The sequence below is a fragment of the Oryza brachyantha genome, chromosome 11, assembly GCF_000231095.2.
Source record: "Oryza brachyantha chromosome 11, ObraRS2, whole genome shotgun sequence".
In the NCBI taxonomy this organism is placed as follows: domain Eukaryota; kingdom Viridiplantae; phylum Streptophyta; class Magnoliopsida; order Poales; family Poaceae; genus Oryza; species Oryza brachyantha.
Genome location: NC_023173.2, coordinates 3,894,579 through 4,038,757, shown reverse-complemented (window position 1 = coordinate 4,038,757; position 144,179 = coordinate 3,894,579). Strand labels below are relative to the sequence as shown.

Sequence of the window (144,179 nt, the reverse complement as noted above, 5' to 3'; positions counted from 1 at the left end):
GCATAGTTTTGGAGGAGAGATTCTCTTTCCAATAAGTAGGACGCATAGTTTTGGATGATGGGATAGGGATCTACTGAAGAACCTTTTTTCCTTAACCTACTCTATTTTCAGGATAAACAATGAGATTAATATACGCTGAGAATGCTCAAAGTATATATGGCTAAGCACTTTAGTAGACTTACTAAGTACTAGCATAATAAAAATTTGATCTTTATGCAAATACAAATATTACCTTAGTTATGGCTTATTGAGGCAAACACCTAGTTCATTCTCCCTTAACATAAAATAATGTCATTAAATCTTAAGAAAAGAGTGCCTCTTCCTACTAATAAGACTCAATACTCTCCCCAGTAAGTGTGGGTAAATAATGCCATAACTTAATATTATCTTACATCATTTGTCACAGATATTTATCATAATCATCATACAAACATCAACAATGACTTATCTCGCCAAGAAGGCAGGACTAAGAACTCAATTATTAAAATGAACTTAGCATGTTCTCGAAATAACTAATACGACGGACACCGTTAAAGCGATAGCATAACACAACTTAATTAATATTTCTCTCTTAACATGAAATTGAATAAAAGAATAATTTTAAGCTGCTGTGGAGTCAAAGGGAGAAGTCTTCAACATCGTCTCGTCCACTTCAAACCCTTCACTTACCAACTACTCTTTGTGCCCTTTCAATTCTTGCTGCCAATTTAGACAGTGCTGAATTTTTTAATTTGTGGATTAAATTTTTATAACGTGTTCTTACTAATAAAAAAACTAACTATAAATTTAAGTTATAAAATTTTAATTTTGGCTTATAAGTATAGATATAAGTGAAAAGAGCGAAAAGATGTTGTCTTTCAAGTTAACTCTGGTACGAGCCGATCTAGTTATGAGCTTTGATCTTTTATCTAACCCTGAGATATACATGCACACGAGTTTAAGGCTGCAATATTTGCAGTGCCTTACTACACGTTGAGTTAGCATGGCTTGTGTGCCTCTCGATCCTTCTTAATTCTCTCGGTCTCTCAGTTTTCTCCTGGTACTGTTTTTCACTCTTATCCTTTTATTTTCCTTATATTTAGTCAAAATTAGATTTTACCATCTTAATTTATTTTTTATCCTTGGTCTTATATATATATATATATGTTTTATTCATAAATTATTTTTTGTTTGTAAATATGTTGTTTGACTTTTTTTTATGAAAAAGCCAAACAATCGTCCCTTTATAAAGGGTTGTTTAGATGGGGCTAAACTTTTTAGCCTCATGTCACATCGGATGTTTGGACACTAATTTGAAGTATTAAACATAGACTAATAAAAAACTAATTTCATAAATGAGCCGTAGTCCGTGAGATGAATTTTTTAAAGCCTAATTAATCCATAATTAGAGCATGTTTACTGTAGCATCACATAGACTAATCATGGATTAATTAAGCTTAATAGATTCGTCTCGTGAATTAATCCAAGATTATTGATGGATTTTGTTAATAGTCTGCGTTTACTATTTATAATAATAAGCGTTCAAACATTCGACGACGGAACAAGTGACTACAAATAAATCCCTTGTTCTAAACACCACCTAAGTTTGTTATAGAGATCATAGGACAGTATCTGTGTCCTCATTGTGATAAATCTAACTATTGTGCTATTATCACTGCTTTTACTTAGAGTAACTCGAATAATAAAAAGGCTGTGATTTTACAAATCATGTAGATATATATAATATAGTTTTGTACTATAGACCTGCACTAAGTGTAAGGTCGGTCGTAGTACTGGCCTGCTACACGTTGAGGTACATGTCGATCTGCAGGACGGCGTTGTTGGTGGCCGGGTTGAAGGAGTGCGTCCTGAGGAGGGCGTAACCGGTGGCGCCGCGGAGCCCGCCGGTGCCGCCGACCACCGGCAGCTCCCTGACGTCGTCGAGGATGGCGTCCCTGGCGAGCACGGCCACGGTGCTGCCGTTGTGCCTCCCCGACGTGAACTCCATGGTGGCGCTCAGCAGGAGCGTCGAGTCCGTCCTCGACGCGAACACGTAGAGGCCCCTGGCGCGGCCCACGGCGGCGGACGCCGCCGCGTCGGGGCCCTCCGTCAGCGGGTCGTCGACGGCGTACACGTCGCCGAACCGGTTGACAGGGTCATTCGGCAGCGCCGCCGCGCCCTTCACCACGCGCACCGCCGTCGCCGCCTCCTGGCCCGACGACGCCGACGCGGTCACCGTGTCGTGCATGTAGAACCGGAGGTGCGTCGTCGTCGCCGCGGCCGTGGCCGCGTCGCCGGCGACGGCGAGGAGCGCCAGGGCGAGCTGCAGCAGGAGGGGCATGGTTAGTTTAGTTCGCTACGATGTCGAGAGATTCATCGAGTGATCGATCGATCGAGAGGACGTTTTTGTAGCGGTGGTTCACTGGTTTCTGTCGAGTGTAGGAGGACGATGACACCATTGATGGGGCCAAGAGCAAAGTTAAAGCTGCAAAGCACTCACGTCGGGTGGCTACGAGATGGCGCTCGTGCGTCTCCGTTGTCCATGGGAGAAGCAGGAGAGATCACTGATCACATCGATGATGACATGGACATTCCGGGTCACAATAGCACCTCTATCTTTTTTGCTTGTGATTATGTTTATAAATCAAAACTTGAATTTTTCAAGTTTATATTTAAAGTTAATTTTAAAGTTTTTTCGCTGAAGAATATTTTCTAGCATTAGTTTTTAGATCGTTAAGGATACATGTATACAAATTTTATTCACAAATTATTTTCATTTGCAAATATGTTATTTGTTTTTTCTATGAAAAAGCCAAATAATTACCCCTAACTTTCGTGGAATATAAAGTAAATTGTTCATATTTTCTTATGAGTTTAAGCTTTTGGATTAAAGTAATCAATACATACAACTCGAGTTTAAATACCGGTGGACATAAATATGATTGGACAATTTTATTTCATGCTCAAAACTCATTAGCGCAACAATTTATTTCTCTTATATATGTTTTATACTTTTAAGTATTGAAAAATTGTAGATTTGTTATCGGTTTAAAATGTTATTGTAAAATTGGTACTAAAAAAATTAAAAAAATGCTAGTGACATCCGTGCGATATAAGAAAAATAAGTGATAAATTTACACATTTCCTTTTAAGTATCGAAGGAATTCACCACACGTAGAAGGGTGCTGGAATATAAATTGAATTGTCCGTATGCTAGAGGGAGTTATATTGTAAAGTAAAGTGGAAGTACATGTTGTTTTCTTACCAGTTTAATTCTTTTTAGGTAAAATTGATTACTGCTGTACATGCATACATGTAACTCGATAGCGTCGATTGCGAATTAAGCATCAGAAAGTGCGTCGGGGGTTCATGTCGAAATCGGAGGTTGGTGATCGATATGATATCTGTGGTGTGTCGATGGATGGATCGTTTGAGGAATTAATATCGTGGATAGAAATGCCGAATTCGTGGCAGTTCTTGCATCTCATATTCTCTGTGTGTTGTGTCGATTCTTTCTGGGAATCTCTCCGGCCGGTCGGCCATCCTGTGAATTGAGTACGGGATTCGACCCGAGCTGATTCAAAGATTGCGTCATGCTCTTCTCACGCTAGATACATATGCAGAATCATTAATATATCAGAACCAGAAAAACCGGTATTCCGTTCTGACGGGATCATTAAAATACAACCCTCTTTCTCTCTCCCTTCTCTATATTTCTCTCTTGTAGGCTAACTACGTCGCCATCCTACCGCATCGACCGCACACCACCACCAGCCGCCTCTTACCCCTGCGCCCCGTGTCGCCGTGCAATGCCGTCGTCGCCACCGTCCTTCCTTGTGCTAGCTCACTGCACCATCATCCTCGAGCCCTATGTCATTGACATGCCATCGCATCGTCGCGGTTCTTTGCTGTTCTCCTCCTTCTTACCGGCAACTCGGCTAGGAAACTATACGATACTGCCTGATACCACCTGGTATCATGTAGTACCTGTATCCTTCGAGCTGCCTTTTATCGCGTGGCGCCATGATAGCAAAATGATACCAACTGGTATCATCTGGTACCACATGACACCAGTTAGTATCATCTGGTATTAGGTACGGGCGGCGGCGCGTGGCACACCGAAGCGTGGAGGTGGGAGACGTGCGGCACACGGCAACCAGAGCGCGGTGTGGCGTCACACATTGTGATGACGCGTGGAGGCGGGCGGCACACGGCGACTGACGAAGGCGGACACACAGGCAGACGTGGGCTGGCGGAAGCGGACGCGCGGACGGACACATATGTGGTTTTTTTTCGTTCTATTATGTATTCGGTTCGTACGGAATACAGTTCTCTTAATATATTTGAGGTCAGCAACTGTGGCATCTGACCGCAAATTTCAAGATTCACAGTGGTGGACTTAGAAAAAGATATCCAGCCCGAACAAAGCTTACAACGCTTGTCGCTGGTAATATCACTCCGCAGTAGGGCTGTCAACGAGCCGAGCTCGAGCGAGCCTGCCTGTCTAGGCTCAAGTCGAGCCGAGCTCGAATTGAGCCTACTAAAACTTTGAACCCTTAGCCAGGCTCAACTCAAGCTCGATTTTGAGTATATGGTATAATTGTTTTGATGATAATTTTTAACAAAAGCAATAATTTCAAGTCAATCATATTAAATAAATTGTAAATAAGTTTTTAAATCCATATATAATACTAATATAAATTAATTCATCATTTAAATATATAATATTTTATTCTTAATATACTATCTTATCAAATAAAAAATAAAATAACATATATGGGTAAGCTCGTGACAAGCTCAAGCTCGGCTTGTTAGGAGCTCGAGCCAAGCTCGAACCGAGTCTGGGGCGAGTCGAGCTCGAGCAGCTCGTGAGCTTCGAGCTTTTTTGACAGCCCTACTATCACACCTAGAAATTTATACATAATTTCTGAACAATAGCATGTATTGAATCTCGGTCCAGGAATTAGCCCGAGTACACACTATGATAAATTAATACACAGTTCCACGACTTAAAAACAAATAAAAAACAATTGTCTATCGAAATGCAGCGGAAAATGAAAACAAGACTAAACCATCTAATCTTTAGCTTCAGCTGACGATGACGGCTCCACACCACAGGCATTCTTGATAGCGGACTGAACCCCACTTCAACCTTCGGATCTGCCTCCTTCTGACAAAGGCTCTGACATTTTCTCTGGTAGGGGAAAAATTAAGCAAGGTTGAGTACAAACCATCGTACTCAATAATTAACACCCAAGAGAGGAAGAATAATGAAGGCAATAGGGTTCAAGGATAGGTTAAGGTTAATATTGCATAAAAGCGGCATTAATTTAGTAAAACAGTAAATAAAATAGAATAAAATGAACAAAGTAAATTATTAAAATAATCATCCACTGTTCAACGTTACACCATATTGCAACAGGCCCAGACCGCTGTCAAACGTTACACCACGTAGCGACAGGGCAACCCTCTGCCCATTACACCATGTTGCGATAGACCCAAACCACTGCCAACGTTACACCACGTTGACAGGGTCAAACCAGTTCCAAGTTCATCAAGTTATTAAAAGGTTCAACTAATCCCAGTGAATCTGTCAGTTCGTCCCATAACCACGGGCACGACTATTCGAATAGTTTTACTCTGCAGAGGTGTACAACTTTACCCACAAGACATAGCTCCAATACACTTGAACGTGCGCCGGTGTATCACCACGATACCACGGAAAGAAAACTGTGATAGGACCCGTCACATAATCCTCCCTATTTAATCGCACCGTACTTCAGGTTTCACCCCCTCCTTTACACCAAGTCGGGCAGTCCCCTCTTGTGCCTTGGTAGATCCGAAAGCAGTAGAGGCTTTCGTTACATCACGATTGCCCGTCCATAATCCATCACGCCTACCCTTGCCTTGGTACGTTAAATAGTTCGAAGCCATGCTCCAAATCCCACCTTACTCATTTCAGCTTGTGGTTAGTATGGGTAAGACTTTCAGGTTTCCCGAGAACCGGTCCTTAATTGCCATGGACGCAACTTTCAAAACCATGCACCCACAACCCACCATAAGCAATATTTTAGTTGTCATTAATCCACATCGGGAAATGAATAATGATCACAACCATTAAAGGTCTATCAAAGAATAATCAATAATTAACTGATAATTGGTGAGCTAGTTGAACTAAGCATGGCTAAGCATTGACTAACCCTAATTCTAGTCAAATTAACCCTGGGATAACAATAATAAACATTGGGAATCAACGGGTATAAAGGTAAATGCCCAATAGATAAATAAAGTAAATATATTTAAATACAATGCATGTTTGAATGTAAAGTGGATGAATTTTATAATCATCGGGTCGATATGGTCAAAGAAGCGTGCCACTTGCCTTGCTCTGACCCACGAGGAACTTCGGCGACGACTTCGAGAACGATCGGCGCTTCGATGGGCGAAAAACCTACGACGAACAGAGCAAAACAGGCTATAAAACTACTGAAACAGCGAAAGAAACTATTTTTAATGGATTCTTGACAATTTTATAAATTTAATGAAATTTGAATGGACTTAAACAGAGACTAGACGAATTAGTTATGAATTTTAGAAGTTTTTTGGTTTTTTAGCTAAACAGAAAAGTCCTAAATCAATTATTACGCAATTAATGGGGCTGCTGACATCAGCGAGGAGAGAGGAGGGGCGCCGATAGGTGGGGTCCACCTGTCGGTGAGAGAAGGGGGAGGTGAGAGAGGAACGAGAGGGGCGGTCGGCTGGCGAGCCAGGCCCACCGGCCAGAGAGAGGGGGGAGCTTTGGCCGGCTGACGCGCGGGCCCGAGGAGGCGAGAGAGAGGGGAAGAGGCTGACGGGTGGGTCCCATCGGTCAGAGAGGGGAACCGAGGGAGGCTCGGTCGAGAGAGGAGGGCGACGGCGATCGGCGCGACGGTGACTGTGCCCGACGACGACGACGACCGGCGCGGCGCACGACAACGACGGCCGGCAGTGGGAACAACGACGGCCGGCAGCGGCGGCTGGAGATGGCGCACGGCCGAGCGACGCGGGCGGTGACGGCCGGCGGCTGCCGGCGATCGCGTGGGCGCCGAAGGGAGACACGAGCGCCGCGGGCACGCCGGCGACGACGAGGCGGAAGCGGGCATGCCGACGAGGGCGCGTCGACAACGACCGACGGTAAGGAGGTCGGCGGCGGCGCGTCGACGATGAGGGCGCATCGGCGCCAGCGCACGGGGTCGGCGGTGACATCCGAGAGAGAAAAGAGGGGAGGAGAAGGGAGGGGTGGTGCACACCGGTGAGGCTGGGACGGCGGTGAGTCGGCGTGGACCCGGGACAGGTGATGACGGCCGGTGGCACGGTTGATCGGCGGCGGCGGCAGAGATTGCTCGGCGGCGGTAAGGAGGTCGGGCGTGGTGACGGAGGGAAGGAAGAGGCGGCGAATGCGCTGGGGTGCCCACCGGCGGCGGCAAAGGCTGGCGGAGGGTTGGTGAGGTCGAGGCGGAGGTGGCGACGCGGCTGGATGGCGACGACCGGCGTCCGGCGGCGGGATCGGTCAACGGCAACGAGGAGCGGTGGCGACGGGGCTTGGGCGCTGCGGCGGATCGGGAACAGGTGCGGCGGCACACGGCGGCTCGGTTTTATAGGGGAGGGGTGAAGCGGCTAGGGCGGAGGTGGTGGTTGGAGTCCGTACCGGCCACGGCGGACTCGGCGGCGTGCTTCGTGGGCGGCGGAGGCAGAGTCAGTTCCGGCGGCGACAGCGCGGACTTGGTCGGGGAGGCGGGGCAGACTTCGGTAGCGCGGGCGAGTGGCTGGGCCGGCTGGCTCGGCCGGGGCGGGAGGCGCGCTGGGTCGAGCGGCTGGCGGCCAAGGCGGGGGAGACGGGGCGCGTGGCGCGGAGGGGAGAGGGCGGCTCGGCTGGGCCGACCAGGAGGAGGAGGGGAGCTGGGCCGGCTCGGCTGGCCCGACCCGAGAAGGAGGAGAGGAAAAAGAAAAAGGAAAAAGAAGAAGAAAGGAGGAAAATTGGACTTCGGCCCAATTTGAGAAGGAGGGGAAAAAGAAAGAAAAAGAAGGGAAAAAGGAAAGGCTCACTCTTGCCAAATTTTAATTTAAGTTTTTGGGCAAAAATTTTATACTTCTGCAATTTAAGTTTAAATCCTGTTAATAATTTAAAATGCTTTTCGGGACATTTGAGAACATTCCGAAAAGCTTCTAATTAATTAATTAAATTTACACACTGCTTTTCTCTTGAACTTTAATTAGACAAATTATTTTTATTGCATTGTTTAATTATTTTTAGGCTTGGGTAAAAACTCAGGGCGTGACACCTACTCAGCAGGGTCATCATTTGGTTTTTCTATAAAAATGGCTAAATGATGTATTTGAAAAAAATAATTTGTAAATAATAAAACTTTTATATATGTTCTTAGTGATCTAGAAGCAAATGATAAAACAAAATATGAAAAAAGGTTAAAAGTTTAAGTTTTAGGTTATAATCACAAACAGAATGCAGGATTCACCACACATACCCCCACCCCCTCGTGCAGGCAGAGTAGATGGGGATGTCAATATTTTGACCTATTTTTAAATATATTTCCAGTTTAGAAAAATAATGTATGCATATTTTTTATGAAGTACGATCTCATCATCTCCGTCGACACCTAGCAATAGGATAGTGGAGCCGTGTGGATTATTCCAAGCCTTCTATTGTATACTTTTCGTCAACATTATATAAAAGCAAAATATGCTTCAACCAATTCGAGTAATGTGGTTACCTTATATTAGGGGGCTTGAACCAATATAAAATTTTTTTCTCCTTCTTGTTGCTACAGTCTCGTGTATGTTTCATACCATCCAAACCCTACGCTCATAGCTGATGTAGTTGGTTCCTTGTTCGACGATAGTTGGCACGCTAGGTAGTGGGGCTTGGTGTCGTCAGCACCACTGGAGCTGCCTATGCTAACGTCGAAGCTGAAGGCGCCTGTGGTGCCCAATTCATAGGAAGGGTTCTCACTCTCTAGAAGATTGCATGATCTTTAAGGTTGTGCGTGCATGCGAATGCACCAAAAAGAGACTGAACCGACAACTTGCCCTCATCCTTGCTCTATTTCCTCGCTTCCATACAGCTAAACAGACTAGTGTTCTTATTGCTTCCCCCATTGCTTTGTTCAGCCAGATCGATCTGACCATGAGTCCCCAAAATTAATGGATCACTTGGGGGTATTCATCCTCTATCATAATTACTAACTAGAGATGGTTTTAATTATGGTATTTTCCATGAGCTAGTTGAACTAAACAAGGCTAAGCCATACCTAATCCTACCACTAGTCATATTATTTCCCTGGTTTAACAATGAAATAAAGGATAAATAAACAATGGCTAATTAATAGGCATCGTCCCATAATTAACTGTAAATAAAACATGCATCTTTGAACATAAAGCTAGGCATTTGTAAATATAGGATCAATATCTATGTTCAATGGGGAAATGCAGCTTGCCTTGCTCTGGACCTACAGGAACCTCAACAAAAAAACAAAACACACAAGCAAAACAAACTACAAGTCTACTGAAATAGTATATAAAACCATTTGTAATGGATTCTTAACATTTTTATAAATTTACTGCAACTTGAATGGGCTAAAATGGAGCTCAGATGAATTTTCTATGAATTTTACAAGATTATCTATATTTTTAAACTAAACATAAAGTTCTATATCAATTATACGCATTAAATGAGAGCACCAACGTCAGGGAGGGGAAGGGAGGCACCAACAGGTGGGTCCCACCCGCTAGTAACATGAGCGGGTGGTCCACCGTGGACTGGGACCACGAACGTGGTCTACCACCCGTCAATGTGAACAAAAGGAGGGAGACCGGTCGACTAAGCCAACCCGGCCAGCAACAAGCAAGATTGGTAGCGAACTCCGGCGTGGTGACAAACCCCAGTGCAATGTCGCATGCGACCGGTGGCACGAAGAGAGAGAAAGAGCAAGGGCCGAGAGAGAGGAAGGGGCACGATGATTGCTCAGCGCCGTATGCAGTGGCACGAGCGGTGACGACTTCGGCTGCAGAAGGTGTGGCTAGGATGCAGGGGGGCGGCACGGACTTGAAGGCGGCGTTAGCACGATGAGGCGAGGCTAGGTGCGGTGGCGGGTGGCAACTGGAGGCGAGGTGGAGAGCAGTGGCTGCTCGAGCATAAGCACGGAAATGAGAGAAATGAACATAGGAAGGGCCGCGAAGCCTTTTTATGGGTGCGAGTAGCTGACCTCATCAGGGAGTGGGGAGGTGACGCCAACGATGTGGGGGAGTGCGAGGACCAAGTCCATCCTCCTGTTCCCAACCTTTGGTGGCAATGGAAGCGGGAATTGGGGCGGCGGCGGTTAGCAGTGAGCCGGGAACGATCACAAGCGAGTGTGCGACGTGGGGAAAGTGGGCTCGGGGCTCCCCAGCAGTTGCCGTGACTAGGTCCGGTGGGTGGGAGGAAGGGAAGGCGGGGAGAGAGGGGGAGGGGAAATAGCCCCGGGCGGAGCCGGCAGGGCCCTGGCTTGGGCTAGCCCAATGGGGGAGGAAGGGAAGGCGGGGAGAGAGGGGTGGGTCTGCGAGGGGAGGAGGCCGGATTCGGCCCATGACCAAGGAGGGATGGAAAAAGAGAAAAAAAAAGAGATTATTTAATTCCACAATCTTGCTTTTAATTATCCAAACTATTTCCGGTGCACTATGATTTCACTTTAAATCTTGTTAACGTGTTTGCGCCTAGGGAAAATTATAAGTAATCCCGACAGGTCACTTCCTGTTTAATTAATAATTTTAGTTGGGGTTAAATCCAAATTAAATTAAACACTTTATTTTTAATGATTTATTTTGATCGAATTAAGCTAGGAGGAGGGAACTTTGGGGCATGACATGTATGCACTGCTTCATTAGGAATCCTCCGCCGGTCACTTTGCCAGTGGTCATGTTAATGTCGAGCCCCAGGTAGAGACAAAGCTACATTCAAGACCAGAAATAATATGAGTCATTTCAGATTTCTCATCTTTCACATGCTTAGCAAGAAATGCACTTAAGTTAATGGAAAGCAACAAATGAAACCGCTTGCAGATTATTTAGCAAATTTGCAGGTCCAATTTTAAACAGAGTTTTTCTTGGTATGTAAAAGAAAATAAAATGGCATGTATGGGCAAATTTTTTTTATTGCATTTCCTGTTTCTATCAAGGCCCCCAAATAAACGTGAACTAAAAAGTTGCTGAAAAACAGAGAAGAGATCAAATGACACCACTTATATGGATGTGATTATGTTAAATCATAATTGCAGCTTGGTAAACTGGAATTGACAAAGTGGTTCTAAAAACAGAAAAGAGACAAAAGGCCACGACTTATATAGACTAGATTTTCTGTTAAACCATAGTTAGTTTTTGTTGTATCTTATAATTTTCTAGAAGTTATAAAAAATCCAATACCAATCTCATTACCAGCATGCTCTTGCAGCTTGCTAAACTGGAATTGACAAAGTGGTTCTAAAAACAGAAAAGAGACGAAAAGGATACCACTTATATAGATTTGATTCTGTTAAATTATGGTTAGTTTGATGTATTTTATCATTTCTAGATGTTATTAGAAACTTTCATACCAATCCCATTATTTTTTAGAGAAAGGCCTACGGCCCTGCTTTTTAAAAGCAAATAAAAGGTTCGCTGGGGACACCAGCTTACAAGAGTTAGGCACAGACACCATTTATCACTAACACCTCACAGCCAAACCTCAGGCAAACATCGGAGCTAACAAAAGACGGACTTCCAGCCCAAAAACTAAAACATAAACTGAACTAAACACAGAAATCACAAAAGACTAGCCCACAGCCCGCCTAGGCTTTAGCTTGTGAACCCCCTCCAGAAACTTTATCTTCACTTCAGTCACTAGCGATTCTTCGTCCCGTTCCACTGCGTCAGAAAAGAAATTCCTCTGTAAATCAACATACAAGCGGAAGTAATCAGCTTATCATTAAAAACCATGTCATTTCTGGTTAACCAAATAACCCAGCTAAAAGCACTAAAAACCATCATCATAATCCTACAACGTTTAACAGAAAAACCATCAATACCCCAATGGAAAAACATCTCTAAATTGATAGGTTTCGTTGGCCAACCTAAAATATCTCTGCACATACACCAAACAGATAGGGCAACAGAAAATCATGTGCTGAGGCGATTCAATCTCTCCACAAAGCTTGCACAACTCAGAGCCATCCCATTGTTTATTTTTTAGACTTTGCGCAGCTTGAATCCTATCTCTCGAGAGCAGCCAAATAAAATGTTTCACTTTCAAAGGAATAGGGGCATCCCACATAACCTCCATTCTCTTATCAACTACACCTCCGAAAGATAAAAACCGATAAAGAGATTTAAAAGTATAAACCTTTTTCCTCTCCAGATCCCACATTAAAATATCTCTACTATTGTCTGCTCTAAGTCTCGCAGCAGCTCTTTCAGCTCTCTATCCAGCTAGCCTGTTCATTATCACGAAAAGCTCTCCTAAAAGTGAGCCCTTCCACTCCTTGTCTAAAAAAATCATTCACAGCCCACTTTTTTTGATTACAAATGTCATATACCAATCCCATTATCAGCATGGCAAGACATGGAGATTTAAGCATAATCCACATTTTTAGTAAATTGGAGTAACCAGGCTGAAACGCCATCGGGCCGTGGTCTTATTGAGCCGCCCTGCACCATATGCGATCCAAATTTCCTAGTGAGACGAATTTACAACTCAAGGCCCAAAAAGGGTCTCCAATTTACTATTTTATTTTACATGTGTGGCGAACCCGATTCTGTCCAGGAAAGACATTACGATCAATTTTCGACTTAGAACACATGGTTTTCTCCGGATTTCAACATAAAACCATATATGCATATAGATCTAAAGCAGGTAAAACCAATCAACTGCTAGATCAACGCAGGAAAATAAATCTACTGTTATCTACCGCTAGATCTAATCAATCTACTAATTGTAGGCAACAATTAAGAAGACTTGATGTAGCGACGAGTCGACTGTGTTGACGAGAAAGCAGATGTAGCAGATCGTCAATGCTAGCCCAACCATACGTAGAGTGTGCTGATAACGTGTTGCAGAACGGCTACGGCGATAGATCCGCTCCCTTGCGTCCTGTAGAAGATAAGGCACAAGATGATGTAGAAGCCTGTATCCCTTACGGATCAATCACACCATATATGAGACAAACACACATGATATAGGGGTTGAGCTCTCTCTTGTATGTACACTAACGGGTACACCTGCTCCTTTATTTATAGGTTGAGGGAGGCTAGAAATACAAACATACCCTATCATCGCAAATTGGTCCACGAGAATAGGAACCTTATCTAGGAAAGAAATATGTTCCATAACATGTTGTCACGATACCAGCATTTGGGTTTTACTTTTGACACGTTAAAGATGAGCCACATTGGTGATGGACTTTGGCCTATAACTGATCGTCATTAGTGATCCCTCATTACTGACCAGACCACTGTCCTCTTACACATGTGGGTTTAAATCCGTCATAGATGACCGATTTCACATAGTGATGAACAATATATGACCACATACGTCTCACCTTTATTTTATATTATATAATATTCTAATCATTTCTAGATTCATATATGTATTAATGAATCTAAACACTTATAAAACATATCGATTATTCGATTGTTGTACGGAAGAACCCAGAGAGACCTAAAACCGAGGGAGAACGACACACAACTAGGCCTACTAATGGGTTAGATGGAAATGGGTTAAATGGATTGGTTTTAATTTGGATTGTGTTTGGTTGAGTGCTAATGGATTGTAACTTCAAATGGTCTAGATTGGATTGGGTTACAGAGACAAATGGATTGGTATGGACTGGATTTGGTTAGGTTATTTTCGGTTCTAAATGTATTTAACCCGTGGAGGGTAAATGAATCCTTTAATTGAATAGCTAATGGATAAGATAATAGACATACGTGGGGCCCATATGTAGAAATCGACCAAAATTTGCACAAAGTTGCTTTTATACATAACAGATCATCCCACTAAATTTCAGTCAAATTTGATAAACTTTTATAGTGTGAACGTGAGTTTTAAAATTTTAGGTCCGAGTTTATACATATCAAATGGTGCATCCATTTTGCAAAAGTGGATTGAATCCATTTTAACCAAATGGGTTGGTGCGGGTTGGGTTAAAATCAAAGTTGGATTGTTTTGGATTGGATCCCAATGAAAAATAATTGGTGCGAATTGGTTTGATAAACTAATTAGCAAAGAAATGGATTGAAGCGGATTTGGATTGGATTGCAATCCTCCACTAGGAGGCTTACACACAACTAGCGCCTGCATGCACGCGTTCTTGTCCATGACTGCAGGCTAGTGCTGCAGGTACAAGTCGATCTCGACGACGCCGCCGGTAGCAAGGTTGTAGTCGTAGTTCCTGCTGACCATGTACCCACGCGCGAGCCGGAACCGGCCGGTGCCGCCGCCGACCACGGACTCACGCACGGCGACGTTCACGTCGATGCGGCCCTTCACCGCCACCGAGCTGCCGCGGTGCTCGCCGGCCTCCAGCACCACGTGCATGCTCAGGTCCGTCACCACGCCGCGCTCCAACACCCGCACCCCGAACCCCTGCGCGGTGCCCACGCGCGCGCTGCCGGCGTCCGGCCCCTCCGTCAGCGGGTTGTTCAGCACCACGATGTCCCCGAATTGCCGCGGCGGCGGCGGCGTCGACGCCGGTGCCGTGTCGTTGCCGTCGAAGACGGCGGTGGTGCTCGCTGGGGAGGAGGCCTGCAGCAAGGACCGGCCGGACACGACGCGCATGGCGCTCGGGATGGGGCCGGTGTAGTCGTCGTGCATGTAGAAGTGCAGGTGCGTGGTGGTGGCGGTGGAGGCGCCGTCATGGTGGCCAAGGAAGACGGCGGCTGCGAGGAGGAAGGAGGAACCGAGGAGGAGGGAAGACAGGGAGTCCATGATCGATATCGGGCTTTTTGCGGAAAAAAATTCAGTGCAGCCGGGCTGCAAACTCCCTCTCTGCATGCCTGCTTCCGAATCCCGATGGATGTCACGTGGATTACAAAATCATCCAACGACGCACGCCGCAGCTCGCTTGTCCCCCCTGTATATGTGAACTTTCACGGCTGATGGCTCGGCTTCTTTCTTTTCTCTCGGCTCAGCTTCTTTTTTCTGCAAGCTGCAAGTTCTCTCGCCCCCAATACCCTACCCTATCTTGCCTCTCGTCTGATGCTGCAGTCATGGCCTCCGTTCCACTGTAGTGAGAGGCGCCGCTGGTGGCGAAGACGACAGGGAGGTCGCCGGGTATGCGAGAGTGAGCACGGCCGTTATCCCCTCCTCCTCTCTCCTGGGTTTCTGGCGGTGGGCAACGATTGGGTCAACGAGATCGAGCGGGAGGTGGTGTCAGAACCAGGATATTGAAATGCAGTGAATTGCATATTTAAGCCGGGTAAGATTCATAAATCATAATATTTCACCCCAATGAAATGTAATGTTTGGATTGCACTGGGATTGAACATATTTGGGGAAAATTCTAGTGTAAGGGGTCACAGTTGTTCTCTGATCTATCTCAAGAATTAGAAATGAGGCTTCTTTATATATAAATTGCTTTTCACTATGTGGTTCTAATTAATTGTTGTATTTTTTATTTCTTCCTATACTCTACAGAAATCACTGGAAGATAATACAAGGCTAGAAGACAGAAAGCTGGTGCTGAACAAGTCAGAAAAGACATCCTGAACACAAGGTATGGCTGGAAGGAGGAGAATTCAGAGAAGGCAATGAGAGTGGAGCAGCATGGAAGCAGACATGGGAGTGATCTGAAGCTTGTGCCTAGTTGTTTGTTGCTGCCTCTTGTAGTTGCTAGTTGCTATATGTCTGATCATGTACATGTTTCTCTGGGCAAGATGCTGGAATGTTGGCTTCTGCCATAAACAGAAAAATGGCATGGTGTCTGTTGTCATATAAGTGCAGCCATTCTGTTTGTCTTTTAATTCAGCTTTTGTTGTTCAACTATTGTAACCTTATGATAGATTTTTTAATGGAAATGAGAGAGGATTACCTCTCGTTGTTGGGAAAATATCTTTGCTGGAGAGACACTAGCTGACACCCTGTATAATGAAACTTTCTGCCTTCATGCTAATGCGCATCAACTCTGACGGACTAAAACACAATAGGACTGAAAATAAAGTCTGATAGACCGAAAACATAATAAGACTAAAAAACTACATAATTATCCAATCATTTTTACCTTCATCCCATGGAGTCTAGCAAAAAAACTGAAACTACTGATAAAAAGATAAACTGCAAATCTGGAGGTACAGATAGACCTTACATGCAAATCAAAACAAAATATAGTTCATATAGTACAGTTTCATGGATACATAAGATCCATCAAAAAGAGCCTACTCCTTTACAGGTTGCACCAGCTATTCATCGAAATGTAACTGTTTAGCAAAAGATCCCAATATGAAATCTTGGTGAACTCCAAGTAGAAGACTTGTATACCCGCTTGGATTAAAGGAGCATTCATGGTTGAAGATTGCCCATAAACATCACTTGCAACCATGGTAGAAGATTGCTGCTCATACACATCATCTCTAATTTCATCTCTAATTTCTGTTGTACTATTTGGATCTTCTCCTACAAGTCAGGTGTATAAATAATGAGACGCTAAAGAGAATATTAACTATAGAAGCACATAGTGGGGATAAACATGTTAGAATGTGTAGGATTAGTACCCTTATTCTTAGCACTTCTCTTTCTTTTCTTCTGTTCAACTGGATCTTTCGATCGTCTAGTCTTTGGACCTTTCACCATCCGAGGAACTCCGAAGGATATTGCACCATTTAATGTATTTGTAACCTGCTGTTGCTGTGGAACCTCACATGATTTTTCTTGCATTTTGCTTAAATAATTATCTGTTTCAAGGTCCAGCTTGTTTATGGATTTTTCCAAATCATCAAGAATTTCTTCCGATATGCAACACTTCAATGCTACTGAAGTCGCCATTCAAGAGATACGTGCAGCGTGTGCTTTCAAACTTTCCTTCTCACTTCCTTGTTTCTCGATTGAAAAATCCTCTTTTCGCATATTTTGTCCATCTATTAAGTATATATTGAGATAGCAAAAATAAAAATGTCATTTACATTGAAGACTCTGAGGGCATGCTTGCACAATATACCTGTAAGATATGGATGTCATTTTTTCTGAAATTGTATTAGAAACTATATGAAAATTTAGGAAGTACATACCAATAGATTCATACTTTCTACAAGAACATGTAATGGTCATATCAGCATTGTTAAATACAACTGTTGCTTCATGATCAGATTCCATAGGCATAACCATGAATGTCAAGGTTGACCCCTCACTTTGTAACAATTTACACGATAGCGAAAATTGAGGTTTAAACTTGGTCTCAAACTCTGAATACATCCTCCTTGTATATGATTCAGCCGCAGCATTCAATACAGGTAAATTTTGGATGTATGTAACCGGGCTTGAGTAGCGTGACTTAAAATCCGCATCTAACTCATTTTCACGAAGACTAGCGGCAACTTTCTCACATTCTACAAGGAGTTCTGAGACCAAGTTTCCTACGAAACCTTTTCTTGAAAACATTGTTCATACCTTCGCTTGTTTGTGTTGAGGTCATATCAGGCGTAAAAGAATTACGGAAGACAACAGCCCACTTCTCCCTCAAACGAAATATGTTTGACATCCATGCATTCTCCTCAAGCTTGTATTCACTCAACAAGTCATGCTAGAAATCAGCTTGTTGAAGTGATATTCCGATCTGTCTTCATAGACACATCTTTTGAAATCAGCTAGAAACTTCTTCGGATGCTCATGAATTACATGTCCGAGATGTTTGCCACCATTTAGATAAATGTGCCACAAACAAAGATGATGGCTTGTCTTTGGAAATACAAAAGCAATTGCTGCTGCCATGGCTGCGTCTTGATCAGTGAAAATTGTGTTCGGATGCTTTCCTGACATTGCTGTTAGAAATGTTTCAAACAACCAAACAAATGATTCAATAGTTTGATTAAATAGTAGTGCAGCCCAAATTATTGTTTGCTTGTGATGATTGGTTCCTAGGATTGGAGCAAAAGGCATTTCAAACTTGTTGGTGTCAAAGGTGGTGTCAAATGACATGGCATCACCAAAACATGCATAATCCATGATAGATTGACCATCCACCCAAAAAAATTAGCTATCCGACCATCTTTGGTGTCTATTTGGATGACATAAAAAAATGTAGGATCCTCTTGCTGCTTATTTTTCAAGTATTCGAGTAGTGTTTGTGTGTCATTGGATTCAAAATACTTCCTACGCTCGCGACCTATCTCATTATTACAATCCATCTTTGAGAATGATACTTTGTCAGCTCCTTCATACCACTCCTTCATAAACTCAAACACTTGTGTTGGTTTCATTCTGGCTTCCCGTATCTTGTCTATTAACTGCCTATCCGCTTGAATAACATGTCGTTGAGACCTCAACTTGTGTGACTTATTTGGACTAACAAGAGCATGGTTGTGTTCGAGTATGACCTTTTGAAGTGCCCAAATTCCCTCTCGACAAACACTAAACTGAACACAAGCATTACAACCTGTCCTAGTAGTGTCATGTGATGACTCAGATCCTCGATATCCCTAGTTACTGCAAACCATATATTTCTGATATATAGTTCCATCGACTCGACGCTTTATCTGGCTCTTTCTAATACTAAACCCAATCTTTCCGGCATAGGTGTTGTACATCTCATATGCTTTGTCCTCTGACTCAAAAGCCATTCTAACTCGAGGAACTATCAAATTTTGCACAACTTTGTCATTGGGCTCCTATACAATGAATTGAGATCAATTTAAAGTCATATTAGCACAACACTATAATTATGTTTCTACTCAAATTTGTTTTTTTTATACCTTATATGCTGCTCCATCTGTGATTGCTACAGGCATTGTGCGTCAGAATTTGTTGTCATCGCCATGAGCATTGGCATCAATAGTGGTGACAAAGTCTACTTCCATGCTAATCAACTCTAGGTTTTCTGCAGTCTATCATGTGGTCACAGATCAATACTACTATCTGGTGAAAGAAGAAAAGACATTCAATTAATCAAATAAGCAGGAAGCCTACATGTGTTCTGTGCTCACCATTAGCAACATGATCACCAACGACTTTGTCATCCACATGTGCAAGTCTAGATACTAGGGCATATGAAGGCAACACCATAGAAGGCGGGACCACAAGCCCAGTGGCTGCATCCTTCTCCTCGTGTCCTCCTACCTTGGTGGTGGCGGCTGCGGTGGCTACGGCGGCTGCGGCGGCGGTGACATCACACGGCGACGACGATGGCAACGACATCCCCGGCGATTTGGCGATGATCTCTACCTGCGATCTTTTTGCGTGATCGGTTTCACGCCTCCTGCTTCCGAGCCGATCTGGAGGCTGAGCCCAGGAAAAAGGAAAGAAGAAGCCAAGAAGTTGAGCCGAGTAAAAGAATAAAGAAGCCAAGCCATCCGCCGTGAAAGCGAGCCGAGGTGTGCGTCGTTGGATGATTTTATAATCCACCTGACATCCATCGGGAGGAGGCATGCAGGGCAGCCTGGCTACACTGATTTTTTTTTCCGGCTTTTGCCCACTATGTGGTATATGGGCTATGCCAACTGCTTGCTTTAACTTTGTGTGCGGTAGTAGCTCACGTATATATACGCATTTAGGCCCTGCTGTTCGACCCCTTTTACTAACCCAGATTTTCTAATTTTTCGTGTAAACGTTTCTAGAACTGGTAAATGGTATATTTTTTTATAAAAAACTTTTCTATAGAAAAGTTATTTTAAAAATCATTTTAACCTATTTTTAAATTTTTTATAACTAATAATTAATTAATCATGTACTAAGATATTACTATGTTTTTCACACGAGACAAGTTACCTACTTCCTAATTTCACACGAGACAAGTTACCTACTTCCTAAGGCCGCGTTCTTCTCCCTCTTTTACTAACCCATATTCTCTCGTTTTCGCGTGCACACTTCAGAACGGCTAAATGATGTATTTTTTATAAAACTTTTCTATAGGAAAGTTGCTTTAAAAATTATATTAAAATTTTATAATTTTTTATAACTAATAATTAATTAACCATGTACTAATATGTTACTATTTTTTTACGCCGGGTAATTTACCCTCGCCAAACATGGCCTTAGAGCATTTCCGACAGAACTTTTCAAAACTTTGTATTGGGTTTGTCCAAAAGAAAAATATCGGCATAAAAATTACATACTCCTACGGAAATCTATAAACTGAATAAGTTGTATTAGAAGCACATATTTTTGTCCCAAATTTAGGATATAAGAGAACTAATTTTAGGCATCTGTAAATATTAGAAATATATTTGATAACCTGTTGGAGATATATTTTCTAGCCCAATTTTCTAAATTTAGTTATAGATATCAATTTTAGACATATATAAGAGATGCTCTTAGTAGCAGCTACTCCATCAGAATCAGAAAAGATACTCCATCGAATAGGTTACTCGATTATTTGTTTTATTTAAAAGAAATTATATAATTATTATTTATTTTATTAGTAAAAATGCATTTAAGCATAACTTATATTTATATATATTTATTTAATATTTTTAAATAAGATGAATAGTTAAACATATGCTTAAAAGTTAACTCTGTCGTACGTTAAAAAGAGTACAATCTAGTTTAGAACTTCAATTTTTCATTTAATTCATGACTTTTAAGTGGTCTTATTTATTACAATATTGACTACACAGTAGTAGCTGTCTTTTCGTCGGCCAGGTACTACTGAGTGAGCCCCAAAGTAGTTGCATGCCTGCATATGTGATGCTTTTTTTGTGCGGTGATGGTATACAAAGTAAATTGTTTCGTAATGTAAGATTTTTTAGGCTTATCTAGATTTATATAAATGCTAATGAATTTAGACATCTATAAACATTATATACATTCATCAATTTATAAATTTAGACAAGACTAAAAAGTTTTACAATATAAAACGCTAATGAATATATATATATTATATATATTTATTAATTAATAAATTTAGATAAGGTTAGAAAATGTTACGGTATGGAACAGAGGTACTAGTGTACTAGACATATTGGACAACCTAATTTTTCATTTGTATGTATGTAAGCTGGACAGGAACGGTGGCATCCTAGTTATTAGTGTCATGTGTTTGTAATCAACGTATTCTACAGTGATCGTTATCGGTTAGCTTATGTGTTTTTTTTTCTTTTAAGAGTTTTCCATGTAAAAAATCGTGTCCTTATTTGCATCTATTTATCTAACACGCACCGATATTGTTTCTGAAAACTAATATAGAAATATTATTTTTCTAATTATTTCCTTTTCCAATTTTAATTGTTTTGTAAACAGTTGACATTGTATCAAATTTACCGCTAAATAGTTAAATTTATAAATATAAAAAATCCCAACCATTTCAGTAGTAATAATTATAAATAATAATTTTTCGGACCATTTTTGCCTTGAGGCTTGTTTAATTGGGTCTTTCATTTGTTTCAGGAAGACTCCGAATCCTTTGTCTACAAAGTAATTTTTGGTCCATTTCTATCTTAGGCCATGTTTAGTTTGATTTTTTTTTTCAAAAACATCTATCAAACTTTTGGACACATATTTAAAGTATTAAACGTAGTCTAGTTATAAAACAAATTTTAGTTTCCACTTGAAAACCGCGAGACGAATCTTTTGAGTCTAATTAATCTGTCATTTGCACATATTGGTTACTGTAGCACTTATGGCTAATCATGTACTAATTAGGTTCAAAAGATTTCTCTAAAGATTTTCCCTATAACTATGTAATTAGTTTTAATATTCATGTATATGTAATATTTTATTTAGGTTTTTAAAGATTCAATGTGATATTTTTAGAAAACGTTTTTAAGTAAACAGGCCCTTAACTCTCACTGCCCAAACAAAAAAAAACCATTCAAACTATCCCATCCCTGTCGGTTCATTTAAAACCTGCACTAACGCATTTTTCGCTACCACCTGCTCCGTGTGGTCTAAGACTTTTCAGAATCTAGTTAATTGAATGATGCAATTTTAGTGGGTATATGTTTATTAGAGCATGTTCAATGGTGTATCTCAAGTCACGTGAGTAAATAGAGTCTATTCTATAATGACACGTCCAAAATATTGTCAGGTATTGTTTCTTCACTAATACAGTAAAATATTTTTTATTACGCTAGTTTCTTTTTATACACGCTTATGTAGGAAAGTTTATTTTAATAAATGCTAAGAATCAATTACAAGCCATTATCATGGTAACAACTTTTCTCTCTATTTTTTCAATTTTTTTCACATTACTAAATTTGTTTACATAGCGATTGAGAGAGTCGGCTAATAAGGATATTTTTATATGTGCCCTTATGATATCGACACCTTCCGTACGTTTCGCTCAGTGGCTTTAATTTGGAGCCATATGAGTACAAGGAAATACAAGCCACACACAGGATTAATCCTCGGATACAATTCGGAGGCCAAAAATATCTTCGCTTAGTCCTTTCTTCTTGTCAGTCGCGACAAAAGAATTTGTTGCATCTTCCATTTGTTCTCCTCCATGAATGTCTCCCATTCTCCCAAGTAATCGGTCCCTTTCTATCTCAGCTTTCCAAACAAATATTTGTAAGTCCTTCATCAGTTCATCCCATTTGTCATCAGATAGAGCTCTGACTACACTATTTAAAGACTACAGGGTTCAGTCGATAGCAGGTAGACGTGAGATAGTAGCCATAGTTAATAGTCCTATTTTTATTGGAGAAAGTTTCACGTCCAAAAATTTCTCACATAAATTTTTCAAACTTTATTGTATATTAAAATCCCCGTCCAGGACCAATCAGGGTATAGAAATAGAAAATGTTAATTACATAACCATCATTCCTAGAAACAACATTAAAATAGAATTAAAGTCTAACGAAATGTAACGGAAACAAAATAAAGGCATTGGACTTCAGCGTAGCTCGGCTCCAGACCTCAGGCAACACCTTGACGACGGACAACTTCAATCCTGAGAGTCGCTTCCATCTGAACATGCTCTACCGCTAAAGGGGAAAATTACGCAAGGCTGAGTACAAACCACGTACTCAACAAGCAGCACGAAAAATGAGTAATAAATGATGCGAGGGATCTCAAGGGTAGGCTAGGGTTAGTTGCACAAAGCAACAATTAAACAAAAACAGAGATTTAAATAGAATTACGTAAATAATTACATACATAAGTAAATAACTACTTGTAAAGTGCCAACATCACTGTCCAACGTTACACCACGTTGCAATGTCCAACGTTACACCACGTTGCAAGGCCCGACCACTACCCAACGTTACACCACATTGCAGTAGTCCCAAACCCAATTTAGATTATCAAGTTATTAAAGATTTAACTAATCACAGTGAAATCTGACAGTTCGCCCATGACCGTGGACATGACTATTCGAATAGGTTTACTCTGATTAGAGGTGTACTACTGTACCCACAAAACACAGCTCCACTACACTTAAACGTACGCTGACGTGCCACATGACACACCGAAAAGAAAACTGTGATAGGATCCGTCGCATAACCCTCCCTATTCAAGCGCATCACACTTCAGATTTTGCCGCCTCCTTTACATCAAGTCGGGCAGCCCTCTTGTGCCTAGGTTAATCCGGAAGCAGCATAGGCCATCGTCCACCATGATGCTCATCCAAACTCTATCACGCCCACCCTTGCCTGGGTACGTTAAATAGTTCGAAGCTACAATTGAAACCCCACCTTGCCCATACCACTTGTGGTTAGCACTAAATTATTTTCTGGCGAAACCTGTCCTTAATAGTCATACGTGCGACTCTCAAAACCATGTACCCATAACCTACGATTAGCAATATTTTAGTTGGTATTAACCCTGACGAGGTATTAAAGCATAATTTAGGGTTCCCATGTGCTACTTGTTCTAAGCAAAGCTAAGCATGGCCTAGGCCTAACTCTACTTCAATTACTCGAGTATAACATGAATAAAGATGGATAATCAACTACATAATAATAGGTCAAACCCAAAAAATAGATACAATAAATACTTTAAGTAAACCAATATACGAATAAGTAAATCGAGAATTTTATAATAAATTGGAGCAATATGATCAAGATGAGTACCACTTGCCTTGCTCAGCTCCTGGAGGTACCGCTGCGACAATCTTGAAGTAAACCTGTGCTTCGATGAGCTGCGAATCTAAGCGACAAAGCACAAAACTAAATAAAACATAAACAAACTCTACGAAAATAGCAATAGAAACTATTTTTAATGTATTCTTGGCATTTTTCTGGATTTAATGAAATTCGAATGGACTAAAACGGAGACTAGATGAATTATTTATGAATTTTAGAAGTTTGCTGTGTTTTTAAGCAAAACAGAAAACCCTTAATTGAATTATTACGCAATTAACAAGGTACACGTCAGTACCGGAGGAGGCTAGCGCCAACATGTGGACCCCACCTGTCGGTGCGAGGGGCGGGGGAAAGAGGCTGGCGAGTGGGCCCGACCAAGGGGAGGGAGGGAAAAAAGCGGGGTTCAGCTGCCGAACGGGCCCCACCTATCAGAGGGAGGAAACAGAGGAGGGCGAGGGAGGAGGTGGCCGGCAGCACTCAGCTTGGCCGCGCGGTAGAGGCCGCGGCGACCGGCGGTGACGGCGGCGCTACGGGCGAGCGACGACGACGACGCTGGCGATGACGACGCGAGGGCATGGCCGAGGGGAGCGTCGACGACGACGACGACGGTGCACGACAAGCGTGGATGTGCTCAAGCACCAATGGCGGCGGCGAGAAGAAAGTGATGGCGCTAGAGGGGAGCGGTGGCGCCGAGGGGAGGCCGAGTTGGGCGGGGAAAGGAGCGGCTAATGGGTGGGGTCCACCCGTCAGTGGCTTGGGGAAGGGGGAGGCGCGTGGACTTGGCGTGACATGGGGCGGACTGCGCCGGCGCGCGGGAGGGAGCAAGCCGCTGCTGCGGGCCGGCCCGAGGAGAGGGAGGAAGAAAGAATGAAAGAAAACGAGAGGAGATTTGGGATGCAACCCAAATCTAGAAAAAAGAAAAAAAAGAGGGAAAAAGAGAAAAAGAGAGAAAACCCCACCTTGCCAATTTTTAACTTAATTTTTGGAGCAAGTTTTCATACTTTGAAATTCAACTCTAAATCCAGTTAATGATTTTTCTGTTCCCGAGATATTTTAGAATATTCTGTTAGAAAAACGACAGTCAAATAAACGACGAACACAGTAGATCAATCACGAAGACACGAGATTTAATATGGAAAACTCTCCTAAAGTAGGAGAGAAAAAACCACGGACGTCGGCCACCAAAATATCTTCACTATTTCAAGATGAGATTACAACACCGTACAACGGCTTACAAGAGGTATATATAAGGCGAAATCCTAAATCCATAGAGTCCATACGGCGGCTTACAGATCGCTCCGGCCCAAGCCTCCCGGCGACGGGCCTCCGCTTCGCTCCGTCGAAGTCGGCCTCTCATACTAGGGATTTGGATCATAACTCAACATATTCCGGCGAACTTCGACTTAATTAAATAAATTCTTTAGAGAGGATTTTTCTTAAGTTAATTAAGCCGGTTATTATTTAACAATTTCTTTATTGATTTTTTCTTGGGATATAAACTTAGGGTGTGTCAGAAAGTATGTTGTTCTCTTATACGATACCAACAAGATGTCCATACTTGGAACTGCCTAGTTGATTAGGGCCGCGTTCAGTTGATATGTATAAGGGCACGAAAAACGTAGTAATAAATTAGTAAATGATTAAGTAATTATTAATTATTAAAAAATATAAAATAGATCAATATGATTTTTTAAAACAACTTTCCTATAAAATTTTTTTTAAAAAAATATTTATCAGTTCGAGAAACGTACGTGCGAAAAACGATGGTAGCAAGTTAACTTACCGTACCTGTCGAACGCGGCCTAGGATGGTAGCCATGATATCCCGACTCCCGACTATGGTCTGTCATAATGGACATGTATGCATCCAAATTGGATGCAACAACGTGTTTCTGGTCAGCTCGTGAATCCTGATCGGTCCTCTCGGATCTGTGCGTGTATAGCTATATATTTAGGCCGAAGTCTGCATGTTGTCTTAGCCCGAGGCACAAAGGCAGATATAATTAGGATGGGAGGTGACATCCAATGGGCGGTGGAATGGCCAGAATAGGACTAATAATGGGTCGGATTTGGTGGGGATAGAGTAATTATCTACCCGACAACTCAAATGTTACAGGTAGAATTTTCTACATATACCCGTACTCGCAGGTAAAATATGATATTCGTACCCGTACCTATATCCGTACCCATTGGGTAACGGACGGGTATCGGATACCCGTCGGGTCTATTATTTCACATATCAAAAGCAAATCAAAATAATCATTTCAACACATACAACAAACTAAACATACCGCTCATAATACAATATTACATCACACATAAAAAGTTCGACAAATACCACATATTGCTCATAATAAAATATTGCAACATATACAACAAACTAATCATAGCAATAATAATAGCATATAGCACATTATCTGATGTACAGATTCAACCATTTAATTGTATCACACATCAAAAGTTCAAGACGGAGGTCACATCAAATTTTTAGTTAAAGAAAGTAATCACAAATATTATTACATGACTAACATAATAAGATTTTAGCTAAAATTTATTATGTGGACTATGCTCGATACCCGACGGGTTACTCGCGGGTGGGAAAAAATACCTGTACCCGTACCTATGTTGATCTGGATCGGGTACGGGTACTAACCGTGGGTAAAAAAATTGTACCTATACCTATCCCCGTCGGGTCGGGTACCCGGTACCTGTCAAATTGCCATCCCTGTGCCAGATCGTGAGATGGTAAAGTTTTTGTCAAGATCAAGTGTCGAGGGACATGGACATTTCCAACCAATTAGATGGTGCGTGTGGCAACGACGGCTCTAGTGACAAGGAAGTCGGAGATCGAGAAGACATCGACACGAGGGCACTCGCTGCTCATATCAGCTTGGGGATAAGAACGTGGAGGGGAGGGGAGGGGAGGAAGATGGCCTCGTATGGCTCATCAGCTAGCGCGCTGGGGCGGTGGCGACAGAGGAAGCGTGCGTGCGTGCGTGCGTGTGGCCTGGGAGAAGGTGGAGGGGGCCGGAGAAAGGGGATAAGATCACCGTGTACACGAATCTAAAAGCAGATGCACGCAATATCTCAAAATTTGCTTGCATGACCGACCTGGGATGAGAATTTTTACCTCATGTTGTATATGCAGTTGCTTGCAAACTGTTGAGATGTTGTTGTACAGCGGTAGAATTATGTAAGATTATTAGGGCACGTACAAAGTTGCCTATTAACTGACTCTCTCTATCGTCACGTAAGCAAATTTGGTGACGTGAAAGAAAGAGAGAAAAGCTGTTGCCATGCATTGCAATGACTTAGAGTCGACTCTTAGCATTTATTAAAAGAAACTTCTTGCATGAGAATGTATAAAAAGAAAACTAGGTTAATAAAAAATATTTTGTTACATTAATAAAGAAACCACACCTGACTCTACCTTAGTACGTATCATTATAAAGTAGACTCTTGTTGCTGAAGTGGCTTGAGATAGAGCCCACGATGGGCTGTACTGTTAAACATGCCCTATTCGTGGTGTATAGAATTGTCAATTCTAACAGTGGAAAGCAATTTTACTATGTTTAGATTAACGGATTGAATGCCATCCATCCCTCTTTGACTAGTACGGATCAAGTATTTGTGCGTGCATGTATTATGCTGGTGTACAAAGCATGCAACTAGCACCTCACAATGACACTGTATTACGTTGGTTCATATGAGCTTTGAATCAATTAAATAAAAAAACTCAAATCGGGAGGCCAAGATGGGTTTAATTTCTTGTTTATTAGTTTCATATTAAAGGATTATTGTTTTTTGGGACAACTTAATATAAAGACACCTGCACGGTACTTTCTGTGGTATGATTTATTTAAATGAAAATTTCATACGATTTACGGTCAATCACATTGTTACCTGTTTTTTTAATATGTGGGAGGTTTCCTTAGTGTTAGTATAGCTGTGGATATTCTGATATAGATAAAACTAATACCGTTGTTATGAACTACTAGTAGTTGCTTCACAAAGAAAACAGCAATATCCCCGCTGTCTCCTTTCTCTATAGTCCTCAGCTTCTCATGTTATTCGCCGTGAAATCTATCAGGACATGGATCTATAACAGCTCAGGACAATGCAGGTGTAACACGTACATAACTTCTCATCATTTTCATCTTTTGCAGGAGTCGGCACATCCTTTTTGTGTTTGCTTATACTTATAAGCCAACAATTTGAACAATTTAAGTATATTTTTGATTTTTTTCATTATAGTTTATTTTTTAGTCTTAATTTTTAGATCGCTAAAAATACGTATATAAAAGTTCTATTCTTAAATTATTTTTATTAGCAAACATGTCGTTTAGTTTTGTTAGGGTTAATTAGATCTATGTCATTATAAATTTGTTAGTTTTTAAATATACCATTATAATTCGACTAATTGTAAAGGTACCTTCGACTAATTGTAAAGGTACCATTAAATTTCAGAACTATTAGAAATATGTTATTATGGCATGTGCAAAGGATAATTTGGTCCAAAAATAACATATCTAAAATAGTTTTAAAATCATAGTGGCATCCTTACAATTAGTCGAATTGTAATGGATATTTCAAAACTGACAAATTTATAATAGCATGAATCTAATTAATGTTTTTTTAAACCATCGCCCTCATTGTTCTTTTTTTGAGGAAAGATTCCTCTGCTTGAAAACCACGGCGATGGCCATCCTCTTGTTTTGAAGGTCTCTATCAGACAAAAAGGATCGTAGTGGTGTTCACATATATGCACCGCCCACTCTAGCTTGAGAAAATTTTTAAGAAAATTGTCACGTCAAATATTTGACTGGATGTTAGAAGGGGTTCGGACACGAATGAAAAAACGAATTTCACAGTCAGCCCTAGAAACCGCGAGACGAATATTTTGAGCCTAATTAATTCGTCATTAGCACATGTTGGTTACTGTAGCACTTATGGCTAATCATGGGCTAATCAGGCTCAAAAGACTCGTCTCAAGATTTCTTCCATAACTGCGCAATTAGTTTTTTGGTTCACCTATGTTTAATGCTTTATTTAGGTGTCCAAAAATTTGATGTGATGTTTTTAGAAAAAAAAATTTGGGAACTAAACAATGCCTTCGATATACAAAGGTGGTGTTTAGATTGAGAAAATTTTTGGAAGAAGTGTCAGGTTAAATGTTTGACCAGATATTGAAAGGGGTTTTCGGACACGAATGAAAAAACGAATTTCACGGCTAGCCTACAAACCGCTAGACGAATTTTTTGAGCCTAATTAATTCATCATTAGCACATGTTGATTACTGTAGCACTTATGGCTAATCATGAAATAATTAGGCTCAAAAGATTCGTCTCAAGATTTTTTTCATAACTGTGCAATTAGTTTTTTTGGTTCATCTATGCTTAATGCTTTATTTAGGTGTCCAAAAATTTGATGTGATGTTTTTAGAAAAAAATTTTGGGAACTAAACAATGCCTTCGATATACAAAGGTGGTGTTTAGATTGAGAAAATTTTTGGAAGAAGTGTCACGTCAAATGTTTGACCAGATATTGAAAGGGGTTTTCGGACACGAATGAAAAAACGAATTTCACGGCTAGCCTAGAAACCGCTAGACGAATTTTTTGAGCCTAATTAATTCATCATTAGCACATGTTGATTACTGTAGCACTTATGGCTAATCATGGAATAATTAGGCTCAAAAGATTCGTCTCAAGATTTTTTCCATAACTGTGCAATTAGTTTTTTTGGTTCATCTATGCTTAATACTTTATTTAGGTGTCCAAAAATTCGATGTGATGTTTTTAGAAAAAAATTGGCAACTAAACAAGGCCAAAATATATACAACAAGAAGATTCATATTTTTTTGCAAATCAAGAAGATTCATATTAAAAAGATCCCTCCGCAAGCAATGGACCGTGCACGTTTGTCTTACGTAGGTAAGGTAAGTATGAGTATGCGTTTTCCGTGTCTCGTACATAAAAATCCGAGCACATGTGTCTGAGCGTTAATTACTGAGCACATGGATGTTTGTATATGCGATAAGGACATTATATTCCTGATGTGATTCATGTGGTAGCCTGCACTGTGATGTTCAAATCGTCTATTTGGTTTGTATCGATACAAACCATACCAACTTCGCTGGTACAGAGATGTCGCGAGATATTTGGTTTGGAGTACATATGCTGCTACTTTTCTTCTCTTTTTTGTCCTTATTAACCAGAGTACAACTTCGCTGTTACAGAAATGAGGCTTCCAGTCCAGGCTAACTAGTCTATCATCTTATGGAGCTAGCCAGAAAACCTCTGGATGTTTCTCATTATTAAACAGGCTTAAAAGGAAGGAAAACCAACCATAATGATTAAAATTAATAATGTGGTTAAACTAGGGCTTTTCTTTTTCTTAACATGAAGCAGTAAAGTTATCCTAGCCCGCTATTAACCAACTGCAATACAATTCACAATAGTCTCTTCTATTAAACTACTCACTTCGGCTATGATCTCCCATCATCATGGCTTTGCCTTAACCTCCTCCTCTCTGTCTCTTCATTCGTCTCTAGCTTAAGATTCAACTGGATGACGAGTGCTACACCAGCATTAGTTATAAAGGTCTCAGCTAGGATATGAGTGGTATAGCCTTCATTGCTCAGGTGTGACCATCTCAGTATGTAATCACTGTCAATTGCCTGCTTTATGTTAGCGTGAGTTCTTGATTATCTAATAGTTTCAAATTTTGTGCAACACGCCCCCAACCCTAATAACCCTTTCTTGCCCCCCTGCCACCATCATTCAAGCCTCTAACACACCAAGGCCTTGTTTGGTTAGTTGGGATTTAATCTTCAAGAGTAATCTATCCCGGGGAGAATTGGATGAACCCCTCCCATGTCACCCAATCCCTATGGATTTGAATCCCCAACTTTTCCATAATCTCTTCCATAAAAATATCCGTTCATTTTAGCAAGGATTTATAGAAAGTAACATGTTAAGATTTTACACATTATCATATAAGATGAAGGGATTTGTTTCACACCACCTATGAAGAGGATTAATTTCTTCGTCAAGACAATGGAAAAATCCCGGGATGAGCCAGGCTAGAACCATAACTAGACTTAACCGAACGATGATTTTTCTATGGGTCAGGATTTATTTCACGGAAAAGAAATCCACACGAATTGTGGCTCAATCCACCCAATCCCCGTCCAACCGAACAAGACCCTAATGGATTTGTCACCACCGCCCAAGCATGCCGCCCCCTGCCCTTGTTGGCGGCTGCAAGGCCTATTGGACCTTCGTCCACCCCGTCTCTCCTCAATGGTGGGTCCTCACCTCCCGCTTCTAACCATTCACTTTGCTTTGTCTCGATCACCAACACTAGTACTGTCATTCATTGATGACTCGCTTCACTGGCGTTACCCCTTTCTCCCACACCATAACAATCCGGTCAAGCACAGGGAACTTCCCCCTTTTCCTCCTAGGTGCTTCTCCCCAACCCAAAGAAGAAAACATGTCGATTGACTCGTTCGTAGGAGTGAGCGGTAAGCAGTCTAATTAGTTCACACAAACCAAAAAACCATTAGTATATAATTAATTAAGTATTAGCTATTAAAAACTTGAAAAATAGATTAATATGATTTTTGAAAAAAACTTTTGTATAAACTTTTTTAACAAAAAATATACCATTTAACAGTTCGGGGAGTATACGCGTAAAAAAATCAAAATTATACTCAACGGTGTCTCGTGAACGAGCCCTCTGTAAACATGGTTAAGTACATGTGGCCGGCCTTTAATTATCACTGTTTCTTGCGCGTGCAGGCATTAATTACAGTCAGCAATGCTTTGTGAGATAGCTGTACTTCAAAGCTAGCTGTTTTATCCAGGAACCAATTAAGTTATAGATACACACACAGTACTAGCTAGTGAAAGTAAGATATATTTAGTAATTAGCCACCTAGTAATTATTCTATATTAGAATAGACCATAAATAAATACTCCAATACAATTGTTTCTTTCAATTAGTTGTTATTCGACGTAACGAGATTTGCTTCTGTACAACAAAAAAATATCTCGAAGTACCAGTATCTCGAGGTACTAAATCTTTTTCCACTATTGGATGTAGCTTACTAGGATGTGCAATGTTATTATTTTCTGTTGAACCGAAGCAATCTCTGGTACATTACAACTTGTCATACATATGTACTTCCTTCTCCGTTTTAATATAATATAAGATGCTTTAGGACTCCATAGATTTATATATGAATTATAAAAATATTATGTATATATATTTATATTCAGATTTATCGACATAACATCGTAATATAATACCGAGGTAATACAGATAGAGGATGTAACTGAAACGATGGTTACTAGTACTGCAGGTAGACGTCGATCTCGACGGCGCCACCGTTGGCGAGGCTGTAGTCGTAGTTCTTGGTGACCATGTACCCGCGCGCGAAGCGGAACCGCCCCGTGCCGCCGATGACCACCGATTCGCGCTCGCGGACGTCCATGTCGATGCGGCCCTTCGCCGTCACCGAGCTGCCGCCGTGCTCGCCGCCCTCCAGCACCATGTGCAGGCTCAGGTCCGACACCACGCCGCCCTCCGACACCCGCACCGCGAACCCCTGCGCCGTGCCCACGCGCGCGCTGCCGGCGGAAGGGCCCTCCGTCAGCACGTTGTTCAGCGCCACGATGTCGCCGAACTGCCGCGGCGACGATGCGAGGTCGCCGCCGCCGCCGCCGCCGCCGTCGAGCAAGGACCGGCCGGACACGACGCGCATGGCGGTGGGGGTCGGCCCGGTGTAGGCGTCGTGCATGTAGAAGTGCAGGTGAGTAGTGGTGGAGGCGCCGATGTGGTGGTGGAGGAAGACGGCGGCCACAAGGAGGAAGGAGGAGCCGAGCAGGAGGGAAGATAGAGAGGCCATGATTGAGCTAGCTAGCTTGCTGTCGGCTATGGCAGAAGCTGCTTGCTGCGTGTTTGCAGGTGCTAGCTTGCAGCTCGCCTCTATATATACACATACTGCTGCCTCTGGATATAAATATCTATTAGGATAAAATTTGACCGAATTTTTCAAAATAAGTCTATAAAAAACTAATAGCTTTATGATATTACCATACAAATCTTCGAGACAAATCCACATCCATGTATCCCTTTTTATGGGGATTGCTGCCTCTGGAATACGACGATTACTACACGGTAACAAACATAAAAACTCGCTATTAAATCGGATACTGTACCTGTATCAACTGATACTGATATTCGGTTGGTATCAACTGATACGTACCAGGTATCAGCTAATACTCTGTTAGCTCTGTTGATAAACGATTGTTACCAAGATGGTATCAATAATAATCATTGGTACAAGGACGATACTTCAAAATATAGATACATTAAAATATGCCAATTCTAAAAAAAACATAAAAGATCATGTGCGAAGTCATCAATGTTGAGCTAGCTAGTTGCTGTGTCTACCAAATTAATCACCGATGTGATTAATTAGCATACTATATCTTACCTATGTTTACGTGCATGCACATGTACACGATGGTGCCGCGCATGATGCGATACCACCCCAATGGTGGGGACAGTATATTGATACCTAATTTTTCTCTATGAGAATATATAGATTCAGAGGTGCAACGAGAAAGCGATTGGTCGATAAGTATATGAATTGGATTTGGGAATAAAAACAGAGGAGATGGATGGAATTGTTGGTTTTCATCGACAAATTTAGATGAAGTGATAATTATAGTAGATTATATCCACCCTTAATTTGCTATGGGATATACATATGAATATATATTACAATATTATTAAAATATGATAAAAAATAATATTTGATGATGATTTAATATGGTGGTCCATATATTGAGCTCTACATAATAAATTGAATTATAAAAGATGTGACATGCGTGCTGTTACAAATAAAATCTTGTTTTTAATTTCATCATATTTATTTCTATCATCAAATGGTAGGAGTTACAAGAATTATCACATAACTAACAAATTTGGTATCATCAAATGTTATAGGACCCAACACTGATGACCTTCTTCATTAGTACCGAAGATATTGTGCTGGGTCATACCCGTGACAAATGGGTGTTTTGACCCGGCACAAAAGTGTTATTCTGCACTAGCGAAGCATGTGTGTTGCCTGGCTTGAAAAGCTATAGCTGCGTGGTGCATGTTGAATGGTTTAATTAGTGTCACTGAGTAGAGTTTGGTAGGGAGTAGTGAGGCAATGAACAGCCATGAGTAGCCTAGTTAATTAGTTACTCATGCATGTGCTGCTGATCAAGTGATCTGTTCTTTAGCAGTGAGAAATAAGACAAAAGCTTATTTGTGTGTTTGTTTGTGCACTTTTGCTATTGATCAAACGTTTGATTTTTTGTTATTCTGTCAAACACACGCGCAATGCATAGGAGCAGGGGTGGGGATATGTATGGAAGTTTTGACTAGCGTGCATGCCTTCAGATTATCATCTAACGGCAGTGACCGGATTTGATTGATGAAATTAAAATTTTTAAACATTTGATCATTAGGCAGACCCTTATTTGTGTATTCTTCATTGCCTCCTTCAGGAAGCGTAGCCTGCTGATTCATAACAATTATGGGCTTAATATTAATTGTTAGTGGGTCGTGATATGGTATACTTGTTTGTTAAGCTTTAGTAGTACTTAATTGCCGGTGGGTATCAACTACGGAGTATATATAAATTATAGGTATATTATACTCTGGCGTGTTTTTCTCATGCAAAGACATCACCATCGATAAACTTTCTTTTTTGACTTAATCAATGGGGCTGAGCTTCAGCTTCTCGACCTGAATCGTTTTCATTACTTCGAAGGAGGTTACACATGGCATGCATCGATTGGGTAAATTAATGCATGCAGGTCCATTTAAGCTTCTAATAACTTATGTGTATCTTCCCATCTTATGTGTAAATTAATGCATCGATTGGGTAAATTACTCCCGTCTCAACACGCTGATTGGGGACACTCGCAAGCTAAGCGGAGGGAAGGGAACATGCTCTAGGGTTCATCTTCCCATCTTATGTGTATACTCTAAAGTAGTTCCATCGTCCATATATACTATTAAATAACTATAAAAAATTTCAAAAAAAAATCTTTTATCTTTCGGTTGTTATCTAAACACATTCTTGGACGAAATTAGTGTTAGAAATATGCCCTAGAGGTAATTATAGAGATGATCATATTTTGTTGTATCAATGACACTTATTTATCTATTGGATATCCATTAAAAGCAACTTGTATTGGTTGGCAATTATGTGAATTGTTTGTGAAACTCGTTACTTGTATAGTTATTCTAAAGTTGTCCCTAGTCGGAGTTGATGACTAGCACATGTATTAGTTGATGACTATGTTTCACAAGCCATGGACATAAAGATGTCAAACTAATAATGTCAGCGTATGTTGTTGAATGTATAAACACATAACGATTTAATCTATCGTATATATAAATCATGACATTGTAAAGCAAAAACATGACAACACATGGATCAACCAACATGAACAGACCTAATCTAAACATGTATACGAAATAGCTACACGCGAATAGATTAAAAAGATGCAGAACTAGATTAAACATAATTAACCTGTACCGAATGTTGTTTTGAGTAGGATTGGGAGCAGTACGAATGACTCACGGTGTAGGATGTTGACGACGGCGAGCCACGACCGATCGATGGGAAAGACGAGCCGTCGTTGACGAACAACGAGCAGTCGGGCAGAGCGCTTCCTAAAAACCTTATTCGCCCTCTCCCGGTGCAGGACTTCACGAGGACGATGGTTCCGGAGACCTGCTCTCCCGATCGCCGGTGCATGCCAGTGGAGGGGATGGAGTAGATGACGGTGGCGGCGCAGCACAGAGCAAAGACAAACCCTAAAATGTTTTTTACATACGTTGCAACGAGGTAGCTGTCCAGTATTTATAGGACTTGTAATCAGCACGCCGACCATATCGTAACCGAACCGGATAGGTCGCGTGTAACCTATCCGGACTCTACGCTATCTTGCGCAATGAAGAATCTGATAAGTTTCCAAAACTAATCACCGGAATTTCCGTTTAATGCAGCAAAACAAAACTACAAAAGAAAGCCGCATCTGCGTAGGCACGAGGAGCCAATTTTGACGGACCATTCACGCGCATGTCATGCGCGCGCACCACTTGGCCCGAGCCTGAGCCTAAGCCAGGCAAGGCGAGGCGAGCGAGCGCACACGTGTGTTCCTCTATTTCTTTCTTTTTCAAGAGCCTAGAGAGCACTCTCATATTTAAGTAGGTCTCACTCTCATAGAACTAGCAAAGTGGCACTAAAGGTTAACATGCATTCTTCCATGGGGTAGGATTTTGTGATTTTCCTAGGAATTATTCTACACATGGGCCTTAGCCCAATCATTAATTCCAACAACCCCCACCAAATCTCAAAAGCCTTAGAGATTTGTCAGTTCTAATGTACGGTTTATATACCCATACTGCGATGGAGACCGATTAAGGTTGAACATCCATCTAGAACCTCAAACTACACTTACTCACAACTTGAACAATGGACTATGGCTTGAATTGCAAGTTTGGTGTAAAGTAAGTTTCACTCAGAGTCTTGACTGATACTAGGCTGCTAGTAGCCTACCCCATGGGTGGAGCCTATAAATCATACTCCATGGTCTATTCATGAGCTTCCTAGAAGATTCACCCAAAGTCTCCATAGACTGCGACTACTAGTCAAGCTCATATAAGTGTGTTCTTTCAAGATTACTCTACAGGATAATATCAGTACATGAAGCAAAGGGACAACAGGTTGTCATGCATGCTTCATGCTTGTGCTTGCCTCACGCGTTGATGAGTCGTAGTGGTTGGAAATTGCAAAGCCAAAAGGGTATAGAGAGACAATAAAGAGCATGCCTTCATGCTCGAGCTCTACACACATCAACAGCAGTATGGAAGGAGCCCATGAGGAGGGAAGATCAGGAGGCCAAAAGGGGAGTGCTGCTAGAAAACAATTTTCGTGGACATCCGGAAAACTTATTATCCTAGACAGGCCAATAAGAACACTTGTGAAAAATGATGAGGAGCTCATGTGGTGGAAACATGCATGTGAAAACTGATTTTCACATACGATCATATGACAATTGTGGGACAATGATAAAAATGATTTCCCCTACCACGCTAAGTCTGAAGTCCCTCGCCTCTCCTCTCTCTTCAAGCACCTCTCTCAGCTAGGATAGGCACTGGGGTGGGACAGGGCCGGGTTGCGCAAGACCCCAACTTTTCCCACTGGCCCTGACCCCGAAATCGAAGTCGGGTTGAAATCGTGCCCTAACACCGAACCAGGCCCCAATGACGGCTGGCCTAGTAGGGTGCCACCGGGTGAGGGTGGTGACCTAGGTCACTCGTCGCTGGGCGCAGTGGCGAGCTAGGGTCACTGCTGGGCACCACGTTGAGCAAGATCACTAGGTGAGCGCCGCGTCCTACCTAGGATGGTCATTGGGAGGGTGAGGGCGCTGGGTTGGGGATGCTGGCTAGGGGGTAAGGGTGCCGAGGTTGCTGCCAGGGGAGGGTGAGGCTACCCGGGTCACCCACTCGGGACAGGCCAGGCAGCATGGGCGGGTCCACCCATTGGGCAGGGTGGATCGACCAACCCAGCTACAACTCACGTCGTTTAACACCTGTAGACCCCTACTGCTATCGATAATTTTAAAACTTGTGATAATCTCACTAGTTTGGCCATAAAAATGATCAAAATATAAGCAGTTTTTCCATATATCATCTTATATAATTAGTCATGCTTCTTCTGTATAATCTAGACATGCTTAGTGATTTATTAGTGATACATGTCTTCTCATATATTAATCTAAATTTTTAAAGATTGTTGATTATTTACTATCGCTCATGTTTCGTAAATTAACTATTTTCTAAAATTGATAGGTGTACCATTATGTTTTTATTTCGAATTAATTACGTATTGTGCAAAGATTATTACTTCATTTTCAAATGAGATTTACTATCTCGTATGTATTTTTGAATCGATTTATTGATTGTGTTCTATTTTTATTATGCAATTACAATATATAGATGAAACAATTGGTGTTTTATTTAGCTGTATTAATGTAATATCTCTGCTCCCATCTTTATTTTAAAGCCACGTCCGCCACTAAGGGAGTTTGGCGGGAAGCGCCGTGGTGGCTGGGTCTTCCAATGGATGGCAGCTGAATTAGGATTAGCTTAAGTCACAACGGCGACTGTAAGTTATGACTGTACGTCCATCTATTCCGAGTATCAGTGGACTAAATCTTATGGTGAGTATTTCGTGCTACAGTATTTTTGCTATAATATTTTGCTGTAGTGCGTCCGGGCTAATTTGAGCCATCCGATTTGCATCTACTGGTGATAGATGCAACTGTCAAAGTTGCAGTTGCAGTTGCTATAGCAACTTCAGCTGATCCGAATCCTTGGCAGCCGCCCTAGTTGGTATGTGGTGTTTTCGGGCATCTGGACATCACTAAAAATATGTCAGGTCAAAACAACCATTTAACAAAAGTATGTGATACTTCCGGTCACCTGGACATCACTAAATAAAATATAATGATTCGTTTGTTTTATGTTATAAGATGTTTTTGTTGTCAGTGGATTTATCTATGAATCAATGTATATATTTTACATATATGTTTAGATTCATTAGTATTCATACGAATCAAGGAAAAATTAAAATATTTTATAACCTAAAACGGAGATCACTGTTTGACCGTACACGAAGAATGCTCATACTTAAGAACATTCTCATACCACTTCACTTGAACACGACAAGCATACTCAAAATAGATAGACAAATAGGCATATATGGACCGATCATATATGCATGGCACGCGCATTTTGTTCCTTCACGTAGTCACGCTAGTGCTGCAGGTAGACGTCGATCTCGACGACGCCGCCGCCGGCGAGGCTGTAGTCGTAGCTCCTGCTGACCATGTACCCGCGCGCCAGCCGGAATCGGCCGGTGCCGCCGACGACCACTGACTCGCGCACGGCGACGCCCACGTCGATGCGGCCCTTCACCGCCACCGAGCTGCCGCGGTGCTCGCCGGCCTCCATCACCATGTGCATGCTCAGGTCCGTCACCACGCCGCGCTCCGACACCCGCACCCCGAACCCCTGCGCCGTGCCCACGCGGGCGCTGCCGGCGCCCGGCCCCTCCGTCAGCGCGTTGTTCAGCACCACGATGTCGCCGAACTGCCGCGGCGACGTGGCTGTGGCGGTGGCGTTGCCGTCGTCCTCGAGCAAGGACCGGCCGGACACGACGCGCATGGCGGTGGGGCGCGGGCCGGTGTAGCCGTCGTGCATGTAGAAGTGGAGGTGCGTGGTGGCACCGTCGTGGTGACGGAAGAACACGGCGGCTGCGAGGAGGAGGGAGGAGCCGAAGAGGAAGAAAGATGGGGAAGCCATGACCGAGCTGGCTTTGCTGTGCTCTATTGGAGCTTGCATTTGGAGCATGCGCGGTGATGTGCATATATACCAATGTAGCCGGTCCATCACTTCTTAACTGCTTCCTCATGTCTTTTTTTCTTTATTTTTTTTTGAGTTCAAAAAAAAACTGCTTCCTCATGTTCATAATAATTATCGTTTACAATAAGAATACGTTCTTAAAAAAACAAGTTCAACTGTTTCAAGGAGGGGAAAATGCTCTTTCTATTAGAGCAATTTTATCATCTTTGAGAAGGTACCAATATTTTCTACATAAAATTAGTATCTCTTTACGTTAGATATTAGAAGGTATTAAATTTTACATAGAAAACAGTGGTACCTTATGTACCTCTTTAGAGATGAGAAAAATACTCTTTCTTAAGAAGGTATCACTATTTTCTATATAAAATTTAGTATTTTTTGGTAGTTTAGATGCTAGAAGGTACCAAATTTTACGTAGAAAATAGTGTTACCTCATGTACCTCTTAAGGATAGGAAAAATGCTCTTTCTATTATGTATAAAAATATCGACAACATATGCTTTTATTTAAAAGACGATTCATATGTAAGTAGTTGTATAGTTAAAAGGTGGCCTTGTTAATTTTTTAAGGGGGCATATATACAACATTGGACAGTTTTTTGGTTCAAAATGAAAAACTTTCAACTGCTTTCAGTGATTCTGATTTTTTTTTAAAAAAAATAAGATACACTGATCTGTCTGAACACAAGCCATTCATTAATTTATTTGGTGCAGTTGATTTGAATATATATAATAGCTAGCTCATGTTAGTACAAGGAAGTAATAGCCATACAGCGAATGCATGCAAGTGGTTGTTTTTCATTACCAATTATTCAATTCAATCATATACAATATTTTCATTACTCGAAAACCACTGCCACATAGGGTTTAAAGTGATTTGGATGATTTCCGTCCGACCAGATCATTTTTCGTATTCAGAGCTTTGGCCGGATAGTTCCAGAAATTTTTGGATTTGGATCGAATTTGGATTTCTTTTCTCGGATACGAAAACGAATACAGTAAGGGTAATATCCACCGCATTCGAAAAACGGTCGGATAATATCTGGATTTTTTTCGGTTATTTGAACCAGTGCATCAACCATTCAATCCAACATAAATAAGTCCATCCTAACAGCTCAACCAGTGTTAACCATAGCTAGTTCTGACTAACTGGCTTTAAACAGTTTAGATGTCTATGACCCCACAATCGTCATAGATGTTTCTTTTTATGGTATTACTTAGGCCGCGTTCGTACGAGGGGTAGGTAAGTTAACTTACCTGACACAGAAAACGTAGTAATAGATTAGTATATGATTAATTATTAATTATTAAAAAATATAAAATAGATTAATATGATTTTTAAAACAACTTTCTAATAGAAAATTTTTGCAAAAAATACACCGTTTAACAGTTCAGGAAGCGTGCGCACGAAAAATGAGAGGGGTAAGTTAACTTAACATGTGGCCAAACGCGGCCTTATACTGATGAGTTATATACTTATATTAAAAATTAATGAGTTATATTTCTTCAATGATATGTGAAGCTTAGTTTAAGAGGTTTTATGTTTTAATTAATATTCATCACCGTATTTATTTCGATTTGTATTTGCTTCTAAATTATATTTGATAATATTTGATTGTTTTCATATCCGAGTTTCCAATTTCAATTTCAAAAAAATATGAAAATGAATATGATATAGCTAGTTTTCGACCATACTCGATCTGTTTTCGTCCCTACTGCCACACACACACGATCTCAAGTATAGTTACTCGTTTCATGCTTAAGGTGCAGAAACATCTCCATACATGCTTCTGCTCTCACCTAGCAGAAAGAACAGACACCGTTATATATATAGCAAAACTAATATGTACACCCCGTTAGAATAAGGTATTATATGCTCCCCTTTCCTCATAAGGCCCAAACTCACCTCGCACTCCCTTCTAAGGGCCCAAAACCCCTTACCGGCCTGGTCAAAGCTCTCCCCCCTGATCAAACCCATTATTTGACCTTCCTCCATACTGTACCTTTATCCAGTCTCATCTATCTGAAAAGTGCAGTAATATGAAGGTAAAAATACAGTAACATGCCTTATAAAATACAGTAACAACATCAAAATATAGTCATGATGGATCTATTTTTTAAATCACATTTTTTTCAACCATCGTGATAAAAAGTTTTTAAAAATAATATAAGACACATGAGATATTGCTCTCTAAAGATTGAGAATACACTCTTTTAGTTCTCCCACATGCATTAGTTGTACTGTGGTAACAGTATGCAGTCACAACTCGAGTTACTACACTAATATCATAATGTTATTGTACTTGTGTCACGATGTTACTATAATTGTGCAGTAACTGCGCACATATTACTGCATTTATATCACTATGTTACCGCAATTATGCCGAAACAATACACGTATTTTATAGCAACATGACGTTATTGCTACATTGAATGTGCAGCGTTACTGTAGCTATTGTCATAGCGTTAGTATATACTAATACATATCCTATAGATATTTCTTAAGATTTCAAACTTTAAACAACTCTATCTCTAATCTCATATATTATTTTTTAAAAATGTTTGTACGACATGTTAGAAAAAAATGCTTAAAAAGTAGACCCCTCATGGGTATATTTCGATGTTGTTACTACAAATTAGTTGTCGTGTTACTATATTTTTGACTTCGTGTTACTGCATAATTCCTATGAGACGAAGGGTGAGCTTAGATAGACATGATGGGAAGCTCATAAGGGGGTTGACCCACGAGGAACCCTTTGACCAACCTTTAAATGAGGTAGGGGTGATTTTTGCGCCTTGAAGAGAGGGTGAAAGATGAGACGAGCCTTGGGAGGCCTTGGAAAGGACGGGGTATAGAATAGCTTATACTAAAGGGTACACGTATTAGATATGCTCTCTCTCTATATAGAACTACTATACGGATACAACATCAATATCCCCAACCCCACACATTGTACATCGTCCTCCCATCTCCACGCCCCCAGTTAAATTTTAATTTTTTGAACAACACACCGCATATATCAATTTGAGAAGTTTACTGAAACACACCAAAATAGATGTTAAGCGTGGACGAAAGTACTTTTGTTATTACCATCGGCATGTTATTTTTTAACTGAGCAAGTACAACATCGCAATAACTAGCATATTTTAGAAGGTATTAAACTCATGCAGACATTTTGAATGATAGTTAAAATTTAACTACACATCGAACGGCTACAAATAAATCAATAAAAGAACACATTCCTTTCATGTTGTCATTAGTTAATTTTTAACTCTGTAAACCTTCATGGAGACTAAAAGCTATGGGGTCACCAGTTAATTTCTAAGGATTTAAATCAGTGTCGCTATTTGTTTGATGTTCTGTATATTTATCTACAGAAGTAGTACAACAACCACCAAACTTGCATAAACAAATAAAAAGTACAGCATTTAAATAAATTTAATATATTTTTTCCATTTCCTTTGTTATTCATTTATTATATCAATGTGGATGTGTTTTCATTCTTATCTGAGTTAGAGTGTTTTTTTCTAAGTTAGCAAGATCTACACTAAAGTACCATTAATTGTTCTTTAAAATGTTCAGCTGGAATAATATTATGTCTCACCTAAAAAACGATTCATATGTAAGTAGTTGTATAGTTAAAAGGTGGCCTTGTTAATTTTTTTAAGGGGGCATATGTACAACATTGGACAACTTTTTGGTTCAAAATGGAACACTTTCAACTGCTTTCAGTGATTCTGATTTTTTTAATAAGTTATACTGATCTGTCTGAACACAAGCCATTCATTAATTTATCTGCTGCAGTTGCTTTCAACATGTATACTAGCTTGATCAAGTACAAGGAAGTAAAAGCCATACAGCGAATGCATGCAAGTGGTTGTTTTTCTTTACCAATTATTCAATTCAATCATTGCAAACAGTCCATCTTATGCCATAAATTTTACATATGTAGCTGTATATAAAATATTTTCATTAACTTGAAAAGGAAACTATAATGACAGCCCACTAAATGTTACTACCTCCATCCCAAACGTTTGATGCCATTGACTTTTTGACACATGCGAAATAGTATAATTATGAGAAAATCCATTATGTACCAATGATTTTGACACAATTCTATGATTTACGACGAACTTCATTCAGTTTCACAATATGACATTGATATTTGCTTAACTTCTACGATTTATTATTGCCCTCCAGTTAGCCTACGTCAAAAGCTTCTAATATATGGACAAAAATCGAAAATATCAAATTGTAAGTTTTTGACCAAATTTTGGATGTTTACCATCTGGAATTTAAGAATTTTAACCAATTTTGGATGTTTACCACCACCTGTCAGTGACCGCGGAGAGAGGGGGAGGCGAGCTGGACTCCCGGGGCGAGCGGGGTGCCGTCTGGTCCGTGGCCTGGAGCTGGGCTGGTAGGCTGGTGGGAGGGAGAAGGAGGGGAGCGGAGCGGGCCACGACTGATGGGCCGGCCCAGCGGAAGAGAAGGAGGGAGGCATGCTGGCTGGAGGGAGATAGGCTACCGGTCCACTGACCGGAGAAAAGGAGAAAGAAAAGAGAGAAAGGGAAAAGGGAAAAGGAGAGTAAGAAGGAAGGGACAGAGAAAAACAAAGCTGAAAAAGGAGAGGAAAAAGGAAGGAGGGAAAAAGGCTACCCGTCCAATTTTACCGATTTTTATTAAATTTATTTAAGCAAATTTTATTGACTAAAGTTCAAATTTAAATCATGTTAATAATTTAAAATACTTTTGGGACATTTTAGAATATTCCAAAAAGCTTCCAATTAATTAAATTAAACTTATACATTAGTTTTCTCTTGAACTTTAATTAACAAATTATTTTTAATGCACTATTTAGTTATTTTTAGCTTAAGAAAAACTCAGGGCGTGACAGATACCAATAGTTGGGACTGGGATGATGCCAAGGTTTCTTCCTTCTTCGATGAAATTACGGCCCAACAGATCATGCAAATCCCCTTAAGTAGACACGGTGTGGAGGATTTATCTCCTGGCCGCATGACAAAAGGAGGGTTTTCTCGGTGTGCCCAGCTGATAATCTGGCACGTTCAGAGACCTTCATAGCGGCTCAGAGTGAGAATGGCAGAGGGCTGCCGTCGGGGCTAATGGAGAATACAAATGTGTGGAAGGAATCAAGGAACTATGGGGAATCAATGCCCCAGGGAAAATGTTAATCAACCTATGGAGAATTGTTCATGACTGCTTGTCTTCAGGCTTCCAGCTGAGAAGACGCCATATTCCAACTAATGATGGGTGTTGTTTTTGTGACAAGGATGACAGCATTGAGCACATTTTTCTCCTCTGCCCTTTTGCTGAATGCATTTGGGATAGTATCAAATCTTGCTTTGATCTATAAGATGTGCAGGACTGAGCTGAGAAGCATGAAGCAATGGGTCTTTGATTTCCTGGGGAGGAGCTCGAAAGTCCAAAGGACGGCGATGGTTATCACTTTGTGGTATATCTGGAAGGCTAGAAATCACACCAAGAACAGCCCTACTCCATCCAACCCATTACATGCCACCCAGAAGATTCTAGCTTATGTGGACATGATCGAATAACATTGCTCTCGTGTTGCGCCAACTGCTAGGGTTGCCCCTGCTCGATCAGTTCCTAGATGGAGGCCGCTGATGGAAGGTTTCGTCCTCATCAACATTGATGCGGCCATCTTTCAGGCTGCCAGGCAGTTTGGCTTGAGGTTTCTGCTACGCGATCACAACGGTGAGTGCCTACTCGCTGGGAACGAACGACACACAGGGTGCCTCTCGCCTGAAATGGCGGAAGCGATGGCAATCCGATGCACCCTGCGGGTTGCGAAGAATGAGGGTCACCAGAAGATCATTTTGGCCTCAGACTACATGTCAATCATCCAAAGAATCCACTCAAGGGTACGTGATCGCTGTATGCTTGGTGCACTTGTTACCGATATCAAGATCCTAGTGACTAGCTTATTGGAGTGCTCTTTTACGCATGTTAATCGTGTAACTAATGGTGCGGCTCACCTCTTAGCTAAATGTTCAGAGCTAATTTCTTGTACTCCTTTCGTTTTACAGTGTAAGACTTTTTAGTCTTGTTCAGACTCATATGGATGCTGATGAATCTAAACATACATATAAATTATACTACCTCCATTCTGTTGACGTCAAAATGTGAACATTGACGCGTCACACACGAAGGTCTGGGAGTCAATCTTAGACAGCTCTAGTGCAGGACCTAAATCTTAGAATGCACGGGCGTGCCAGTCAGTTTGATCCTGCAACTGACAAGATAAGCAGTAAAACAAGCCGATCGGCTACCAAGCCGATAGGTAAATAAATATCCAGTCAACTAGATGTTGGTGCAGCAGTACTCAACCGATAGGATAAACGATCGGCTATAAAAAGCTTAGATCGGCTAGAAACTTAATAGAAATAGAATTAAATTAAATATTAAACCAACGTAATCCGCCAACTACTTATTAATCAGTTGATCGGACGAGCCCCTATAACCAGAGCGAACCAGACGTACAGAGATTGGACTTAACCAAGACAGTATGCAGTCGAGCACGATATGATTATAGGAAACTTGAAGATCGATAAGGCTAATAAATAAACCGACGAATTATATGGAATAAACAATAAATCACATGTTGCGATCGGCTAAATCCAATTTGCATGTAATTCTTGTAAATCGATGCAACATGAATAACTGTCGATCTAACTAAATCAAGCCGATTGGTATAGAAATAATGCAGTAAAGCAATCAGCTACTCTATTGATATAAATATGATAAGTATGTAGATCGGCAAAAATCATTGGCTATAGTCGGCGGACAAACAACCAAGATCTATCCAATGCAATTATCCAAATTCTAGCATTAACACATCCCTAAATATTTGACGCCGTTGACTTTTTTATACATTTGATTATTTATCTTATGAATTTAGACGAGGCTAGAAGTGAAGTGGTACTAATATTTACCGTGATGTAATCCCGGAGCAAATCCGGGAAGTACTGCAGTCTGATCTTAATTGATCTATGAGACACCGTATTATCTCAAAAAAAAAAAGTACACAGATCGGGAAGTCGAGAATGGCACCAACGAGACCAAATTGGGCAGGGTGTCAGCTGAACCATGTCCAAAGACAACCGCACGCCGGACGGCCGGAGAAGGGCGACGGTCGGTGAAGACAAGATCGGTCAAAAAAAAAAGTTTAATTAGATCATGCCATTATAAATTTAACTGTTTTAAAATACGTTATTACTATTTAACTAGATATCATTATAATTTCAAAGTCATTTGAAATATACCACTCCATCCTTTCAGTTTATTTTTAAAAAGTTCAGAACAAATTCGCTCTGATGTTCGTTACGCCCTTTGTATGTTCATTACGTCCTTTGTAAGTACAAAGCAATTTGGTCCAAAAAATTTTTATAATGGCCTATCTTAAATATTTTTAAAATTATAATGACATTTTTATAATTATTCAAATAGTAATAATATATTTTAAAACTGATAAGTTTATAATAGCATACATCTAATTTTTTTTAAAAAACGGACCGCCGCGCCGGAGTTGGGCTGAAGCCGACCGGGCTGTCGGAGCGGAAGTACAGCAGCCGCAGCATCCGCCCGTTGTTGTAGCCCCACCAACCTGTTCGGCCCGTGAACCCACGCGGATCCAACGGCCACGCACGCCCGACAAGCCACGCCCCGCGCGCCATCCGGACCCTCCACGTGTCCCCTTCCCCCAAGAGCAGTGGAAAACTGGAAACACTCCCCCTCCCCCTCTTCCTCTCTTCCCTCCCCAAAGAGGAAGGAAACGCGACGAGCAGAGCAGGGAGGAAGAGAGTGTGAAACCCAACCTAAAATTGGAGCTCCCGCTCCGCCGCCTCCTCCCCCTACTTATCCCCTACCCGCGGATCGACCCCAACCCTAGGCCCCCCCGCCATTCCCCCTTCCCCTCCTCGCCGCCATGCCCCGCCGCCGCCGCACCCGCACCGTCGACAACGTCACCATCGACCTCGTCGACAGCGACGACGGTGAGCCACCACCTGGTTTCTTCTCTCTCTCTCTCTCTTTTTTCCATTCTTCTTCTTCTGTTTCTGTTTGCGTGTGTGCTTGTGCTGCGTTTGGGTTGGTGGAAATGGGTTTTGGTTTTCGTACTTTTGTGGAGGGGGTGGGGTGTCTGCTGGGTTTTGGATGGTTTCTTGGAAATGAAAAGGAGGGGTTTTGGGGGTGCTCTCTGGGGTCTCAGATGGTCTGATTTTCTCCTTCCTAGTTCGATTCCGGTTCCGGGAATTTGGAAATGGGACAACTTTGGTAGGATCACTGCTGCATAATTAATTTTTTCCCCTGATTGTGTAGGGCCTAGACCTTCTTTCTTGCATATCATATCATTTTTTTTAATCTAGGCTTTATATGCCTAGATCTTTAGGACTAGTGGCAGGTTCTATAAAGGCCAAGGCCACTCGGGGTTGCAAATTCTCATGCGCTGCGCTTTTTAGAACAGCTCTGTGGCGGCGGCCATCCCGGCATCCGCCATTGCATCATTTGGCAATCAGTGCCTCATGTGTTGTTCATGATGTGATATGGCTAGTTGCTTTGCCAAACAATATTGATTACATGGCCTGGATTTTCTATCTGGTTCTTGTTTCGGTAATATTTAAATTTTGGCGTGCACAGACTTTTGTGTTGTTGATTTAATGCACCTATCATCTATAGTTGGTATATACATTGTATATATAAATGTTTCTATGCTCTGAGTTTTAATAAAAGTTAAACCACATGAGGGCAGCAACAGGGCTAGATAGCATTCAAGTACTAAGCAGAGGTGCCATATCTCACTGTCCATCATCTAGGACATTTAATCGCTGTTCTTTTTTCGCTTCCTTTTATTTCTGTAGCTCCTGGTATTTATTATCCATGCGCGGGAAGCAATATAACTTGTGACTGTACATTTGCTCTGTGTTGTTAGTGTGAATATGCAAAATATATGGCCCGCTTTGGACTGAACTAGGACTTGCAGAATTGTAGTTAAGATGTATTGCCTTTGTGGTTTTTTTTTCTGAAACTCACTCAGTGCTAATTTGTTCTGGTTATCATTTACAAAATATAATGATTGTTGCATATTCTATCATGGTGGCAAATATTAATTTATATGTTTTGCTAAATAGAGTTGCTTTGTAGGTTATGGATTTAGATATTATTAGGTGTTTGTGTTGGTAAAAAATATTGGATTTGTGATATATGCATCTGTAGGATCAATCAACCAAGTTACAGGATGTTGTTCCATCTACACAGGAAGTTGTAACTGAAAAGAGTTGCATAGTTGCATGTGTGTCTTTATTAAGAGGAATGGATTGCTAGTTGCAACTCTATTGTTTTTATTACACTAAGAATTCATGTTGTAGTTAGTATAACTTTGTGCAGCTTGGAAAGCAGATCATTACCCCATTATGCTTAATATATTTTGTTCAATTCTGTGTATGTTGGGGTATTCATATTCAAATTTGTGTTGCTTTCGTTATATGATCAACATGGTACAACAATATCATAGCCTGGCAAACTATTTAATGTGTGAGAACATGTTAATCATTCTTTTAATGGAGGGCTGGAGGGTTGCAAATATGATAAATGATAGGCATCCCAGCTTTCTGCTTCTCAAGCAAGAAATTGGACATTATGCCACTCTCAATACTGGGTTACGTCAGAATGCCACTCCGCATATTACCCCATTTAAAATGCCACTCTCAGCCGATCCCCAACATTTGTTCTGCCATTTTGGAGAATCCGGGTCAATTTAATGCGTTTTTTGACACGGTGTGACCAAAATACCCCCAGCCTGAAAGAGAGGTGAGGGCGCCATTCTGTCCGGATCTAGATCAGGATCCAGTGTCCAGCCTCTCCTCCTCTCCTCTTGTCTCACAGGCGATTAGCCGACGAACGGTGGCCGGCCATCGCCGAACGCCGCCATCACCGTGGCTCCCCCATCGCCGTGCTCAGCTCCCGGTTCCTCCTCCCTTTGCCCAGTGGCCGCTCCCCCCTCGACGTCGCCGAAACCCTGTCGCTCCCGGCTGGGTGGAGTCGCCTACGCCCCGACGAGCCCGTCGCCTACGCCCTGGACACGACGACAAGCCGGGGAAGAAACGACGCAAGCCGACACCGGCAAGAAGCCAAGCCACCGCTCTCCCCAGCCGGCGACTGCCCCTGAAGAAGAGAAGGACGCGCAGGGAAGAGATGGTGTCGACGACCGCCAGCACCGGACCCAACGCGCGCCAGCGATGTCTCGTGCCCGGCTGCCGGCGACTGAGCTCAAGAGCGCGGGGAGCAATTCGGAGAAGAACTTGGAGAAGGAAGAGACCAACGGGGACGAGGTTATGCCTAGCCTCTTGCATGGAATAGCACGGGGGTATTTCGGTCACACCGCGTCGGGAAACACATTAAATTGGCCCGGATTCTCCAAAATGGCAAAACAAATGTTGGGGATCGGCTGAGATTGGCATTTTAAATGGGGTAATATGCGGAGTGACATTCTAGCGTAACCTAGTATTAGGAGTGGCATAATGTCCAATTTCTCTTCTCAAGCGATGCCTGGCTATCCTCCCAGTATGCTTTAGCTATGATCTACTAGTGAATAGCAATAATTAATAAAAATAGCTACACAAAAGACATTTGATTTGTATGGTTTTGCGAATCTTTAGCACCATGGTGTGAACCAGGCTACTGGAATTTTGGAAATATGTTTCAGTAGAAGATGCAGCACTTGATCTTCTTTTTTTTTTTAGATAATGGAAGTTGATCTTCTATGGCGTAAACTACTGATTCATTATATGTCTGGTGTAGACATTGTCTTTTTATTTTCTTGGAACACTGAAATTCCATTAACATTGTCACTGGTTATTAAATGTACTATACACTTTTAGTCATCTGTCTTGCTTTGTTTTAAGAATGTGACTGTTAAGTATTAAGATGGCTTATTCAAACTGATTATAACTAGGGCATGAATTAACTTTAAAATTCGTATGTTTTACTGGTGATGGATTCAGCTGTTGTTGCAAAGCATATAATAAATGTCAGAGGAACTTCTAACAACTGCATGTGTGAGATTTGTATTTAAAATAGACTACATGAGATACCTTCATACCTTCAGCTCTACTCTTTTTTTATTTTATATGTGTTATGCAGAGTGCAAAAACAAGCGTCCTCGAACAAGACAAAAAAAAGCACCAAGGACTGCGAGGGGCTCCAAAAGTGCATTGCCTTCTTGTGATGATGCTCTAACCTCAAATAAAAGATCAAATCGCATTGCAACAAGCAACAGGGACAAAAAGAATAAAGACAAATTGGATACTGACATTTTTGAATCATACCTGGAGTATGTCCTGCAATCCTGCCTCTCTATCTATCTATCTTATGCATTGTTTGCCTTATTTATTTCTGTAACTTTTTGGATAGGGATCTTTGGAAGCACGTTGATGAAGAAAAGAGGAGTGCTTATGCATACTTTGATTCATTGTGGTTTAACATGTACAACAGTGGACATAATAAACCAAATGTCCTTAAATGGATTAAGGCGAAAAATGTATTTTCAAGACAGTATGTCTTTGTTCCTATTGTTTGCTGGTAGGTTGCTTGCACTACTACCTTGTGATTTATTATCAACTCCATTATCAAGTATATTCAAATTTCTGCCTTTTTAACTATAGGGGACACTGGAACCTCCTTGTCTTGTGCAACTTCGGCAAGACAGATTACCTTGGTACTGACAAAGGACCACGCATGCTGCTTTTGGATTCGCTTAAAACAACAAATCCGACAAGGTTGCGATCGGCTATCAGAAGGTCTGATCCTCCCTACCCCCTCCCGTCCACAATATCTAAAGCCTTAAAAGAGTTGTGAAAAGGATCTCTTTGATGATATAGATGTATTTAGCTACAGGCAATTCGAAATATTTATAGAAACTATTCTTTTCTATTCTGTATGGCTATGCAACAATATATTGGTGAACTTAGAACAGCCCTGCAGTGGACTTGCTAGGGATTTGTTTCTCTTTGGACCACGATGGATATGCTTCTCTTTAACTTTGGTTTTTGGTATATCCAGCATTAGACCCATTATATGTTCTGGAGACTTGGGAATTTATTGGGTCAATAGGATGCTCATTGCTACTTGCCCACAATCAGTTTATATGCTGCTCAGCATGGCCACCTCAAACTTCTGCCCCTGCTTGCACCCTGCTGAGGCCTTAGTTTATTTTAATATAGACTATTTTAATTATACGTATCTACTTCTGATAGCACATAAACAACAAGCTTGTGTGCTTATAGCCTCTTGATTAAATTTGCTCCTTTTCTGATGTACCAGATTTATTGCTGATATTTTTAAAACTGAAGAGAGGGAAGAGAGTGAGCAATACATTAACAAAATATGTCTTGAATTCCCTGAGGTATGGCATGTAACATGTCAAAGCTTCCTGTTTCAGCTTCTGCGTCATGTTCATCTTATCTGACTTTCTTATCATGTTACTTGAACGACCCTGCAGGTGCCACAGCAGAATGGGGATGAATGTGGTATATATGTTCTTTATTTTATCTACTGTTTTCTTCAGAACAAGATACTGGGAGAAGATTTCAGCCAGCTGGTGTGTCACGCATTCACACCTTTACTCCACTGCCTTTTTCACCTTACAGATTATTTACTAATATGTTTTATCTCCATAAATTAGTTTGATGAGCCAGAATTAGAGAATTTCCGCAAGGGTGTTCATTCATTCCAGGAGTACGTATTTTCTGTATACCCTGTAATTTTAATTTTCTGTATGTTTGTGATCTTATTATCCTTTTTGCTTCTTCAGGAATAGAAAAAAAGAAACTGAAGAGTAGGTCAGCATAGTGGATGGCAAGATTTCACCAAGTATATGTAGTTATCATGTATGTAAGACTACTGTAAGAGCTGTTCTGAAATCATTGCCTCTTCTCTTTTGCTTTTTCCTCTTGTAACTGCTTATCAAGTTTTTTCTCATGTATTTGTAACAGAATATAATGGCAAGTGACTGCTTCATCTTCCTGGTGGTAAAATTTGAGGAAGTTTGAAGATTGTCGAGAATATGTTTGTCATACAGTTCATGCCGTCAAGAGGAAGATGGCTGTTTGTCCAGCGCAAAGCTTCAGTGACAGTTAGCATCTATTTAGTCATACAGAATCTGCGGATGATTCCTTTCCTTAAATAGGTTAAAAATATCATTTAGTGTATTTGAGTGATTTGATAGGATACTTATTGCCGGGAAATGCTGGGTGGGATTTCCACCACCCTTTCAGAATATTTAGCAGAGTGTTATATGATGTATATCAATGTTTGTATTCAGACTTCAAAGATATACTTCCAGGCAATACCATTACTGATTAGTACTTGATGCACCTAAATGTTTTTAGCATCAGCAATCTGGAAGTAGCATTATGCTGTGCTCTGTATGATAGTAAAACAGAACAAAGATTACATATGGTGTATGATACTGTATCTATGACACTGGGAGATCATATATGAACATATGAAGGATTGTTCGTACCATGCTTGGAAGTTCAGATATTATTACTATTGTTGTTTTGCTTGATAGATTGCAAATTTGTGGTAAAGATATCATGACCCATAAGATTTGTTTTTGGTCGCGGATTGTCACGTCCAGAAATTCCTCACACGAATTTCTAAACTTAATTGTGTATTAAAATCCCTATCCAGGATCAGTCAGGGTACATAAATAGACAATGTTAGATTACATAACCATCGTTCTTAGAAACAACTTAAAATAACATTTATTCTAACGAAAATGTAGTGGAAAGAAAGGTAGATTAGTTTCAGCGGGTACGACTCTAGTCCACAAGCAAACTTTGACGGCAGACCGGCTCACTCCTAAGAGTCGTTTCCATCGGATTGCACTTCTAGTTCTGGAGGGGGAAATAGGGCAAGACTGAGTACAAACCACCGTACTCAACAAGCAGCACGGAAAAGAGGGTAATAAATGATGCTTAAGGGTTAACAAGGACAGGCTAGGGTTAGTTGCAATAAAGCAGCAATTAAATAAATAACAGAGATTAAATTGAATAAAGATATTAAATAAATTAAAAAAATAAGTGAATAACAGTTGTAAAATACCACAACACTGTCCAACGTTACACCACGTTGTGACAGGCCCAACCACTACTCAACGTTACACCACGTTGTACTAGTCCCAAGTGAAAGCCAGTTTACCCAGGTCATTAAAGGTTCACTAATCACAGTGAAGTTGGGAATCCATCCGTAACCGTGGGCACAACTATTCGAATAGATTATACTCTGATCAGAGGTGTACTACTGTACCCACAAGACACGACTCCACTACACTTGAACATGCGCCGACATACCACCATAGCATACCGGAAAGGAGACTGTGATAGGACCCGTCACATAACCCTCCCTATTTAATCGCACCGCACTTCACGTTTCATCCCCTCCTTTACACCAAGTCGGACAGTCCCCTCTTGTGCCTTGGTAGATCCGGAAGCAGCAGAGGCTTTCGTTACACTACGATTATCCGTCCATACTCCATCACGCCTACCCTTGCCTTGGTATGTCAAATAGTTCGATGCCATGCTCCAGATCTCACCTTACCCATTTCGGCACGTGGTTAGCACTAAATTACTTGTAGGGTTTCCCGTGAACCGGTCCTTAATTGCCATGGTGCGACTCTCAAAACATGCATCCACATCCCACCATCAGCAATATTTTAGTTGATATTAACCCGAACCGGGTAATGAATTACAATTAACAGCTATTCAGAACTAGTAATGATTAAGTGTGAACCCATGAGCTACTTGTTCTAAGCACGACTAAGCATTAACCTAGGTCTAACTCTACTCAAGTTATCCCTGGTCCAACATGAATAAAGTTGGGTAAACAACGGCATAATACTAAGGATTACCCGAAAAAATAAATACAGTAAAACTTTAATTAAAACAATGCATATTTGAATAAATAAAGCGGGGAATTTGCAATAATAGGTTCAATATGATCAAAGATGAGTGCCACTTGCCTTACTCTGGTCCTTGGGGAACTTCAGCAACGATCTCGAAATAAACCGGCTCTTCGGCAAGGTTCGAATCTAAGCGACAAAGAACAAAAAAAATAAAACAGGCACAAACTCTACTGAAACAGTAAAAGAAAATATTTTTAATGGATTCTTGATAATTTTATGAATTTAATGAAATTTGAATGGATCTAAACGGAGACTAGACAAATTAGATATGAATTTTAGAAGTTTTCTGGGTTTTTTCACTAAACAGAAAAGCCCTAAATCAATTATTGCGCAATTAATAGGGTTGCTGACGTCAGCGGAGGGGTGAGGTGGCGCCGACGAGTGGGGACCACTTGTCGGTGGGAGAAAGGGGAGGTGGGCGGCTGACAGCCGGGCCCCATGGGAGGAGAAAGGGGGAGGGCCGGCAGGCGGCGGACAAGCCGGGCCCACCCGACGGTGAGAGAGGGGAGGGAGAGAAGGGACCCGTCCGGTGGGGACCACCGGTCGGTGAGGGGAAAACAGAGGGAGGCGTGGGCGTCGGCTCCGGCCCAGCCGACGGCGGTCAGCGGCGACCGGCGACGGCACCAGTTGGCGGCGACGGCGACGGGGCCGCGCGCGGCGATGGCGGCCGGGGAGCGGGAGCGTCGGCGGCGCGAGGGGCGGCGACCGAGCGCAGCGCACGATGACGACGGCGTGCGGCACGACGACAGCGTCCGATCGCGGGAAGCGGCCGCGTGGGAAGGCGTGGGTGGCACGACGACGGCGTGACGACGGCGTAGCCTGGCGACAGTCTGGCAGTGACTGCCGGTGACCCACGGCGTCCGGTGACGGCAGCGAGGGGAGAACTCGGCGGCGCCGGCAGCGGGAAAGGGAGAGGGAAGAGAGGGGAAGCTTATCGACGGCGGCGAAGGCGGGGGAAGCACGGCGAGGACAAGGCGGAGGTGACGACGCGGTCCTGAGGCAACGACCGGCAGCGAGGCGCGTGATCGGCGGCGGCGGAGACGGCGGCGACGCAACGGCGGCCGGGTGGTGAGAGGAAGCGCGGGTGCTGGGGATACCCACCAGTGACGACGAGGGCGTGGTTGCGACTGCGGCGGAACGGGACGCACGATGACGGAGGCGGTGGCCGAAGGCGGCAGCGCGCGGCGCAGATCGATCGGCGGCGGCGAGGGTGGTCGGCCGCGGCGGCGGCTTGAGCGGATGGAGAAAAACGGCGGCAGCGCCGGCGGGAGAGGGGGATTTATAGGGGAAGGTGGCGCCGGCTAGGGCGGGCGGTCGTTGGAGACCAAGTCGTGCACGTGGGAAAGGCGGCGGCAGTTGCGGTGGCGGCGGTGTCCGGCTCGGACACGGCGGGGAGGCGACCCAGACTTCGGTGCGGGCGCGGCGCGGTGCTGGGCCGAGATGAGGCGGACGGGTTGGGCCGGCGGCGACGGCCTAGGCGGGAGGGAGAGGAGAGCGCGCGGGGAGGAGGCGGATGGTTGGCTGGGTCGGCCCGGGAGGAAAGAAGGGAGGGGAAGGAAAGAAAGGAAGAAAAAGAGAAAAGGGAGGAGAATTGGACTTCGGCCCAACTTGAGGAGGAAGGGAAAATGAAAGAAAAAGGAGGGAAAAAGGAAAGCCCCACCTTTACCGAGTTTTAGATTAATTTTTGGGCAAAATTTTATATTCTGCAATTTAAGTTTAAATCCCGTTAATTGATTTGGAACTTCGATTTAATTAAATTAATTCTTTAGAGGGATTTTTCCTGAGTTAATTAAGCCAATTATTATTTACGAATTTTCTTTTACGAATTAAGGCTTAGGATAAAACTCCGGGTGTAACATGGATCAATAACAATCTATCAGGTTGTGAGTTTTTTTTTCTTTCTAAAGACGTCATGTTGCGAGGTGGTTCAGATATTGGCTCCCATCGTTTCGCAGTTATAACTGTTTATAAGTCAAAATTTAAATTCTACAACTTAATTTTAGACTTTTTTCACAATGGTTTGTTTTACACATTTTGTATTTAAGTCGCTATAGACACATATAAAAGTTTTACCTGCAAATAATTTTTTGTTTGCAAAAACGTGTTTTCGCTTTTTCCTTGATTTCATCTTTCTGTTAGTTGCTGTGCTAAATAATTACTGATTTTCAGTTTATTAGCGAAAAGTAGCATCTAGAAACTCCTAGGCCGAGTTCGGCCGGGGGTGTTAGTTAACTTAGTCTGGCACGGAAAACGTAGTAATAGATTAGTATATGATTAATTAATTACTAATTATTAAAAAAAATATAAATAGATTAATATGATTTTTTAAAACAACTTTTCTATAAAATTTTTTTTGTAAAAATACACCATTTAGCAGTTCAAGAAGTGTGCGCGCGGAAAACGAGACGGATAAGTTAATTATGGGAGGGGTGTGTGCAGTGTCCATAGCTCAAGACCTCAAGTCACAAGTCACACTTGTAGGCTAACCAATCCATGTTGTGGCCCCGTAATATCCTTGGAAACTATCCATTTGAGTTACATGCATTTTGATGGACTAGTTATAGACAGATCAGGCAATTGTACTGGGAGAATTTTTGTAATTTTCTACAATCTGTTTCTCACTATTTTTTTAAAATAACATAAGCTATAAATAATTGATCATAAATACGAGCATTCACGCTAAGTCTAGGATAACCTAGAGGGAATGTTTAAAGTCTGAGCTACGCTTAGTTAGCACAAACTATTTCTAGTCCATTGAAAATCCAAAGGGACGTGAGCACGTTATTGGTACGGTACATTTAGTAGGAAGGGTAGCAGTGTAGTAAACTTAAAGGTAACCATATATTTTCATAAGTATATTAAACATTTTATTTAAAACTTTGATAAGATATACTTAGCAATTTATCTATTTTAATATAAAATATTATACATAAATTTATTGTAATGTTATATATTTTAGTTCTATTTTTACCCCTTTAAAATTTCTAATACACTACTATCAGTGTAGCGTAAGAAAATCAGATCCGTTGGGTCAAAGTAACGGACAACTCATAGTTATGGAAGAGCATCTTAAAGAAAATCTTTGGCCGAGGTGCATATAATTGCTGCCATGTCACCACGGGCATCTAAAAAATAGCAATGTTACGGTACCTTTTCCTCGTAGCGGTAGTTATCTTTTCCTTTTCCTTGTAGCGGTAGTTAGCGGTAGTAGTGCAGTAAAATTTATATTTAACCATATGTTTTTATAAGTATATTAAATATTTTATTTCAAAGTTTGAGAAGATATATTTATCAATTTATCTATTTAAAATGATATATGACACAATTTTATTGAAAAGTTATATATTTTAGTTCTAATATTATTTCTATATAATTTTTACTGCACCTCCTACCGGTGTAGTACAACAAAATCAGATTCGTTGGATCAACGCAATAGATGGCTCACGATCATTCGAGGGTACCTTAAAAAAATCCAAAAAATAAAATACAAGTATTTTTTTTCTTGATGATTACTCCTAAGCTCCATGTCAATGCTAAGCCATTTCTGCCATAGGAGTTTCCTAGGTACAAGGTTGTCATGTCTCTTATTTTCCTACAGCTCATTGCTTTGGAAAACCCAATTAGCCCTAATGACCAATGACTAATGCAAGTGCTTAATATTATATATATATTCACAACATGATCTTTTTGTTATATCCAAACTTGTCGTCCTTCTCGAGGGAGCATATGCATATATATTTTTTTTTCAGTTTGTAAATACTTGGCTGGAACTGGACCATATGAGATTCTGACACCATATGGTACAAACACCAATCCAAAAGAGCATCTCTCATTTGACTAATTAATCAAGTGCAGACATACGTACCCACGCATGGGGATATTATATTAGTAGTAGTACTAATTAATCTTTTGGACTTAGGATAATATTATGGTTGGCATTTGGCAAACCTGAACTGAGCAGAAGATTTGCTCTTGTCTGTCTGGTTCCATGGGCCATTCCACAGCAAAGCCAAATCTGCATATAACCACAGTACTACTATTAATGTGGAGCCTTTTGCTCGTCTCACCTCCATCTTTTAGATTATGTTTATATTTATAAGGTAAAATTTAAATTTTTAACTTTAAAATTGAAGTTGATTTTGGGTTTTTCACTGAAGTTTATTTTGCAATATTGGTTTTTATATCGCTAAAAACATGTATATAAAAGTTTTATTCATAAATTATTTTTCGTTTACAAATATGTCGTTTAGCTTTTTTTCAACCCCTCTATTTGTAGGCTCGTTAGACGTATGAGTAGAAAAACGTCGGGATATAAAAAATACATAATTTTATAAAAATATAAGTGTAAAATAGAGAACTAAAAATATAGAAAAAAAATACAGGAATTGTTTGAATGGATCGCAGAAAAAAAAAGAACTAGAAAGATAGACTTAGCAAAATTTCTATAAGGTTAGACCTCATGTTAACTTTCCTTTAAAATTTTCTTGACTTTAGCTGTTCATGTTAAAGTCTAATTTCTCTGTTTCAATGGTTCAAATAAGAAACTTCCTATAAAATTCAAATCCTACAAAATGCCTATATTTTTTTTCTACAAATCAATGGGGCTTTTAATGTAAAGGATTATGGAGAATAGAGCGAGTACTGCATTCTTAGTAATCCTGCTCCATTACTACCCCTACATTCTTTTCGTGTTTACCCTATAATTCATAATAAATTGCATTGCACGAAATTAATACTATCATGCATATATTAGTATAATCATTTTTGTGAACCCATGTTGTATCGTGGAATGAGTGAGCTGTAGAAGACTTAGTACTGCTCCACTTGCATAGTTGCATACAGAGCCAGAACCAACAAGCAAAACAAAAAGGAAGAAAAAAGATGCTGAAACCCTTGTGCAAAATAGCTGGCCTCTGGGACAAAAAGAGCTCTATGATTGGCACCAAAGAGCTTCCAACATGATCTTTACAGCATAAAAGAGAAGAAACCGTGCAGATTATGTGTGGGCTCAACTTATCTACAACGAGAATATTTCACTGAAATGCACCTTCTCTCTCTCTCTATCTCCCAAAAAATAGATTCCTGCAATTCCAATGCAACATTGGTGGAAAGAAAAGAAAACAATTCATGAATCGATGATAGGTAAGTGCATATGAGTTTTTCTTTCTTTTTGTTTTGCAAAATATATAAACGAAGGTAGTGTACTTAGGCTGTGTTCGTTTATACGGCTTAATAAGTCAGATTTTTTTTCGTTTTTTCCATGCACGTTTCCTAAACTTGTAAACGGTGTTTTTTTTACGAAAAATTCAGTAGAGAAAAGTTATTTTAGAAAATCATATCAATCATTTTTTAAAATTTTAATAATTGATTATTAATTATTAATATATTAATTCTTTGCTAGGTTTTTCATGCCGGTTAATTAACCAGCCAAAAACATGGCCTTCCTCTAGTATCTTAGAACATCTCCAACAGTATAGCCAAATGGCTGGCCAAACTAAAAAAATGACCATTTTGGCCAAAAGTGCAATCCAACAGCATGGTCAAATATCTATGTAAGCTATCTGGTTGGCCAAATTGGTCTCCCTACTTGAGCCGCCATCTCCTACCCCGCCGCCGTCTGGCCAACCCCCCCCCCCCCCAAGCCCCCTGCCCTCCCGCGCCGCCGTCCGGACAGGCCCCTCACGCCGTCGTCTTGGCAAACTCGAGATCGGAGCCGCTCGGCCAGACCGCCGGCGACGCCACACCACGCTCGCTCCCGTCGTCGTCGCCACAGGCCCCGGGCGCCGCTTTCTCCCGCCACATCGGCGCCGTACCGCCGCCCCGCGTCGCGTCGGTGCTGTGTCGGCTTCGGGTGCCCCGCCGGTGCCACACCGGTCCTGCCGCCTCCTCCAGCCGCGCCGACGCCCCGTTAGCTATGGGCGCCCCGCCGGCGCCGCACTACGGCCTGCCTCACGGTCACGGGCTGTTGAGAGAAAGAGAAAGAGGGGAGAGGGAAAGGGAGAGGGAGGCTGACATGTAGGTCTCTGATGTCAGAGACTTAGATAGAGACGATGAATGGAGAGATCGTTGAAGTAAAAACTAAATTTGACACTCTCCAAATAAAATGAAGAATGGCCAAATGGACATTTGAAGAGTAAAATTTGACCTTGTGGTTAGAGATTTAGAGATGCTCTTACACCCTACCCCTTTACAAGCGCACCATGAGTGAAAAGAAAAAGAATTAATTTGTGGACAGATGGTGAGTAACGGCGTTGATTGTTTGAAATCAAGTATTTCTTGAAAGAGAAAATCTAAAAAAATATCATTGATAAACGTCTAAGTCTAAGAAATATCATTGAAAAATACGAGTTCTAAAAAATATCATCGTACAAACGAATTTATATGAGAAATAACATTGCGATTAGGTTTCCGTTCATTTTTTACCGTTTAATACACCGTTCGTACTATAGCACTTAACGAAAAAAAATTGATGAAACCCTAACGACGATAATATTTTTTTAGACAAATTCGTTTTTATGATGGTATTTTAGAGAACCCACGCTCTCGTTGGTATTTCTTATAATTACGTGTTATCGATCACATTGGTTAGATTTTCTCTTCTTGAAATGGACGAAGTTATTTATAGGTGTTCCATTGTTGACGGATACTATATTTAAACAATAACTACCTATAAATGCACTCACCGTGATTAAATTTAGGATGTTTAAACTAGGTAGTTTACACAACAGGAAAGGTAACCACTTAAGCTATGTCTATTTCTATATATCAGCTGGTTAATTTTGGGATAAGCATTGAACACGAATGATTCGGAGAGAATACGGTTTACTCCAAAGGTTTATGAAAATGCTGATTTATAAAAATGCTGATATTTGAGATGAATTTGAGTGTCATAATTGATCGGAGACTCGGCGTATACTGACGAAAAGTGACAAATGACAATGCATAGAGCCACACGCTCAACCTGACTCTGACTCTGACTCTGACATCCGGATCTTCTACGGGCACTGCCTTGTGGTTCGGAATATAGTTCCATGACTGCTTCAACGAAATAACAATTCTTTTGTCATTTTTTTCGTTTTTCTTGAATTGACATATTATTTTCCAGTACATCATGTTAAGAAATCACGCAGAGGTCAGTAGAGATCATGGTAGAGGTTAGTATAGGAAACCACGCAGAGGTTAGTAGTAATGTCTCCGTTTTAAAATATAAATACTTTCAGAGTGTTTAACATATACTGTACTTAGTAGGTGTCAAAAGATTTCAGTTTAGCCAGTTCATTGATCAGTTTTTGAATTTTAAATTAATTATATTTGCCATTGGCTCTAAATTCATTGAAATAATTGAAATTATAAGAATCGGTACATAAATAATTATAAAATAGGACAAAAATTGAATCCTAAAAATGCTTATATTTTAAAACGAGTGAGAGTATATGTCACAAAATTTGACCATTTGTTTTAATAATAATATGATTTGTTTTTATCTACTTTAAGCGTGTGTCTTTTATCTTCTTTGTCTGAGGATTTTATCTCGAGCAAGAAGTCATGATAGACCCCTTTTAGAGTTTGACCCATAGAATTTGCCACGAGAGAATGAAAGCAGAGATAAATGAGAAGCAAAAGATGCATTAATTAGAGCAAACAACGAAACAGCCAAGCAAGCATATAGGTTTGGACCGTCTATGAAAGTAATACTATACTCTTGTGTTGTGGATGATGGTAAATGAACGTGCCCTTCTCTTTACTTAGGCTCGATTCTCCTTTTACACTTCTAGGAGGTTGCCACCGTGCCGGGTAGTAAGCTTATTTATAATGGAATAAGTAAAGCGCTCATGGATGAGACAACTATAGTATATCAATTAATGCACTTTTGTGGCTATTGAGCGAGCCATTAAACTATCCTCGTTACTCTTGTAGACGTGTCACTCAGGTAGTCTCCATTCTTCATATACATCCAACTCTCGGTAGCCAGTGCGATTTCTAAGCCTATGGCCCCACCTAGTCACCGTCTTAGACAAGGCGCCTATCACTCTTGAAATAGACGAGTAATAACGACAATAAGACTAGGAGCATGCATGTTCCGGATTGCCCTTGGTCATCAAGCACAAACATACCTATTAAATGCCTCATCAGGAGCTAACATGCTCTTGCTAGGATCATCCTAAATCTGATAGCAGGTCAGTGGAATGTGCTTGCCCTTCTTGGTCAACAGTGGCATATGGCAATAGGCGCTGAGCATCAGCCACCCCGACGCCTCCCTTTTCGCTTGATAGGGTCGGGTGTTGAGCTGTTCCAATACCCCTTGTTAGAGTTGACCTAGGGGCGACCCCTCGATTAAGGGGTTACCTAATGTTGGAATGGGGGAGCATGGCCCCCATATCCCTAACATTCTTATTTATACTAAATTTTCAAATGAGAAAAGAGTCAAACTTCGTTAGTCAACAGTATCATATTTAAAAGCACTTACCTTTTTTTTTATCATAACATGGCCATATGTTATAGCTAGAAGTAGTGGTTGGTTCAACTATAGATGATTAAAAACGAGGTCTTCATGTTGCAATTAGACAAGAGTAATTACTTCTAACTTTTCCTAGATCTCATTTTCTATCCGTTACTTTTTGTAATTATAGTGATGATGACACGAACAAACACCCACACATACAAGTAACGTGTAACATGGATTATAACATTCTAATCCAACCCATGAAATCTTATCGATAAGTTATGGCTAGTAGTGGTTGGTTCATGTAACTAGAAATGATTAAAAACAACGCCTTCACGTTGCAATTAGACAAGAACAGTTACTTCTAATTTTCCTAGGTATCATTTTCTATCCGTTCTTTTTTGTAATTATAGTGATGATGATGTGAACAAACACCCACACATACGAGTAGTGTGGATTGTAACATTTTAATCCTTTCTTAAAAAAAAAAACCATTTTAATCCAACCCATCAAATCTTATCAATAAGTCCTACCTCTCTATAATAGTCTACTACTCTCTCCGTCCTAAAATAAGTTCATATTTATGTTTTTGATATGATCATTCATCTTATTTGAATTTTTTTATGATTAATATTTTTGTTGTTATTAGATGATAAAACATGAATAGTACTCTAAGCGTGACTAATTTTTTTAAGTTTTTCCATAAAATTTTAAATAAGACCGATGGTCAAACGCTAAATATAATAAAGAAAAATAAAGTCTTTTTGAAACAGAGGTAATGTGTTGATAGTTTTGGATAGGACAGAGTGGTTGTGTTTAATCCTGGGCCAAAACAAATATGACGTGGATGTGTTGTTGCCACATCACAAAAAATTAGAGTAAGTGTGAATTGTTGGCAAATCATAAAAAATGCATTGTTATTTTCTGCATTACTATTTGTTTTCACCCTATTTTAAGCATATAAGATTTTTTACAACCAGATACAGAAATAATGAGTAACGTCTCTATCCCCTTACCGCAATTTTAAGGTTGTACTAATCACGACGCCCCTGGGAAGCGGATACGTTGATATAACATTAGGTAGCTTTATGTTAGTAGCATATAAAACATACACTAGATAATCTTTTTTGGGTCCCCTGTGCACAATCAGCTTTATAACGATGGCCTCTTAGCGAATAGTAGTATTTCATTACAATACTAATAAATTTTTGTATGAAAATCAATCAGGTGACATGACAACACGTAAGGAAAAAATAACTACAAATTCAAAAATAAAAGTAACACATCGATCATATATATAACAATAGTGCTAAGTCAAACGTTTTTAACTTTGATGTTCAATTGAAAAAAATAAAGATGAATAATGCAAGAATGACTAAAATTACATTGAAACATCACAGCTAAAACTTTTTACTTAAGTCAGTCTTAATGTATAGTTTCATGGTATAGTTACAGGACTGTAAACTAAGTAACCAAACTGCATAAGTCTTAGGTCAAGTACAACACATAGCCAATCCCATCTATTTAACCATGCATACAGTGATTTAGTCCTACATAGCAGAAATTAAATGAAGAAAGAGGAAGGAGCCATCGCTTACTTCATCGACGGTCAATAGACAACAATTGTCTAAGTTGTTATATAATCTGTCTGTTTCGTTGTCGGTATGTATCAAATAGACAACTGCGGTCTAAACCATTGTACTTGCCCTTTGCCCTTAGCCCAATCTCAATAGAAGTTTCATAGACAATAAATAGGATATCATGTAGTTATTTTTGATGATGTAATAATGTATTAATGAAGAAAAAGATGAAATAAGTTTTATGGGGATGAAACTTTCTACGCACTGTTACCTAGACAGCTTGTGTCTTGCATGTAACCTAAGAAACAACAATAGATGAAACTATGCATTGAGAGAGGGGTGTTTTTATCGTAGTTTCAAACTTTTAGGGCTTCTTCGGATCATAGGAAATTTACAGGAATTTCAGAGGAAACAATTCAATTCCTTTAAAATTCCTACAAAGTTCCTGCAAACTGAAGAGACCCTTATATGACATGTCACTATGGGTAATTGTGTCTACAAAACTTGCATTGAGGATGGCCTTACAGAGATGAAACTCCTCTCCCATCTCCTGAAACTTTCTCATTTAGTTACTTAATGACCTGACAAGTCAGCAATTTTACTGATACGACATTCTATTTAATATAGATGACACTGCATAAAATTTGCATTGAGATTGACCTTAAGTTAATTTATTTTTACCCATTAAAAAGTAAATTCGTGAAAGAATTTTTCCCTGAGACGAAAAAATAGCATTGATGGTTCACCATGAGGAGGCAGAAAGCCGTACTATTCCTGAGGCTGACGCAAGAGTGCCAGGTCAATCAATGAATGGCATATTGGCATGGCATGGCTGCCGTAATAAATGGCTCATTATCACCATTACCCTTCCCAACGGCTACCTATTCCTGTTCATCTCAGGTCCTACCGTCCTTGACCTTTCACCAATTTCCTCATGCCTAAAATGGCAAATACTATACACATTTTCTTTTCCTCTCAGGAACATGGACCGGTGATAGTTTTAAACTAAAATTTGAATTTTGAACCTTAAATTTAGTATCATACGAAGAACCCAATTGGTAATTCATCTCAGAAGTAAAAATTATGTGATACAATAGAAAAAATAGGTATTTCAGGTTGAAGCAATAATCAACCTCATATTTTTCTGTATACTTATTATAATCAAAATAATTTATTAGTAATTAAATAATAATATATGGACAAAACTTTTATGTATATATTCTTAGCGTTTTCAAAAGAACCGCTGAAAAAAAATTAAAGGTAAAAAAAACCAAAAATCAACTTCGAAACTAAGTTTTAAAATCTAAAATTAAACAATGAGGTTAGACAATTGGTTGCGCTGACTATGTGACATTCGAATAGAAAACACAACATTTACATTGTTTTATACTCGCTCTAATTTTTAATTTTTTTTATCTGACATTGGTTTAACGTTTAACCATTTATTTTATCAAAACAATGTAATTATTTTTTTATGATTTGACTTATTACCAAAATAACTTTAGGTATGACTTATAATTTTGTATATTTACATAAAAAATTAAATATAACATAGTTAAATGCAGATATGAAAGTTAAAGACATTAGATAAAAAAAACAAAGATGGTATATTTTTACACTTTTCCTTGAACTGAAAATCACATATATGAGAACTAACCATGCACCTATTGTGAGAGTTGCATATAGAAAGCTATGGGGTGCTTAGATGGGGCTAAAGTTTTTTAGCCCAATGCACATCAGATGTTTGGACACTTATTATAAATATTAAACGTAGATTAATTATAAAACTAATTACAGAAATGAGAGCTAATTCACGTGACAAAATTTTTTAAGCTTGATTAATCCATAATCAGTGCAGGTTTACCGTAGCATTACATAGCTAATTATGGATTAATTAGGCTAATTAGATTCGTCTTGCGTATTAGTGCAAGATTATGGATGTGTTTTATTAAGTCTATATTTATAATAAGTATCCAAACATCCGACATAACAAGGACCAAAGTTTAGTCCCGAAAACAAACAACACTTTCATAAGCAAAAATCTGGCATACAAAATGTAATGAAAAAAAAAAGCAGTCTAGGTACATTACATTACCTCTTCTTTCATCGTCGTCCTCGTCTACATACATTGTACTATTTCAATTTTAATTTTTTTCTCACACCAAAATAAACAGTCCGTCGGTTACTGTGATCCGAAAATTAAACCACAAAACAAAAATACAAACCTAAACTCGCAACAACTTATGAGCTAATAATCCGCAGAGAAAAAAAGATATTGTATTATTTTCCATATCCCGATCCAAAAAGGCTACACGCCCCCAGTATAAAGTCCCCAGGAGTCAAGCACTGTTCTTCATCTCTCCCAAGTCGCAAGCTTTCAATTCAAAGAACCCAACCCACCCACCTCTTCCTCCCTCTCCAGGAGCAGCCGCAGCCGCAGCCGGCGCGGAATTCCGGTTCTTGGGTGCTCGCTCGCGGCCATGGCGGCGGCTCTTGCGGTGGTGACGGCGGCGGTGGTTGGCTGCGTTCTTGGTTTTGGTGGTGGTGGCGGTGGTGTGTGGGGGTTCCCGGAGGAGGATTTGGTGACGCGGCTGCCGGGGCAGCCCATTGTCGGGTTCAGGCAGTTCGCCGGGTACGTCGACGTCGACGAGAAGGCCGGGAGGAGCCTCTTCTACTACTTTGCCGAGGCGGCGGAGGACGCCGCCGGCAAGCCCCTCACGCTCTGGCTCAATGGAGGTCGTCTGCTTCTCCCTCTCTCTCTCTCTCTCTCTCTCTCTCTCTCTCTCTCTCTCTCTCTCACTCACTCTTGTCTCTTGCTGAGTTCTTGGATCACGTCGTGCGAAGTGCTCTGCTCGTAGATTTAGATTTATTCCTGAAGCATATTGTGTTTTCTTCTTCTTTTTTTTTTTGATCTTGATTGGTTGTTTTGCTTCGCTGAAGATTTGATTTTGAAGAGAGTTTTGGATTTTTGTTCATGTGAAAGTTTGGTGTAGATTTCTTCCTTGCAGTTTGTTTCTTGCCCTCTGTCTCATTCGGAGTTCTCTGAACTTTCTTCTGATTGTAATCTTGTGAAGTTTTTCCATGAAGGTGCGTGGTTCTGTACGGTGGAGAGGGAATAGAGCCTCACTGTTCTTTGATAGAGATTGCTCCTTGTATGTGCATGGCTTTTTGGTGATCCCTTCTATGGTTTTCTTTTTGTAACCATTTGGATCTCCACTGTTTGTTCAACTATTTCTGATTATTTTTTTGTTCATGAACAGTTGGAATTGGAGTTGTCATTGTCAATTGCACTGTTCCATTAATATTTTAATATAAGTAAACTTTTGCCATTTTATCCATCAATGGAATCCTGGAGCCAGGAAATGAACCTCAGATGCAAAATTGTCTTCTTTATTTTTTTTCTTTATATATATTCTCCATGTTTCTTCATCAGGGGACTATGATGGCAGGAAGTGTTTCCTGAACTGGAAACATGAAAAGTAACCTCATATTCATCATCTGCTCTACACCTTCCAAGAAAAAAAAACTCCAATAATTTAGCTTGCATGTTGATATCCTTTTCACTAGTAGCCCTGCTTTGCAAGTAGCAAGGAGGAGGAACAGGGTATCTTTGAGGTCACCATGTGTCCTTGGAGCCTTGCCTCATTGGTGTCTGTGTGTTGTGGTCCTAGAGCATTTAAAAAGAAGTGAGGTATCATTTGATTTGCATGTAGCAAAAGATGCCCTAAAGTTTTGTAGGTAGCATTTTTAGACCAGTTTTAGGTAGCATTTGATTTCATCTACATCACTCCATGCACAATAGGAAGTTAATAGTGTAATTTTTTTGCCTTGGAACAATGCTTTGTAACGTAATGAACTTTCTTAAGAACTTTAAGCTTAATATACCACACTAAATTTGGCTCGTTCATTAATAATGTCTCCTGCAAAATTCACTAATAGTCCCTGTCTATCTTATGATCAGGTCCTGGATGTTCTTCGGTTGGAGGTGGCGCTTTCACAGAGCTCGGCCCGTTTTATCCGAGAGGAGATGGTAGAGGTCTGAGATTGAACAAGAAGTCATGGAACAAAGGTTGAAATTTTGGTTGCAATTTGTCCAGAACATGTTTTATTAGTAAATGAAAATTGTAGTCTTAGCTCTAACTATGCCTGCTTCACCTCAAATTTTGCAGTCTCCAATCTTTTGTTTGTTGAATCACCTGCTGGAGTTGGGTGGTCCTACTCCAACACTTCATCAGATTACAACACTGGTGACCAGAGGACTGGTAAGATCTAGTGATGTTTTGTTCTAGTGAATTAGCTTGAAATTTTTGGCCTCACCGTGTGCCTGCTCAACTTTGCAGCTAATGACATGTACAAATTTCTGTTGGGATGGTACAAGAAGTTTCCTGAATACAGTTCAAGAGGGCTACTTCTTAGTGGGGAGAGCTATGCAGGTCAGAGAGTATTCCAAGGCCTATTTCACACACAGATCAATGTTTAGATTATGTCCTGAACCATGGCTAATTTGTGAATAATTCAGGGCATTATATACCGCAACTCACTGATGTACTTCTTAAACATAATGAGAAATCAAAAGGGTTCAAATTCAACATCAAGGGAGTGGCTGTAAGAATTCGATCACATATTTTGGTCAATATTCGTTAAGTTTGTTCTTCTAAATGTTTTTTTCTTAACTCTGGTATTAATTAACTCAAATAGATTGGGAATCCGCTTCTCAAGCTCGACAGAGATGTCCCTGCAACATACGAGTACTTCTGGTCCCATGGGATGATTTCTGACGAAATATTTCTGGCGATCAGCAACAGGTGTGACTTTGAGGATTATACCTTCAGTAACCCTCACAATGAGAGCAAGTCATGCAACGATGCCATTGCAGAGGCAAACAGTATAGTTGGGGATTATGTAAACAACTACGATGTTATTCTTGATGTGTGCTACCCATCACTTGTGATGCAGGAGCTACGGTTGCGGAAATATGTATGCTTACTCTGTTGATAATAATCTTCTACTTCAGAAAATTTGATCCTTTTATGTGGTATGTGAATTTGACTGAACTGATGTCCAATGCAGGTGACTAAAATCAGTGTAGGTGTGGATGTTTGTATGACTTATGAAAGGTATTTCTATTTCAACCTTCCTGACGTGCAGCGAGCTCTTCATGCTAACAGAACACATCTGCCGTATGGCTGGAGCATGTGCAGTGAGTAAGTCTCCTGACCATTATCTGTTTTTGCCTAATTACTTTGGATGCTGTTCTAAGTACAATTTGATGTTTAAATATGGATCCTTTCAGTAAAGTTTCAAGTACGGGTCTTCCTAACTATTGACCTTTGAAAAGATTTTACAAAATTTGTAGAGTTCCCAAATATTATTTATATATGAAATAACAGATAGAATAGCAATTGAACAGGACTTGTTTTTAACAAAAACTCACATGGACCATTTGCATGTACCAGTGTGCTGAACTACAGCAATAAGGATGGCAACATCAACATCTTGCCTTTACTCCAGAGAATTGTGGAGCACAAAATACCAGTTTGGATATTCAGGTAATACATCTTCCCGTTTCTATTCCAGATAATTTGTTCTGTTTAACAGAAAATATGTTATGACAATGTCAATCAACACTCCAGTGGAGATCAAGACTCTGTGGTGCCCCTCTTGGGTTCCCGAACTCTTGTGCGAGAATTGGCTCATACCATGGGGTTGCAAGTCACAGTTCCATACAGTAGCTGGTTCCGGAGAGGCCAGGTATACAGATAAATAACAGCTGATAACACTATGAAAACATAATACAGATCTGTAAAAGTGAGCTAATAGTTGAAATATTTCACCCTTTTGGTTCAAGGTTGGAGGCTGGGTAACAGAGTATGGTAACATGCTGACCTTCGCAACTGTCCGGGGGGCATCTCACATGGTGCCATTTGCGCAGCCAGACCGAGCTCTCGGACTTTTCCAATCATTTGCACTTGGACGGAGACTCCCGAATACAACCAATGTGCCGATTAACTAAGTGTACCTAGAATGAAACTGAAGATACAAACAAATAGCCTAGGATTTTCAGTTTTGCTACAGCAGATTGGTTCATAAGAGTGTGTATTAGGTGGTCAATACGAATCTTTTATCTTTTAGAGAGAGCAGAGAAATAATAGAGTAAATTCTTTATTGTTCTCTATCGGGATTATCAGATTGCGTTCCTGGAAATCTGGAACATAGAGCAATCTGTACAAGTAACTATGCCACTGAAGGGGGTTTGGGGCTCACTGCAATTTGCAACTGTACCTATCTATATCTGAAGAAGTTCATTAATGCAAACTCACTGGCTAAATTTTATCCTACTCATTGATGCTATTGTACTTGTGATTAGATATCGATCTTATTGAAAAGATGGAACAAATGCAACACCTTGACCTGTAAGTTTCATAATTAAGACGGTGAGAAAGTGAGTCAAATTCTCCAATCTGTGTTGAGCTCCACTGTTAGCAGTGCTAGTCGGCAGGGGCAGTACCTTTACCTTAATAGTCCTTTCTGAACAAATTAATGCTTGATCAAGGCGCAACACCACAAGGTCAAGGGAGTATAAACTGCATGAAGGGTAAAATATTCAGGCTCATCTGCATTGGAAAGTACAAAGAATATAATGTAGTGGTAGGTTAAGACCTGGAGAGAACACGCAGCAGAAGCTACCCCAGTTGGAAGCTGGATGGATGTCTCTTTGCTCCCCAAAGGCCAAAAGCTGACAACAGCATTAGAAAAACAAAATATTTTTTGTTGTTCTTGAGCAGTACCAAATTATTGTCACCAAGTGAGTTCTGCATGAGAGCTATGTTGGATAGCATCGAGGTGCCAGGTTTAGCAACTTGCAATTGATAAAGCTTGACAACTTTTTCAGCAGCAACTTTAGGGGCTGTTTGGATTCAGTGACTTTTTTTTTCCTTGTCACATCGGATGTTTGGACGTTAATTAGGAGTATTAAATATAGACCGACAACAAAACTAATTGCATAAATAAAGGCTATTTTATTAGACAAATTTTTAAGCGTAATTAATCCACGATTAACAAATATTTACTATTGCATCACATTCGTTAATCATGGACTAATTAGGCTCAATAGATTCATCTCGCAAAATAGTCTAGAGTATGTGGTGAGTTTCATTAATAGTCTATATTTAATACTTCTAATTAGTGTCCAAATATTTGATGTGGCAAGACTTAAAAAAGTAGGAGGAAAACAAACATCCCCTTAGACTATAAGTTTAACAATTTAAACTTTACCACTGGCATCTCCAATATTGCTTGGGACGAAACTACTAACATTGGCATCTCCAATCTTGCTTGGGACCCACTTGCACTGTATTCTAGTATACAAAAACCCCACTACAAAATGTATTTGTAGCATCCTTGATTTCAGTGCTGCAACGTTTATTACCATATGTATACAGAGGACTATATCAAAAGAGATGAACTACATATTGTCACACTTAGTGTTGTAATGAATGTAATGAAGCTTTAAACAGATACAGGAATAGCCTGTATTTTCATGTACCTGTTTTGATTAGTATTGTGCCAGGTAACAGAGTGGCATACAGACAACAAGAGGGATAGCTATGTGCAAAAACTGAATCAGTTGTTCAATAGTGTTGTGATAAAAGACAAATTCTCATAAATGAAGCTTCCATATGACAGTTTCCTTACCTTAAAAGAGTGGATCTAAGCAAAAGGACCTCAATAAACAAACAAATTTGCTTGCTACCAATCACACCACCAGATGCAACAACCAATTGGTGATATTGGAGAGTGACAGTACGGACAGCTTCTTTTGGTAACTGTACTGAACTTGTTATGGCGACAAAGATGATGCTGCACTCCAAGGTCCAAGCTAAGGAACCATAAATATCGTTGGTTACATGGTTAGTGCTCGACGATCTAAGTCCAGAATGGTCATTGCCATCAAACTAGTTTAGTAAATACTCACCCCTTCCAGCTGGATGAAACTATGAAAGGACTCTTAAAAATTACTTTTCAGGATCTCTCTTGCATCCAATATAGTACATATTTTCAGAAGAACTACATTGTGCCATATGCTGATTAACCAGACGATACTATTACACATGTATTATTGCCATGGCAGTCACTTCAGAGTATATACCAGTCATTTCGACTCAAAGAGCTGGCCTCTTGCTCTCATCCTGATGCAGGATGTTGCTCCAGATACTGGCCCTGAAAACTGTCAGCATTCAAGACCTCTAGACCAGTTTCTGAGGATTCTTTGTTGGCCTTCAGTAAGATTTGTTCCTTAGCGTGGCAGTAATTGAGGAATATCTATGCTTTTCCTTCAACCAAATTGATTGTAGAGACACACGACTTTAGAATCACAACTTCAGTGCAGAGTTACTCATAGTACAAGTCAGCAAGGTCATCTTCAGAATCTGAATTGGCCATATCCACTAGTAACCGATCTAACACCCAAACCATCTGTGTCATCAAATAACGTGGGATGCTCCCTTGGTAGAAAGCATGAGCTCTTCCCTTCACATCGACCCAACTGCACCCAGGTGTCTTCACCATGCCAAGTTCTCTCATCCTTGATCTCAACCCTGCAACGCCATCAGACCGGCCAACTGCATCATAAATGCCACAGAGGGTAACATAATTGCTAACATTGCCTTCTTCTAACTCAAATAGCCTATAAGCTGCAATCTCTCCAACATCGACATTATTATGCATAGCACATGCAGAGAGCAAAGCTCCCCACACACTAGCACAAGGTTCAATTGGCATCATCCTTATAAGCCCTACAGCCTCTTCAATGGCTCCAGCACGCCCCAACAGGTCAACCATACATGCATAGTGCTCAGCTGCCGGGCAGACACCATGAACCTTAGTAATCGACTCAAAGATCTTCCGACCCTTACTCACAAGGCCTGAGTGGCTACAGCTTGACAGAACTGATGTGAATGTGATCGAATTTGGCTTCACTCCTCGAGACAACATCTCTCTGTAAGCCTTCAAGGCTTGTTCCCCCCTGCCATGAATACCATAGCTATGTATCATTGTAGACCAGCTCACCACATTCCTCTCGCGCATTCGTGAAAAAACCTCTTGGGATACATGGACACGCCCACACTTTGCATACATGTCAATCAATGCATTACCAACCACGATATCTGAATCAAAGGCAAGGCACCTCACCATCCTACCATGGATTTCCCTACCCTTCATCAGCTCCCCTTCCTTGGCACAAATATTCAACAGGCTAGGCACAGCTCGCAGATCATTGGCCATATTCACTGCCTCAACCTGCGCCCTGATGAAAATCTGAAAGGCTTCTACTGCCCTCCCAGCCCTGGCATACCCAGCCACCATGCAGTTCCAGACGACAGTGTCCTTCACCGGCATGCCATCGAACACCCCCACTGCATCGTCCAGGAGACCAGCCATGGCATACATGTGCAGAAGCGCGCCGGCCACAACAACGTTGCCCAACAAGCCAAGCCGGACGGCGAAGCCATGGAGCGCGGTGCCAAGCACGGCGTCCGGGAGCCGGGCGCACACGCGGACCACGGCAGGGACGGAGTAGCCGTCGGGGCGGAGCCCCGCAGCGAGGAGGCGAGAGAACACCCGCAGCGCGTCACAGGGGCCCGACGCGGCGAGGAGCACGTTGTACGCGTGCATGGAGGGCGCCCGCATTCCGTCGAGCACCCTGCGTGCGCGCTCCCGCGCGCCGCACCGGCAGTACATGAGGACGAGGTCGGTCTCCAGGGTGGCGTCGGGGAGCCCCCCGCCCACAGCAGCCCGAGCGTGCACCTGCGCGCCGGGGCGCAGCGCCCCGGCCGCCGCGCACCGCCGGAGGAGGAGGGAGAGGCGGCCGGCCGCCATCTCCAGATTCTCCACGACCGCCTCCCCTTCTTCTCGACCAAACCGCTGATGATGATGTCACAGGTTTACCATGCAGGGCCCAATTTGGCACGGCCCAACTAAATCTTCGGAATGGCCATTTCTCTTAGATGGGCCTTGACAAGGCCCAATTTAGCTGCACAGTGCAGCGTGCGGGTGTTTTAGGGCTTGTTTGGAAATTGGAATCTGACATAACTTTAACTTGCTTAATTTCTAGTCACCTGGTTCACATGACATTTAGTTTATTTTATTACCTAATTTTGTTTAAGTTTAGTTTGTCCTTTTTGCTTGCCACAAAAGTATGGTAAGAGTAAAGTTTGCCACTTAGTCAAAAATATGTGGCAATGTTAGCTCCCCAATCAAACAGGCCCTAAGTACCATCTCAGCAGCGCTAGCTGATGGCGGGCGCGACAACGGCTATAAAATGGCCACTGTGGATGGTAAAAGTTATGGTCCTTTAAGAAATTAAAGTGGGATAGTCGGTGGTAACACGTTGTGCACACTATAACTAAGCAGATTTTTAAAAATTTTAAAAAAGATTATAGAGCTCTTTCTCAACATTAATCTTTGTTGTTTATGAATTGCTAGGAATGAGGAGCGGTGGTGCAGGGGAGGGTCCTCCATGGGATATGAGAGGCTATGGAGTGCCAGTTGCGTAGATGAGAGCCACAGTGGGGGAAGCACAGCAACACTGCGGACTCTGGTAGAATAGGAGAAGAGTGTGGAGAGGCTAAGAAGAGGCATAGTTGGTTTCTTTTTTTGTTTTGTTTTGTGCGACAACTTGTTGAGCGAGATTATTATATCTGTAATGGCTCTAAATTACGAGCTGTTATAGATGTTCAACCTATCTATAATGTCTCTAAATTATAAACCACTACAACTGACTGGTAGAGATCTATTACGGCTGTTGAATAGTTCTATATTGGTTGTACAAGAACAAATGAGCTAAGATATAAGCGGGGAAGCCACTCACCTCAATGAGAGTTTTTGGGACTCCTACTTATGAGTTGTTACAAATGATTTGATATCAATGATGGGTCTTGTTCTCCTTAGTCATATGTAACAGCCACCAAGTCCGTCTGTTACATATATGATCATCTATATAACGGCTTTCATTGGACCGTCACTGATCCGTTATAGATGTAAGAATCTTGGCTAATGATCGTTAATAAACGAAACAATCGGTCTTAGTTGTCGGCCACAACGCGTGTTCGTACGATCAGGAATTTGGAGACCATCCACCTATATATAATGACGATATGTGCCGACTCCCGAGTCAAGTTTGTTGGACGATCCTAAGGTAGTATTCTGTTCACATTATTGGATCGTGAGCTATTTTTCTTAAAGATCAAATAAATTTATTTTCAATTTTGTAGTGAGTTAATACATAATTAATCATACATAGGTCAAAATATCGATATAAAAGTCAACGACATCAAATTAAATAAAAGAGTAATATGAAGTATTTCATTTATTCTTATAATTAAATACATAATTAACGAGAACAATGTGGTGAATAATTATTTTAAACAGCCAGCGTATTCCTCAGTAGGCTTTCAACATGATTGTTTCACTGAACTTAGGCACACGATGACGAGCTTATTGACGACTTAAAAAATAATTTATAGGTAAACTTTTATAAATGGGTTGTTACATATTTGGAAGCAAAACTGAAAAATAAAATCCAATGAAAAAACTCTAAATTAACTTCATGTTTAAGTTTTAAAATTTAAAATTTGACACATATAAACATAATTAAAAAAAGCGAAAAGATTAAGACCTTTGAGTGGACGCTCTGATGCAATAGCCGCGTGTTTAACAAGGATAGCAAGATTTGGGAATTGGGGAAAATTAACCATTTGCCTCTCTTAATTTATCTCATGTGTCTATGACATATGAGAGTAATAAAAAGTTAAGGCCACTCGTAAGAGCAGTTAAATGCCCCGGGAACAGGTGATTGAAACAATTAACAATGCCGCCGAATGGCACTTGCGTTATCATCTAGTGCCGTCCATGTTTGCATAGGAAAAATTAGGTTGGCATTATCGAAAACGCAGGTAATTGTTCAAAATGCATTTATATTATATATATTCATGCAGCTTTGGACACGCATGCAATCTGCACCGAGTACGCGTGACCCATATATCTCTTCATTTTCTTCTAACTTTTGGTGGTGTATGAACTGAGAAAATGTTAGGCCATGTTCATCATAAAATATAAATCACGACTATGATTTTTTAGATTTGTTCTTTTAGATGAGGTGATTATTAGGCCTCATTACTATGAATGAGACTAGAAAAGATAAGAGCATCTCCAGTACTATCCTCTATATTAGAATTATAAACGCCAGACAGACAGAAGGCGTGACATGAAATTTCCTATAGCACAATAAAACTGCCTGTAGAAGTTGTGCTCTAGAGCCCGAGGACTAGAGACTGGCATACGATTTACTACCTCCGTTTCATATTGAAATTCTTTATAGCTTTGTTTAAATTCATCAATTGGTGAATGTATATAATTTATATATATGTCTAGATTAATTTATTGGCATCTATATAAATGTAGATATGACTAAAAAATCTTACATTATGAAACGGAGGAGTAGTATATTTCTATTTTAGGGGCTCAATAATGCTTTTGTTATAGCATCTCTAGCAGGAGGCCCCATTTCAAAGCTCCTAAAAGTTAAATAGGGGTTGCCTGCAATTCTCCTGTATCCCCAAAATGCCACCAATTTCCAGCAGCAACTGCTATTTCTCAGCCCGTAATTATTTTTCTCTTGTATTTTAATATATACTCTATGTTTAGCCTATTTTAACACCATAATAATAAAAACATTAATATTTGTAGCATATGGAATTCAACCATATTAAAAACGCAATTTCAAGCATCAATTTAAATTCAAATTCAAAATTTCCAAACATAAAAAACAACATGCCATACAAATAATTATCACAAAAATCAGACAGTCCTAAAATCTCAAATATCTCAAGCAACTTCCAATTTTTCATGAAACCATATTTACACCAAGGTGCTTTCTTCGTGAAAGTTTTCGTGTCTTGACTAGTCCCGTCTTCAATTCTGCTCGTGACGGAAAGATTTTGTTAGATATAGCCAATAAGATATCTAACCCTTCTCTTTTTCTGCGCGCACGCTTCCCAAACTACTAAATGGTATATTTTTTACGAAAATTTTCTATAGAAAAGTTATTTTAAATGATCATATTAATTTATTTTATATTTTTTAATAATTAATAAATAATTAATCATGTAGTAGTCTACTACTATGTTTTCCGCACCGGATAACAAGAGCATCCCAACAGCTCATCCATCCCATTCTCCATCCTAGAAATAGAGGATGAAGAGTAAAAGTTGAGCTCCAGCAGAACATCTATCTCATCATCTATTTTTGGATATAATCCATATTAGGAGATAGAGCCTTCTCCAATCCTCCAAATAGATATAGAGGATGTCATATATAGATGATCTGCGGGAGTACAAAGACATATGAATGATGAAAGTATTTTAGATGATAATCCAAATAAAGATACAGATAACCAAATTTAGATAAACTGTTGGGATGCTCTAACTTTCCTTTTCCTCGCTGCCGAACACGGCCTAGCAGGACTAAGCACGCAGGTTTTGGACAAAGCTGACTGTGACTGTATACGCGTGCCCTATATGCCCCCGAATTTCAACTCTGCTCGTGATGCATGAACTGGTGACAAGCTATCCTGCATTACAGCTGGATGGTCGTCGTCGTCGTCGTCGTCTACGGCGCCGGCGAGACTGAGACCAGCTTATAATCATCTCCGGCCTGCGATAGATTGAGCCTGATCCAGTCTCTGCTTCTCCGATCCTCTCCGGCCTCTCGCGAAGCAAGGTGATCTTCAGTTTATCTCCAGGTTAGTGCTAGTTACTGCTTCCAGTGTCAGGCATGCAGTGCCTGTTCATCTGCTGATTTGAGTTCTCTTTTTTAATCTTGATTCATGATGAACTTGGCCATTGATTCTGATGTAATGTTGGTTTTACCGATGGATAGGGAAGCTTGGCCTATTGCTGTTCTTTTTCTTTCCTTCTAATTCGCTCTAATTTAGTAAGAGAAGGTGGCAGCTCTCATGCTCCTAAAGAACAGAGTTTTTTTTTCATCATGAAAAAAGTATCTTAAAGTACCATATTTTACGTAAAAATTTAGTATCTTAAGGTATAATAGGTACCTACTAAAATTTTTGACATCTCAAAATATTTTTTAAGCCTAAAGAAAAAAGATAGGAGAGGCGATGGCAAGGTTCAATTAGGACTTACGAAATAGGAAGCTATGATTTTCTCCGGTAGTTTGGAGTTTTAGTTCAAAATTTAGAGGGTTGGTGTTAAGTCCTTTCTCATAAAAGGCGTAGCTTTTTTACTCTTCATTGTAATCGTGCAGAAGATCTTGGTAACACGGAGAAGTTACAAATTGAACTATGAACCCAGCTGATTTAACATACCAACTATTAGAAGAAATTACAGATGGATTCTCCGAGGAGCGAAGGCTTGGTAGAGGTGGATTTGGAACAGTTTATAAGGTAAGTTAAATGTAACTTTGGTTTGTAAACCAAATTTTAATCCCATTTTCTATTGTCGCATGAAATTTAGGCCTTATTCGGATCAAAGGATTTTCTTGGGAATTTTGGAGGAATACTGTTGCATAGGATTTTTTACTATCCTTTCATTCGGATCCAAAACAGCTAGCAGTAGGAAAATTGAAGGAAATTTTCCTTTGGCACTGTTTTCACTTGGAAAGTACATGAAAAATGCATCCACTCCAAGCTCTTTTTTTTCATTCCATTTGGAAGAATGAGACAATCAAGTACTAAACCTATATATTCCTATCCAGTAATCCAAATGCTCACAACCTGTATATTCCTCTGTTTTCAATCATTTGTTTTACACATTCATTCCTTTACTTTTCCTATATGTTTCTTATCCTGCGTTTTTTCTATCCTGTGAACCGAATAAGCCCTTAGTTACAGTGAAAAGTGTGACAATAAACCAAATAGAACCTGATGCTTCAACTCATGATATTTTTGAAGATCAATTTTATAGTCCAGAGTAGGTACACGAGGTACAAAAATTTTAATGTAATTTGCGGTACACTGTAAAATATCTCATTTTTGAATACTAAGAGTTGTACATCTTTAATAGGGAGTGCACAAAAATGGAGAGCAAATTGCAGTGAAGATTCTTCATAATGATACGGAAGGAATTGACGATACACAATTGAACAATGAGTTTGATAACCTTACAAGGTTCAAGCATCCAAACATTGTACAGTTAGTTGGATACTGCTATGATGTAAAAAAAAATACCTACAGAGGTTGATGGAAGAAAAGTTTTTGTTGAAAGAATACTTAGAGGGCTCTGCTTCGAGTATATGCCTCGCGGGAGCCTTGAAAACCAACTTTCTGGTACGATATTTCTGACGGTCCTAGTATATGCTTTAGCATAGAAGAAAATTAGCTCTGTATATTTGCATTCTATTGAGACCAATTTCGTTTGGGATTTTTTTTACTATTCTTGAGAATTGCTTTGAGGTACTAAAAACTTTAATGTAAAATTCTAGTATATTAAGGTACATCGTATCTCAGGGTACTAAATTTTTATGCTAAAAAATATGGTATCTCAAGGTATTTTTTCAAAGAGATTTACTTCGGTCTAACAAAAAATACCTCGAGATACCAAATCGTTTTTCACCATTGAATCTAGCTAAGTTGAGTAGGATGTGTACTGTTAGCTCCAACGATCAGAAACGATTTGGTACCTCGAGATACCGGTACCTCGAAATACTTTTTGCTACTTTTCGTTGGAAGCAAATAGTAAGAAAAAAAAAACTCATTTCGTTTACCTTTGTAGATGAAGTTGATGGCCTTGACTGGCCTGTACGGTACAAAATTATTAAAAGGGACATGTGAGGGTTTGAAATATCTCCACGTGGAACTGAAGCCACATATATACCATTTGGACCTAAAGCCTGCTAATATATTGCTGGACAGCAACATGGTGCCGAAAATCGCAGACTCTGGTTTGTCCAAGATCTTCAGTGGTGGGAAAACCAAGGTCACAGAAACGCTTGGTTGGACACCGTAAGCTAAATAATTTGCTTGAATGAATCCTTTTCTGATAGTGAAAATGTTTTTAACACAAAATTCATCACATTTGTCCCCATGAAGTGGTTACGTGCCACCAGAATACCTAGAGGAGAAAAAAGTATCAAACAAGTTTGACATATTCAGCTTGGGTGTTGTAATGCTACAGATAATTGCATGACGTGCCAAAAGTGGTGATACGTCTTCCCAGGAATTTACTGACAGAGTAAGAATTGATGATGTTTCTCTCTGTCAAGAGTTCAGAACCAACATTTATTTCTAACAAAGCTATTTTATTTCATCTGAATAATACTTCATCTCTACATTAATTCTGATTCCATAGGTAGTAGGGAATTGGAAAAACAGGTTACAGAAAAAAAGGAATGATTCCTTGCTGGAAGCATATTTCCAACAAGTGAAGACATGCACTGAGATAGCACTGAAATGCCTGGAGACTGATAGAGAAAAAAGGCCTACTATAGCGGAAATCATCAGTGAGATTAATGAGAAAGAAGCTATGTTTGGCGAGGTAATTAATTATTACTAGCATGTGTTTTGTTTATAAAAAGGTACAGTGCAATGTTCTTCATAGAAGAATATCTATGTGTTATTAATAATTATTATGTATCAAGGGATGAGTTTACACTCATTTGGCAATATATTCATTGTTTATTAAGGACTGAATCTTGGAATTGTATTTTGATGACAATGGTCCTTTCAGGGGATCAAAAGTGTAATGATCAATTGCAGCTTTCTTCTATCTAACCTGCTTTAAATCATGTGAAATATTCTACTTAATAATCTAATATGTGTTACAAAGGTCCAACCTTGTTTAACTATTTATCACTTTACATGCCTGCAATGCAGAGCGTGCAATTTTAAAACTAGATATTGCAATTGATCTTTACATTATGATTTCACAGGTACTAGGAAATTGGACAATTAGGTTAATGGCCCAATGGAATGGTTCCTCACTGAAAGCAAATCTCCACCAAGTGAAGGCATGCACTGAGATAGCACTAGAATGTCTGGAGACTGATGGGCACAGAAGGCCTGATTATTGCCATGATTAATGATAGTGATGCCATGATTATTGCCCAAGGTAATTAATACTCCCTCCGTCCCTAAATATTTGACGCCGTTGACTTTTTTATATACGTTTGACCATTAGTCTTATTCAAATTCTTTTATGCAATAGGTAAACTTATATATGCATAAAAGTATATTTAACGATAAATGAAATGATATAAAACTAATTAATAATTATGTAAATTTTTTGAATAAGACGAATGGTCAAATGTGCATGAAAAAATCAACGGCGTCAAACACTACAAGAGATCTTATGATAGATGCCGTTTCATTTACGTCACAAACATTAACTTTTTCGTCACGTTTTGTAATCTTTGACGCTCCCGTGACGAAAATTCATTCGTCACCTATCATGCGTCTCTAATGGTGTAATATGATGAAACCTTATTTTTTCGTCATTAATCTAGTGACGATCCTTCTATCATCATAACTTTATGACGCTTGTATTCGTCATTATGTAGCTAATAAAACATCATAAAATATCTGATGGCCCATTAAAATCCATTTATTGAGCACCATGTTTATGGGCTTAGCCCAATGACAGGCCCGACTAGATTTTAGGCTGGCCCATCTATGATGTGGCATATTTTCAGCCCAATTCTATTATATCCATTGGCTTTAATATCAAATAAAAAATGGGCTAAGTCTATTGCAAAAGCTCATATCAGCCCAAACATTATAACACATTTTTTTAGCCCGGTCATATTATATTCATTTGCATTAGTATCAAAGAACAAGTGGGCCAGGCCCATATTGACCGAACAATCAAACACAGTAACGACTCATACAACACAAAGGTTAGAGCCCAATTAGCATCCAACGCAACCCGACAAACATCAAATACAACACAAAATTTACAACTTAGTTAACAGCCAAATCCAGCCACATTCCAAATACAATCACAACAACCAAACTTCACCGGATGCCACGTGACCAAGATCTTCCAAGTGAGCTTAGCAGCACTGCATATGCACAAGATAAAACATCAGTAACTAGTGAGCTGAGGTCCTACAATTAGAAGGTACCCGGAGAACAAAATCACAGTAGTACTTGCTATTTATTAACAACACAGACAAATATCATCCTATCAATCTAATCTATTTCACAATTTTTTTCTCCTGAATCACAACTCAATGCAATCAATTGCTTATATAGTTGTATCGATTTATATGTAGAAGTACTTGCTATTTATTGTTAGGCTTGCCCAAAGGTAAAGAAAATTTTTGGATCCGCCACTGTCTGTTGTAATATCTATTCCTTTCAAATAGGGCTAAATGCACGAGAGAGCATTTAGAATTTTAAACTATGAATTATACTCATTTATCATCATTCTTTTTGAAACCCAAGGAGCATGCATCGAATCCATGAGCTCTAGAACAAATAATCTACCCTAGTGATGTGAGGGCCTGTTAGATGTTTACACACTTACTATTAACAGTCCAACACTAGAATTTTGGTGAGAGAAATACATCTAAAATCCATGGTAAAGAGCATATACTTTCAACTTATAACCAGGAGAAATACTTACTACGACAAGTAATCGAGCTGAAAGCCACCGTGGAGCTCCAGTCTTCCCGTCTCTACTGTTCCTTGATTCATTAATCAACTAATCATTAGTGCAAGGCAAAAGAAAGAGTACATGGATTAGTTAAATGATTTATGAATTGTATGGTTCATACATATGACATAAACGTCAAAGAGTGCTGATTCTTTGTGTTTTTGGTGGCCTTCCTTTGTGTGGTTAATCTTGAATGCATTATTAGCTTGAAGCACTTGGTTACTCGAGGGAAAAAGTTAAAAGCTTGAAGCATCAACTATCGTGCAGTCTAGTGAGACCAACATACCATTTTTCCAAGACGAACAACAAAATTAAAAACCGGAAACCGAATGGACTTCTATATAAAAGTTTATTTTTTAAAAAAAGGATTGGATTTGGATAGGTAACTATTGGTGCTAAATGAAGGGGGGAAATCCCCAAATCCTATAAAAGTGTGTAATCGCAAACGCTAACAGAAACGAACTTCTTCGACATGTCATCATGCAAGAGATTGAATTGGTCGAGAATTCAAACATGCACCCATTTGAATCATGCGGTGCCACACACATGTTGGGAATCTCTCCTCTCACTTTCTAGGTGTTTATCTGAAACACTCACTAACTTTGTTTAAGTTGGTGGATACACACACACGAACTGAGCAAGAAACTGGAGTTCTTTTGGTCGATGCAGCCACACTGCTCTCGCCGTTTTCCATTCATTATATAGACTGATGTACATGCAAGAAGTTACAACCAACTAGTCAATCAGCTGGCACAAAATCACTTATTCACTTTGTTGCCTTGATCCAGATGCACTTGCTGAACAATACGTATACATGCATGTACCACTTCACATGGCATGACTTCTCGCCAAACATGCACACCGATTCAAGTCAGTAGCTTGTGCATTTCACATACCAAGTTCTGCTTGATCTACTGGCTCATATATTGCTACGAATGCAAAGGACTACATGTATATATATTTATTTGCTACATGCATACTAACAAAAATAAACATGGAAATTCACTAATGACAAGATTACTCCTAACAACACACGGAGCATAACGCAAACCACAAGATGAACCACTATGAAATCGATTGCTGCAAGTAATTGCAAAGAAAAGAAATACTGCTCCGTACTCACCTGCAAGTAATTGCTGGTGGTGGACCTCGGCATCCACCGTCTCGTCCGCGGCGGGTATGCGCTCAAGCCATCGGCGGCCGCGGTGGGGTGGTTTGGGAGCAGACGGTCGGCGAAGAGTCTCCTGGACCTGTCGCCACCACCGGGAACGAGGGCCCTCGGGCTCCATTTGACTCTATTTGAACAATTTGAAATTTGAAATTCAAAGTTTGAGAACATCAAATATAATTTTTTATTAGCGAACGACTTCAATCAACAACAACGTTGTATAATCCATCTAGATCTACAATTTTTATTTTGATCATTTATTCATCCGATAAAGTGATTTTAACATTGTTCATAAAAATTTTACATATCTCCCACATGATTTCATAAACTATAAGGGAGATGTGTAAAATTTGTGAACATGGTTACTATCACTTTGTTGGATTAAAAAAGACAAAAATAAAAGTTATAGATATTGATGAGTTATACAAGTTTGTTTGTTGTTGACGACTTTTTTAGATGAAACTATTTATTATTTGAAAATATTGTTTGAAGTTGTCATAATTTGAAAATCAAATTCAAATTATTGAAAAACAAAGTCATATAGCAAAATAATCAAAACAAAAGTTGTAGATCTTAATAAGTTACACAACTTTGTTGTTGACATTTTTCTCATTTAAAATCATTTATACCCAAAAAATTATTTAAATTGAGACAAGGGACCCATAATAGAATTCTTGGCTAGGGAGTAGCAGAATGGCTGGCCCGAAGAGGGAGGAAAAGGGAGAGAGAGGCTGCTGCCTGAGTGAGGGAGAGAGTAATATTTGGGTCAAAAATGGCCCAAGGACAGAGAGAGAAATTTTAATTCGTTTTCATTTTTTTAATTAGTTAAATGAACTTTGTGGTATTAAAACTAGTTATTGAGCTTCGAAAATTCACAGAAATTTTCAGAGAATAATTTAGATGACTTAGAATATTAAAAAATAATTCCAGTCATGTTTTTTAAAGGAAAATTTTAGGTTCCTCATTAATTCACTTGATTGAATTGCTTTAACGCTTAATATATTTTTCTAGAAATACATTAATAAATCTATGACGTTTGTTTTGTCAATAAGCTTGCCATAAAAAACTTATATTATTTTCATAAAGTGGGAATGTACATTGTTCATAAATAGATACATTTGTTTTGAGTTACAAGAAACTATAGAAAACATATGGAAAAAAAGTTTGTTGACGTGTAAATTTTCAGATAAAACTTATGTATTATTGTAACTAGAGACAAATGTATCTATTTGTGAATAATGTATGGTCCCACTTTATTAAAACCATTTAGTTTTTCTATGGCAAGCTTATGAACCAAAAATATGGTGTCATGTATTTTTCATAATTTTTCTGACCAAATATACATATTGCTGTGATTATTATGTGTTTATTTGGGGATAGAAAATTGAATTGTACTTACAAGACAATTTAATTTTTTATCTATATCAAGGACATGGGCTATAATGGAACATTTGAACATAAATATTATTTTTCTGTAGTTTTGTATTTTATTAGATTCACTTGTAGTTCAATTTTAAATTAATTTCCGTAATCATGTAGAAATTCAATAAGTAACATATAGAAAATAGCAAATCAACTCCAACTTATAACAGACAACTTATACGTGGTCTATTACATATGAAAAATAAAATGATATATATAATATAATTAATTTTATGTGTTATTCATATAATGGTGAAATAACTAAAAAAGAAAACAAGAGAGGGACAACAATTGGACTTCGTTTCGGTTGAAACCAAGGAGAAGGGAGGGAAGTTGGGCTCTAGTAACCAGGCCGAAAGAGGCGAGGCGGAGAGAGTTGCTGGGCGGAAAATGGCCCAAAGCAATGAGAGAGTTTTTAACTATTTTAGATTTAATTTAAACACTGGAATGATGTTTTATTTATTAATAATACTTAACATCCTTAAATAATTCCCAGAAAAATCTAGAAAATAGATGAGCACACAAAGTATTTAATAAAATTTTATCTTGACTATTTTCATGTTGAAAATTTTCCATAAATTTTAACATATCCTTGCTTTTGCATTTTAAACTTGTTCTAAAGAAAATATTAAACAAATAAATTGTTAATTCATGTTTTTCTGGGTCATGACATATAAATTTTATAAATACAATATTATCATTTTATAAATTTCTAGTTATTTTCAAAAAATAAATCCAACCATAATTGACTTTCAAAAAATATAATTTTCGTATTTAGTTCACTTGTTAATTCTTTTAAATTTTAGTACATTGGGCCATGCTTGTCGGTAGGTACAACGAAACAATTCTCCTTTTCATTTTCAACTTATGATGAAATGATATTATTGTAAACTTACGATGTTGGTTGGTCTCTAGTGACAAAATAACATTCGTCACAATTTATCGTTGAGCTAGTTTATGCGATTTATAGTTGGCATTAGTGACAAACATCTTTTTTTCGTCACTAAGCCACCATTGCCCACTATGAACGTCATAAACCAAGATCATATAATGACGAATAGCTCGAATGTCATGAGGAATTCGTCATAAAAGACTATATTTGTTGTAGTGAAACATTTAGGGACGGAGGTGGTATTATTCTTGGATGTTCTTTTAGACAAGTAAAAAATTCTTCATAAAGGCATGCAATGAGGGCCGTCGGTGTTCTTCATTGGTTTTGATAAAATTTTCTGGCGTATTAAGGAATGACTATACCCTCGTTTTTGCAGTAAGGGCCCGTCAGGAAACGACATCCCTTTGTTTAGCAATCTCCCCTATATTTTGAAATCACATTTGATGAATACTGTCCTTTTAGTGGATCAAAAATGTAACAATGAATTGCAGTTTAATCCTAGTTTTAATTATGTGAAATATGCTATTTAATAATTTAATATAGAAAAGGGTATACTTTACTCAACCGAACTATGTCCAGTAGGCCATTTAACCCCGTAAACTATTTTTTGGCTAACTTTACCACCTAAACTATTGAAATTGGTTCATTTTATTCCTTAATAACATCTTACCTTTTTTGTTTCTATTTATAAGAAATCATACTTCAAGCCAAAATTTTGTACAACCATAGATGGCACCGTTATCAAAGTTCATAAATATTTCCAACTTTTTTCATGACTGTTTGCTTGAATTTCGAATTTTCAATGTTTAAATCAATCTTAGGGCTTCCATTCATATTTTAATTTATGTTATCAAATAACCCTTGTTAATCATCGCTTGCTTTTGGGGCCTACAATGTATTCTTTGCATTTTCATATATACATATTACAAAACACATTTTTATATTTCCTCAAGACGAGAAACACATGTATTCATGTTTGTAACGTTTTGCTGTCTTATATCCACTTATGGATATAGAGGCCTATTTTCTATACATTACCTAAACAAATTTCTTTATATGTGACAGTCCAGGAGCAGTTACCCTCACGCAGCAATGTCACCCATGAGATCAGCTCAAGGGTGATCCGTTTGAACTTAGATGGCACCCAAAAAAACCAAGAAAGTGTTCCTCAAGTTGTGGATCAGGTAAATAGGTGAAATCTAGTAATTTAAAATGCCTTAGACAGAAACCTCTAATGCGAAATTTGCCCTATCCCTATATGTCACATGTAGAAATCATTTTCTATGCAAGTCTCAGGGGAGGCCATAGCCGCCGTATCTATTAGTGGAGTTCCGGTCGTCCATGGCTGTGCTCGCTGCCACCATCGCACTGTGCATTTCTGGTTCCTGGGCAAGTCCCATGTCGATTGAGCCGTTGGCCGTGTTGGGTTTGATCTCATCAACAAACACATGGTGAAGCAGTGGAGGCAGTGTCGTGGCCTATATATCTAGGAGGCGAACATGCATAGCTGCACTCGAGCTCTCTCACCCTTATCCTCCTCTTTCTCACTCTAATCCTTCTCTTACACAGATTTCAGCAGACGAAGGTGGGAGCCAGAGTGGAAGGAGCAGGAGTACAAGAAGGAGCATGCACAAGAGAATGAGCAGGAGCAGGGGCAGGGACATGGAGATGAGTAGGGAGAAGTAGTAGGCACACAAGTATGTGCAAGAGCAGGAGCACAAGCAGGGGTAGAGAGAGGAGTAGGGAGAAGGATTGTCAGGATAAGAGTAGGCACACGAGTAGGAGTAGGAGCAAGCACACGGGTACATGCAGGAGCAGGGGCAGGGAGAGGAGTAGGGAGAAGGATCATCAGGATGAGAGTAGGCATACAAGCAAGAGCAGGAGCAGGCACACAAGTATGTGTAGGAGCAGGACCAGGGGCATGGAGAGGAGTAGGGAGAAGGATTGTCATGATAAAAGTAGGCACACGAGCAGGAGCAGGGGCATGAGTAGGAGCAGGGAGAGGAGTAGGGAGAAGGATCGTCAGGATGAGAGTAGGCACATAAGTAGGAGCAGGAGCAGACACACAAGTATGTGTAGGAGCAGGAGCAGGAGCACGAGCAGGGGCGTGGAGAGGAGTAGGGAGAAGGATTGTCAAGATAAGAGTAGGCACACGAGCAGGAGCAAGCACACCTACTAATTTGTATGCAGATAAAAATATGGATAATTTTCTCTAGATACAAATACGAATATAGTATGGTAGTTTCTGACAGATACGGATACTCCAACGAATATCTGAAGATTGTAATGAACAGATATCCGCGAACACCTGATTATGTGCTTTTGTGCTATCAGACTACCAATATTTTTGAACTCATTATGTGCTATGTGGTGGACTTATGACACTTATCTGTTACATGTGGAACTAAATGTATGTGTTTAATCTACAATGTGGCCTAAAATGACAACTATTTTGATTAAGTTAGTTATATATATATGGTGCTATTTGTCTCTACAAACAGTTTGAGTGGTTTATATGTTCTGAGAAATATTTGTTCTTATATTCGTGTTCGACTACATTTGATCCTTATTCGTATTCAAGATAATTCATATTTGTTTATATATCCGAGGCACTCATATATGTTTCCGTATCCATCTAAAAATATGAAAACAAATACGGTATGTGTATTATCCATCTAAAAATATGAAAACAAATACGTTAGATATTAAACAAGTTTTAAATTCTCGTCTTGCTTTGTTGTTGAGAGAAGAAGAAATAAAATGGTACCAAAGATCTAAAGAAAAGAATTTGTTAGAAGGTGATTTAAATACTAAGTATTTTCATTTAGTTGCAAATGGTAAGTATAGGAAGACTAGAATTTTTCAGTTGCAACAAGATGATCAAGTAATTAGGGATGATGTTGATTTGAATAAACATATCACTACTTATTACAAGGGTCTTTTTGGTCCTCCAATTGATACTCATTTAACTTTGGATGAGAGTACAAGAGAGGACATTCCTCAGGTATCTCCAGAACAAAATGAGTTTTTGATTGCTCCTTTTTCTGAGAAAGAGGTGAGGGATGCGATTTTACAAATGGAACATAATAAAGCTCCGGGTCCTGATGGATTTCCTACTGAGTTTATCAAATCTTTTGGAATATAATCAAGTCTGACCTCATGGATTTGTTCTTCGACTTTCATGCTGGAATTTTACTGTTATACTCTTTGAATTTTGGTACTATTTTTCTTTTACCTAAATGTAAGGAAGCTATTAAAATACAACAATATAGACCTATTTGCTTGTTGAATGTTAGCTTTAAAATTTTTACTAAAGTGGCAACTAAAAGACTAGTGGGAATAACTCAAGAGGTTATAAGTCAACCTCAAACAGGTTTATTTTGGGTAGGAATATTATGGAGGGGTAGTTATCCTACATGAGACTCTACATGAGTTAATGTTGACGCTGAAATCAACGTGTCAAACACGAAGGCTAGGGAGTCAATCTTAGACAGTTCCAGTGCAGGATCTAAATTCTTAGAATGGCAGATGTGCCAGTCAGTTTGATCCTGCAACTGATAAGATAAACAATAAAACAAGCCGATCGGCTATCGAGCCGATAGGTAACAAAATATACAGCCGATCAAATGTTAATGCTGCAATGGTTAGCCAATAGGTCGAATGATCGGCTGTAAAAGACTTGGATCGGCTAGAAACTTGATAGAAATAGGTTTGAATTAAAAATTAGACCAATGCAATCCGCCAAGTTACTTATTAATCTTAGTCGATCGGACGAGCCCCTATAACCAGATCAAACTAGACGTGCAGAGATTGGACTTAACCAAGACAGTATGCAGTCGAGCACGATATGATTATAGGAAACATGAAGATCGATAAGGCTAATAAATAAACCAACGAATTACTTGGAATAAACAATGAATTATTTGCTCCAATCGGCTAAACTCAACTTGTATGTAATTCACATAAGCCGATGCAACATAAATAACTGCCGATCTAACTAAATCAAGCTGATTTGTATAGAAATAATGTAGTACGTAAGACAATCAGCTACTATATTGATGTAGATATGATAAACATGTATATCGACAACAATCATCGGCTAAAGACGGCGAATAAACAACCAAGATCTACAAAATACCTAGCCCAGATTGCTAAGAATAATCATAGAAGATCGGACCCAACCGAGACGATTCAAGATTAAACATAGCAATGTCAGGATAGATACTAAACAGATCTAGATTGCTATCAAGCCAATGAGCCGATGACTGGTAACTTATCGGCTGGTACTCCAATAAAACAATGAACAAATTACATCGATCTGATATAAACCATTTGACAAACGCAATCTACTAGATCGGACTGAACCGAGACAGTACTAGATTGAATATGTCAAACGGCAAAGTGGTCAATCAGATCAACTCAAAAGACGAAAGTGATCTAAGTTGAAACTGATACGATAACTAGCAATCGTACAACTAGATTAGAAGATCAGACCGAACCGAGACAGTTCTAATCTAGTCGAACGATTACCGTGGCCCGGCGGAACGATAGACTTACCCCTCCACCGGAGATCGAAGCGATGCAGCCCCGCGTCAGGTGCCAAGTTCCGCCGAAGTTGAATTCTCGGAAGAGGGTGGCGATGCGCCGAAATTTGATTGATCTAATTATGATATAGATGATTTACAATGACCTGGGACACACATATTTATACCATCGGGTAGAGGCTAGGCCGTGTTGGATACGACATACAACTCCTAATAGATAAAAAGAAATAACAAACTCCTAGATAGATTCTATCTCTAACACACAAGTCCCGATCCGACTCTAACAACCTTAGAGATAAAGGAAAAATCTAAACCAACTCTAACTAACAGATAAAATTAAATTACATGGGCTCTGATTATTCTCGAAAATATCTGTAACATTCTAGGCCTAATCAGACTCTATCTCTTATTCGATCTGGACTCTATCGGCTGAATCCGAGTCGTATTCCGCCTGGCCTTCTATCCGATTGTTCTGTTTCCTGTTCGATTCGGTCTTTAATGATAGTTTCTCTGTAACGACAATTATCCAAATTTTAGCGTTAACAGTTAAATAGAAAAAACAGAATGGAGTTATTTTTAAAATTGATTTTTAGAAGGCTTCTGATAAGGTTAATTGGTCTTTTGTGCAACAAATACTTTGAATGAAAGACTTTTCACCAAAATGGTGTCAATGGGTTGCTTCTTTTATTCAAGGTGGTCATGTTGCAATCAATGTTAGTGATCAAATTGGACCTAATTTTCAAACAAAAAGGGGTTGAGACAAGGTAATCCTTTATCTCCGATTCTTTTTAATATAGTAGTGGATATGCTTGCTATATTAATTAAACGGGCAAAGGAAAATGAACAGGCAGTAGGTGTTGTTCCTCATCTTATTGAGGATGGTTTATCTATTTTGCAATATGCAGATGATACTTTAATTTTTATGGACCATGATATTGACAAAGCGAAATATATGAAATTGATCTTAAATGTCTTTGCTCAATTGTCTGGACTAAAAAATAATTATCATAAAAGTGAACTTTTTTTGTTTTGGAGAGGCTAAGGTCAACGAGAATTTCTATTTTAATTTGTTTGGTTGTAAGTTAGGCAATCTCTCTATGAGGTATCTTGGAATTCCAATGCATTTGAGAAAGTTAAGGAATTCTGATTGGAAGCATATAGAGGAAAGACTTAGTAGCTGGAAGAGCAAGTTGTTATCAGTAGGCGGGAGGTTGGTGTTGATTAATTCTGTTCTTTCAAGTTTAGTTATGTTTATGGCATCAGTTTTTGAGATCCCAAAAGGAGTTATTCAAAAAATGGATTTTCATAGATCTCATTTATTTTGGCAAAATGACAGTCATAAGAAAAAATAGAGGCTAGCTAGATGAAATTTGTTATGTCAACCAAAGAATCAAGGGGATTTAGAAATACATAACTTAGAAATACAAAACAAATGTATTTGAGTAAGTGGCTTTTTAAACTTATTAATGAGGATGATGTTTGGCAAAACCTACTCAGACGAAAGTATCTTAAAAATCAAACAATAACAGGTGTGGTCAAAAAATCCGGTGATTCCTATTTCTGGTCAGGTCTTATGAAAGTGAAAGACTATCTCCTTGCTTTGGGATCTTTTATCGTCAATAATGGCTCATAAGTTAGATTTTGGGAGGATACATGGATTGGAAATAGACCTTTATAAAATCAGTATCCATCTTTATATAATATCGGTCAGAAAAAATGATTATGTTGCAACTGTTATGTCAACTGTTCCCTTAAATGTATCTTTTCGAAGATCTTTGTTTGGTAACAATAAACTATGTGGTACAACTTAGTTGCAAGAATTGTACATGTCAATTTGAACAATGAAGCTGATGTGTTTAGATGGAATCTGCATCAAAATAGAAAATTTTCGGTTCATTCTATGTATTCCGCCTTAATAAATAATGGTCATTCTTTTTGGAATTAAGGCATGTGGAAGTTGAAATTATCTCTTAAGATAAAAGTATTTTTATGGGACTTATTTAAGGGTGTAGTTTTGACAAAAGACAACATAGCTAAGAGAAACTAGGATAGTAGATTGAAGTGTTGTTTTTGTATGCAGAATGAAACTATCCAACATCTGTTCTTTGATTGTCATTATGCCAAATTTATATGTGGATGTGTTTTTATATCTTTGAGGTTAAGAGCATCATATAGTTTTGATGATTTAGGAGGGAACTGGTTGAGTGGAAAGAGTGTGAAAATTAAAAATCTGATGTTAATAGGAGCATCTGCAATTTACTGGGCTCTTTGGCAAAGCAGAAATAAGTTGGTTTTTGATAAATCCCTTCCAAAATCATATTTGCAGGTTCTTTCAGAGTGACATATTTGCTGCGGTGGTGAGCGATCCTATAAAACATGAAGAGAACAGGGAAGCTATCTCCATTGCGTTTCTGAAGTTAGAGATTTTGGCTATACAAATATTTGGGCACTTTGGCTAGAGATTTAGCAATAAAATTGAATAATGCTTTGCTCTAGTGGTCATCGTTGTTTCTCTCTTGCTTAATGGAATTTTTAGCTTTATGTATGAGCCAATTTTATTTTGTTAGAAAACTGAAAACTTTTTAATAAGTGGTTATAGCTTCTTTAAAGTCAAGGCTTTTTTATCCATTATTAAAAAAACAAACATGTTTACCGTAGTTCATAGGCAAACATATTCAGTGTGATAAATAATATAACTTTTATAGTCATGTCCATTGGGATTCATAAGAAATCATGTTCATTGTGATTTGTAACCAAACAAAGTAAAATGAATTACGATGAATGAAAATACCATAAAATCAACTTCAAACTAACCTTTTAAAATTTTATTTAGAGATAGAAGCAGAAGCTACAACGCAGAAGGAAATATCCAAAAGTTAAAATTAGAAGTTCGCCGACCGTGGGGGTGGAACCCACGACCACGTGGTTAAAAGCCACGCGCTCTACCACTGAGCTAGGTCGGCTCTCTTTCATTTTTCAATAAAAGTTTGAGACCAAGGCGGCGATTGCTCCTCGTGATTTTAGTTACTGCATCCGTCCTTAAAATATTTAAAAAATATTTAACGTCATTGCCTTTTTAATATATATTTGACTATTTATTTTATTTAAATTCTTTTATAAAATATTTAAAGTTATATATATATATGCATAAAAGTATATTTAACAATAAATAAAATGATATAAAAATAATTAACAATTATATAGGTTTTTATGGAAAATTCAAGGACGTCAAACATTAGAGACGGAGGAAGTTACTTTATATTTCTATCTAAGATTGACGGGAGTATTCATAACCATTATTCCTCATGACGACATACAATTTGTATATATAGTATTTGTTTTTCTAAAAAAGCAAAATCTCCAAAATATAGTTAATTTTTCTTTACATCGAATTTTGCTTCCCCAAAGCGAGAGATAATGTTGGAGACAAATTAATCTTGGAAAATTAACCATTCATCCAAATCATATCATCGTCAATGACATCAAATTAACCCAATCCAACAAGGACACCGATACAAGTACGCTACACCAAATAAGTAACCTCTAATTTGACACTTTAATAAAGTGAAAATTAACCATTCATCCAAATCATATCATCGTCAATGTCATCAAACCTAATCCAACGGGGGCACTGCTACAAGGACACCACACCAAATAAGTAACCTTTAATGCGACGCCTTCAATAAATGGCGCTATCTAGCGTTGCATCGTCTACTCTGACTTACAACGATGACACCAAACTAAAATTTATTTCTGAAAATCATATTTACAAGCAACAGGTAAACTAAATAATTAATCTTGGACCTAGGAATTAAGTCAACTGATTCTTCCAACACAACATTGCGCATGCTCATTGTCGACGATTGATGTCGGCAATAAACTTATAGGGTGGCTATTAGGCCACCCTATAACTTTTGTTACTTAGAGGTGATTTCTTATTATGTATATCGATGTACTAAAAATTTGAGTATAAATTTGAGATTTGCTTCGCGGTCCAACAAAAAGTATCTCGAGGTATTGGTACCTTGCGATACCAAATTATTTCTGATCGTTGGATCTAACAGTGCACATCCTACTCAGCTAGATCCAATAGTGGAGATTTGCTTCAGTCCAACAAAAGTAACAAAATGTACCACCTCCAGTACCAAATCGTTTATGATAACAGTGCACATCCTACTCAGCTAGATCTAATCGTGGGAAACGATTTGGTATCTCGAGGGTACTTTTTATTGGACCGAAGCAAATATCAATTTCTACTCTTTATATATATATATATATATCCATGCATAGATCAATTTTCACAAAAAAACTACCAAGTTTATAATAATATATTTCAGAATAATAATTTACAGTTTACATATATATACCAAACCAATGTAATTTCAGAAAAGAAACACCAATGACATAAAACCCCACTTCAAAATTGAGGGCCAATTTTGGGAAGTTGCTAAATTTCTGAAGATATTAGGGAGCAAAGCGCCATGCTTAGAATTAGCAAGTAATAGAATACTTTTCGGATGTATATATACTTGGACCCAGGTTTGCCCATTTTGTCCACAGGAAACAGTGAACTTGCTTCAAGGCTCTCATGGACCAACAAGTATACTTTCTGACTTAATGCTAACCGTAGACACTTTCACCCTAGTGTCACAGCAATGCTAACAGATCCATCACTCCAAATACTGCAGTTAGTGCAGCCAAACTCATCGCAAGAAAGCAATGGTTTGTGGTTGGACATCACGACGGTTTCATAAGAGTTTACACGTATGAGTCCCCAGTGCAGCAGGTGAAGAGACTGAAGGCTCATACATGGAACATCACTTGTTTGGATGTTGATCCAACCAGGGGCGGAACCAGAAATTTATTAAACCTAGGGCTTAACAATAAAATATAAATTTTTTAAATAAATTTTAACTAAAAAATAGTAATTTTCCAATACGATTTTTGGGCTGGAGCCACACGCCTGGTACCGCCTCTGCATCCAACTGAACCTTATGTGCTGTCAGTAGGCTCACAAGACCAGATCAAGCCGTGGGACTGGGACAAGGGCTGGGAATGCATTAGGGCATTTGACATGCATGGCCTAACATATCAAATAAAATTCAACCCCAGGGATGCACATAAGTTTGTTGTTGCAAGCTTGATGAATGCACAGGTACAGTGAAATTTTTTGGTTCACCTCCTGCCAGTTTGGTAAACACAATTTAGAATTTAGGCCATACTTTGGTGGTACCAAATGTTTATCAACATTTGGCAGTGTTAGATGCATTTTGGTTTGAAGCTTTCCAAAATTTGGTAGTGTTTTTAAGAGCGGAAGCTTTTGGTTTTACCAAATTTGGGTAAGGTAGCATTGCGAAATTTTATTAGGGTTTAAAGTGTCAACAATTTGATACACACACACTTACACTTTTGTTAATGGAAAAATGAAGGTTTGGAATATCCGTTCTTCCCGTCATGAATTCACATTGTCTGGGCATGGATCCTTGGTGAATTCTTTTGATTACTTCACTCACGGCAATCAGCTGTATATGATAACTGGTTCATGGGACAAAACAGCCAAGGTAAGACAGACAGGTTCACTTCACTTCACTGAAGAAGAATATTGTTGCAGTATCTCTTGATCATTTTTGCCACATGTAACATTATTGCAAAATGCATTTCATATTTCTGATCAGATCTGGGACTGCCAGAGAAGGACTTGTGTTCAAACACTATTAGGGCACATGGATTGTATTACCTGTGTTTGTTCCCATCCAGATCTTCCAATACTACTTACAGGTTCAAATGATGAGACAGTTCGTGTGTGGAATTCTGGAATTCTACTACCTTCAAGTAAGTGCCAAATTAAGCTGCTTATGCGATCTTTCCATGATTAATCAACTGTTCAAAGAGTTTAAGAAATGACATTGTTTATCATAATCTGGTAGGCTTGAGGGTGTACTGGACTTTGAGCACGGAAAAGTTGCAGCTATAGTTTGCTTGAAGGGTTCAAAACGGTGAGTAATTAAGAGGATCCTGATATTCATCTTTATATTAGGTCGAGAATGTTACTTCTACCCTGCAACTTCTGCAAGTGTAACTGAAATAATCTTGACTGTAAACATGAATAGATTAGAACAAGTCATTTCTTCTAGTATTGAACTAGCTCAGGAGATCTGTCTTTGCTGCAGTTGCCCATTTGCTCGGTTCACACTTGTGTCTATATTTTTTTTAAATAGATGACACCATTAAAATTGGTATATGTTTGACCATTAATCTTATTCCAAAAACTTATGTAATTATTATTTATTGTGATTGGATTTATTATAAAACTTATTTTATTGCAACTTATGTTTTTGTATATTTACTCAAAATTTATAAATAAGTTAAATGATCAAACGTTTGACAGAAAGTCAATGGCACCCTAGGGAGTATTAAGCATGCTTTTTCCTTCTTCTGTAACTACAAGATGTATGCATTACGGATGTACTCTGCCTTCGATGTTAATTCCGCCGTTCTGTTTCTCACAATCTTACTGTTGCAGAGTTGTGATCGGACACGATGCTGGATTAGTAATTACTGAAATTTGCCGTCAAAAGCCTGGTCCTAGCAACAAATAATTAAGAAGATCCAAAGTTCCAAACTGTTAATGTCGAGGCAAATTGGATAGAGACAGAGATGCACTGCATTAAACTCATTCAGTAGACCAGTAAGAAATTTTGAACTGCATTTAACTCATTCGTAACTTGTGGAGAGGGGACTTGGATAACCAGGGTCTGAAATTTGGAGGCCGTGGATTATTTTTATTCTTTATTCTTGTGTTTTTTGAGAAGTATCTCAAATGCCAATTTTTAAAGTAAAAATTTGATACCACAAGATAACATCAAGGATGGTAAAAAAAACTCAGTAAAGAAAAACTCTTGTATGAAGTTTGTACGCTACCACGTAAGGCACCTCATAATTTGGTTTGTTTGGACCTGATCAGTCCAAAATGGTGTTCAATTTGCACGACTCAGTTACAGTGTGCTTCCCATTCGTAGCGATGCTCTATTCCATTTATCGCCTTTTCTTTATTTGCTAATTCGTTCCAAATTTCTCAATAATTTTTTCAACGCTTCCATATAACACTTGTGAAGTCCGTCGTGATTCCATCCCACGTGTTCTTCTTTAACCATGTGCCATCTGATATTCAACATCATCACCGACATCCTCAACCATCTGCACCTCAGCTTATCCCTGAGCCTGGACCTCAGCTTATCCCCAAGCCTAGTCTCGATTCCACTGTTGACCGTCAAGGATCATGACTCTAGACCAATCATGTCACATGTCATCCTGACTGTCTAGACCTTGATTCCTCCTAAATCTAGTCATGGTCCTCACCATTGACTGAGGTTGACCTCAAATCAACTACATAGAGACAAACTAACCGTTTCTAGGCACAAATATCGTAACTGGACTCACATTAGTCACACGCACTCAAACCAACATCACAAATATTTCTAAACCAATTTATATTAATATATCAATTTTTAAGCCAATTATTCATCACAAAATATTAATCATTACTATGATCTTACATATTTGTTCCTTTTAGACGAGATGGTAATCACTTTATCAGCCGCATTACTATGAATGAGACTAGAGAAGATAAGAGCATCTCCAGTAATCTCTACTTTCTATAAAGTTAATGTCATTCTCTCGTCTCTCAGAAAGCCACATCAGCTCAATTGTTTTTAGTCTTAGGATGATACAACAAGGGTGTAAATTAAGTCACATCACCTCAATTATTTTTAGCCTTAGGATGATACATCAAGGGTGTAAATTAAGCCACATCATCTTAATTATTTTTAGCTTAGGATGATACATCAAGGGTGTAAATTAAGCCATCACCTTAATTGTTTTTAGCCTTAGAATGATACATCAAGGGTGTAAATTGTATCTCTTCACATCACCTAATTGTTTTTAGCCTTTGGATGATTCATCAAGAGTGTAAATTGTATCTCTTCCTCCAAAAGACACACCAATACAAGCCAACCATTTATAACATATGGATAATTGATAAAGGCACAAAAATATATAAACACATGAAAAAATCGTATAGTAGGTAAGAATTTTTTTTAGAATTCATATCTACTATATTATCCCATAGTTCTCTCATAGCAACGTGCGAAGTATTCATCTAATATCCTGTATATTAGAGTTCTAAAGGCTAGATAGAAGTCATTATACGAAATTTCCTCTTGCGCGATAAAACTGCCAGTAGCAGTTGTGCTCTAGAGCTCCCGGACTAGAGGTTGTGGGATATGATTTAGGATATTTCTATTTTAGGGGCTCTAATAATGCTTTTAAGAGCATCTCCAAGATCTACCTAAAAGGTAGCCCCAATAATCTTCGATTGGGGTCATCCCAAAATATTTTGTTCCCAAAAACATGTTCCATCTCCAGCAATTCTCCTAAAATTGGATCCTTTTTTGCTGCATTCTTCACCATTTTTACAGTAAATGCAATAACCGATGGGAGTGAGCCCGACGATGAAGACGATTGGGTGGAAGGAGGAGGGAGGCAACAACCGACCAGGAGGGGGGTGCCAGGAGGGGGCTAGGGCCGTCGATGGCCAGGAGCGTTCCTGAGGGTGGCCACGGCCTGCCGGCAGTGTGTTGAGGGCGAGCCCGACGACGGCGGCAACCGGTCAGAAGGATACGAGAGGCGATTGGCCAACGGGAGGACCGATGAGGGAGGTGGCGGCGATGGTGGATGGAGGAGGAGGGGGTGGCGATGGATGTAGGGGGAGGGGGCAACGGCAGATGGAGGGGGGGCACCGACAGGGTATGGAGGGAAAGGTGCGGTGCTGGATGGGGGGGTGGTGCCAACGACCGACGGTGGATGGAGGGGAAGGAGGCGGCGCTAGATCTTGAGGTTGGTGGAAAAGACGTCTGATCTTCTGATGGCGCAGAAGTGAAGAAAAAATAGTGCCAGTAAAAAATGGCATGTACCGTGAGATTGAGAACCCCAGTAGAAGGCTAGAATTTGGCTCAATAAATATCAGTACTTGGGATGCTAAAAAATTAGGAGCTGTTTTGGGCAACTGTTGAAGTACGTTTTTATCTTTAGTTCCTATATTTAATTTTTTTTGGGCTCATATTAGGCTTTTGTTGGAGATGCTCAGGAGGCCCCATTTCAAAGCTCCTAAAAGTAGTAGGGGTTGCCTGCAATTCTCCCGTATTCCCAAAATGCCACCAATTTCCAAGTCAACTGCTATTCTCAGCCCCTAATTCTTTTTCTCCTGTATATTAATATATACTCTATATTTAGCTTATTTTAACACCGTAATAATTGAAACATTAACATTTATACCGTATGGAATTCAACCATATTCAAATTTACAATTTCAAGCACCACAATTTAAATTAAAATTCAAAATACGTAAAAACAACATGTACTACAAATAGCTACCACAAAAATCATACAATCCTTCAATCCTAAAATCTCAAAGATCTCAAGCAACTTCCAATTCTTCATGGAAATATGAAATCATATTTACACCAAGGTGCTTTCTTTGTTTCTCTGAGAAATTTGCAGTTCTCGATCATCTTTCTTTTGGGATAACTATTTGATATTTTAAATAATTATTTTTTTACAAGGATAAAATTTAAAATTTAGTAGTAGGGCCAAATTCTGTTTTGAAGTCAACTGATCGATTGTTCCAAGTACAACCAGTGCTTAAGAGTAGTGACCTTCCCATTCATGTTAGGCTGGGCCGTCTTCTTAGACCGCCCAATTAAGTGCCTCCCTTTTTCGAAGGAACTTTTTTTAAGTCACTGTCACATGTTTGAATACTAATCAGAAGTATTAAATATAGACTATTAATAAAACCCACCTCATACTATGGACTATTTTACGAGACAAATCTATTAAGCCTAATTAGTCCATGATTAGCGGATGTGATGCTACAGTAAACATTTGCTAATCGTGGATTAATTAGGCTTAAAAAATTTGTCTAATGAAATAGCTTTTATTTATACAATTAGTTTTGTTATCAGTCCATATTTAATATCCCTAATTAACGTCCAAACATCCGATGTGACAGGGACTAAACAAGCCCCTGGATCCAAACCGCCCCTAAATCCATGTCGTACAGCAGGCTTGCCCACACGCTTCAACGTCGACGGTCAACTTTCAGTAGCTAGCACCGATGGCAACATACGTAGGTGGTGTTTAGGGGGTGTTTGGATCCCACCGACTTTTTTTTAGTCCGTATCACATCGAATGTTTGAATACTAATTATAAGTATTAAATATAGGCTATTAATAAAACCTACCTCATATTCTGGACTATTTCGCGAGACGAATCTATTGACCCTAATTAGTCCATGATTAGCGAATGTGATGCTACAATCAACATTTGCTAATCTTGGATTAATTAGGCTTAAAAAATTGCTAATGAAGTAGCATTTATTTATGCGATTAGTTTTTTGATATCAGTTTATATTTAATACTCCTAATTAACGTCCAAACATCCGATGTGACAAGGGACTATAAAAAAATCCCTGGATCCAAACAGTCACTTAGTTGCCAAAATTTTTTGGCAAAAACATCACATCGAACGTTTGACTGGATGTCGGAAGGGGTTTTTGGATACGAATGAAAAAACGAATTTCACGGCTAGCCTAGAAACCGTGGGACGAATCTTTTGAACCTAATTAATCCATCATTAGCACATGTTGGTTACTGTAGCACTTTATGACTAATCATGAACTAATTAGGCTTAAAAGATTCGTCTCAAGATTTCTTCCATAACAGTGCAATTGGTTTTTTGGTTCATCTATGTTTAATGCTTTATTTAGGTGTCTAAAAATTCGATGTGATGTTTTTAGAAAAAAAATTTGAGAACTAGGCCGTACTCGTCCTTTGTCAGCACCGCCAAATTTAGGCTGGCATTATTAATTATCGCCCTCACAAGAAATAATTCTTTGAAAGGGACTGTCAACTATGCATATGCTGGTCGTTGACTAGCTATAAGTAAAATCTTTCCAACTTCTACTGTCCCGGTTAGGGATTTACGGAAGATGCAGACAGCAGGTTGAGTGCTTAACCTGGTAATGTCGCTAGAAGATAAACAGACAAGTGAACTGACTTATCATATATGCACGAGAATTACCTAGGCTGCACTCTTTTGTTAGAAGATAAAAAGATGAAAGGTTATGTAATTTTTATAATAGTTATTTTATGGTAATATCCCCATCAAAAGTATGCATAATCAACTTCTATATACAAACTTTTTTTAAAAAAATAACGTTTAATAATTTACTAAGTGTCCCATAAAAACTAAAAATCAGCAGTAGTGGATCCACCACCCAACGAGCCTTGGCAGCCTCCCGGGCTGTCTGGGGTCACCGGATGGATGCACAATAGAATTTAAATAGTTTTTAATAATTATTAACTGAATTTTAGTAACAAACATTTGATATATTACTATAAATTCAGACCCGAAAACTTTTCTGGTCCGCCATTGCACTTGTTCACACATGCCTGCACAACTGTATCTCTCTCTCCAGTATGGATCTTGCTGACCACTGGCAGGACCTAGGGGCTGTTTAGTTCCCAAAACTTTTCACCCAAAAACTTCACATCGAATCTTAGAGGTTTAAATAAAGTATTAAACATAGATAAAATAAAAAACTAATTACACAGTTATGTGAGAAATCATGAGACGAATCTTTTGAGCCTAGTTAGTATGTGATTAGTCATAAGTGCTACAGTAACCCACATGCGCTAATAACGGATTAATTAGGCTTAAAAGATTCGTCTCGCAGTTTACAGGCAAGCCGTGAAATTCGTTTTTTCATTCGTGTCTGAAAACCCCTTATAATATCTGGTCAATCGTCTAATGTGATATCCAAAAATTAATCGTCTGATGTGACATCCAAAAATTTTCATTTGACTAATCACACACATTTTGGAGAAAGCTGACTGCACTGTATACGCGTGCCAGATGCCCCCGAATTTCAACTCTGCTTGTGGTGCATGAACTGATGAGAAACTGCTGCTATTTCAATCAGCCGGAGGGACCCTTCGTCTTCCCCGTGTTACAAGCAATCCTGCATTACAGCTGGATCGTACGTCGTCGTCGTTGTCGTCTACGGCGCCGGCGAGATTGATGCCAGCTTATAATCATCTCCGGCGTGTGATAGATTGAGCCTGATCCACTCTGCTTCTCCGATCCTCTCCGGCCTCTCGCGAAGCAAGGTGATTATCTCCAGGTTAGTTCTAACTACTGCTTCCAGTGTCAGCCAGTATTTGTTCATCTGCTGATTGAGGTTTTTTTTTAAAAAAAAAAAATCTTGATTCGTGATGAACCTGGCCATTAGGTCTCATGTAAGAGCTTTTTTTCCATCCTTCTAGTATCTAAGATACCAAGAGATACCGAATTTTATATAAAAAAGAGTGGTACCTCTTCGTATCTCCTAAAGAATGGTAAATTGCTCCTCACGTAATGTTGGTTTTACCGATGGGTAGGGAAGCTTGGCCTATTGCTGTTCTTCTTCTTTCCTTTTAATTCACTTTAATTTAGTAAGAAAAAGTGGCAGCTCTCATGCTCTTAAAGAAAAGTTTCTTTTTCATCATTAAAAAAATATCTTGAGATACCATATTTTTTAATGTAAAAATTTAGAGATATGTTTCAGTCCAATAAAAAGTAACAAAAAATACCTCGAGGTACTGGTACCTCGCGTTACCAAATCGTTTCTGATCGTTAGATCTAGCAGTGCACATCCTACTCAACTAGATTCTCGAGGTACCAAATCATTTCTCACTATTGAATATAGCTAAGTAGGATGTGCACTGTTGATCCAACGATAAGAAACGATTTAGTACCGCAAGTTACCGGTACCTCGAGGTACTTTTGTTGGACCGAAGCAAATCTTTTTTGTTGGACTGAAACAAATCTCAAAAATTTAATATCTTAAGATACAATAAGAAACAATAGGTATAGAAATTTTGCACTAAAATTTTTGACACATCAAAATATTTTTGAAGGACGGTAGAAAAGCCTAAGGAAAAAGGATAGTAAAGGCGATGGCAAGGTTCAATTAGGACTTAGGAAATAGGAAGCTAACATTTTCTCCGGTAGTTTGGCAGTGTTGGCTTTGGAGTTTCAGCTCAAAATTTAGAGGGTTGGTGTTAACTCCTTTCTCATAAAAGGAGTAACTTTTTACTCTTTATTGTCATCATGCAGAAGATCTTGGTAACACGGAGAAGTTACAAATTGAACTATGAACCCAGCTGATTTAACATACCAACTATTAGAAGAAATTACAGATGGATTCTCCGAGGAGCGAAGGCTTGGTAGAGGTGGATTTGGAACAGTTTATAAGGTAAGTTAAATTTTTAATCCCATTTTTTTATTGTTGCATGAAACTTAGTTCTAGTGAAAAGTGTGACAACAAACCAAATAGAGCCTGATGCTTACATTATTCGGCTTGCCAACTCAAGATATTTTTTAATACTGAGAGTGGTACATCTTTAATAGGGAGTGCACAAAAATGGAGATCAAATTGCAGTGAAGATTCTTCATAATGATACGGAAGGAATTGATGATACACAATTGAACAATGAGTTTGATAACCTTACAAGGTTCAAGCATCCAAACATTGTACAGTTGGTTGGATACTGCTATGATGTAAAATATATACCTACAGAGGTCAATGGAAGAAAAGTTTTTGTTGCAAGAATATGTAGAGCGCTCTGCTTAGAGTTTATGCCTCGAGGGAGCCTTGACAACCATATTTCTGGTACGATATTTATATGAGATTTGCTTCAGTCCAATAAAAAGTATCTCGAGATAATGGTATCTCGCGGTATCAAATCATTTCTAATCATTAGATCTAACAATGTACATCCTACTCAGCTAAATCCAATGGTGAAAAATAATTTGGTACCTCGAGGTATTGGTACCTTGAGGTACTTTTTGTTGGACCGGAGTAAATCTCTATTTATATGCTTTAGCACAAAAGAAAATTAGCTCTGTATATTTGCATTCTGTTGAGACTAATTTCGTTTGGTTTTTTCTTACCAAACTTGAGAAATACCTTAAAGTACAAAAAAATTTAGTATAAAATTTTGCAATCTTAAAGGACATTCAAGGTACTAAATCTTTACGCTAAAAAATATGATACCTTAAATTATTTTTCAAGAATGGTAAAAAAACTCGTTTCGTTTACCTTTGCAGATGAAATTGATGGCCTTGACTGGCCTATACGGTACAAAATTATTAAAGGGACATGTGAGGGTTTGAAATATCTCCATGTGGAACTGAAGCCACCTATATACCATTTGGACCTAAAGCCTGCCAATATATTGCTGGACAGCAACATGGTGCCGAAAATTGCAGACTTTGGTTTGTCCAAGATCTTCAGTGATGGGAAAACCAAGGTCTCACAAACGCTTGGCTGGACACCGTAAGCTGAATAACTTGCTTGAATGAATCCTTTTCTGACAGTGAAAATGTGTTTAACACAAAATTCATCACACCTGTCCCCATGCAGTGGTTACCCGCCACCAGAATTCCTACAGGAGAAAAAAGTATCAAACAAGTTTGACATATTCAGCTTGGGTGTTGTAATGCTACAGATAATTGCAGGACCTACGGGACGTGCCCAAAGTGATGATACTTCTTCCCAGGAATTTACTGACAGAGTAAGAATTGATGATGTTTCTTTCTAGAGCAATTTTACCATCCTTGAGAAGGTATCAGGAGGTATCACTGTTTTCTATGTCTAGAAGATACCAAATTTTACATAGAGAACAGTAACACCTCCTGATACCTTCTCATGATGGAAAAATGCTCTTCTTTCTGTCAAGAGTTCAGAACCAACATCTATTTCTAACAAAGCTGTTTTATTTCATTTGAATAGTACTTAATCTCTAAATTCTGATTCCATAGGTAGTAGGGAACTGGAAAAACAGGCTACAGAAAAGAAGGGATGGTTCCTTGCTGGAAGCATATTGCCAACAAGTGAAGACATGCACTGAGATAGCACTGAAATGCCTGGAGACTGATAGAGAAAAAAGGCCTACTATAGTGGAAATCATCAGTGAGATTAATGAGAAAGAAGCTATCTTTGGCGAGGTAATTAGTTATTACTAGCATGTGTTTTGTTTATAAAGAGGTACAGTGCAATGTTCTTCATAAAAGAATCTCTCTGTGTTATTAATAGTGTATCAAGGGATGAGTTTACACTCATTTGACAATATATCCATTGTTTATTAGGGATTGCAGGGAAGCAACATACCTATGTTTCACTATTTCCCCTGAATCTTGGAATTGTATATTTTGATGACAATAGTCCTTTCAGGGGATCAAAAGTCTAATGATCAATTGCAGCTTTCTTCTATCAAACCTGCTTTAAATCATGTGAAGTATTCTACTTAAAAATCTAATATGTGTTATAAAGGTCCAACCTTGTTTAACTGTTTATCACTTTACATGCCTGCAATGCACAGAGCTTGCAATTTTAAAACCAGATACTGCAAAGCTAGAAAGGAAAACATGCACATATATTTGAGTCATATATTTATTCACTGATGATGGCATTTCTATTAATCTCGTTAATTGTACCTCATTTAGCTGCCGGTAGACCATGTCTTGGAGGAGCTACCCTCACACAAGGAGTCTATCAGCCTTGAGAGCAGTTTCTCAAGCCATTTGAACTTAAATGGCACCAAACAAAACCAAGAAGCTGATCATCATAACAAGGATGGCTCTTGTTCCAAAGAGAAAGAGGAGGACCATCAGGAAGACCAGGTGAAATTTTAGCTGTTTTTATGTCACCGTAACTATGGCTGTTGCGTACTTAATTATATCATATATGCAAAAAACCCATTCATTTTACTATTTCACCAACTTAAGTTGTTGTTTCGTTTGGTCAGATCATCCCAATGGAAAATCCTGATGTTCCGATAGATGTGCATCCATCGGAGCCATGGTATGCTATTGTCTCTTTTTTTTGGATGGTGGTGGTTAGGGTTTATATCGAAAAGAAAAAGGGTAAACTGCTAATTAGTTTACTTTCTTTGAAGGTGCTCATAGTCATAATAGTGTGTGTTCATATGGGTGAGTATGCACACATGTATATGAGCAGGGGCAGAACCAATAAAGTTTGAAGAGTAGGCTAAGCTAATATATTATTAACTATTTTTAAAATTATATGGTAATTTTACATAATTTTAAAGAGATTATGAACCTAAGCATAGGGCTTCAGCCATAGCTACCCTAGGCCTGGTTCCGTCCCTGTATATGAGCGTCTACATTGGTACTTTTTTACCATAAAAAACTCTTGACAATCACCATGGTCCCATATTAATTTAGAAGCAAAACAAAAACAAAAAATTGTGGACACATAGGCAGGTACTTCTGCAGCTTCTTTCGCCTGATCGATTAGTGGTAGTTTCTCTCTGTTTGTCTCTCTCTTGGGACTTCCTTTTAATGAAAATTTTACACTTTCGTTCGAGATATGAATGTTAGGTATTTTAAATTCTTCTTAGTTTTTAACGCTACAATGAAAGGGGTTTCGCAGGACTGTAGTAAATTTCAATTTAACAATGGCTACATTTTTATTTTCTTACTTTGAAAAAGGAAAGCAGGAGATCTGCTGCATCTTACCCATTAGTTCAGGGATATTTATGGATTAATTTACCACTCTTAGATGTGATGATTAATCATACATCTATATTGAGCCACTGGACCCATATATCATGGGTGAAAAAAATACATAAATGTGGTACTACAGCAAGTGGAAATAGTTAAACATTTAATTTATGGTATATGAGAAATTACTTGAATAGTCGTTATGTTTTATCGCTACCTTTTTCCTTATGAAATTTCTTTACTTGTTCATGTTACAAAAATAGTTATGGCCCACAAAATGTGTGTTAATTATCTGTTTATCTTTTACTATCTTTAAGCATCATTATATTTCTTTCATTTCTTAGCAACTGCAAACGTCTATTACTAGCTTTTACTATACATAAATACCGTCTTATGCACACAGGATTTTGACGAGCAATATGTTTGGCTCAGTTGATATCTTGAACTATAATACGCAGGTAAAGTTATTTACTCTTGGTAGCTGGTAAGCTACATATGCTGAGTGTTAATTATTGTACCACTACACTAGGAAATTACCAAAGGTACACATTAACATTAAAAAATTGTGGAATCTCACATAATCTCCGGAAGGATCATACAAAAAAAACTAATTTCATTCATATGAATCTGTATTTTAATTTTCTTAATATGTATAAATGCATAAATAAACTTTACTGATAATGACAAAAAAGGAACCCCCCACCCCCTTCTCAAAAAAAAAAAAGAAATTAGAACTGACTGACAATGCCAGAAAGTTTAGCAAATAACTTTTTCCATTTTTCAAGACAATGTTGAGCTAAATTCATGACAAGTACTATCTCCATGCTTACAACTTTAGCTGGTTAAAAAATGTTGTTGAATGTACAAGGACTAAGATTTGGCAATGTATTTTTCCACAGGAAACAATGAACCTGATTCAAGGCTCATATGGACCAATAGGCATGCATCCTGACTCACTACTTATAGACTTTACCCTAGTGTCACAGAATTTGCTAACTGATTTATACACTTCATCAACACTACAGTTACAGCAGCCAAGTTCATCGCACGAAAGCAATGGTTTGTGGTTGGACATCACGATGGTTTCATAAGAGTTTACACGTATGAGTCCCCAGTAAAGCAAGTGAAGAGATTCAAGGCTCATACATGGAACATCACTTGTTTGGATGTCCATCCAACTGAACCTTATGTGCTGTCAGTGGGCTCACAAGACCAGATCAAGCTGTGGGACTGGAACAAGGGCTGGGAGTGCATCAAGGCATTTGACAGTGGATTAGCATATCAAATAAAATTTAACCCCAGGGATGCACATAAATTTGCTGTTGTAAGCTTGATGGATGCACAGGTACAGTGAATATTTTTTGGCTTAATTTACGCCCTGTCAGATTGGTGAACACAGTTCTAGAGTTTAGGTGTTAACACAAACATATGTGTACCTCTTTTTTCTTTTTCTGAAAAATACAGGTTTGGAATATCCGTTCTTCCCGTCAAGAATCCACATTTTCTGGGCATGGATCAGTGGTGAATTGTTTTGATTACTTCACTCACGGCAATCAGCTGTACATGATAACTGGTTCATGGGACAAAACGGCCAAGGTAAGACAGGTTCACTTCACTGAAGAAGAATGTTGCTGTATCTCTTGATCATTTTTTTTTTGCTGAATTAATGTCTTAATGCATTTCATATTGCTGATCAGATTTGGGACTGCCAGAGAAGGACTTGTGTGCAAACACTTGCAGGACATACGGACTGTATTACCTGTGTTTGTTTCCATCCAGATCTTCCTATACTACTTACAGGTTCAAATGATGAGACAGTTCGTCTGTGGAACTCTACTACCTTCAAGTGAGTTCCTAGGATGATGCCCTACATCGACAGTGCGCAATCATAAATTTTGGCTTGAGATGTGATCTTTTCCCATGTTTAACTGTCCAAAAAGTTTCAGTAATCACATTGTTCTTCATAACCTTTCAGGCTTGAGGGTGTACTGGATTTTGAGCTTGGAAAAGTTACCGCTATAGTTTGTTTGAAGGGTTCAAAACGGTGAGTAATTAAGAGGATCTGCTATATATTCATCTTGATATTAGGTCGAGAATGTTACTTCTACCCTGCAACTTCTGTTATTGTAACTGAAATAATCTCGACTGTAAACATGAATTTGATAAATTTGTTGAAATTATAATTGGTCTATTCCTCAAAGATCCCAGTTTAGATTAGAACAATTCATTTCTTGAGTTTTCAAGTAGGTTACCTTTCTTTGCTGCAATTGTCCATTTTGTGTGCGAACTATCACTCCACCTGACCATATGAACTCTTTTTAGCTTTTGTTCTTAGCTAGGTTTTTCCTTTTCTTCCGTGACTACAAGGATGTATGCATTAAGGATGTGCTCAGCATTTTCTTTTAGTTAAGAAATTATTTTTTCTCACAATTTCACTATTGCAGGGTTGTGATTGGACATGATGCTGGATTAGTAATTACTGAAATTCGACATGGACAGCCAGGCTCCAGCAACAAGTAAGGATATTCAAACTGCTGGGGTTCAGGCAAACTGGATTGGTGTAGAGGAGACTTGAACCATCAAGACCTGAAAATCGGAGGCCATGATCAGGAAAAGCATTGCAATCTGCTGTAGCAGATATCTATGTACTCTCATGCTTCACATGCTTACTACTATGTTCTACTCGTATTTTTCATATTTTCCCCTCGCAAAGTTTTCATCTAATTTGAACCGGCTGATGCAATCAGCATTGTAGCATTTGCTCATACTGCGTTTTGTTCACCAAATTTGATGCAGTGTTGTTGTTCCCTTTCCGTCCCTGATTAACTGCACATTGATAGTGATGCACATATATAAGCTTGGTACGTTTTTTAATTAGTTTCTGTTTTGCATAAGTAATGTTCAGTGCAGATTTGTGTATTCTGAATTTGGCCCGGGGCTCAAGTTTTTGTCTACAGCATGGAATAACTGAGAGTATGTAGCTAGCCAAACAAACGGAAACAGCACTGTGAGACAGGAAATCCCAAATATTTTCTTTGCCTTCTTAACCTTAGTAGAGCGATTAAGGCCATTGGATCTCACCCCTGGTGCTAAGGCCTTGTTTAGTTTTTAAAAACATCACATCGAATTTTTAGACACCTAAATAAAGTATTAAACATTGATGAACCAAAAAAACTAATTACACAGTTATGGAAGAAATCTTGAGACGAATCTTTTGAGCCTAATTAGTCAAATTAGTCCATGATCAGTCATAAGTGCTACAGTAACCAATATGTGCTAATGACGGATTAATTAGGCTCAAAAGATTCGTCTCGCGGTTTCTAGGCTAGCCGTGAAATTTGTTTTTTCATTCGTGTCCGAAAACTCCTTCTAACATTCGGTCAAATATTTGATGTCACACTTCTAAAAATTTTCACTCTAAACACCACCTAATTTCAGATCTGTTCATCGACCAAAGTAGGCAATTTAAAAAATCATGGTTTATAGTTGACTGCATAATCTGGATGATCTCTAACGTCAACCATCCCCGTCTGTCAGCCACCTATGTACGGCATCTCATAGTCTGTTTTACAAAGATAAAACGTGATCACTCAAGAATCACAAGCCATATCACTTGAGAACAGAATGCCTAATTAATTTGCAGATGTATCATGTTCTGATAAGACAGATTTACTTAAAAAAAACTTATTTAAAAGATGCAGATATAGGTAAGCCCTGGAGGAAGTCAAACTGATAAAAAATGCATCCGGTTTCCAACTTATGTGTAAATGACGCATCCAATTCAGTGGGCACGCAGCGGCCCGCTGCCGGTTTCATCGTGTTGGAGGCTGGTATCGTTCTTAAAATGTTTAGGCTTTGCTGAATTTCGACTGTTCCCATGAGAAGTCACCCAGTTCCCCTATTTTGCATCGCAAATATATTCACCCACATCTTTTCGTTTTTTATATTTATAAGCTAAAATTTAAATTTTGAACCTTAAATTTAGAGTTAATTTTGATTTTTTTCATCGAAGTTTATTTTTCAACCTTAGTTTTTATGTCGCTAAGAATACATATATAAATTTTTTGTTCATAAATTATTTTTCGTTAGTAAATATGTTGGTTTGTTTTTTTTTTATAAAAAAACAACCCAACAATCACTCCCAATAACTGAGCATAGGGTCAATATGGGAAATAGCACTTTTTAAAATTAGATAGGCCACCATTTCCCCGAGTTTGTAACAAACTCAATACTTGGAGATTTAGCCAGTATGTCACCTTGGAATGCTTTTCTTTTGTAAAAAAAAAGAGAAGTTTAGAACAAGAAGAAAAATACCGCTTTCAAAAAAGTAGAAATTTATTTTAATTTTACTAAATCTAGTTCAATTCCTCTAAAATTCTCTAAAATACATCAGCAGCGAAGTAGGCGTAACAACAAAATGGTCCCTACTTCAAAGCAGCCTTGTGTATCTTGGTTGCTTCGAAATTATACTACTGGACGAGTTGTGTGCCGAAGCACAAACGAACTGTGCTGTACACGCATGCCCGGTATGTCTTCAATTACAACTTGGTTGTTGGTGTTCGACACTTTCGCACATATCTTTTCATTTGTACTTATGTTTATAAAACAAAATTTAAATTTTTAACTTTAAAGTTGGAGTCGACTTTTAAGGTTTTTTTGTCATATTTTATTTTTCAACTTTGATTTTATATCGCTAAGAATACATATGTATAAAAGTTTTATTCACAATATTTTTTTATTAGTAAAATATGTCATTTGAATTTTTTTATTAAAAAAACCAAACGATCACACCTTGTCTTGTTCCAATTATCACAAGCAACTCTGCCATGCTTTACAGCTGGCTCTTGTCGTCTACGGCGCCGTCGCCACTTGGGTTTATAGTCTCAAGTGATTGAGCTCCGTATCCATCATGTCCGGCCTCTCGAGAGAAGGTCTCTCCTTTATCTCTCCAGGTTAGTGCTAATTACATATTTACGTATTTACTTTTATTATCTTGATTTAGGAGCCTATATATGTTTTTCTCTACAAATAGTCACCTCAAACTGACAAACACCAGATATGCTCTCGACAAGTTAATTGGTACCAATAAATGAAAAATTAGATTGTACTACCAGGTGTAGCTACCCCTACATGTCTATGATGAAAAACATTTTCATAACTGTTTCTGCTCCCACCCAATAGAAAGTATAAACACTATTAAATCTCATGTGAATGATACAACTACATGTATAGAGTTTGTACTTTCTGTTAAAAGAGAGAAGAAATATGTATTGATATGTTTCTGTTTTTTAATTAGTTTCTGTTTTGCATAAGTAATGTTCAGTGCAGATTTGTGTATTCTGAATTTGGCCAATTGCTCAAACTTTTTTCTACAGCATGGAATAACTGACAGTAGCTAGCTAGCCAAACAAACGGAAGCAGCACTGGGAGACAGGAAATCCCAAATATTTTCTTTGCCTTCTTAACCTTAGTAGAGCGATTAAGGCCATTGGATCTCACCCCTGGTGCTAATTTCAGATCTGATCATCGACCAAAGTAGGCAATTTAAAAACTCATAGTTTATAGTTGACTGCATAATCTGGATGATCTCTAACGTCAACCATCCCCGTTCTGTCAGCCACCTATGTACGGCATCTCATAGTCTGTTTTACAAAGATAAAACGTGATCACTCAATAATCACAAGCCATATCACTTGCAGAACAGAATGCCTAATTAATTTGCAGATGTATCATGCTCTGATAAGAGAGATTTTCTGAAAAAAAAAACATACTTAAAAGATGCAGATATAGGTAAGCTCCAGAGGAAGTCAAACTGATAAGAAATGCATTCAGTTTCCAACTTATGTGTAAATGACGCATCCAATTCAGTGGGCGCGCAGCTGCCCGCTGCCGGTTTCATCATGTTGGAGGCTGGTATCGTTCTTAAAATGTTTAGGCTTTGCTGAATTTCGACTGTTCTCATGAGAAGTCACCCAATTCCCCTATTTTGCGTCGCAAATGTATTCACCCACATCGTTTAGCTTTTGTTTATATTTGTAAACCAAAATTTAAATTTTCAATCTTAAATTTGGAGTTACTTTTAATGTTTTTCACCGAAGTTTATTTTCCAGCCTTAACTTTTAGATCGTTAAGAATACATATATAAAATTTTTGTTCATAAATTATTTTTAAAAAACAACCCAACAATCACTCCCAACAACTGAGTATAGGGTCAATATGGGAAATAGCACTTTTTAAAATTGGATAGGCCACCATTTCCCCGAGTTTGTAACAAACTCAATAGTTGGCGATTTAGCCAGTATGTCACCCTAGTATTAATGGAATGCTTTGTGTTCTTTTGAGAAAAAAAAGAAGAAGAACCAGAAGAAAAATATCGCTTTCAAAACATTAGAAATTTATTTCAATTTTACTAAATCTAGTTCAATTCCTTTAAAATTCTCTAAAATACCTCAGCAGCGAAGTAGGTAGGCGTAATACAAAATGGTCCCTGCTTCAAAGCAGCCTTGTTATCTTGATTGCTTCGAAATTATACTACTGGACGAGCTGTGTACCGAAGCACAAACGAACTGTGCTGTACACGCATGCCCGGTATGTCTTCAATTACAACTTGATTGTTGGTGTCCGACCCTTTCAGCCGCATCTTTTCGCTTTTACTTGTATTTATAAACCAAAATTCAAATTTTTAACTTTAAAGTTGAAGTCGATTTTTAGGATTTTTTATCATAATTTATTTTTCAGTCTTTACTTTTATATTGCTAAGAATATATATATAAAAGTTTTATTTACAAATTTTTACTTGTAAAAATATATCGTTTGACTTTTTTTTTTCTTAAAAAAACCAAAAAATCACACCTTTTGTCTTGTTCCAATTATCGCAAGCAACTCTGCCATGCTTTACAGCTGGCTCTCGTCGTCTACGGCGCCGTTGCCACTTGGGTTTATAGTCTCAAGTGACTGAGCTCCGTATCATGTCCGGCCTCTCGAGAGAAGGTTTCTCCTTTATCTCTCCAGGTTAGTGCTAATTACATATTTATTACGTATTTACTTTTATTATCTTGATTTAGGAGGCTGTATATGTTTTTGTCTACAAATAGTCACCTGAAACTGACAAACACCAGATATGCTCTGGACAAGTTAATTGGTACCGAATGTATGTGATATATATATATATACAAGAAAATAATTGTCCCTATCTTTTCACTTTTGCATATAGTTATAAGCTAAAATTTATATTTTTTTGATTTTGGATATTCTTTCAGCAAAATTTATTTTATAGCATTAGCTTTTAAATCGTTAAGAACACACACAGCCTCCCTTTGCAAGCAGTTCATTTACATTTAGATAATGCCTTAAACAATTTTGCATGAATTTAGAACACGCTCCAATTAATTTTTTTGTAGTAACTGAGATTCGTTGTGATAACCAGAAGCTAGCTGGTAATGTTGAATTGAGTGACAGCTGCATGCTACTTCTTCCTATTTAACGGAGTACTTACTCTGTGTTTTACTCATGCAGAAGAGCTTCTTTACTAGCAAAGACAAGAACACCCACAAGTTCCAGATTCAACCATGGACCCAAAGGATATAACATTTCGATTGCTAGAAGAAATTACAGATGGGTTTTCTGAGGAGCGAAAAGTTGGTCAAGGTGCATATGGAACAGTTTATAAGGTAAGTTGAGGGCAACATTAAACATTCACCTCCATCTTTTCGTTTCTGTTTATGCTTATAAACCAAAATTTGAATTTTCAACATTAAACTTGGATCTGATTTTGAGGTTTTCTTGTTGAAGTTTATCTTTCAGGCTTGACTTTTAGACTGCTAAAAATATGTATATAAAAGTTTAATTCTTAAATTATTTTTTGTTTATAAATATATTATTTGACTTTTTCCATGAAAAGTCAAAAATCATCCCCATTTGTTGTGAATAATTTGACAAACACTGTATAGATTCTAAGAACAAGCATGCCATGCATGCTTGCACATATATTACGTACTGAGGTGAGCAATTAACTATGGCCTGCTTTTTATTGTTCCATGAAGCTTGGTTGTACTGCAGTTTGACAGAAAACAAATAAAAATAAATATTGATTCTTACAATTTCCCCTTTATCAGATATTATCACCAGTAAATTTCAATCATGATGTATTGGATACTGACAACAAATCCTTAACAGGGAGAGTTTAAAAATGGAGATGAGATTGCAGTGAAGATGCTTCATAATGATACGCTAGGATTTGATGATAAGCAATTCGAGAATGAATTTCAGAACCTCATGAGGCTTGAGCATCCAAATATTGTACGGTTAGTTGCCTACTGCTACGAAACACAACATAAATATGCAGAGTACAGAGGAAGGATTGTTTTTGCTGCAATAATACATAGAGCTCTCTGCTTCGAGTATCTGCATGGTGGAAGTCTTGAAAACCATCTTTCTGGTATGATATTTCTCCAGTAATAATGTATTCCCTACCATGTGAAGAAAAAACAATCCTGTATATTAGGGTAATTTTCATTTTTTAGGCAAAGGAAGATTTTATAGATGTGAACGTATTCCGTGAATCGGGCTTCTGGAGGATAGCCCATGTATGAAGCTAGTGGATAATTCTGAAAATAAACCGTAAAGAATAAGATATTATCTTTTTTGTCAAAAAACCATGTAGTACATGCATAAACATAGCAACCAACAAGTAGATGCTGTCCCTAGCATGATAAGTGACTTTATTTCTTTTTCAAAACTCCATAACCAATTACCAAACATATGAGCAATAGAATGTGGCTGAAGTAGACCTAAAGTCACCTGAATTATGGACCACACAGATTAGCAAAATGATACTGAACGAACAAATGTAGAATTGATTAATCTTTATGACAAAAAACAATAACTCTTTGCATATTAGGGTTTTTTATATTATGTTGACACCTCTTTTATTTATCTTTGCAGATGAATTTCATGGTCTTGACTGGCCGACAAGGTTCAAAATTATTAAAGGGACATGTGAGGGTTTAAAATATCTTCACGAGGGACTGAAGCCACCTATTTACCATTTGGATCTAAAACCTGGAAATATATTGCTAGACAAGAACATGGTGCCAAAACTTGCAGACTTTGGATTGTCCAAGCTCTTCACCGATGAGAAAACAAGGATCACACAAACTCCAGTTGGGACAGTGTAAGCTGAATAGCTGAACAACATGTTTGATTGAATCCTTTTCTTATAACAAAAATATTCACACAGATGTGTCCTTATGCAGTGGATATCTGCCACCAGAATACATAGAGAGGAATGTACTGTCAAACAAGCTAGACATATTCAGCTTGGGTGTTGTAATGCTAAATGTAATTGCAGGACCTAGAGGGCGCTCCAGAAGTGCTGAAATGTCTTCCCAAGAATTTACTGATCTAGTAAGAATGCTGTTTGTGTTTATCAGGATCAGTGATTATCTCTAACAAGGTAATCATTTTGCATTTGAATAGTAACAGCAGCTCAGCTTTACATTCTGATTTCACAGGTACTAGGAAATTGGACGATCAGGCTACAGGCAGCATGGAATGGTTTCTCACTGGAAGCGTATCGCCAACAGGTGAAGACATGCACTGAGATAGCTCTGAAGTGTGTGGAGACTGATAGGCACAAAAGACCTAATATTTTGGATGTCATCAATGAGATTAATGAGACAGAAACTATGACTGGCAAGGTAATTAATATTGTTGATGGCATCTGTTGTTTTCAGAAATAAACCTATGATCTTCACAGAACCTTACAGTGGAATTGTTTTCCTTTGGTAAATGAAGCGTAAACAAGTCTTTTTTTTTAATCAATTTTATAAACATTTCCTGATGTATTAAGAAATTAGTTTGAATCCTCATTTTCACAATGTTTCCCCTGTTTACAAGGGATTTCATTTTGATGACATTAATCCTTTGAGGGGATCCATTAACCACTGCCTTTTAATCATTTGAAAAGGCTATTCAATAGTTTAACATGTTTTATCATGGTAGAACTCTATTAATTATTGTTCTTTTTGGTGCATGTACCCTTGTAATGTTGAGCACGGCAGTTTCATAGCTGCATATTACAGTACATGTATTAACATTTACTCAAACAAGGAAAAAACATCTATTTATATTCGAAAAACTGATTTAGCTGCCTAATTCAGCTGCCAATAAGCCATGGCCTGGATCCGGACCAGTTCGTCAGCGATAACCGCGAGAAGCAAAGCTCATACAGCAACGAGTTTGCCTCCCTTGAGAGCAGGCTGGCGAGCCATCTGAACTTAACTGACACCCATGGAAACCAAGAAGCCAACAGTTATTGTTTCAGAGAGAAAGAGGAGGACAGACAGGTGCATGCATCAGCTGAAACTTTTAATAACTAATTATATGCCGTTGGAACCATGTCATGTTGCTTTACTTTTATCACTGCATCTCTGTGAACCTGTTCATAACTATCTTGGAATTTGGTCCTCTTTGGTTCCTGTTTGCTTTGGTCAGATCATTCCAATGGAAAATCCTGATGTTCCCGTAGATGTGCATCCCACTGAGCCATGGTAAGTGGAATAGTCCCTTTTTTTTTCTGTTTGAGAGGAGACAAAGTACATTATTTTTATGGTGATAACTGAAACCAGGATTTGATTGAGCTACCAATAGACAAGGATAGATTTCTCACCTATTTGCTAGTTTACAGTATATTTTCATGAGAAGTACTCTTGCTATGATTTCATTATTTTGAATCATGAAAACAAAAATAAAAATGGTGAGGACATGGGCTAATATATCTCTAGCTTGGTTTGTCTGATTGTTTAGATATAGTTCGCCTTTACAGTAATAAGGTTTGTTGATGTTCCACACCACCTTTCTATAGATGTATAAGAGCGTATCACCCTGCGAAATATTTATTACCTCCTTGCCCTACTTGTCCTTTCGTTGCTTCTCTACATTTTTTTTCCTAAAATCAATTGTAACTTTGTTGCAAGCTCCTTTTAATGAAGATTATGTATTATGAGTTTTTGTAGACCTTTTTACATGAATTGTAGTTCTTCAGTACATTATGATTTAACAATCATTATGTTTCATGGTTATCTCTTTCCTTCTGAAAGTTCTTTACTTCATCTAGTGATATGATTATGCCATAATCATATTTAGGGGCCACAAAATGAGGGTCAATTACTTATTTATCTTCTATATGTGAACAGCAATTACATTCCGTTCTTTTTCGTAGCATATGTAAAACGGCTGTTCCAGCTTTTACCATGACAAATTTCTTATGTGCAGGATTTTGACAGGCAATATCGTTGGTTCAGTTGACGTCTTGAACTGTGATACACAAGTAAGTGGTTACTCAGTGAGCTCTATATACTATTTTTAGCCTTAATTTGTGGTACTTCTACACTAGAAAGTACCAAAGATTAAAAAAAATAACACAAAATACCTTTTCAATTAATATATATATCTATCAATGTACTTCTAAATATGTACCATGTATAAATCAATTTTCTAAAACATGAATATAGGTTATGCACAAATTCGGAATAATTAATTCTGATGTTAAATATACATAACACCCAATGTAAATTCAGATAAGTACCACTGATGATATAATGATGTTATGAGCATCAATACCGTAAGCCTGTCACTGTAGTAGGACATTAGGCGAGGATTTATCTTCCTAACATAGTTAGTTCTAGTAATAGGACGATTAGGTATTTAATATCTTGTCTATCAAGTAGGAAGGTATAGTTAGGAATTAGATATATGGTTTGTTGGTAGGGTGAAGATTACAGCCATTGTGATCAAGCAATAAGAATCATAAAGTTAGCTTTAGCTTGATTACAGTCACCAGCAGAAGCCCAACGCCAACGAGAGCTATCTCGCATTTATCCTGTTCTTTTGGGACCCTTATCCTACCTACGAATTGAATCACCATTCATAACAAATGGTACAAATAAAAAATTGAGTGCTACATGGTGAAGTTTGCTTATCTGCATTTTCAAGAAAACAGGAAGTAAAATTCATTATAAGTTTACGTAGGGAAACAGGTAGGCTACAATAGTGTAAAACAAAAAAAAATTTACGTAAACCAGGAGCCAGGCAAATAAAGGATCATAAGTTGTTACCGCACAACATGTTTGTGCAATGAAAGAAGGTGCTAAAAAGCCAAAGTAATGTCAGAGATCCAGCGTGCGTCGATGTAGAGGAGGTAGTCAATAGCTGTAGTCTAGTCTTCCCCTCCACGCGCATGCACATCAGGATGCAAATTTACGTGTCGATCAACACCAAATATAGCGGTGCCTCTTCTAGTATCTACATGTACAAGAAAGGAACATCATACGCGAATATGTTAGTGTCCGAGTGAGGCTAGGGTTTGGCTCCGGAGGAGGACAACTAGGGTTTTCTCACACGACAACCAGTCTCCTCGCACTTGTATATATAAGACTTGAAATTGGGCCTACAAGGCCCACAAGAGTCTGGCTCAAATCCCTATCTAAACTAAGTGTGTATTGGATCAGCATCCAATTCTCGTATTCTAGCTCATTAAGTGTGTGAGCCATAGGTTCATGAATACTCGATTGCAACCCGAAAACCCCTTTTCCGTCCACGTGACAACAACGGCTCCTAGCAGAACATATTGACCCACCAAGCAAACAAATAGATCACATCGGCTAAACCTATATTGTATCTTTATATTGATCCATTTGCGTCACGATCAATTAAGCTCAAGACTAGATATGTGTTATTTTTTAATACCTCGATCATTCACTCAATCTTGTAATAGATTACTTAACTTGTGATTGACTCCTCAATCTCCTTTAGCATGGTCATGCACTTGCATAATGTATAACACCGAGGGACTCATAGATATCTCTCCAGTGGGGGGCATATTTCATATTGATTATTCACATCCCACTATATATTTCATGATATATCTCAAAACTACTCTTATAACTATCCAGTCATGATGTAGCATTCTTGTAGTTCCTAAGCAACCCACTACACATGATGGGAACCATGATAATCTCAAGTCCGAGGACTATATATGTCAACCGTCAAATGAGAACACCAATGACACATCACATATAACTCTCGCAGTTTCTCATGTTAGCTAGATCTATCCAACATCATGTTTACCAATATGTGTCCACATGATTGATTTGGTATCTTCACACTATAATCCATGAGTCATAATCATCAATTAATACATGTTCTGATCATCTAATCACATTTGTTCCAAATCTGATATTTAATCAAGTAACCTTCGAAGAAATAGTAATTTACAACATAAAGAGTCACATAAACGAATCACATATTCATTAATCAAAGTTATCTATCTCAAAGAACAATACATGATAAATATGTAATCACGACCATCTCTATGTTTGCCTCTAGAGCATATCACTAATAATTTCTACATGTTTACGACAAGGAAGTTGAATGGTTTAGATGTTCTACCACTAAGTTTGGCCCATATATTTGTCCACAGGAAATGACCAACCTTCTTCAAGGCTCGTATGCACCAAGAGGCATGCTTCCTGACTCACTGATAACCATCGACTTAAACCCAAGTGTCACAGCAAATGCTAACAGATTAATCACTCCATTACTGCAGCTAGCGCAGCCAAGCTCATCGCGCGAGAGCAATGGTTTGTGGTTGGATATAATGATGGCTTCATAAGGGTGTACACATACAAGTCCCCTGTACAGCAAGTGAAGAGATTCAAGGCTCATTCATGGAACATCACCTGTCTGGATGTTCATCCAACTGAGCCTTATGTGCTGTCAGTTGGCTCCTTTGATCCAATCAAGATGTGGGACTGGAACAGGTGCTGGGAGTGCATCAGGATGTTTGACATGCAAGGCTTTGTAGCACATGGAATCAAGTTTAACCCACATGACACATATAGATTTGTGGTTGCTTCCATGATGAATACACAGGTGCAGTGAGGGGTCTCAGGTTTAATTTACCCTGCTGTCAATTTTGATAAACACAATTTTAGAACTGAATTCTCTGTAATATGAATGTCAAAATGCAGGTTTGGAATTTCCGTTCTTCCCGTCGTGAATTCACATTGCTTGGGCACGGAGCTGCAGTGAGCTGTTTTGATTTCTTCACCCGTGGCAATCACCAATACATAATAACTGGTTCTTTGGACAAAACGGCCAGGGTTAGGACATCTTCAGTACAGGGATAATACTGTGATACCTCGTGAACATTTTTGTGGAAATGTTGTTCTAATGCATTTCATTTCGTTTTGATTCAGATTTGGGACTGCAGAAGCAGGACTTGTGTTCAAACACTCATAGGACATATGGATTGCGTTACCTGTGTTTGTTCCCATCCAGATCTACCAATCCTACTTACAGGTTCAGCTGATGAGACAGTTCGTTTGTGGAACTCCAATACTTTCAAGTAAGTTCCTAGGTTGCACACATCAACTGTGGCCATCCATAATTTCTATGCTTGAGATGTGATCTTGCCAAAAAATTTTGTGTCTTGGAGGACGTGCTGGTTCAGAAATGACATTGTTTAACATGCATGATTTTCTAGGCTTGAGGGTGTACTGGACTTTGAGCTCGGAAAAGTTGCAGCTATAGTTTGTTTGAAGGGTTCAAAACGGTGAGTAATTAAAAGGAACCTGCTATTCATCTTGATGTTAGGTTGTTGGGCATGTTACTGCTTCCCTGTAACTTCTGCAATTGTAAATTAAAATAAGCTTGATAAGTACTAATTTTCACACAAATATGTAAACATTTAGATTTTATTCCTTGAAATTCTCCATTTGGATTTGATCAACTCATTTCTTGAGTTTTGCAGTAGTGTAGGAGGTCTACCTTTGCTGCAATTGTCCATTTGTCACCAGACCAAACCAACTTGTTATTTTTACACTTCTGGCTAGCATGTTGTTCCTTCAGAGAAGAATTCATTCATCTCAGGATGTGCTCTGCATTCTTTGTTAATTCAGACTTTCTTTTCCTCCATCTCCAAACCTGCTTTATGCACAAAATCTTACTGTTCCAGGGTTGCAATTGGACATCAAGCTGGATTAGTAATTACTGAAATTCGCCACGAACAACCTGGTCCAAGCAACAGGTGAGGATTTTCAAACTATTGGTGTCAAGGCAAGCTGGACTGGAGGCAGATAATGGTACTACACTTCAGGAAAAACATAATTCAGATGACCAATTAACAGTAGCGAAGACATGCAACTGGGATGGCAATGGGGAAAAAACTGTAATCTGATGTAGTTGATATCTATGTATCATCACCCTGCACATTCTTACTACTGTGTTTAGTTGTCTACTCAGTTCTCACCTTTCTCCAAAATTTACATTAATTTAAATCTCTTGACGAGATCAACATTTTAGGGGTTGCATAACACTGTTGTAATGAGAAGAGATTATTGTAATGGCATCTTACTGTGTATCCATAAGGAGATTGTTGTAACTTGTTGGAAATGAGGATAGAATAATGGTTATGTCAATGGGTCATCATTAATGGCAAGGATGAATGTGAACGGACCGAGATCCTCTACTATTATATTATATCATTGTAATTGTAGTCACTGACATATAGACCTCTCAGAGGATGAGACCCATATATCAGTGATGTTAATGTCACTAACATAATAGTAGATGATGTGAACCCCAGTGTTAACTGCATAATTACCTGTGCGTGCAAGGCGCAAGCAAATGACAATACAACTTTAGATTTAAACTGAAAAACCGATCGTTTTGAATGGATTAATTCAAACGACATTAGATGTAAGCTGTGTGTTTGTTTGGACCGTAGCGTGCAGATCAGGGCACGCACCCGGCACCCGCAGCAGCATCTCCCCTGAATTCAGCAAAGGCAATGGTATTTGTGCTTTGCCTTCCTCCCCTGAATTGCCCGAGAGGAAGCAATTGTTCCTTGCTTTGCTGTTTCCATACAATGGAATGCTTCTGCTCTAGGACTCCTAAAGCCAACACATCCATCAATGATTTAAAACCGCCTTCTTCACACATTGCAACGCACGGACATTTTGCTAGCTACTGTACGAGAGCCAAGCAGTAGCACAAACACAAGCAGGCTGCAGGAACCCCAGCTGCAGAGAAACAACAGCACAAACTAAATGGGTGGGCTGTCAGGTGCAGTGCAGTGGTGGGAGGAGTGGCAGCTGCGCATCCTCGTCCTGGCCAGCCTCGCCGTCCAGTGCTACCTCTCCTTCTTCGCCAACGCTCGCAAGACGCACATCCGGGCCCTCTTCAGGCTCAGCATCTGGCTGGCGTTCCTAGGAGGGGACGCTCTCGCCATATACGCCCTCGCCACGATCTTCAACCGCCAGAGGAAGCCGCGGTATAGGTCTGGCAGCCATGACCTTGAGGTGTTGTGGGCGCCTATCATGCTCATCCACCTCGGCGGACAGATCTCCATATCGGCCTACAACATTGAGGACAACGAGCTGTGGAGGCGGCACATAGTAACCTCCGTGTCTCAGGTTAGTTTGGCATAGAGATTCTTTATGTTACACCGTAATATATGATATTAGTGGATGTTACTTTTGATTTAATTATTCAGATGGTCTTGATTTTCCATTTAATTAGTCATGTATATTGGCTCACTACTACTAAAAAAAAAAACCTATTAGGTGACGGCTCATAGGTGCTGCTTCATTTAAAACTGGTACATATTGAGCATTTCCTGCCTCCGCGACATGGGAAACTATAGAACCAATACTTTTGAGCACTGACGCTAGTACTAAAAGCTTTAATACCGGTTTTCTTAAAAGAACTGGTACATATCATATATTACATATTACAAGCGCATGTTTTTAATTAAGCACACCCACAATAATCTAAGATGATAAGGTCATAAGGATGGAGATTCTTTTATGTGTCAACCAACCACTTCGCCCCATGTCTCTCTTTTTCCCTATCCTCGCGCTCTTCGCCTCATTGATGTCGTCAGTATCCATCCTCCTTCTTCCATACGGCCTCGGACTCCGTCGCCACAACACACATCCTCCTTGCCTCCATCTTCACCACCCTTCATCCCCCTTGCCTTCATCATTGCCTCCCGTCTCCTCTTTTTGGCCCCGATCATTGCCCATCCCACTCTCCTACGCCTTCTCCTTGATGGTTGGTCGGCGAATTAGGCAGCGTGGACCACATGGGTCACCAAATCTGGTTACCACAAGCTTGGGGATGGCTAGATCAAATAGTCATGAGCCTCCAATGCCAAACCCCGATGCAACGACCTTTAGCGCGCACCTCCCCCACCGAGATATGGAAAGGTAGCTTTGAGCAACTAAAAGGTACCCCTATCCTCCTCCGTGGATTTCTCCCCCACCATTGTCCTTTGTTGTTCTAGGGTTCTTTATTGTTCTTATGCTTTTGCCTTTCTCCTTATCCCCAAGTGAGATCAATTTCTTGATTTACTTTTATTTTTTCTTTGTTGTTATCATGATTTGAGAATTTGGCATTTATTCACGTGTTGTCGGAGTTGTGGTGATCTTAACATTGATTACCACCGTGATGGGCTCGAAACATTGGCTTGATTGGATGAGCCTGGCTCTAATGCATTTCTTTTGCTTTTGAAACTTCATGAGTGCTTGCTCGACCTAGGATCATTGGTGCCACCTTTAGGATGCCGGTTGGAAATCTAGCACCTATGGTGTTTCCAACTGACACTTGCGGGGGAGAACTTGGTAGGGCAAGGAATGGCGCTCGCCACATCTCCATCTAGCAGCGACTACCATGACCGCCACATTCCCCTCCATAGCTCGTTCCCCCTGACACTTGCAGGGGAGAACTCAGTAGGGCAAGGAATGTCACTCGCCATACCTCGATCTAGCAGCGACTACCATGACTGCTACATTCCTCTCCATAGCTCATGATCTGGGCTTCTGCAAGAGCTTGCATGATGATGACAATCGTCATTAGTCTTGGCTGCATAGGCAAGTGAGAGAAGATGCAGAGGTCGAGGCATAAAACTATTGTGCCGCGTTGGCAACCCTAGATCAAATTCTCCTTTCCCAATCTATTCTCATCTCGACAAGATGTGGGGGACAACGGTGCCACTGCATGGTGCACGGTGAACGGGATGGCAATAAGCAGGGATGTCGTCGGGGCGAGCAGGAGGCGACGGGGCGAAACCGCGAAAGGCGGGCAGGCACAGTCATTGCTCGCAAGTGCAATGATGCTAGCTAGGCAGACAAGCGGTGGTAGCACTGCAGCATCAGCTAGCAGGTAGACACAGCTTCAGACTCTTAGTGATCAGCAGGTTTTCAGCTTTTTTTTTATTTCATCCAGCTGAAATGCTCCACTATCAATATATCTTTGTCATTTGTTTGAGAGATTCCATATATGTCTATCATGCATTTATTAGCATGATGTACTCTCTCCGTTCTAAAATATAAGTATTTCTAGCACTCAAAATTTGTACTGTAATATAAGCATTTCTATAATAATTCTCATTATTTCAATCATTTCAATAAATTTAGAGCCAATCAGATGTTTAGAAAGAGAATCTAATCAATTTAAAATTTGACCACCGAAGTGACTAACATCTTCTTAATCTATGCTAAACAATGATGAAATGCTTATATTTTAGAACAGGAGTTACTATTTATGATGTACGGTTAAAACATCATTGGTTTGCCACGTTGAATATTTACCTGCTGGAGTTCAATAGTGTCATATAATATCTACTTCCTTTGACCCAAAATGTAAGCATCTCTATCACTATTTATGGTGTACTACCTATCACATTAATCACTTTAAATTCAAATTTCTTCTCATTTTATCTCTACCTACCCTTCATTCTCATCCATACCTCATTTTTTCATCCATCCTCCGCCACCGACCGACGCCTAAGTGGTTTCTTGTAGTATTCACTATCTCTTAGCTTTTTTGTAAGGATTGTGCCTTTCCTTTATTTACAGCGTTACGCTGATCTACTTCGTGAACCAAATCTCTAACAAAAATCAACAACAATTTGTTACTACATTGACTCAGGTTGCAGTAGCTCTGTACATATTCACCAAGTCTTGGTCTCCCTCAGCCGACAAGAGGTTACTAGCTGCAGGAATTCTGCTATTCATTATTGGGGTTATCAAATGCATCGAGAAGCCATGGGCTCTCATGAGGGCTAGCTTTGGTAGCATAGTCAACACATTCCATCCTTCACCGAGAACTGAATCCATTCACAGGGAGATAGAGCATGAAGAATACATACAACGAGCAAGGGACCTTGTGCAACTCCATGGTAATGAAGAAGCAAGTAGAAGCTCCACATCCACTCAGGACATTGCACAATTGGAGAACCATCTCTCCATACCTGACAAGCTATTTGTGGACTTTGCATACTCATTTCCTGATCGCCTTACTAAACTGAGATCCTTTTGGTGTCTTAGCACTGACAGAGTCTACGGAGCATTGCGTAAGGGGCTCTCCGATACATTTGATCTCATCTATAGCAAGATTTGGCATGATGAGGATCAGAATAGATCTACACCTGAATGTGTCAATGATTTATCTGTGTGCACATGGTTAGTTACTGCAATAGTGCCAATCGTGCCCATTGGCCTCTTCCATAGCATCCGGAAAGAAGCCTACAGGGGTATTGACATCAAAGTTACATTTATACTGTTGTACGTTACCTATTTTCTGTGGATTACTACCCCCATGGCATGGGGATTTTATGAAGAAATCGGATGGTCCAATGTGGTTTTCCAGCACAATCTTATACGGTTCTTCGCCCGTAAGAAAAAACACAGAAGATTGATGGCCATTGTAGATTGGTTACAGTGCAGAGGCTTGATTGACCAATATTTTCATCTAGAGCCCTGCTACTCAGCCAAGGGTGTCACAGATTTAGTTTCTGGTCATGCTAAAGATGGATGGGTGAACTACATATTGGATGTTCAGAGTTACTGGAAATTCAGCGACAGCAGGGGCCATTTGACACTTGAGCGAAATAATTGCGAAGAAATCTTTACTCGAGCGAGTATAGAGAAGCCCTTCGACGAGAGCATCATTCTCTGGCATCTCGCCACGGATTTTTGCTTTCATCGTATGGGAGCATCACCTGATTCTGACGGGGTTGTAAAGCGGTGTCGACAGATGTCCAACTACATGATGCATCTTCTGTTCGCTAACCCTGAGATGTTGCTGCCTAGCAGCAGGAGGGTGTTGTTCACAGCTGCCTATGGAGAACTGGAGGACATCCTCCAAGGTGACGACGTATCGCTCTTTGACGAAAAAACACTTACACAAAAGATAATTGGGAAGGCAGAATCTGCAGTAGAGAGTGGCTTTATTCGAGAAGCATGGATTCTGGCCAAAGAGCTGATGCAATTAGGCGATGAGAAGAAGATGTGGAGAGTAATTAGAGGTGTGTGGATCGAGATGCTGTGCTTCTCTGCTGGTAGATGCAGGGGCTACCTGCATGCCAGAAGCCTCGGCTCCGGTGGGGAGTTCCTCACCGTCGTCTCGCTCGTGATGTCGCACGCCGGGTTGGAGACGTTCGCGGAGCGGCAGCAGAGGGTGCAGCTTCGGCTGTCCAAAGAGGAGAGGGTGAGCATTGCAAGGAGAAGAATAGATGGTGCAACAAACCATGTTGATGCTGGGGTGTCAACTCAGGTCTAAGTTGTTGTATCATCCTAGGTAGTAAGATTGTAGTTGTTTTTTTCTTGTTGTAAATAATCTTCTCTTGCTGCTTTGGCCACTAGGGTCAGAGCTACCGTTCCAGTAATCCACTGTCATGTTTATTGTTTTTGATTTATTTTCTATTCTTTTGGATGGTTGTCATGAAATTTCTACAAGGCTGCTCGCTCTCATGTTTCATTGTAAGTAGTGGTCAATGGTTGAAATACCCTACTAAAAGCCGTTTTATCCTTATTATTTACTATTAGATTATGCCTTAAATATACTAGTCCTAGTCCAATAATAGTATTAATCATATACAATGCCTATAAATATAGACCACCCTTATATATATAACCCCGTACCGTTATTAGTGGTCTTCCGTGGTTTTTTTCCTCTCCACCTTGGAGCGGTTCTTCACGTTAAATCATGTCTCTTATGATCTATTATCCCTAACAATTACCATGATACCCTATGCAATGTTGCCAGAATATGTAGAAACCAATCTTATTAAAATTTTGTAGATGACATTTTGAGAAAAGACCGCTACAAATTTTATGCCATGAGAGGGTGATGGTAAAATAGTAGCTCTTGTTTATCTTGTTAAATTCATTTGAGTGTGTAAAGAGAGGATTTGAAATGAGATTTTGAATTTGAATTTGATGTTGAATTCTTCAATATAATAGGAATTCATAGAAAATGGTATTTTAATTGTATCTCTATATTTGGAACAAAATTTTGAATAGTGGATGCATTTGAATAGATTTGGAGAAGGAGCGGATAGCATGAGGGAAGAAAAGTTTCAAGGGGTATTCATCAGCTTCTGAATTCAAATTTAATATTTGAATGCTTGTCAATGTGCATTCCCTCATTTGGGTGGATGTTGCTAGATATATGGAGTTGCACAAACTCTGGGGAATGGTTTAATAGGTATCGAATTTTGAAATCTGAATATAGAGATTTTATTTGGGAGAGGATTTTTGGATAAATATTTTAGGTCTTAAGGATTGATTTAATTGAGATTTTGGCGGTTGGCACCAGATCCTTGGTACACAAACATAGAACTAAAGATCCTTATTACACAAGTAAAGCACAAAAACATTTTTCTCTCCTTCGTCCCTTTCTCTTTTAGGGCGTATTTGGATGCGAGGTTTTGGTAGTTTGGGTAAGAGTCATCCTATATTTATGGGTATTTGGTTCGTAGATGGGATGAGATGTACTCAAATAGAGAATGTTTCCTCAAATCCAGGATGAGATGATCTATCAAAAATGACCAGACGACTCTGTCCCACTTCGACGCACCTGCTACGCATGATTATTTGTATTGATAAAAATAACGTACAAAATTCCATTTAATATTTGTTTATAATTATTTAAATGGCATGAGCAATTCATTTATTTATTAGAACTTTAAATTATGTGACGATGTCACTCGGTTATTTCTATTGATGTAATTTTTTGTAACATGGCATAGACAATTCCATTTATTATTTTCTATTATTATTTAAAATATGACGAGCAATTCAAATATTATTTGTATTAATATTAATACAATTATGTTGAGTTAATTTTTAAATATCAACCAAACTTATTATGTTGTATTATAAATTATCATTTTGAAGGTACATCACCAACACAATATGGGGACGTAACCACATTAATTCATTCTACCTCCTTTACTCCATCCAAACATGTCACAGGATCATTCTATCCTATCATATCCATGCATCCAAACAAAAAACACGGCTTAACTCATCACTTCAACCAAATAAAAAAATAGAACCAACTCATACCATTATCCTGGATTGGCTCCAACCCATACTCCTTCCATTTTTTATATGACATCATTGACTTTTGGATCTATATTTGACTATTTGTCTTATATAAAAATTTTATTCAAATATGCAAAATTATAGGTCATACTTAAAGTTCCTATAATAATAAATTAAATTATAACAAAATAATTAATAATTATATAACTTTTTGAATAAGAAGAATAATCAAACATGAATATAAAAGTCAACGACATCATATAAAAAGACATTAAAGGAGTACTACCTAGTCCACAAACCAAACACACCGTAATGTTTGGACTACAGCATCTCCCAGAAGCTTAAAGCAAGTAGGAAATGCTTGAAGCTTAGTCTTTAGTATTTTCTTTTTTTTGTTTTTCATTTATCTCAATTATGAGTTCCCCGCCCAATTATCTAAAAGAGATAACACTATCACCAGAAATTTATTTATAGCAATATGAAAAAAAAAAATTCTCACACCAACACTTAATTCTGGTAAAATGATTTTGTGACAACCACAATTTTGTTTCTCCATGCAATAGGTAAGTTCCGTCTCAGCAAAATGATTAAATATTACCATGGCAAAAAATCGTTGTCAAAAAATAAGAAATGTATCAACAAATTAACTATCCCGTCCCATGATTGTAATCGCAGTCATCATGCTTGTTGAGCAGATGGGAGAACCTGTTCTTGTTCTCCTCCAATTCACACCACTTCTCCAATTCAGGCGACGAATGGACTCGTACACTCACCAAATTGGTCAGTTTTTGAATGCTTTTCGGCAGAGACTTGATACTGATACACCCATCGATATGAAGAACCTCGAGAGACATGAGCTCGCCCAAGCTTTCTGGTAGCACCGAAATGCTTTCACAGGATTTCACATGCAGCGACCTGATGGAGGTGAGGCGGCGATCATCCATGGCCCTTTTCAGATTGTTCAGTCTGGGGCACTTCTCGATCCGCAGTTCACAGAGAGAAGGGAGCTCTCCCAACCACTCTGGCAGTGATGCCATGGCTGCACATTCATGTAGAGTCAGCAAGCGTAAAGAACTGAGCTGCTTCATGACCCCTCCTGACACCTTCAGCTCCGGGCACCTAGTACTTATATGCAAACTGTTAAGATGTGTGAGCATGCTCATCCAGCTGGGCAGCTCCGGATTATCGTCATCCCATTTCAGGAAGAGTTCTTGGAGGGAGCAGGACAAGGCTTGAGCGATCTCCGGCGAGCTGCTGTTCAGATCACTGCACGACTCGATGACTAAAGACTTGATAGTTAGCCTCTGAAGCAGGCTCCACTGGTGCAGTGGCAACCTGCAGGATTTGATGATCAGCTTGTATATTGGCACGGCGGATGACGACGAGGCAGAGGCTCTCGGCCACGACGATATCACATTGTCGCTTCCCTCGATCTCCCAGTGAACAGCTTTAGGAGGGCGACTCCTGAGGCTCAACTTGGGGCAGTGATGTATTTTCAGTTTCTTCAGTCTAGGGAACATGAACTTCCTCGTACATCTGCCGTTGCCGGAGGAGGAGTACCTGGTCCGCCACTCCTCCAGCCCTTCCATGTTGGACATGGAAAAACTCTTGAGTCGGTGAAATGCTCCTGATGATCCACCACAGAACTGGCCATCGATCTTGGTAATGCCATTGAGTCCATCGAGTGACAAGGTCTCCAGTTGCTGCAGCTGACCGAGCGGTGGCAGGCAGGTGCAGTTGGGCAGATCCACCAGATCGATGCTCTTGAGCCAGGGGAAACGGTGAGAAGCAACATCCATCAGCCAGTCTGGAAATGCTGCGCTGCTGTAGCCCTGCAGCTTGAACTCGTACAACTGACCTGACGGTTCTAGCTCTGCCAACACGTTCTGATCCTCCACAAATCTCCTCGCATCTCGTGTCCAGCTGAGCGACAATTCTGAGATAATCTCTTTCTCCTTTAATCTTATTCTCTGGGCCTCTTTTACACTGACCACGTTTTCCAATTTGCTTATCTCCAGCTCAGTAGTGTTTACATCCTGAAGCAGAAAGACATTGCTGCTAGATTCACGATCCCAAGCTTGAACCACAAAGTGTGGTAGCAGGACCGCACTACTGTCAAACTTAGGTACAGTTGACTTGTCCAGATGATAACAACTAGAAACATTCAAATGTTTCAGACTTTCCATCTCGCGCATAACTCTTGGAAGCTGACATAGACCATCACAGCTCGAGAGGTTAAGTGTATGCAGGTTCTCCAGGTCACCAATACTCTCAGGTAGAGTTTTGATACTCAAGTTATCAGATAAGTCCAGCTCCTCTAGATTGGTAAGCGAACTGAGAGATGCAAGGAAATTTTGGCACACAAGTTCTGAAGTGTACATCTCCATTTGTTCGTCCCTGTATTTACCTTTAATCCCAAAGAAGAGAGTATCCAGGCATTTTGATAAATACAAATTCCGAAGTGCGGTGAGCTTGCCTACCACTTCTTCAAGCCCAATAAGCTGACATCGAGTTTCTCGGTAGCAGCAGCAGTATGATAAATTCAAATTTTGGAGCTTGGTAAGGCTACCCAAGGTTTCTGGCACACCTTTTATCTTGTAACAATTTGATAAATCAAGATGGATCAAATTTTGAAGAGCACCCCATGATCTTGGCAATTCTTCTAGTTCTGTCCATCCAGATAAGTTCAAATACTTCAATTTAATGAAGCTACCCACAGCTTCAGGAAGCCTTTTGATTTTGGTATCTGTGAACTCTGTCGATAGGTTTAAATACTCAAGTTTGGTGCCCCCACCGAAAACATCTTTTTCTGACACCCCTGGAGAACCTGAGCTTGAAAAGTGAAAATACCGCAGTTTCGTCAGGTTACCCAAATTTCCTAGTTTCTCTACATATTGGCAATATGATAAGTTCAAATGCTGCAGCTTAGTGAGGTTCCCCAATATTTCTGATACGCCCTTAAGGCTAGAGCAATTTGACAGATCCAGATATGACAAATTGAGCTTCCCAAATGATTGTGGTACTCTTTGAATTCCTGAACAACCTGATAAATCAAGATACATCAGGCTGCCCATTTCTCCAATTGACTCTGGTAGTGAAAAGAGCATTGAAGATCCACTGAGATTGAGATATATTAATTTTGGGAGCTTGGTTATACAACCAGGAATCATAGTATCTTGGATTCCTGGAGCACTGAGATACCTCAACTGCCTCAAATCACCGACAGAATCTGGCAACTTCTGTACAGAGCACTCGCTTAAATCCAAGACGCGCAGGTACTTGGCACCTGAAAATGCGCCATCATGGAGCACACTTTTGGCACAGTCGACAAAACGCAATGCTCTTATCTTGGCAGGAAACTTGGTGAATGATTTCAATGGCTTGCTGCTGTCATTGAGCAACGCATATCGGTAGCTGCTTTTGCCATTCTTGTCTTGTTCGCTGGAAACCAGAATTTCATCCACCATGACCGATCTTGCAAGATCATGCACCAGGTCGTGCATGGTTAACAATGTAACATTCCCTTCATGCGCTGTGACACTCTGCAACAATTGTACTTAGCTGTGTTATGTTATGTACAAGACAAACCATGAAACTTCACACATGATCAAGTAATTAAATTTGAATAAAATCAATCAGTGAAGCATCCAGATTATGAAAACTATCTGTCCGGTACATTTTACTGGTAGTATTATACTACCAGTAGAAAAAAGGTATTTTTGTACTTTGTTAATTACTTGATTAGCAGTATTTTTTTAATTTTATTTATTTTTGTAATAAAGATCACAATAATAAGACAATATTACCCCCTTCAAATTTCTAATACACCTAATATTATTGGTAGTATAATTTAATCACAGTCGTTCAATAAAAATAAATTAATGGTATAGATTAAATTATACTACTAGTAAAATAGTGACCTCTTTTCTATACTCAGGCACCTGGAGATCACAGGGTAGCGGGATATTGATTGCCTTTACTCGACCATTGACAAGAGAAGGTATAAGATTATGATAGGTGGACCGATGATTTTATTTTACTAGTCGCCAACCCATAAATTGCACCTGATATTCCTAATGGCATCATAAGTATTAGAATTTAATTGTTAGGATAAATATTTAAATTTTAATCATATACTGAATACATTGGTTATTATATATTGTTGTTGATTGTTATATGTAACATTATTTGAAGTTAAGGGTAAAATTTTTGGTTGGTTCCGAATAGTAAGTACAAAAATTAAATATACAATATATTCAAATATTTCTCATATTACTTTCTATTTTTTACCTTAAATTAGCAACAAGTAATTAAACATCCTATAAAACCACTACTGCATTTATTCTAATTACCATAAAATCACTCGATAAATTAAAATGAAGACAATAGAACTGTCCATTACCGATGATGACTTTGAATAATGTTGAAGAAATGACATTCCCAAAAGCTCAGTAACATATATCTCACCAATCTGCCTTGGGGAGTAAACTTTTGATGGCTCGATAAAATCAAGGGAAATCCACTGAAGAATTAAATCATCCTTAACCATCTTTTGGCCTTTTGGAAAAATAGCACAGTAGCCAAAACACATCTTCAAGCATGGCTTCATTCTGACATAGCTTAACTTCAAGGATGCAAGCACATGGTAAGGTGAAGATACATCATCTGAGGTAGGTTCATTCAGAATATTGCTATCTCTCACTGATTCCCATTCATCGACCCCTTTGGAATGCAGCATGTACCCAAGGGATAGAGCTGCTAATGCCACACCTCCACACTTCCTTGCAATCTCTATCCCTATACTTTCCAACCATTCCTTGTCATCTCTGTCTTTAAAGGCACATTTTTGTTTTATTAGTTCCCAGCACATTTCATATGACAATGGCTTTAACAAATATGGTGTGACCGTAGAAAATCTCCTAGCAATGCCTTCCTCACGTGTGGTAACTATTACAATCACCTTGGCCCCCTTGCCCACATTTAGCCTAAGCTTCAAGTTATCTAATTTAAAACCATTGTTCTCCCAAAGATCATCCAAGACAATGATAATCTTCATATCAGGTGTTGCCATCTCCAAATCAGTTGTCATACTGGGCTCCCTTTTGGAGAGTTGTGAAATTATAGAGCTCTCGATTTTATCCAAGTCAAAATCCTGAGACACATAGACCCACACCTGAGAGTACTCTTTGAATCTTTTGTCTTTGAAAACTAACTGTGCTAAGGTTGTCTTGCCAATCCCTCCCATGCCATATATCGCAAGGATAATGAAATCTTGGGTCAAGAGATTATCAGATAAACAATCTAATATGTTTTGCTTCTCTTGAGTCATTCCGACTATGGCTGCTTCTTCCACCTTGGGTGATGTTCTCCGTTCAGAATAAAGTAGTTGCTGTCTGTTGGAGTAACTCTCGGACATAAAACTGAAGTTGTTGTGCTGTTTGGCGATGTTTTCTAGTTTGTCTCTCATCCTTTTCATTTGTTTGGCCATTTCTATATTGGGACCAATTGCAAGACAGGGGATCATAATTTTGCTCTGCAATGTTTTTGTTATTAACTGTCAGCATATTAAAAAATTGATGGACTGGAACTCGTGGAATATGGGAACAATTTTGCAGTCCAATAAAAAAGTATCTCGAGGTACCGGTACCTTGCGATACCAAATCGTTTTTTGATCGTTGGATCTAACAGCGTACATCCCCACTCAGTTAGATCTAATGGTGAGAAATGATTTGATATCTCAAGATACTTTTTGTTGGACCGGAACAAATCTCTAAAGTTATACTATCAATAATTGATGCTAGTATAAATAGATCTATTCTACCGGATTGGGAAAAAAAAAACAACAAACAGCTCCTCTGCATCCACTAGCTGCGTCGTAAAACGCCTGGACCATACAGAAGGAAGGCTTGGTTTATTGAAATCTGGCAAGAAACAATTTACCCCTCGCGTGGTGTTGGCTTGGAACACCTCGATCATGTCGGAGATGTCGTAGACGGCGTTCTTGAGTCGCTTCAGCCACAGCCGTACCGACTCCTCGGCGACGGACCTTCTCTCGGCGTCGCTGAGAAACGCCTCCAGGGTCTCCAGCGTCATCTTCATGTTCTCCAGGTCTTCGTCGAAATCCCAGTGCAGCTTGACCTGACCACCAATGGCGGAGCCAATCTGCTTGCTCACCATCGTGAGGACGGCGCCGGTGAGCATGCCCCCAACGGCCGCCATGGCTGCTCTCGCTCCCCTCTCTCTCTCTCTCTCGGATCTTGGGTTCTGTACCTACTGCTTCTATCCTCTGAGAGCAAGAGACAACCGCGCTCATCAGTTGCATCAGCACTTGCGTGTGATCATGGTTAACTGACAAAGCTGTATATCTTCCCGGAAGGACCCGAGTGGATTGTGCACATGCTCGATCGCTGGCCCTACCGGCCTACCCTAAATAATGTGACATCACATGGGACTGTTTAGAGCTGGTACAATAATCCTACTCAGGCTACAAAATATTCCATATCATCAAATTTGTTACGGGGAGGAGTGAGAACAGGTGAGAGAGAAGAAATTAAGCGAGCGACTAGTCTATCATGGGGCGCTAGTATGATTCCACATACGATGCGCTCACATGCAGTTGCGTTAGCGATAAAAAAAAACATATTTTGTGGGACCACATCAAGCCGCATCGATCCTGTGTGCTTCTCTCACGCTCTCTACATCTCGCACTCTATTCACACATATTCACACAGGTTGCTTCTCTCTTCCACTCGAGCCGATCTCCGCCACCACCAACAATGGTGCATGGCGTGGAAGTGCTGCTGCCGCCGCCGGATAGATGGCTGCGCACCCTGCCGCTCATGTTCCTCTTGTACCCAACCATATCCATGCAGATTTTATTTTTCCGTTCGTCTTTCACAGATTTTTTTTCGGTTCCTCCTTCCTATGTTTTCTTGACGTATGTATATTTATTTATTCATGCAAAGCTAGAATGGATTTTATTTGAAGGACGATACAGTATTGATAAGATTTATATCTTTCCTTTGGCATTTGATTAGAATCAGTTTTCTAATATAAACGAATCTTCATGCCACAACACACACAAATGGCCACACATATTGATTTCTCTTTGGATCCTACACAGTTACATGTGCATGCAGAATTAATTATTATATTAATAAGAGATAGTACATGTAATAGCCCACTTAATGTACCGGTTAGTTCGACTACTGGCTATAAAGTGACGTGCCAATGAGTATAGCCGGTTGTTGGCTGTACTATTGACCTTGCTCTTAAAGACTAGAGGGGACCTGTTCGGTTGGTAAAAATTTTGGGAGAGAGGTCACATTGACACGTACGTTCACACATTTGAAGTACTTAAATATAGTCTAGTTATAAAATAAATTTCAAATTTTGTCTGGAAACCACGAGACGAATCTTTTGAGTCTAATGAATCTGTCATTAGCATATGTTGGTTACTGTAGCACTTATGACTAATCATGTACTATTTAGGCTCAAAAGATTCGTCTAACGATTTCTCCATAATTGTGTAATTAGTTTTAATGTTTATGTATATTTAATGCTTTATTTAGATATCCAAAAATTCAATCTGATGTTTTTGGAAAAAAGATTTTGAGAACTAAACGGAACCGTAATCAAACACGGATGGTAGTGACACAAAAAGAAAATGTGATTTGCAATATAATTTATGATGAGACAGTAGCGCAGCTTCGTGGAAATGAAATCTAGGGTACACAGATATGTAACAATAAAGAGCATTTTTCAATAAAGAGTATTTTTTTCTCATCTTAATTAGGTACTATATCAGATAACACTAATTTTACATAGAAAACATAGTACATTTTTAAGGATGGGAAAACTACTCAACAATAAAAGTAAACTGAAGTTTCGCCTCCACACATTTAGGGCCCGTTTAGTTCCAAAACATTGTTCTTAAAAAACATCACATCAAATCTTTGAACATCTAAATAAAATATTATATATAGATGAAATAAGAAACTAATTGCACAGTAGGGAAATATTATATATAGACAAATCTTTTGAGCCTAATTAGTTCATGATTAGTCAGAAGTGTTAAAGTCACCCCTACGTGTTAATTATGTTTTAATTAGGCTTGAAAGATTCGTCTCGTAGTTTTCAGGCGAGCTATAAAGTTCGTTTTTTCATTCGTATCCGAAAACCTCTTCCGGCATCCGGTCGAACATCCGACGTGACAACTAAATTTTTTTTTCACAAGCTAAACAGGGCCTTAATCAACTCATATATGTTGATCACTTAGAATCATTTAAGTGATATGTTAGTCTATCAAACTGTTAATTAAAACTTTATATTAAGAGAACTTGTTTTATTTCTGGTTAAAATATATTTTAATGACATAACACAATAAAATTTTGCAGTAAGAATGGAAAGGCCATATCTTGGCATCTATGCAAAATGTGAAAGCTAGAAAAGAAAGATGTACGGAAGCCAACCAAGTATTTACGAAGAAAACTAATAAATAAGATGAGTCTTAAACTCCTTACTTGTGTGGCTCCATACTAGTTAAAGTTTATTTCATGACAACTGTAGGATTGGTCTTTTTACACAATTATTACTTATTTATTACAATAGTTGTTTAATACTTAGATGAAACCATATAATCAAAACAAAAAGATGCAAAATTACTGCTGTATTACATACTCCATCCATTAAAAAATACAAGAAGTATTAGATTTAGCAATAATTTGACTAACGATTACCCTATTTGAATATAATTTTTATGACACGAATTTGATGCTTGTAGATTTCTATTTGCTTAAAAAATCTTATTAAAAATAATTTTTATTAGAATATAAGAATTACCCTATTAGAATATAATTTGTATTAGTATAAAATCTTAATAGAGTAATTTTGTTCAAAATCTTATTATAACAGAACCCAATATGATTTGTTTTTATGAACAGAATTGAATATTAAAACTTATCGTGCAAGTTATCTTACATACCAGTTGACCAAAGATCTTCAATATTATAACTTAGAAGATCTTCAATAAGTATCAGTTGTTTTTTGTAATGATGATTTGTTTATTGAAATATTAGTATGGAGCCTCATTCCACACGGTTAGCAGAAATCTATGTAATTAGTTCTCCTTTTTAAATCTTAATTAGCTTTCATGCATATTATATTCATTGAGATATATGTAAACATAAAAAAAATATATCACGATCATGCTTATAAACAAAATTTTGAATTTAAAAAATAATATTTAAAGCCTATTTGAGGGTTATTTTATCGCGGTTCATTTTTCAATGTTTCTTTTTAGATATCTAAGAACGTCCATAGGAAGTTTTACCTAAAATGATTTCTTAATAGTTAATAAGCAGTTTCATTTATGCTTATTAATAGCAACAAACTGATAAAACGATCAGCTTAGATTACAATAGAAACTGGTACTAGCAACATATGGACCAAATAATAGAGTAAATAATAACTAGGCAATAATCTGGCACTACACCAGAACTGGGCTGTAGTAACATGCTTTCGACTACTAGCGAATAGTTTAGTCGCTTCGTTCTTTGAATAATTGATAATATTCACTTTAACCGTCTCACGTTGATCATAAATTATAAATAAACGATTATATCAACTTTAATAATATAATATACTTTTGAGTATTATAAATTGTCGATGGCAGAAACAAGGGCTTAAGTTGAACTTAAATATTCTTACAATCAACTGTACTGTACTCACGCGGTCCAGCGCCGAAAGCCGGAAACGAGGGTCCTTTTGCAGCGTACTTTCACATTGACTATCACTGTAAGGTCTTCTGTGGCTCATGCTTTTTTAAAGTTTTCAGAGACCACGTATCATTCCTACGCTGCTTCTAGGGTTCCAGTGATCACGGGGTGTTTAGTTGGGGAAAAGAGAATTTTTTGGAATTTTTTGAGAATTAATATTATTTTAATGAAAAATCATAAAATTAGAGGGCATCCGTGAAAAATCACAAATTTAGAGTCCTGTCGAACTGCCGTAGTTCGATAAGACCCTATTGAACTGCCGTTGTTCGATAGGACCCTATCGAACGACCAGCAATCAACTGGGGAGGAGTTTGGACTAGACAAGGCCTGTAGTTAGACATGCCCCTGTCGAACTGCGTCAGTTCGACAGGCCCGCCTGGCTTAGCAGTCGAATAGGTTGTGGGCCTTGTCGAACTCCCTCCGTTCGATAGTCTCCCGTTGAACGCTCACCCTTCGATAGACCTAAATTTGTGTTTTTTCCCGGATGATCTCTATTTTTGCAATTTTCGATTAAAATAATATTAATTCTAAAAAGATTTAATTTTTTGGGTGTTATATTGAATGTTTGATTAAATATCGGAAGAGGTTTTTAGACACAAATGAAAAAACGAATTTTATAGCTCGCCTCGAAACTGCAAGACGAATCTTTTGAGTCTAATTAATCTATCATTAGCATATGAGGATTAACGTAGCACTTATGCCTGAATATGGACTAATTAGACTCAAAAAATTCATCTTGCGATTTTCCCCTGACTGTGCAATTAGTTTTTTTATCTATGTTTAATGCTCTACTAGGTGTCCCAATGTGATGTTTTTAGGAAAAAATTTGGGAACCAAACGGGGCTAGAATTAGGGCTGTCAAAAAAGCACGAAGCTCGAGAGCTGCTCGAGCTTGGCTCGAGCTCCTAACGAGCCGAACCCGAGCCTGATCGGAAGCTCGCGAGCTTTCTTGAGTCGAGCTCGAGCTTACATATACATGTTACTTTTATTTTTTATTTGATAAAATAATAGATTAATAATAAATTATTATATATTTAAATGATAAATTGATTTGTTTAAGTATTATATATTAATTTTAAATCTTATTTATATTTTATTCAACATAGTTGACTTAAAATTATTATTTTTATTTACAATATCATCAAATATATATATATATATACATATATATATATATACATATGTATATATATATATATATACACACACTCTCAAACCGAGCTCACACCGAACTCGTGAGCCTAACCGAGCTCGAGCCGAGCCTGTCTAAGAGCTCGAAGGTTTGTTAGGCTCGATTCGAGTTCGGCTCAAGCATGTGTCGAGCTCAAAGTCTAGACAGGCGAGCTCGGCTCGTTGTCAGCCCTAGCTGGAATATGCCATAGGAACACTCCCGGTGGAAGTTTCATTTCCAATATGTCAAGGCAAATAATTAATAAAATAAATAGATAAGCTAAGTTTTATCAACATAAAACCATACCTACATTATTTCTAATACAATTTGTCTCTCGTATGTGTTGTATATGAAACACAGCAAAAATGAAACAGATGAATTGTATAACCTATTGCAAGAATCAATTATATGTCCTGCTAATTACGTGTCACTCTTGAGGTAAAAATGAAACATCGCAGTGAGAATTGCATGACTTATAATTTTGCATATTTGTATATACATTACATATTTGTATATATTTATGATTAAAAATTTATATATTTATCTTTATATAAGGTCTAATATATATAAAATGTTTCTAACTGGAAAAATATTTTCTAATATAAAAACATTATAATTGATAAGATAATCAGAGTCACTGATATATAAAAAAGTGGCAAAGAGAGGTAGAGTCTGTCCAAACCATCCGATAGTACGAAGAGGATTTTTGTCGTCAGACTTGAAAAATGAACGATGAAGTATATAGGAGGTGTAAAAGTAGTTTGTGTAATGTAGGGTATATAGATGACTACATGCGTTGTAATTAGCTAATTATTGTATGTTTTTTTGACACGTACCACGTGAAAATCTAGTAAAAATAATAAACATCTTATATATTTAAACATGGATGATCGACTAAAAATAATGGCGTCAATAAAAAATGGATCTGGTACAAATTAAAATATGGAATACATATGTACACGCACGTGCGTGTGTGTATATATATATATATATATATATATAATAGCAAGAGTTTTTTTAACACTATGGTATTTGTAATACTTCCTCTAATCTTTTTATGACACTGTTAAATTTTAATCTATTTTTGATTGTCAGATTAATTCATTAGATTTAATGTGGAGATGATATATGGAATGTGTGCGTGATTTAGGGAGCCGATAAACAGAAAGAGGATACTTATTTGATACATATGATTTATGCCATTAGATTTGTAGGGTAGAAGATTGATCAACGAGTTTAAACATTTGCTGGCTAAGCACCAGACCGTCGCAGTAACTCTAATTTGGTGATTTAGAATCTAATTTGATCAGTTGTATGAATGATATGAATACGACGGTACATTATTGAGAAAAGAAATTTAATTTCTTTTCGTTTGTTAGCATTATTCTACTTTCTTTTAAAACAAACAAAACTTTTACAGAGTACTACCTCCGTTTCATTCTAAGACTTTGTAGTCTTGTCTAAATTCATCAATTAATGATTAATGAGTGCATATAATTTATATATATGTCTAAACAAATTAGCATACATATGAAAGTCTTACATTATGAAACAGAGGACTGTCAAACAGAGAAAGTACTTTTTAAATATTTTATCTGTTTGCACTCATATTCCTCCAGCATACTAGGCCGTGTTCGGCCATGCCCATAAAGCCACCTTCAATGGGTATCTATAAGCTATCTATAAGATATACTATACAATTTTTTAATAGAAGAGAGATAAAAACTATCTGTTAATTAAGAGACAGTCTTTTGCATATATTTGTAATATCAAGTGAGAATGAATTTAGGTTCATTTGTATTATGAGTTATTTGCTAAGAGCTAGACCATTGAAGAAGTTGTCTTTTGGAAAGCTTAGAGATAGTATGTTACCTCTATTGTTGGAGGTGGCCTAAGTTAACTTAGCCCCTCGTTTTCCGCGCACATGCTTTCCGAACGGTTAAACGCTATATTTTTGCAAAAATCATATTAATTTATTTTATATTTTTTAATAATTATTAATTAATTAATCATGTACTAATCTGTTTTTCGTGCCAGGCATAAGTTAACTTATGCCCCCATGCCGAACGGGCCCTAATCATACAAAATCCTGTGATGCCCCCGCTGCTCACGTGCTGTGATGCTGTCGCTATTATCTTTTTTTCTTCTGCTCATGTTTATATGTTTATGAGGTAAAATTTAAATTTTTAACCTAAATGTGAAGTTGATTTAGGGGTTTTCACTTAAGTTTAATTTTTAATCTTAACTTTTAAATTGCTGAGAATAGGTATATAAAAATTATTTTTTAAGTATATTGTTTGATTTTTTTATAAAAAATGGGATCAGTTCAGAATAGAGAAATAAAAGAAGAGAACGGAGCGATACCCTCTCTGCTCACCTGTGTTGCAGGTGTGTCGTGCCGGTGAAGTGGGACCGAGCAGTCTAGCGATTTTGGCAAATCGCTTCCCTCCGAACTGAAGGGAAAATTCTCAACTGAATCCATCCTATTTTGTAGAATAAATTCCATGTGTACCCTTAAAAATTTATTTAGTCTCATCTATATCCTTAAAATTACCTAATCCATTCTATACCCTTCAAATTTTAACTTGTATCCCTTTCATACCCAGCCGTTACATTTTCCTTCGTCTCACCGTTAAATTTATGACAAATGTCTTTAATACCCTTGATGATTTAGGTTTGAATATAAACTTGACATATGATTGAAATTTTGTTTGAATGCATACTATATGCATTTTATGTAACTAATGAGACTAAATAATTAGTGCAGAAAATTTTAACATTTTT

General features: G+C 39.0%; 12 protein-coding genes, 1 non-coding gene and 1 pseudogene across 15 annotated transcripts; 6 read left to right on the top strand and 8 right to left on the bottom strand.

Annotated features, from left to right (window-relative positions):
* Positions 1-1,655: 1,655 nt before the first annotated feature.
* LOC102722809 (dirigent protein 21-like) lies at positions 1,656-2,456 on the bottom strand. Its single transcript, XM_006662762.3, has one exon. The coding sequence runs from the start codon at positions 2,318-2,320 to the stop codon at positions 1,781-1,783; it is 540 nt and encodes a 179-aa protein (XP_006662825.2). The 5' UTR covers positions 2,321-2,456; the 3' UTR covers positions 1,656-1,780.
* An 11,912-nt stretch (positions 2,457-14,368) lies between these two features.
* On the bottom strand, positions 14,369-15,268 carry LOC102722533 (dirigent protein 1-like). The gene has a single exon (XM_006662761.2). The coding sequence runs from the start codon at positions 15,032-15,034 to the stop codon at positions 14,369-14,371; it is 666 nt and encodes a 221-aa protein (XP_006662824.2). The 5' UTR covers positions 15,035-15,268.
* Positions 15,269-16,348: 1,080 nt separating this feature from the next.
* On the bottom strand, positions 16,349-17,739 carry LOC107305293. The gene is made up of 3 exons (XM_015842446.1): positions 17,263-17,739; positions 16,750-17,112; positions 16,349-16,651 (listed from the first exon to the last, which is right to left on the bottom strand). The coding sequence occupies exons 2-3, from the start codon at positions 17,018-17,020 to the stop codon at positions 16,422-16,424; spliced, it is 501 nt and encodes a 166-aa protein (XP_015697932.1). The 5' UTR covers positions 17,021-17,112; positions 17,263-17,739; the 3' UTR covers positions 16,349-16,421.
* A 14,575-nt stretch (positions 17,740-32,314) lies between these two features.
* On the bottom strand, positions 32,315-33,199 carry LOC102722254 (dirigent protein 1-like). Its single transcript, XM_040528978.1, has one exon. The coding sequence runs from the start codon at positions 33,116-33,118 to the stop codon at positions 32,561-32,563; it is 558 nt and encodes a 185-aa protein (XP_040384912.1). The 5' UTR covers positions 33,119-33,199; the 3' UTR covers positions 32,315-32,560.
* Positions 33,200-39,102: 5,903 nt separating this feature from the next.
* On the bottom strand, positions 39,103-39,651 carry LOC102721965 (dirigent protein 1-like). The gene has a single exon (XM_040528626.1). It carries the CDS (start codon positions 39,649-39,651, stop codon positions 39,103-39,105), a length of 549 nt encoding a protein of 182 aa, XP_040384560.1.
* A 7,876-nt stretch (positions 39,652-47,527) lies between these two features.
* LOC102715802 (probable ubiquitin-like-specific protease 2B) lies at positions 47,528-53,282 on the top strand. Of its 2 annotated transcripts, none has more exons than XR_001551385.2 (9): positions 47,528-47,746; positions 50,892-51,081; positions 51,162-51,329; positions 51,413-51,547; positions 52,071-52,152; positions 52,249-52,347; positions 52,432-52,484; positions 52,561-52,651; positions 52,742-53,282. XR_001551385.2 is itself a non-coding variant. In XM_015842345.2 (9 exons), the coding sequence occupies exons 1-8, from the start codon at positions 47,680-47,682 to the stop codon at positions 52,586-52,588; spliced, it is 822 nt and encodes a 273-aa protein (XP_015697831.1). In that variant the 5' UTR covers positions 47,528-47,679; the 3' UTR covers positions 52,589-52,636; positions 52,742-53,282. The 2 variants fall into 2 exon arrangements, 1 of the variants encoding a protein (XP_015697831.1); XM_015842345.2 differs by having other exon boundaries at positions 52,561-52,636.
* A 13,816-nt stretch (positions 53,283-67,098) lies between these two features.
* LOC102715524 (serine carboxypeptidase-like 42) lies at positions 67,099-71,068 on the top strand. The gene is made up of 10 exons (XM_015842276.2): positions 67,099-67,473; positions 68,699-68,806; positions 68,907-68,999; positions 69,078-69,170; positions 69,257-69,342; positions 69,436-69,714; positions 69,808-69,941; positions 70,194-70,286; positions 70,371-70,488; positions 70,586-71,068. Exons 1-10 carry the CDS (start codon positions 67,218-67,220, stop codon positions 70,748-70,750), a joined length of 1,425 nt encoding a protein of 474 aa, XP_015697762.1. The 5' UTR covers positions 67,099-67,217; the 3' UTR covers positions 70,751-71,068.
* A 1,099-nt stretch (positions 71,069-72,167) lies between these two features.
* On the bottom strand, positions 72,168-74,555 carry LOC102715250 (pentatricopeptide repeat-containing protein At3g46790, chloroplastic-like). The gene is made up of 2 exons (XM_006663234.3): positions 72,713-74,555; positions 72,168-72,616 (listed from the first exon to the last, which is right to left on the bottom strand). The coding sequence occupies exon 1, from the start codon at positions 74,476-74,478 to the stop codon at positions 73,129-73,131; it is 1,350 nt and encodes a 449-aa protein (XP_006663297.2). The 5' UTR covers positions 74,479-74,555; the 3' UTR covers positions 72,168-72,616; positions 72,713-73,128.
* Positions 74,556-78,460: 3,905 nt separating this feature from the next.
* Positions 78,461-110,911, top strand: LOC102721206 (receptor like protein kinase S.2-like). 2 transcript variants are annotated; one of them, XM_015842485.2, is made up of 15 exons: positions 78,461-78,538; positions 104,644-104,782; positions 104,938-105,199; positions 105,637-105,865; positions 105,953-106,103; positions 106,351-106,536; positions 107,035-107,211; positions 107,337-107,392; positions 108,458-108,512; positions 108,954-108,993; positions 109,080-109,399; positions 109,519-109,650; positions 109,752-109,900; positions 110,030-110,098; positions 110,499-110,911. In XM_015842485.2, the coding sequence occupies exons 2-15, from the start codon at positions 104,681-104,683 to the stop codon at positions 110,572-110,574; spliced, it is 2,004 nt and encodes a 667-aa protein (XP_015697971.1). In that variant the 5' UTR covers positions 78,461-78,538; positions 104,644-104,680; the 3' UTR covers positions 110,575-110,911. The 2 variants fall into 2 exon arrangements, with proteins under 2 accessions (XP_015697971.1, XP_006662821.1); XM_006662758.3 differs by lacking the exon at positions 78,461-78,538 and adding an exon at positions 103,417-103,669.
* Positions 79,063-81,865, top strand: LOC102714964 (annotated as a pseudogene).
* TRNAK-UUU lies at positions 94,323-94,394 on the bottom strand. Its single transcript has one exon. It is a non-coding gene; the product is annotated as a tRNA-Lys (tRNA).
* LOC107305315 (putative coatomer subunit beta'-3) lies at positions 96,501-98,191 on the top strand. The gene is made up of 5 exons (XM_015842486.1): positions 96,501-96,586; positions 96,861-96,992; positions 97,107-97,263; positions 97,359-97,427; positions 97,955-98,191. The coding sequence occupies exons 1-4, from the start codon at positions 96,506-96,508 to the stop codon at positions 97,403-97,405; spliced, it is 417 nt and encodes a 138-aa protein (XP_015697972.1). The 5' UTR covers positions 96,501-96,505; the 3' UTR covers positions 97,406-97,427; positions 97,955-98,191.
* Positions 110,912-113,536: 2,625 nt separating the features above from the next.
* Positions 113,537-123,563, top strand: LOC102721683 (serine/threonine-protein kinase TAO2-like). Its single transcript, XM_015842487.2, has 16 exons — positions 113,537-113,589; positions 114,955-115,065; positions 115,570-115,724; positions 116,230-116,491; positions 116,998-117,226; positions 117,309-117,459; positions 117,567-117,752; positions 118,215-118,400; positions 118,549-118,604; positions 119,329-119,383; positions 121,535-121,574; positions 121,661-121,986; positions 122,085-122,216; positions 122,313-122,461; positions 122,600-122,668; positions 123,071-123,563. Exons 3-16 carry the CDS (start codon positions 115,623-115,625, stop codon positions 123,144-123,146), a joined length of 2,019 nt encoding a protein of 672 aa, XP_015697973.1. The 5' UTR covers positions 113,537-113,589; positions 114,955-115,065; positions 115,570-115,622; the 3' UTR covers positions 123,147-123,563.
* Positions 123,564-130,822: 7,259 nt separating this feature from the next.
* Positions 130,823-136,774, bottom strand: LOC102714413 (disease resistance protein RGA2-like). Its single transcript, XM_006663232.2, has 3 exons — positions 136,389-136,774; positions 134,851-135,981; positions 130,823-133,990 (listed from the first exon to the last, which is right to left on the bottom strand). Exons 1-3 carry the CDS (start codon positions 136,665-136,667, stop codon positions 131,096-131,098), a joined length of 4,305 nt encoding a protein of 1,434 aa, XP_006663295.1. The 5' UTR covers positions 136,668-136,774; the 3' UTR covers positions 130,823-131,095.
* Between the last annotated feature and the right edge of the window lie 7,405 nt (positions 136,775-144,179).

What these genes read in the sequence shown, in the direction of transcription:
- LOC102722809 (XM_006662762.3), bottom strand. Translation starts at nt 2,320, where the DNA reads ATGCCCCTCCTGCTGCAGCTCGCCCTGGCGCTCCTCGCCGTCGCCGGC.
- LOC102722533 (XM_006662761.2), bottom strand. Translation starts at nt 15,034, where the DNA reads ATGCAGAGAGGGAGTTTGCAGCCCGGCTGCACTGAATTTTTTTCCGCA.
- LOC107305293 (XM_015842446.1), bottom strand. Translation starts at nt 17,020, where the DNA reads ATGGCGACTTCAGTAGCATTGAAGTGTTGCATATCGGAAGAAATTCTT. An exon ending in GAGAAGTGCTAAGAATAAGG is followed by an intron (nt 16,652 to 16,749) that starts GTACTAATCCTA and finishes CCTGACTTGTAG; the next exon opens with GAGAAGATCCAAATAGTACA.
- LOC102722254 (XM_040528978.1), bottom strand. Translation starts at nt 33,118, where the DNA reads ATGGCCTCTCTATCTTCCCTCCTGCTCGGCTCCTCCTTCCTCCTTGTG.
- LOC102721965 (XM_040528626.1), bottom strand. Translation starts at nt 39,651, where the DNA reads ATGGCTTCCCCATCTTTCTTCCTCTTCGGCTCCTCCCTCCTCCTCGCA.
- LOC102715802 (XM_015842345.2), top strand. Translation starts at nt 47,680, where the DNA reads ATGCCCCGCCGCCGCCGCACCCGCACCGTCGACAACGTCACCATCGAC. An exon ending in ATTTTTGAATCATACCTGGA is followed by an intron (nt 51,082 to 51,161) that starts GTATGTCCTGCA and finishes CTTTTTGGATAG; the next exon opens with GGATCTTTGGAAGCACGTTG. An exon ending in TTGCGATCGGCTATCAGAAG is followed by an intron (nt 51,548 to 52,070) that starts GTCTGATCCTCC and finishes CTGATGTACCAG; the next exon opens with ATTTATTGCTGATATTTTTA.
- LOC102715524 (XM_015842276.2), top strand. Translation starts at nt 67,218, where the DNA reads ATGGCGGCGGCTCTTGCGGTGGTGACGGCGGCGGTGGTTGGCTGCGTT. An exon ending in CAAGAAGTCATGGAACAAAG is followed by an intron (nt 68,807 to 68,906) that starts GTTGAAATTTTG and finishes CAAATTTTGCAG; the next exon opens with TCTCCAATCTTTTGTTTGTT. An exon ending in AGCTACGGTTGCGGAAATAT is followed by an intron (nt 69,715 to 69,807) that starts GTATGCTTACTC and finishes TGTCCAATGCAG; the next exon opens with GTGACTAAAATCAGTGTAGG.
- LOC102715250 (XM_006663234.3), bottom strand. Translation starts at nt 74,478, where the DNA reads ATGTACTGCCGGTGCGGCGCGCGGGAGCGCGCACGCAGGGTGCTCGAC.
- LOC107305315 (XM_015842486.1), top strand. Translation starts at nt 96,506, where the DNA reads ATGCATGGCCTAACATATCAAATAAAATTCAACCCCAGGGATGCACAT. An exon ending in CAAGCTTGATGAATGCACAG is followed by an intron (nt 96,587 to 96,860) that starts GTACAGTGAAAT and finishes GGAAAAATGAAG; the next exon opens with GTTTGGAATATCCGTTCTTC. An exon ending in CATGGGACAAAACAGCCAAG is followed by an intron (nt 96,993 to 97,106) that starts GTAAGACAGACA and finishes ATTTCTGATCAG; the next exon opens with ATCTGGGACTGCCAGAGAAG.
- LOC102721206 (XM_015842485.2), top strand. Translation starts at nt 104,681, where the DNA reads ATGAACCCAGCTGATTTAACATACCAACTATTAGAAGAAATTACAGAT. An exon ending in CCCAGGAATTTACTGACAGA is followed by an intron (nt 106,104 to 106,350) that starts GTAAGAATTGAT and finishes CTGATTCCATAG; the next exon opens with GTAGTAGGGAACTGGAAAAA. An exon ending in AGGCTCATATGGACCAATAG is followed by an intron (nt 108,994 to 109,079) that starts GCATGCATCCTG and finishes TCAACACTACAG; the next exon opens with TTACAGCAGCCAAGTTCATC.
- LOC102721683 (XM_015842487.2), top strand. Translation starts at nt 115,623, where the DNA reads ATGGACCCAAAGGATATAACATTTCGATTGCTAGAAGAAATTACAGAT. An exon ending in CAAACTCCAGTTGGGACAGT is followed by an intron (nt 117,227 to 117,308) that starts GTAAGCTGAATA and finishes GTCCTTATGCAG; the next exon opens with TGGATATCTGCCACCAGAAT. An exon ending in TGTTTGAAGGGTTCAAAACG is followed by an intron (nt 122,669 to 123,070) that starts GTGAGTAATTAA and finishes TTACTGTTCCAG; the next exon opens with GGTTGCAATTGGACATCAAG.
- LOC102714413 (XM_006663232.2), bottom strand. Translation starts at nt 136,667, where the DNA reads ATGGCGGCCGTTGGGGGCATGCTCACCGGCGCCGTCCTCACGATGGTG. An exon ending in AAGCCAACACCACGCGAGGG is followed by an intron (nt 135,982 to 136,388) that starts GTAAATTGTTTC and finishes AAAACATTGCAG; the next exon opens with AGCAAAATTATGATCCCCTG. An exon ending in ATTATTCAAAGTCATCATCG is followed by an intron (nt 133,991 to 134,850) that starts GTAATGGACAGT and finishes CAATTGTTGCAG; the next exon opens with AGTGTCACAGCGCATGAAGG.